Source organism: Phascolarctos cinereus, unplaced genomic scaffold, assembly GCF_003287225.1.
Source record: "Phascolarctos cinereus isolate Bilbo 61053 unplaced genomic scaffold, phaCin_HiC Scaffold_5;HRSCAF=322, whole genome shotgun sequence".
Taxonomy (NCBI): Eukaryota; Metazoa; Chordata; class Mammalia; order Diprotodontia; family Phascolarctidae; genus Phascolarctos; species Phascolarctos cinereus.
The window spans coordinates 2743239-2878427 of NW_027555958.1; the positions used below are offsets into that span (position 1 = coordinate 2743239).

General features: G+C 46.0%; 3 protein-coding genes across 3 annotated transcripts; 1 reads left to right on the forward strand and 2 right to left on the reverse strand.

The window, feature by feature from the left end:
* Positions 1 to 10043: 10043 nt before the first annotated feature.
* On the forward strand, positions 10044 to 17185 carry S100B (S100 calcium binding protein B). The gene is made up of 3 exons (XM_020973442.2): positions 10044 to 10152; positions 13498 to 13651; positions 14954 to 17185. The coding sequence occupies exons 2-3, from the start codon at positions 13514 to 13516 to the stop codon at positions 15092 to 15094; spliced, it is 279 nt and encodes a 92-aa protein (XP_020829101.1). The 5' UTR covers positions 10044 to 10152; positions 13498 to 13513; the 3' UTR covers positions 15095 to 17185.
* A 12945-nt stretch (positions 17186 to 30130) lies between these two features.
* On the reverse strand, positions 30131 to 37824 carry SPP2 (secreted phosphoprotein 2). The gene is made up of 8 exons (XM_020973414.1): positions 37604 to 37824; positions 37379 to 37503; positions 35889 to 36011; positions 35301 to 35411; positions 33980 to 34031; positions 33274 to 33324; positions 32893 to 32972; positions 30131 to 30262 (listed from the first exon to the last, which is right to left on the reverse strand). Exons 1-7 carry the CDS (start codon positions 37653 to 37655, stop codon positions 32893 to 32895), a joined length of 594 nt encoding a protein of 197 aa, XP_020829073.1. The 5' UTR covers positions 37656 to 37824; the 3' UTR covers positions 30131 to 30262.
* A 22648-nt stretch (positions 37825 to 60472) lies between these two features.
* TRPM8 (transient receptor potential cation channel subfamily M member 8) lies at positions 60473 to 120119 on the reverse strand. Its single transcript, XM_020973443.2, has 23 exons — positions 119970 to 120119; positions 119277 to 119454; positions 115423 to 115595; positions 113888 to 114062; positions 109664 to 109731; positions 108088 to 108285; positions 102130 to 102232; positions 100217 to 100335; positions 99013 to 99303; positions 96616 to 96711; positions 95289 to 95418; positions 94441 to 94586; positions 89096 to 89208; positions 87263 to 87479; positions 84690 to 84781; positions 81616 to 81757; positions 79908 to 80079; positions 78534 to 78711; positions 74286 to 74476; positions 70743 to 70842; positions 70499 to 70532; positions 68036 to 68122; positions 60473 to 63030 (listed from the first exon to the last, which is right to left on the reverse strand). The coding sequence occupies exons 1-22, from the start codon at positions 120117 to 120119 to the stop codon at positions 68072 to 68074; spliced, it is 3117 nt and encodes a 1038-aa protein (XP_020829102.2). The 3' UTR covers positions 60473 to 63030; positions 68036 to 68071.
* Positions 120120 to 135189: the final 15070 nt, after the last annotated feature.

Sequence of the window (135189 nt, forward strand, 5' to 3'; positions counted from 1 at the left end):
CTCACTAGCCCTGAACGCGATGAAAACCAGCTTTGTTTGGAGTGTGCTCTGTATTTATCAACCTCCAATTCCCTTTTCACAATTGAAAGAGAGTAAGGAGAAGAAAAAAGCCCCTTGTTATTTTGTACTAGCCTACTAGGGTTGCCATGGGGTCCAAAGCAAACACCAGCTTTTATGGCCAGATACCTTTTCCGTTGCCTGGCAGTACAGTGCTCTGTTCCAGCTTTGGCTTTGATATAATGTGCAAGCTGTGCTCACTCTAAGGGAGGGCTGAGGAAATTCAGTTGAGATGCTATGATTTCACACAGCTCTGCCTCGGAATTTTGGATCTGGTCTAGAATGGCCAAAGGGCTTGGGGAGACAGCCTGAGTTCTGAGAACGATTCTTTGGAAGTCAAATAAATTCATGGAATTTGATGTTATGCAAACCAGAAAAAGATGATATCCATGAAGTACCGCTATTGCCCACCCAATCTGCCAAATCTCTAGGCTTCCTGGTATTAAACTCCTCTAAATTAGACCTCGTACTGTGCCATGAGAAACGCTTGGACAATGGCTCTATTCTCTATTTGTTTAGACCCTGAATATCTGAATCATAAGTAGGTCTCCTATGCTAAAAAAAAAAAGAAAGAAAGAAAAAGAAAAAGAAAAACAACATTCTTTGATTGTCAGTGATAGAACTTTTTACTGTGAGGAGCAAGTTTACACAACTCCAAGATTCTTTGATTGAAAAGAAAGGATACTTTTCCTAAAAACGATACTAGCTGGTGGGTGCATCTTCTAAAGACAGACAAGATAAGGGAAACTGAAACCTAATTCTAACTTCACTACTCTTTGTTATGCCATAAGTTTTTCCCCCTTCATCCCTTATATTTTTGTAGAGAGAACTGAGCTCCTTTCCTATTGAACAAACCTAATCTTTTCACCTATGTACAGTATTTCAATCTCTGCAGTTAGCAACACTGTGCTCTCCATGAAAGAAAATTGCATAACAGACTCACTGATCACTTGTGCACTTTGCATTGTTTTTCTGACAATATCTGAGTGACCTCTGGGAAGTCACGCCCTCTCCCTGGGCCTCAGGGAGGGATTAGACTCCATGGCCTCTGAACTCCCTTTTGGGGCAAGTTGAACAATCCTATGATTTTGTTCTTGCCTAGCTCCCCTCAAACCAATGATATGTGCGGATTTCTGAGACAGCCAGCTGAGCTTTGGTGCTCTGTCAAGAATCACAGAGAACTTGCACAAGAAGTTGCTGAAGGGACCTGAGATCTGGTCCCGACTGGGCCGCTCATTAGTGCTTGGGAGCCCCTAACCTTGAATATTATTGGAACTTTTTCCTAGGACGGCGTCTGCGCCAGGCTCTGTACTGAACAAAGGGTGAACATCTTTGATTTATTCATTCGGGTACAATCTGCTGTACGCGAGAAACAACAAAACCCTTCCCAACAATCTATCGGAGCTGCTCCAAAGCGCATACAATGTCTCGGAGGGTGATGGGGCTTCCTTCGCAGGAAGTCTCCATCAAGCAAAGGGTTTGTATCAAAGGCATTGTAGAAGTGAATTGCCTCTATTATTCAAGTATGGCTAGATTCAGTGGCCTCTGAGGTCCTTCCAACTCCCAGATTCTGCGATTTCTTTTCTGTGCTAGCCTCTTGAATGTGTGCATCGCCCCAACTCGAAAGCCCCTCCCATGGAGACTGTGGACACTGATGCTATCTTTAAGAGGGAATAGAACCTTGGGGAAGAGGCAAGTTAACTGACACATTGAAAGGGAGACAGAGAGAGAGAGAGAGACAGAGAAAGGGAGACAGAGAAAGGGAGTCAGAGACAGAAACAGAGAGGAGACAGAAAGAGACAGAGAGAGACAGAGACAGAGACACACAGAGAGAAAGGAGAGAGACAGAGAGAGAGAGAGACAGAGACAGAAACAGAGGAGACAGAGAAAGAGACAGACACACACACACACACACAGATAGACAGACTGTGTGAGGAGCAGGTAAGGGATTAAGAGAACTTCTTAATCCTAAAAAGATTAACTATCATTTTAGACAGATTATTATTGCTGAAGAGATATCATTTGAAGGCAGAGAGAAAGGACTAGAGGAATGTGTTTCCTAACTTTGCTTAGGTCTTATCCTATTGAGAAGATACCTTGAAGATAATTCTTGGATGACTTAGGCTGCCATCTTGAGAAAGCTGAATAGTGGGACTGTTCTTTGATTGAGGAGAAGTCACAGTAGTTGCATTCGACGGTTAAAAGTGACACTAGCTGTGATCTTTCTCAATGTGATTCATTCTTGAAATGTTTAACTATGTCTTTGTTTTGTTTTTCACATTGTTAATAAATCGTGTAGCCATTAGCATTAATGTTTATTTATATCTAGGAGACTAGGGAGTTTTATATTAAAAGAAGGGTGAGTAAAAGCTTATAAAAATAATTTCTCTGGTTTAGTGAAAACATTGGAGGTGGGGGCTAAGAGCTGATTAACTAATTGATGATAGAGATAATGTATTTCTATTAATTTATTAGGAAACACCAGAACATGACCCTTTATTGCCTTAGAGCCTAGATAATTAAAAGGAAATGAGCCAGCAGCAGTTAAAGAAAGGGGTGATCACCCCATCTAAGCTCCTAAAATTTGCCTGATAGGAATGAATGATCTTGCTAAAGTGAGCTGGGTCCTCCCTAACACTCCCTCTGAAAGGATTTTTTATTATTTTGTATTCACTTTTTAATGTGCATGTCGGCTTTCCCTGCCAGTGGGATGCACATACCTTGAGGACAGAGACTATTTGGTTTGTATCTTTGTATCTCCTGTGTGGTGCCTCGGTTATTGGTTAAAAATGTTTATTGAATAAACTATTAAATGGAAGCAGGTCTTGGAAGTCATTCTGAAGTTTTACGGAAACCAGAAAAACTACACAGATATAGGTCGATCTGTATTAAAAATCAGATTGTGATTTGAAAGGTGAGAGGAGCATCGATCTGGACTGTGAGAGGACCTTGAGGTCCTCTGCTCCAGGCCTTTCGTCTTGGACCAGTAGAGGGGAAGTCGCCAGCCACTCAGTGACACAGGCGCTAAGGAGCAGAGTCAGCATTTGGATCTGGCTCCAGATGTGGGGCTCCTCCCCCTCTGCCACTTGGCCTCATGGGACTCATTTTCTCAGAGAGAGAGCTGGAAGGGACCTTAGAGGCACATCCCCCATTTTACAAATGGGGAAACTGAGGCCCAGAGAGTTGAAGTGATTCCCTAAAGAGAAGATTTGAATCTTGGTGGTTCTGACTCTAACTAAATCTGGGAAGTTTTCCGTGACACCAAACTGCCTCAAATGGTTAGGCACAGCTGAAATACTGTAATTTGCAATAAAAAAAGGGAGGGGACTTTAAAAATCATAATAAAGTATAAGTAACATGGACATATAACATACACATACCCTAATAGAGATATGAAGGGAAATCTATGTATATTAGGGCATGATGATCTTGTAATAACAAAATATATCAAAAATGAAAAAAAAACCAGGCATGGAGTCTTTTCCCCCCATGCTGCAAATATTAGGAGAGTAAATAAAATGGAAAAAAAGATAAATAAAATTGAATAAGAAATCTTTTTTATCTACCTTAACTGGTGATACTTGAGAAAGAATAGATTTAATTAGAAGAGAATTTTTTAAGGCTTAGGAATGGAACCAAATGTATATTACTTTAACTCAGAAGGTGACAAGATTCCCCCAGTTCCAAAGGCAAAAATCTTTCTTCTTCTGCCTTGATCTTGATCTCATTCTATCTGTCTCAGTGTTTTTTCTTACTATTTCTTTCTCTCTCTTTCTCTCTCTCCCTTCCTTTTCTCTCTTCTTCTCTTCTCTCTCTTTCCCTCTCTTATCTCTCTCTTCTTCCCTTCCTCTTCCTCCTCCTCCTTCTCTCTCTCTGTCCCTTTTCTCTCTTCTTCTCTTCTCTTTCCTTCCCTCTCTTCTCTCTTCCCCCCTTCCTCCTCCTCCTCCTCTTCCTTTTTCTTTCTCTCTCTCTCTCCCTTCCTCCCTTCTTCCCTCCCTCCCTCCCTCACCCTCCCTTCTCTCTCTCAGAAGAGAAGACATTCACCCAGTCCACACCTTTCTTTGCTGGCGTGAGTCCCTGTGGTTTGCTGGTTTCAGGCCTGCCACTGGTCAACAACATGAAGTCTCTTCTGCAGTTTGTTTTCCCAGACTTTTCACTATTTTTGTTCCTTTGCTTTGGGTTTTTCCACTTGAGCTGGACTGAATGTGAAGGGGCCAGAATGAATGCCCCATCATATTCCAAAGAGACCATGGAATGTTTTGAATTGAGGGGATTGGAGCAGCAAGTGGTGAGTTGTGGGAGGTGAGTGAGCCCCACTGACTCCATGTTGTGACTCAGTTCTGGAGCTAGCTCAGTTCCTTTTCTGTTCAACTGTGGGTCTAGTCCAATTTCCATCTTGTGATAAAACTGTATTCGGTTGTGGGAATTGGGAGAGGACTTTGTTGCATTGTTTGAAGCTAGCCCTGCATGTCTGGGAAGCAGGACCCCCGTACCTGCTGCTTAGAGCCCCCACCCAAAGACCTCGATTATGCAGACCAGAAATACAGTCAGGTCCAAAGTTTGATGCGAGGAGCTTTTTCATAATTGTATATCTCAAGCTACCCATGTGTCTTATCTTGAAACCGGTCCCTTCTGGTCAATCAGTTCTTGTTTCTCTGTTCCTTTGTTGTATACAGACACTTAGGGGGAGTGGGACACCTTCTTCACTCTCCCCCTCCCGACTCGGAAAGTCCCTGATCTTTCCTCCAACCAGAAAGCAGATGATGTAGTTTTCTATCCTGGTTAATTGTTTTCTTTTAATTAATTGGTCTTATTTGATTCATTGTTTTTAGTGTAGAGAAATCTCTCTTCCCCCTGCCCCATCCTGTATTCCAGGTCCAGTGCCAAAGCCGAGGAAGGCAACTGGTCTTGATTTGGTATGAAATTGGCTTACGTTGCTCAATAAATCGATTTTCTCTGGAGCTCAGACCTTTGTTTTTTCAGTCATTTCATCTTTCACCTGCCACGCTAATACTATCTGACATTTCTATAGCATTTCAGGTTCTGCAAGGAGCTCATCTGATCCTCACACCAACCTAGGAGATAGGTGCTGCTATTGTCCCCATTTCACAGATGAGATCCTGAGATGAGCGAGGTTAAGTGATTCACCCACCATCACACAGCCAGGAAGGGTCAGAGTCAGGGTTAGGGCTCCTGTTTTCTCAGCTGCAGGCCCAGCACTCAGAACAGCTAAGGTGGTGTAGTGGACAGAGCAGTGTCCTGCTGGAGGCAGAAAGCCTCAGTTCAATCTTATCCCAAGTCCACTTCTTTCAGCCTCTGTTTCTTCATCTGTGAAATGCAGCTAATGGCAGCCTCGACCATTCAATGAGATGGCATCTCAACAGAGCTTCATGAACCCTAGAGCTCTGTAGAAAGGCTGGCTTTTACTGAGGCTATGACCATCAGGCCACTTGGCTTCCTCCGCATTATTACAGTATTTTTGGCCTCGTGAATGCTTCTAGAATCCCTCCAGCGCTGGACGTGACCACGATCGTTGGCAGATCAGCTCTTGGCCTCGCTTACAGCCTCATGGCAAAGGGCATTTTCAGCCATTTGGGGCTTCTGATGCTGATGTTGAGCTCAACTCTTTTAAATAACTATGTCTTTTTACTGAGGTTGGGTGTGCAGAGGGGTGGATGGGGGAGAGCAAAAGCCCTTTGCTGACCATAAAGGCGGGTTGTCACGGATGTCCTGGAGAGACATGGGGCTCGATGCTCTTGGTACAATGTCCTCTGTGCATAGGGTGAGGGAGGTGGGCCAAAAAGGGTGACCTTCCCTGCAGAAGAAAAGAGGAAAGGGCAGTGGTGGGTGCAAGAGGTTAGACTGGGCAGCCTCAGATACCCAGGGAATAAACTCGGGACCACCTAGGACTTCTTGTCCCTGCTCTTTTGGGGGCAAGAGCGAGTGTGGCAGTGGGATGGAGATGAGACCTCTCTCTAGGCCAGTGAGCCAGGGGTCCTTCACAGCTCACGAAGGAAGGCGTGCCACTCAGGCCCGTGCACGGGGCCTGATGACTTCGCTTCTGAGGCCCGTCTCAGCGGCAGCTTTCATGGATAGCTGTCTTTGATGGCATCCTGGTGAAAGGCAGGTGATACAATCAGTGTGCATTTATTAAGTGCCTACTGTGTGCCAGGGGCTGTGCTAGGACCCAGCGATACAACTGCAATAAAAAGCAGTTCTTCCTCACAAGGTGGGTGAGCTCAGAGCATGAGGCTCTAATGGGCACTACAAGGACCTTTACATATAGGCAGAATAAGTGTTAAGAGAATGAAACCAAAGGAATCCATGCTGCTCAGTACAAGCTTGTTGGGGCAGTTGGGAGCATCAGCAAAGACTTCATGTAGCAAGCGGGGCTTGAGGTAGTCCTGAGGGACATTAAGGAGGTGGAGGTGAGGGGGGATGGCTGTGTGGAATGATGGCCAGAACATCATCATGGCTGGACCACCAAGCGTGGGGAGCGGAGCAGTGGGGAATAATGCTGGAGACGCAGGAGCCAGATTCCACTCCATTCATGCCACTGAAGGTGCCCGTCCCACTTTCTTCTGTAGTTCTTCCAAAGAGTCTTCTGGCGTGGGGAGGTCTTTGCCCCACCCCAGTAAGGTCAGGCACAGCATGATGTCATCCTGGTAGGTTCTCTGGCTCCTGGTCCTGCTCTCTCTGGGGTCTGGTTATATTGAGAGCTTTCTCCTCATTGCAACTGTCACTTAGAAAGCCATCCTTGCCAGCACTCATTTGATGAGTGTTCTCTCCCAAGACGCATCCAATTGGAAAGCCATTATGGAAACCAGACCTGAATTGCTGGGTTAGGGTCTTTCGAGACCAAATAACTTGTTGGATGTCCTGTCCCATCTCCGAGAAGATTTCCAGGTCAGCAGCAACCCCTTTGGGCTCTGCAGGCCAGGACCAGCCAGAAGGCTTTGGAGCTAAAGGAGGACGTGAGTCAGCGATGGGCTGGTGGCCAGAACTCAACGCTCACTGTGCAGCAAAGCCTCTTTTTCCTCACAGACGACAGAATGCAATTGGTGATTTCTTGGTTGTTGCACTTAACGTGGTCCCTTATTGCACACCCTGGGCTCAGGGTGGTGGGTGGGCGCTTGCCACCCACATCATGCGCAGTTCACCCTTCCGAATGAAGTTGACTGTGATGCAGAGCTTCCTCCAACAGAATATCTGGGCTCCTGCTGCATGGAGCCCAGACAGCCTGACTAGGAAAGGCGCTTCGCACTTGCATGGCCTTAGAGCAGGGAGCATGCTTCAGTTTCTTCCACGTCCCCCCACAAGGTCTACTTAGCACAGGACTGGACTCATTAGAGGCTCTTGGTGCTCATGAGAGGCATGAGTCAAGTCTGAGATGCGAAGCCAGCCAAAACCTGAGTAGGGCGGGATGATCAAGCCCTTATCGCTGGGTGCTGACATTTACAGGGTGCGAAAAAATGTAAGTTCATGATTTTGAAAGTTTGAGCAATTCTTACATTGTTTCCTCTACATTATAACAATACCTAACTCCTTAAGCAGTACAAAATGCAAGAATAATTAAGCTAGGAAGCTATCAGATTGCTTACCTTCTCTCCAAAGGAGCTGCACCCCTTTGGAGCACCTCTTTGGCCACGCCCTCCCTTGGTTCCACTCCCCACCTCTCCTCTGCCCCAGCAGTGGCCTCACAGACTTTGGGGCCTGCACACCACAAGGCAAGCGTCCAAGATCTCTATCCATAAGGGGCAGTGTACTGATGTCTCTCTCTCTCTCTCTCTCTCTCTCTTTTTTTTTCTTTTTGGTGAGGCAATTGGGGTTAAGTGACTTGCCCAGGGATACACAGCTAGTAAGTGTCAAGTGTCTAAGGCCAGATTTGAACTCAGGTCCTCCTGACTCCAAGGCTGGAGCTCTATCCACTGTGCCACCTAGCTGCTCCTATGTCTCTCTTCTAATTTAAATTAATCTATCTTAATTACCTCTAAAATTAATAACTAACATTTATATAGCATTTTAAGATTTGCAAAACACTCTAGAAATATTATCTCAATCCTCGTAACAACGATGGGGAGGAGATGTTATTATGATCCCCATTTTATAGTTGAGAGAACTGAGGCAGGCAGAGGTTAAAACTAGCCTAGGGTAACACAGCTAGTATGTATCTGAGGCTGCTTTTGAGCTCAGATCTACCCTGAGCCCAGGTATCACCTAACTGAATTATGAGGTGGAGTTGGAGGTGCTGCTTTCCCTGGGTGCTCAAACTTCTGGTTATGGCTCTGGCGTTAGTCAGTGATAAGCGGGAGACCGTAGCATGGGCCTGGAGGCAACCAGTGCCAGGCCCTCTTACTGATGATCCGTAGTTTGAAAGCAGCAGGCCCCCACCACGAAAATTGGTGACAACAGAAACTATGGGACACTGTCATCCTCTAGCACTCACCTCCTGGCTCTGCCCAAGCTAAGGGTTAGGGAAGGGTCTGGGGCCTTGTCAGAGCTGCCTTTTTGATCGTGGGCACAGCGGGTGGGGGATGCTTCCACACAGCTGGTATTAACTAGATTTCCTACCTTCTGGCCACAGACCTCAGCTAAACTAAACTCTTCTTTTTTGAGGCATTGTTCTTCCCAGAAGCCAATCAGAACCTTCCCATTTATTGGGGGCAAACTTAAAATAACTCTCCAACCTTGAGAGTTGGCCAGGGAGGCCACTGATCTGGTAAGATTTCCTAGGATCATGGGCTTAGAGCCAGAAAGGGCCTTGGAAGCCACTTTCTCATTTTCCAGAGGAAGAAACTGAGGCCCAGAGAAGTTGAAGGCTAGGTCAAAGGTCACCCAGGTGCCCATGGAAGAGCCCGGATTTAAACCCAGGTCCTCAGACTCCAAACCTGGTGCTGCTCCTAGGGCCCCCTAGGGTCCCCCAGAGCCCCCCCAGGGTCCCCAGGGCCCCCCAGGGTCTCCCAGGGCCTCCCAGCCTTTCTGTTTTGTCATTAATTTGCTCTGCGGTTAGATGATGTTATCTGGATTTATATACAGTATTCTATTTGTTACATTTTCTAAATTGTTTACTTTTTTTTATTTATTAAACACTGAGTGAAAGCCTGCCGTGTGCAAGGCACTGGGCTTAAACAGCTTCCCAGGGCAGCTGAGTCTGGGCTCAGATCTAGAACCGGTCGGTCCGTGCTGAACGTGAATGCCCAGAAAGAAGCAAATACCTTGTGGAAAGCCTTTTGGGGGTGCCTGCAGCCTCGATCACTGAGGGGAGTGCCGCAGAGGAGGGAAGCAGAGAAGAGGGCAGCTTTTGGAGCCTTTTTCATAGGAAACCAGATGGAACATTTCTGCTTGTCCAGAGCCTCTGACTGAGCATGGATTGGGACCTCCCTCTGAAGCTGTCTGTTTTCTCATTTTTTCCTCACCTTCTTTCAATCTCTATTTTTCTGACTCTGTCACTCCCTTCAGGTCTGTCTGTCTCTGTCTGTGTCTGTCTTTCTTTCCTTCCCTCCCTCCCCTTTCTTCCTTAGTCTCCCCCTTCCTTCCTCACTTCCTCCCTCCCACTTTCCTTCCTTCCTTTTTCTCTGTCTTACTGTCTTTTTTATCTCTTTCTCTCTCCTCCCTCCCTCCCTCCCTCCCTTCCTTTCTCTATTCTCTCTTTTTTATCTCTTTCTTCTCTTTCTCTTTCTTCTCCCCTCCCCCTTCTCTTCTTCTACCCCAGGAGGCCCGTTTTTAAATTTTCATAAGAAATACCCTATGAAACAAAAAGCTGACCTCCACATTTCTAGATAACAGGCCCTCTTTTCTTTCCTTCTCAGTGTATCAGCTCATAGCACCCACAGTGGCCCATGTGGTTTCCCTGCTTTGTCAATGCTCTCTTGTGTGCCAGGCCACTGGCTGCCCTCAGGGCGGTCCAAGAACCAGCTGGCTCCCTCCTACCCCAGGCCTCCTCTCGCGGCCCTCATTGGTTGGCTCCCCTCTGCAGCAGGGCTGCACTGGTGTCAATAGACCTTCTCCACCCCTAGGAAACGAATAAGTAGCCAGTGTCTGGTGCCTTTCTCCAGCCACAAGGAAAACAGTGAGAGAAAAACCACCAGCAGGAAGGTAAGTGGGGGACTGGGCCAGTACGGAGCCCCTGCCGCGGGGCTGCGGGTGGGGCTTGCGGGTTTTCTAGTTCTCGGCCACCCGTGTCCAATTTCTTTTCTCTGTACTCGCTTGCTGGCTGAGGGTGCAGGTGGGCTTGGCTCTCTGGGACCCGGTGAGCACCCAGTGTCGGGGGTCTCTGGGCAGGGGCTCTTCCCAGGAGAAGCCAGTGCGCGGGAGTTTGCCCAGGTTTCCCGGAGGTGGCTCTGACTGTCATTTGGATCCTGGCTCCGGAACAAAGCCCCTGCCTTTCCTTTGAAACTTTCTCTTCCTTTTCTCACTCCCATGCCTGAAGGGAACTTAGCACTCCTGGGATTTGAGAGCCAGAAGGAAACTTTGAAATAGCTGGGACTCCCAGAGAAGTTCTTTGGGTCCCAGATCTGGGGTGTGAGGGACCCTAAGGGCCATCTGGTCCAGCACCTCACCCTCGCCCCTCCACGGCCCCCAGGTCATTCTTCAGACTGTCTTGGCTCACGATCAAGGGACAGTTTCTAATTCTCTTTTCTCTGGTCTGGCCTCATCCATGGACCTAGCTGGGGCACCACTGCTGCCACCGCGGTTGTCCCGCACTTGCGATGACACTGGTATCAAGCGCAGCATTTACAGAGCCCCTGCTCGGTGCCAGGTGCACTTCTGCCCCCGGGCGCTGCCCAGGAGCCTCTGGACGGCTGGAGAAAACCCGCGCTCTGCACTTAAGGAGCAGGGCTACTTAGTTGGGAGAGCAGAACCCTTGGCCTGTGGGCCTCTCCCCTTCATCATCCCTAAGGGGAGTCCAGCTTCTTGGGGGGAGGGGCATGGCTCTCATGCTTTCCTCCTTTTCTCATCTATTTGAGAGGTCAGAGTAGGCAGAGAAAGATCTTCAGAAGAGGTAAGAAAAAATTATGTCCAACATTCCCAGGAAGAAAGGAAAGACCAAGAAAATGTAGAGTTAAGAAAAAGTTCTGACTTTCATGCGTGGTGAAGAAATTCGGCCAGTGTGGAATATTTGATAGAAGTGTGGAGAGGTTGGGCAGGGGAGGGAAGGACTGGGTAGGGCTGGGCAGGGCAGGGTTGGGCTGGGCTGGGCAGAGCTGGGCAGGACAGAGCAGACCTAGGCTGGGCTGGGCAGGGCAGAGCTAGGCTTATCTGGGCAGGGTTGGGCAGGGCAGAGCTAGGCTGGGCAGAGCTGGGCAGGACAGAGCAGAGCTAGGCTGGGCTGGGCAGGGCAGAGCTAGGCTTATCTGGGCAGGGTTGGGCAGGGCAGAGCTAGGCTTATCTGGGCAGGGTTGGGCTAGGCTGGGCAGGGCAGAGTTGGGCTGAGCAGGGCAGGACAGAGCAGAGCTAAGTTGGTCTGGGCAGAGCAGTACTGGGCTAGGCAGGGTTGGGCTGGGCAGGGCTGGAGTCTTAGGTCTAGATTTAGACAGGCCCTTAGAGGTCATTGAGTCCAGCTCCCTCATCTTACAGTTGAGGAAATGAAGGACCAGAGAAAGCTAGTGACTTATACAGGGTCACACTGCTAATAACTCTCTGAGGACTGACTATGGAAATCCCTACCAGACCAAGAATTGGTCTATGGCTTTCCTGAGCAGAAAACTTACAAGCTGAATGGATAGTGATAGGGCAATTGGCAATGCGAAAGCCTGTCCTGGGTCATCTCTGTAATGTGACATTGTACATTGGATGGATAAGCACAGCTGACATCTACAGGGCCCCAGAAGTCTGCAGGGCGCTTTACAGCTGTTACTGCCTTTGAGCCCCAGCTGCCACAAAGGCCCCAGTGATTCCCCAAGTATCACTCGGCTAGGAAGTCGCTAAGGGAGGATTTGAACCCAGGGCTTCCTAGCCCCATGGCAATCCAGCGCTCTATCCACTAGGCATCACTGCCTCTCTCCTAAGGTTCAAAGAACACATGCCCGTTGGGACTGAAAAAGGGCTGGCCCCTTGGTGGGGTCGAGTTGGGAGGGCAGCCTGTGGTCTGCGCTTGCATTTGCCAGACTGCTTTCTTTCCTTATTGATTCTTTGTCCCAAGGGATGGCTCTGGGAGGGGGAAGCTGTCCAGTCCGAAATGGCCAGAGGGATCTAATTAGGCGTTGGTGGGAATGAGCTCCTGGAGCCGTGGTGACCCAGAGGCCCCCCAGCAGGACAGAGCTGTGTAGGAGCCCTGCCGGGTCTCTCCTCCAGCCCTGGCCGGGGCCTCCGGCTCCTTGTGAAGAGCAGCCGACCCTGCGAGGGACCCCTGAGTGGGGAGTCCGCTTCTTCAGGTTGGTTTGTTTAACTCTTAGGATCGTGGATGTGGGGCCACCAAGTCCATTTTACAGATGAGGAAACCAAGGCCCAGGAGAGGAAAAGACTAAATGGGGTTTGAGCCCCATGTGTGGGCCAGTCTCTGGCTTGTCTCAGGGAAGGGAAAGCTGACTTTACTTTCCAGTCAAGCGCTGCCTCCTCCGTGAAGCCCTACTTCGTTCTTCCTCGAGTCCCTTTCTGCCCGGGTCTCTGCCACCACTCCGTCCACTCCCCCTAAAAAAAAAAGGTCCTTGGTGTAAAGTCAGAGAAAGGAGGAAATATAGGTAGGCCCGTGCCCCTTCGTGAAGGTGCCTGGAGGTCCAAGCAGCGTGGCAGGGTCCCTCGCATCAGGGGTCAGGCAGGACCTGGGTTGGGGGCTTCTAGAATTCGGAGCAGGGGCTGGGTCGGGGGCAGGGGTTAGCCGCCGCTCGTCTGGGCTTCTTGGCTAGGATTCTGTCCGGAGAGAGCCCAGAATGGTGCCAGGGGACTGTTCACAAGGGGACACTTCAGGTCATTTTCCACTCCACATCGTCTAAACCTGAAAAGAGTAATTTAATTGGTGTTATGAAGGAAACAGTTTTCCCTAGGAGAAACAGCCAGTCTCTTTAGAATACCCAGGCAGGACCTTGGGTTCCCTGGCCTTCCTTTTGGCCTGGGGCAGTTTTCCTTTTCTTGAAGGTTTGATTATTCCCTGGGTGCTGGTGGAGTGAGAGGAGCCAGGTTTGGGTCCCATTTCTTCCATTTGTAACCTCCTTGGGGGATAAGGGAAAGGGTGGGGCCAGAGGAGCTGAGTTCTTGATCTCCTGCTGGTTTATCCTGGAGGACCTCTGACCCCCTGAGATGGACTAAAGAGGTCACTGGTGGGAAAGCCGTCAGAAAGGACTTGCTGTGACCATTGCGATGTCAGGATTGTCATCATCCTCACACTCACACCCAGTGACTAGAAATGTCGGGGCTGGGGGCAGAGTAGAAGGGACAGCTATGCAAACAGGACTGGCAAGATGCCTAAAGAAATGGTGTGTTTTCTCATCCCGTTGTGTCCAGGAGGATCTGATCCACCATGTCGGACCTGGAGAAAGCCATGATGGCCATCATCGAGACATTCCACCAGTACTCCGGGAAAGAGGGTGACAAACATAAGCTGAAGAAGTCAGAGCTCAAAGAACTCATCAATAATGAACTCTCCCACTTCTTAGGGGTGAGTGTCACCTCCCTGGTCCTCTCCCACTTCTGACCCTCCCAGACCGGCTGGGCTGGGCTGCTGGGGCTCCATTCCCTCTGCACTTCAAGGGAAGTTAGGGATGCCAGTGGTGATGGTGAGCTAGCATTCCTGGAGCTTTTCAGCAATGTCTGACAGCAATACAAAGCACTTTACCGCAGGTTCTATTCTTGGGCCCATTTTCCTGATGAGAAACTGAGGCTTTGGAGGTGACTGCTCTCCCAAGGTTACACAGCTAACTTGTGTTGGAGGCAAGGTTCAAACCCAGATCTTTCTGACACTAAGCCCAGCACTGTGCCAGCAAAGAAGACACCTCTCCAAAGAAAATCCAGAAATAAAACAAAACCCCAAATTGTGAGAGCCTTGGAGCCATCTGCTGTAAATGAGGGAATGTATGGTAGATGGTGGTCTACGCCCTCTGAAACCGCGTGACTGTGTTTCCTCCCACTTAATGGGTGTTGCCACGGTCCCCCCACCCCCTTAAGCCTTTGAGCCCTGTTTTCTGTGCCTTGGATGTGGGCCTAGTTACACTGACTGCATCCTGGGATGCTATAATTAGCTCTGTGGGTTCAAGCTGTCCTCAGATGCAATGAGTCATTGGAGCCAGCTTAGGAGGGAACAAGTAGGCCTTCTCCTCTGCCACAGGTTCAGGGTTGGGCCTGGCCCTGAGGGGAGGGGCTCTTCCCTGAGCTGGGCAGGTGGGCCTGACATTGCAGGGGCCTGAAGTCAGGTCTTCCTGGATCTATCCACAAGTGTCAGAGCCTTATCTGGGAAACGTGCACCTGGATGAGAAGGCAGGTGAGTAACAGGATAGATAGAAGGACAGGGAGTCCTGAGACTCACACCTAAGGAGGGAAAGCCCGCGCGTGTCAGGCAGGAGAGGTGGAGGGGTTGCAGCCTGGAGTCCTGCATGACCAGAAGCTGTCCATAGCTTGACATCTGCCCCCATGGCGGGTACTCTGTGACTGAGGAGAGGGATCCTGGCTCTGGATCTGAGAAGGACGTTAAAGGCTGCCTGTTCCAACCCACTCATTTTACAAATGAGGAAACTGAGGCGAAGGCCTTTAGGGTCATTGATCTAAGGCTGAAAGGGACATCTGAGGGCATCTAGTCGCATTCTCCCCTTTCACAGATGAGGAAATTGAGGCCCGGACTGGCAGTCAAAGGCAGCTGAGTTGGGGTTTGATCGATCTGGGGGCCTCCGACCCCAGTGGCTCCTCCACTGTAAGGGCTGGGTGATCTCTATTTTTGCTAACCTGGGGCCCCCATTCTTTCCCTCAGGAGATCAAGGAGCAGGAGACAGTGGACAAAGTCATGGAGACTCTGGATGCTGATGGAGATGCTGAGTGCGACTTCCAGGAATTTGTGGCCTTCATCGCCGTGATCACCTCTGCATGCCACGAATTTTTTGAACATGAGTGAAGCTCCCAGGAAGTTCCATCTGTCACGAAAATCAAGCAAAGATCCACTGGAATTTTAAGCAAAGCAGCAAAGCAGAGCTTGTGGTCTGGTAGGACCCCAGCTGGCCAGCCCCCAAGTAGTTTACTTAGTAGGAAGTTTGACATGCTTCGTGAAGAGAAACAGTTTCTGCCAGGACAGCTCAAAGTGCCTCCTCTTCACTCTCCTGGCAGCCTGTCTTTGTCATCCCTCCCCATAGAGAACTTCGGGCCCTCCCACTGTCCCATTAGGTCCACACCCAATGGCCAACCACAACCTGCAGAGAAGGCCTCTCTTCCTTTTGTGAGTGCTAAGGGAAGGCAAGGGGCTTGATTTAGGGTGGTTGAGCCTTCCATGGGACGTGGGGAGCACACATAGCCCTGATGACCATGAAGTTCCCTTGAAGTTTCCACAGCTCCCTCTAAGCTTCCAGCTCTATTTTACTTTAAAATATGGAGTGTTGCCCCAGGATGGCCAAGTGGTTTCCCATCCTGAAATTTGCTTGCAATAGCCAGAAAGGGAAACCAACGTAATTAGATAATATCAACACACAACTCTGCAAACCAGGACAAGTGGGAGTATTTGTGTCGCCTCTCCCAGGGAGCTGAGCCCCTGGAGCACTAGGCTTTGTCCTCCAGCTTTGTTACTTCAGCCCAAGCATAGTACCATGCACACAGCAAGGGCTTAATCAATGCTTGTTAGGTGCAGAATTGCCAAGGGTATGTAGGAGTGGGTTTTCCTGATAAGTCATTAGAAACCAACCGAATAATACAAATATAACTAACAGAACCAAAGCAGGTCAAACATTGATGTGTCTTATTAGCACCCTTATAAATGCTGGAAGTATTAACTTTAATCTGTCATAAAAGTTATAAAAGAATTCCAAGCCCTTTATGCATTCCCTCATTCCCTAGTTCATTCATTCATTTACTCATTCATTCAACAGCCATTCCTCTTGGGTGAGTCACTTGACTCCCGAAATTTCTCTCAGTATTTCAGTATATCTTTTGGTGGTGAGAACAGCTGTGATAAGGCAGAGAGGTGGGCAGCACGTAACTACAGTGGAAAGTGCCCCGGAGCAGGGATCAGAAGACCTTGATTCTGCTCCTCTTTCTTCTCACATTTTGCCCTGTGACCTTGGGCAAGTCTCTCCCCTGGGCAGTAGAATGAAGTGACATGTTTTGTCCTTCTAGCTCTGACCTTCATAAATAGCTGGTCTTGCTCTTGAAAAAAAGCAAAAACAACCAACCAGTGAAAGCAACCTCCAACTTGCTTACAATTTACTTAAGGGGTCTTCACTCTTTTTTTGGGGGGGGGTTGAGGCAATTGGGGTTAAGTGACTTGCCCAGGGTCACACAGCTAGTAAGTGTCAAGTGTCTGAGGCCAGATTTGAACTCAGGTCCTCCTGACTCCAGGCCTGGTGCTCTATTCACTGTGCCACCTAGCTGCCCCATGGGGGTGGGGATCATCACTCTTCATCAAAGCTTGAACATCAGCTCCCCGATTAGACAATTACTAATGCACCTGCTTGGCCTAACTTTGGAGCAGATGACCATTGCTGGCACCAGGCGCATTACTCAGCTCCCCAGTGACTCTTCATGCTTCAGGAGTTTGCTGACTGGCAGATGGACACGCTTCCTTTTCTCCTCAGAGGTTAGGTTTGGTCCCCACTCTGGGACCCTCTCCTTCAGTTTTGTGGAATTGTCCTTTGCGGTCTTGGTTACGTGGTTGGATAAGACGAGGCAAGTCGAGAGATGCCGCTCCTGTGGTTCCCCCACTGTGGCAAACTGAGTGAGGGGCACTCGGCCCTGGCCGGGACTGGTCAGTCTTCATTTGTCCCAGAGGATCACGTGCTCTCAGCCAAACATCAGATCCTCATCTGGCATCAGCAAACCCTGGATTCCAGGTGGGACCGTTTTGCAAAGTCACAGATGCAAGGAAGGATTGGTTAGAAAATGGAAACTGGAGTGTTCTCTGCTTTGTTGAATTTTGTAACTGGGGGCCAGCTTTGGAAAGTCATGGCTGGGTTGGCAGTGGACTCTGTACTCTCATCAAATAAAAGCACCATTCCTCGTGTCTCTTCTCCTCTGGTCTTTTTAAAACTCCCCGAGTGGTAAGTGGGGGGTGGCCAAGAGCTGGGGCTCGGGCAGGTGGCTGTGCTGCTCTCATAGCCCTTAGGGGGCCTCCTGTTTTCTGCATATTTCATAGGACAGCATTGGGCGTTGCAATAGGAACTTGGCTCTAAATAATTTGAACATCAGGGCAGAGAGATGAACTGGAAACAAGAGCATTTCAATGGAGATAAAGGTCTCCTTGGCAGAGGATGCCGTGTAGAGTTATCTGGAGGTCCATTCAAACTCTGAGCCAGCCTTCTGAGGCTTTCTCATTCCATGCAGCAGAACTATGGATCTTTCCTCCATCTATTGTCGCAGGCCTGTCCACTCAGGCCCTCTGAGTCGTTCAGGAAGGCTCTTTTTCCACTATAATCTGAGGCTTTTGCCCTATCGGGTTTCTTCTGGCTTTGTTTTGTAAAATCAGGCAACGCTTGAAGCAGGCTGCAGCCACTAGCAAACAACACAGATCCCACTTTGTCAAAGCGTCTGACAAGAATTCACCTTCCCTGAAAACCGGGCCTCCCACAAAAGGCTTAAACCATCTTTTGCAAACAATTAAGGAAGTCTAGTTTGAAGGCGTCTTGTGTGACAAAGCTGGGGTGGGGGGACTTAGTGTACTCATAACTCTCTGAGCTGACACTGTCAAGGGGCTGCTTAAAAACAAACAAAAAGGGGCAGCTGGGTGGTACAGTGGATAGAGCATAGGCCCTGAAGTCAGGAGAACCTGAGTTCAAACACTTGACACTTACTAGCTGTGTGACCCTGGGCAAGTCACTTACAAACCTCAAAAGACTGTAGGCTGCATTGTAGAAGCAAATTATCCTGGCATGGGCAGTAGACAGCAATAATTCCCCTGATCCTGTTCTGCTTAGAGCAGAGCACATGATGGAATTGTTTCTTAGATATGGGACAAGACTGAAGCTCATCCTGAAGAGGTCTAGAGGTTTTGGGGTGCTGGAAACCCCAAAATCGCCGTACCGGGCCCTGCCTGAAAGAATTCAACTCAAATCTTCAGCCAGAGGAAAAGTTTATTAAAAGGGATAAAACACACAAGCCCAGGCAGGCAAAAGGAAATCTCAGCCTGTTGAGCTTGAGATTCTCCCCCCTAACGAGGGCCAGGGGAGATCTTATATACTAAAATGACTCTGGCTCATCAGGGGAGGGTCTGGGAAAAGGGTGTGGATGAGAATTCTGATTGGCTAGGGCTTTCAAAGGGAGATAACAAAGACCTCAACTTGGGCCACACCCCATCAATCCCAAAGAGCCAAAGGCTCAGGATGTTGAATCCTAGAGAAGAAAAGGGGTGTGTGCATATGTGTGTGTGTGTGTGTGTGTGTGTGTGTGTGCATGCTCGTGTGCATGGGTGCATGCATACATAAATCAATCAACAAGCCTATTCTGCCCTGTAATAGGTGCTAGGGAGAGAAAGGTGATGATGAAAGTCTGATGACCAAATTCAAATATTTGAAGGGCCCTCACACGAAAAAGGGACTAAAGGTGTCATGAGTAGCTCCACTGATTAAGACAAAGGTCAGTGAGTGAATATGACAGGGAGGCAGATTTTGGCCCAGTTCAAGGAAGAATCTTTTCATAATTAAACTGGTCTAACAATGAAATGGGCTGTCTTTGTAGAGTGAGTTCCCCATCACTTGAAACATCCAAGTAGCAGCTGTATGCCCACCTGTTGGGGATGTCATGGAAGGACTTGTGTTTGCTCTAGAACTCTCGTTTCACTGTGGTCTCCTTCTACCACCTCCCAAGGAGGCTGGGGGTGTGGGAATGTAGAAGCTGGGACCTTTAATTGTTTGCACTCAGGGGTGACAGCAAGCAGAATGAGCCTGTGAAGCATTCAAAGCACTTAATAAAAGTGACCCCACCACTCCCACCAAGCACACTGGGAACCCTTTCAGAACCCCCTCAGTGGCACCCTAGAAAACCCACGTGCCTGCTGGAAAACTCAGCTCCTCAAGACCTTTAGGGGTGGTGTCCAAGTGTTCTATGAGCCCAGTACCATCTTCCGTGAAGGAGAAGGGTGTGGTGGCCCCAAGGATACCACATTTTGTGAGCTTCCTTCTTAGCCTTCCTGTGCTTCGGGGAGAGTCAGCAAACAGCCTGGTGCTTGAATTCCCATGCTGGCTCTGCTATTTCCTAGCTGTATGACCTTGGAGAAGTCACCACCTCATTGTGTGTAGGTTCTCTCCCCATAAGAAGAGTAGGTTGGTGTGCAGAACAATAACCCTCTATGGTGGATATGTGCTGGATTGAATGTTGGCTAGTCTTATCTCTGCAGCTAGGTGGTGCAGAGCATCTGACCTGGAGTCAGGAAGACTCATCTTCTGAGTTCAAGTCTGCCCTTAGGCACTTACTAGCTGTGTGTCCCTGAGCAAGTCACTTCACTCTGTTTGCCTCAGTTTCCTCACCTGTAAAATGAGCTGCAGAAGGAAATGGCAACCCCCTCCATTTTCCATGGAGAAAACTCCAAATGGGGTCACGAAGAGTCAGATGTGACTGAACAACAGTCTTATCTCTGATTTACAGATAAAGACACTAAGGCTGTGTGGAATGCTGGACTTGGAGTCAGAAAGTCCCGAGTTCAAATCTTGCCTCAGATGCTTACAAGGTGTGTGATGCTGGTATGGCATTTAACCTCTCTGAACCTCTTGGCTTTCTCATCTGTAAAATGACAACAATAATATTCATAGCTTGCACCTCCCTGGGTAGTTATGAGGCTCAGATGAGTTAATGCTTGTAAAATGCTTTGCCCACCTTAAATGGCCATGTAAATGCCACATATTCTCTCTCTGTCTCTTTCTGTCTCTGTCTCTGTGTCTGTCTCCATCTCTGTCTCTGTCTCTCTCTCTCTCTCTCCAGATAAGGAAACTGAGGTTTCGAGTATTTCATTGACCTGACCATATTTGCATAACTAGTTTCTCAGGTGGAATTCGAAGCCAGATCTCCTGACTTCACGTTTAGATGATCTTTCGGGATGTAGGATCATAGATTTTGGGCTGAAAGGACCTTGGAGGCTGTTGAGTCCAAGTGAAGAGAAGGAGGCCTGAGGAGGCCAGGTGACTTTGAGGTCACCCAGGTCGGAAGGGTCAGAGGTGGGGACCGAGTTAGGGTCTCTCCCAGCTCTTCTACAAAGTGAAGCAGAAGCAGGGCTAATCTCGCTGTCATTTTTCTGATGTGTTCACCTGGGCTTTTGCCATATAAAAGGATGTGGAGGAGCTGGGGGAGGGGGACGCGCTAACCCAGCCTCATTTTTGGGTAGAAGTCACTGGAGACCCCGACGAAGCAGTGCGGGGCCAGGGCCTCCTTTCACTCTGGGGCCTCGTAGGCCATCTTGCTGTCCTCACTCCAGTGTTTGCCCGTCCTCTTCTTCCAGTTCCTCTTGGCCATGACGAGGGCAGCAACCGCTGTGATGCAGACGTGAAGGTGATGACCAGCATGGTGGCCATCTCGGCTGTGCATAGCTGAGTGTCCACCAGAGACAGAGGCAGGTTGTGCAGGACGAGGGACTCCAGGCAGGTCACATTGCTGCAGGTGGCCAGAATCAGCCAGGACACCCTGTGCAGCTTGCCAAAGACCCTCTGCAGGTCACAGTCACACACCCAGGGGTTGTGGGCTAGCGTGCGTAGGTGCTTGGGGTCTGGATGGAGAGTAAGGTTTGCAAGCGAATGTGCCCCAGAGCATTGTGGGCCAGGTTGAGGACCGCCAGGCTCTTCAGGGCCTTGAAGACCCCCGGGGTGATGCTCTGAATCTGGTTGCCCTTGAGGTCCAGGACCTCCAGGTGCTGGAGCATGGAGAAGATGCCATTCTGGAGCTGCTGGAGCTGATTGCTCTGGAGGCAGAGCTGCCTCAAGCGCGTCAGCCTCCAGCCTCCAGAGGAGATGGCGTTGTCCTGGAGGCTCAGCTCCTGCAGCTCCTGGAAGTGCCGGAAGCTGTGGGCCTTGAGCTCCCGCAACCGGTTGTAGGCCAGGCTGAGCTCCCGCAGTGCGCCAAGGCTGGTGGAGAAGCTGCTCCCCAGCACAGAGATCTGGTTGTGCTGCAGGTCCAGGTTCCGCAGGCTCTCCAGCGCGCCGAAGGCCCCTTCGCCAACCATGCTGATGCGGTTGCCTCCCAGGAGCAGCACCTGCAATTTCCACAGGAACCCCAGGGATGGGCCCGGAACTTCGAGCAGGTGACCCCCAGACAGGTCCAGGTGCTCTGTTTCCGGGGGGAAGGAGAGCGGGCCGGTCAAGTTCACCCCGGAGCAGTTCACTGACCAGGACCTCTCCTGGCAGAGGCAGAGTCCGTGACACGGATAATGAAAAGTGGGCTCCAGGAGGGAAAGCAGCGCTAACATCCAGAAGAGGAAGCCCCCCGACATCTTCTGGCCCCGGCGGCTCAGTGCCATGGATCGGTTTAAGGGAAATGAGGTGGCCGGCTCTGAGTAGCCCCTAGTACCTGAAACATAGTCCTTGGGTAGTTAACACAAGTGGATTTTTTAATGTGAATTTAGCCTTATTTGGTTCTTTATTCATTTGCAGCTAGAAATTTAGCAAGAAAGCTAAGCAGTGAGACAGAGAGCTGGAAATGTAGCTAGAAAGCCAAAACCATGGTGGGAAAATGGGAAATAACACCAAGATGCGAGGAGGCAGTGTGGACCTACCTGAAGCAAGAACACTGGCCTTGCAATCAGAAGACCTAGACTGGAATCTCAGATAACCTGCGTGACCTTGGAAAATCACTTGGCCTCTCTGGGCCTCAGTTTCCTCATCTGTAAAATGAGGGGTCAGACTAGATGGCCACTGCAATTTCTTCCAGCTCTGAATCTAAGACCCGAAATGTAGAGAAAGCTGGGAATCAGTTAGAAGTGAAACCACTAAATGGAAAGGCAGGGATATAGCTAGAAAGGTGGAGCTCTAGCTAGAAAGCTGGGAATCTAAGAAGAAAGGCCAAAATTTAGCAAAAAAGGGAAAACTCTAGCTAGAAAGCATAGGAACATAGACTTAGAGTTGGAGGAGTCCAATACGTTTGTTTTACAGATGAGGCGCGGGCTTAAGTAGTTTGCTCTGTTTCACACAGCTAGTCAGTGTCTGAGTGGGGATTTGAACCCAGGTCTTCCTGACTCCAAGTCCAAAGCTCTAGCCAATATAACATGCTGCCAATGAAGCAATAACTAGTGAGAAAGTTGTAAACCTAGAATTCTAGAAAGCACAGATGCTGGCTAGAAGGTGTGAAAATCATGGCGTTACAGCCTCTAGGAGATGGTCAAGAGTTTAGATGCCACTCGGTCCAATCTACTCCTGCTCACAAATGCTTTCTCCCATTCCCCCATCAGCCTCTGCTTGGAGGCCCCTGCTATCTCCCATTCCAGCCTTCAAGCCCATTTCAGTTTTGGGAGTTCTAACCAGAAGGAAGTTTCTCCTGACATCAAACCACAGTCTTCATCTCTTTGCCCTCGGTTCTGCTCACTGGGGCCAAACAGGATGGACCTTCAGATCCTTGTAATCAGTTATGTGAATTCTTAGAGGGTTGTCTGGCTCCCTGCCCTGCCTTGCCTTGTCCTGGGCAGAGGCAGACTGGAAGCCTGGGTCCCTTTTCTATCACCACCTGCCAGTCCTTAATTCTTGGTTTCCTCTGCCTTCTACCTACTTTCCTGTTCCTATGCTACTGGACACTGCTGGAAGAGGCCATACCACAGTGTCAAGTGGGGCCCCGATAAACTCAAACTATGTGATTTCCAGTGGACCCTCCCTGTTGCACAGCACTCCCTGTTTTTGAAGAGCTTTTATTCTAATGGGGGAAGATGACATGGTAATTATAGGAATATTGGAGATACATCCTGAGCATATGAAGGTAATTTGAAAGGGGGAGGCATTAGCAGCTGGGGGTGGGAGGTGGGAAAAGCCTCCTGGTTAAGGTGGGATACAAGGTGAGTCTTAGAGGAAGTCAGGGAGGCAGGCGAAGGAGGCGAGGAGGGAGAGTAGTTCAGGCAGGGGGCACAGCCAGGGCAAAGGCATGGAGACGGAGTGTTGTGTGAGAGGGACAGCAAGAAGGTTGGTGTAGCCAGATAGTACAGTGAAGGGAAGTGAATAAAATATAAGAAGACTAGAAAGGTAGGACGGCAGACAGGCCAGTAGGGAAGTAGATTGATACGTTCTATCCAGGGACAAGGGCAGAGGCAATTTGATCTTGGTTTGTGGTTCAGGAACCTGGGGGTGGGCTAGAAGGGGCAGAGCAGTTGGTTGCTGAGTTGAGGAGGGGGAGGAAGAGATGGCTGGGGAGTCAGAAGGGAAATAAAACATAGCTGGGGCTTGTCCTGAAATGGTGGTTTGGGAGAGGTGGTCACCGATCAGGAGAGTAGGGCCCCAGGGCAGCAGTTTCTCCAGGGTGGCAAGACTTCTGTCAAAGGGGAGGGGATGGCTGGAGAGGAAGGAGTGACAAGGGAATTGGCTTGGGCTCTTCCTCATCCTCCACAACCAGTCAGTTGCCACATTTTGGTGTTTTTATCTTCAAAACATCTCTTGGATCTGACCTCTCCACTCACACAAATACCACCTTCTTTCAGGACCTCATCACCTCTCTCCTAGATTATTGCAACAACCTCATTGGTCTCCATGGCTCAAGTCTCTCCCCACTACAGAGCATCAAATACAGGCACACACCTCCCCCCACGCACCACGCATACGCACACACACATGTACACAGCACACATGAGCAATGGGCACACGTGTGCATACATATGTACACACATGCACACGCATGCGCACACACAGTACACAACACACACGGTCACATACACATGTACACACATGCACACAACAGCACACACATGCGCACACACACACACACACACACACACACACACACAACCAGGGATTTTCCTGAAGTGCAGATGTGACCATGTTAGTTACCTCCTCTAGGATAGCTGCCAGGACAGGAGAGAAGCTCTTTTGTCCAGTGTTGAATGCCCTGCTCACTCTGCTCCCAGCCTCTCTTTCCAGCCTGTCCTGTCCCCTGCCAACCAGCCAAACTGGCCTGCTCCCTGTTCCTTGCATGAGATACTCGATCTCTCATCCCCATGCTGTTGTACCAGCAGCCCGCCTGCCTGGAATGCCCTCCCTTCTCACATCTTCCTTAGACAGTCTCCTCTTCCTTTAAAATGCAGCTCAGACTCAGTCTTTGGCCAGAATCCTTTCCTGCTTCCTCAAACAGCCTGGGCCTCACTCCAAGCTACCTTGTGTTGGTACCTACTTTGTCCTTATGTCCTGTAGATACTTTAAGTTGGTCCCTGTTGTCTCCCCACTTGAAAGTGAGCTCCTCGTGAGCAGGGGTTGTTTCATCTTTTGTGTCCCCAGAGCCCTGGCACTTTGTGGGTGCTTAATAAATGCTTGATGACTGGTTAATTGGTGACTTCTTCAGCTCCCATTGGAGGCCCTCATCAAGCTCCATCTCCACCCCTGGTGAATGCAGATTGGCTTCCAGGATCCATGGCCTCATCTGGGAGAGTTCTCCCTGCAGTGGGTAGGATGCTGAATTTGGAGTCCAAGGAGCTGGATTCAAATACTCCCTCAGCCACTTACTATAAGGACCACCACGGGCAGGCCTCAGTTTCCCCATGTGTAAGTGAGGGGGCTGGGCTAGGTGGCCCTGAGGTCCCTCTCAGCTTTCAGTCTGTGATACAATTCACACCCAAACGTCAGATGTAGTAACAGGCCATAGATGCATTGGAGAGGGGCAGCAAGATCTCCAAGCGTCCTGACCTTTGCTGATGCTTGGTAAATTCTCCTCTGTCCCTTCCATCCTCAGACTGCCCAGATGGGAAAAAGAGCCAGAGTCAGAGCTGGCTGAGGGCGGGGTGCTGGGAGTCTGACACTGGTGAGTGATTGCTGGGGAAAGCCTGAATAATTTAGAGAGCCGGAGGCGGCAAGGCGGGTTGCTGAGCCGGGCCACCTGCTGCAGCTTTGATCTTGCTGCAGTCCGACAAAGCATCAGCAGCAAGGAAAACAAAGCTCCTGGACCTGTGGCCAGCCTCCCCAGAGCCAGCCTTTTACCAGCGATCCACAAAGGCAGGGCATTTCGATCCTGGCTCCCGAGCCCGCCAGGTCCACCCAGAGCTTACGGAGCGACCAGACTCCCGCTATCCATGAGATGGCGATCAGGGCTGAATGTGGACGCTTGAGGAGAGAAGAGGAGTTTGGTTGTGGGACCAGAGGACTCAGCTCCCTCACTGTGACCTCGGACAAGTCCCTCCCGCCCCAGACCTCAGTCTCCTCTTCTGTTACATATGAGACCTCTTAGGTTCTCCAGATCGCAGGGTGGGCAGCACGTGGAACGTGAGACTGACTATGAACAGGCCATCTTCAGCTCCGTCCGTGGCTCTGTAACCTCATCCGTTCGTGCTCCCTCCAGTGGTGCAGTCATCCAGGCCCGCTGGTCCTGCCTTGGTCATAGGGAGTCAGTCCCTGTCCTGTAACGTATCTCCCCGGGCAGTACAGGAGCGCCACAACCTTTGCTTGGATACACATGCCGATGACATCCTTTCTACCTGTTCTTCTCTGAAGTTCCTCAGTGGTTGTATGTTGCTGCCTGTTCATACCCACCGTGCCCCTCTCTGCTGTGCTCTGGGCACAGCTAGGAAGACTGAGAAGCTGAGCTTTGGGGACAAGAAGGCAGCAGCTGCAGGCAGCAGCCTCTGCCCTGTGATCAAAATGGCCAGCAGTTATAAACCACTTCAAGACTTGCAATGATCTTTCAAGTGCTGATTCATTTGGTCCTTACAACAACCCTGTGAGGTCAAGTGATGTTATCATCACCATTTTAGAGATGGGGAAACTGAGGCTGACAGCTTAATTGACTTGCTCAAGGTCACATGGCTAATAAGTGTCTGAGGCAAAATTTGAATTCAGGATTTCTGACTATGTCAGGGAATAATCAATATTGGAAGAGTTGTGGGAAGAGGTACAGTAAAGCATTTTGGGTGGAGCTGTGAATTAGTAAAACCATTTTGAAAAGCAGTCTGGAATTATGGAAATAAAGTGACCAGAATGTCCAGGGGTAGCTGGGTGGTGCAGTGGATAAGAGTGCTGGGCCTGGAGTCAGGAAGACCTGAATTCAAAGCTGGTCTCAGACCCTTACTAACTGTGTGGCCCTGGACAAGTCACTTCACCCTGGTTTTTCTCATCTGTAAAATGAACTGGAGAAGGAAATGGCAAACCACCCCAGTATCTTGGTCAATAAAACCCCAAATGGGGTCATGGAGAGTCTGACATGACTGAAAAAGGACTCAACAACTATAACCACCACCATGAATAGATGTCCCACACCCTTTGACCCAGAGACCCATATAGTCAGAGGAGCTCACCCATGGCATATATTCACCAAAGTATTTGGAGCAAAAAAGAGCTGGCCGCAAAGTGGATGCCCATCCGTTGCTGAATGGCCCGTGGACTAGTGGAGCATATTTGTGGTGTGAGGACTGCTGAGTGGGACGGGTCTAGCGAAGCCCGGGAAGGCTTAGATGAATGGATGCAAAGGGCAGTCAGTGGAGCGAAGAAAACGAGGTCCACCCAAGAAGGTTCTCCACCAAACAATCGAGAAGGAGCGTGGCCAAGTCAGTCAGCCAGGAAGAGCACGGCCCCAAAAGCAGTGGGGAGAAGAAGACGTGACGGCCCCCCCTTGCAGAGGCAGGAGGGGCAGGGGAAGCCCGCTGCTCTGAAACCTTCCCGAGGCTGTCGCATTTTCTCCAGGAGTTGATTTGCTTTGTGATTTTTTTTCTTTTCTTTTTAAAAAAACAATTTTTTGTTCACCGAAAGGGGGTAGGGGAGAGATACCTGGGAGTTTAGACGACGTAAAAAACAAAAGGTCAATACAACTTATTAAAAGAGTAAGAATGGTGGTGTTAGTCCTCTCTCTCTCTGCTCCTTGGGGGGGGCATCTTGGACAAGCCCCGCCTCCTGGTGAAGCCTCAGTTTCCTTCTTTACAAAACGAGGATGTTGGACCCCGGTGTTCTGAGTTCTCTTCTCCCCTCATGATTCTGGGCAGTGGGCGAAGCTTCCCAGGTTTTTATTCAGTGTGTGCTGACATCAGTCGAGAACTCAGCCAATCAACTAGTACTTTAAAAGTGCCTGCTACGTGCCAGACACTGTGTGGGCGCTGGGGACACAGACGCAGAGCGAAATGGTCCCGACTTTCAAGGATCTTCCAGGGGAGGGTTTGAAATGTGTCCCTTGGGAAGAGTGACCTGGAAGGAAGGAGGAGCCCTGATGGGAGGGCCCTGGTAGATGGGCGTAGTGGCAGGGTGGGGATGACCGTTAGCTCGGGGGGAGAGACACCACCTTGCAGGCAGTGCCCAGTGCAGTGCCTTGCACACAGTAAGTGCTTAATAAATGCCTGTTGGACAGCAGTGAGTGAGGCTGCCTCCCACTCTGCCATGCATTGGCAGGGACTAAGCCAGAATCCAAGGCAAAGTTCAGGGTCAGTCCTTTGGCCCTAGGGCATGGAAAAGCTGGAAAATCAAGGCATTTCAGGGAAGCTCCTGTACAAAGCCAGCACCAGCCCAATGATGGTAATTAGTAGGAACAACTGTTTGCAAAGTGCTTTCCTGAGACATGCCCAGAGGTAAGCAGTGTATGAAGCATTTTCCCATTTTGACTGATGGGGAAACTGAGGTGAAGCCTCACCAAGGTCCCAGAGCCTCCCAAGAATTAACCAGGCTTATTCCTTCTCTGGGCCCACTTCAGTTCCCCTGCTCCCCAGGGATGGGGCTTGTCTCGGGGTCTGGCCTTCTTCTAGTGGCTTCACCTCCTCCTCACTCCTGGCTCCCTTCACAGCATTAGACCTTTGGGAAAAGGATCTGTGATGACCAGAGAAAGGGTAGTGTACAAATAAAAGAAGTTTTGTGGAAAATAGAAAAATAATGACATTGGCCTGCTAACAATGGTGCATGAAGCACTTTACTGATACCTCGCGTGGTCCTCACTACTACCCTGGGAAGGAGGTGACATTATTAGCTCCATTTTACAGATGAGGAAGCTGAGGATAGAGGCAAAGTGACTTGCCCAGGGTCACGCAGCTAGAACGTGTCTGAGGCTGGATTGGAACTCGGTCTTCCTGACTCCAGGCCCAGAGCTCTGTCCACTGCGTTCCTGAGCTTCCCTTTGGGAACTCTGCAGCCCAGCTCCCTACGTGGCTCCCTTGCTGTTCCTTGGCCCTGACGTTCCATTTACTCCCCCCATCCCTTTGCACTGGCTGGGATCCGCAGGCTGAAGACAGCAGGTGGGAAGGGCCTGGGAGGGGCCTGCTGGGCTCAGCCTTCACCACTAGATGGAGCCAGGAGACAAGGAAGAAAAGGTTGTGTGGGCTGGGAGCTCACATCTAGCCTACTGCGGTTTTCAGCCCGGGAGGAGGCTGTGAGAGGATGATCATTCCCATCCTACGGAGAAGGAACAGAGGAGGAGGGGAAAGGGCCATGGAGCCCAGCTAGATTTGGAGCCAGAAGGCACCCCAGGGGCCACTGAGGCCAACCTCACCATTTTAAGGTTGCCTAAAGGGAAGTGACTTACCTAAGGTCACTTGGGCAGTAATTAGGGAGCTGGGATTCGAATACAGGTCTTTGGATCCCAAATTCCATGCCCCTTCCATTTCACCCTGCTGTCTCCATGCTACTTTGTCCAGGGGGAGAGGGAAGGGAGCAGGAATTGAGGCTAGAATAGAGGGAATAAGGCTTGGGTGGAGGGAGAGCTGGCTTTCTACTCATGGACTCTGAGGGTTTGGTCCTGGAAGGGACCTGAATCGAATCCAACCCTCTAGTGTCCCAAACATGGAAGCTGAGCCTCAGAGAAGCTGCTGAACCAGCACTCAAACCGAGGCCCTGTGACTCCAAATCCCTGACTCAGAGGAGCTCAGGTGCATGAGGTCTTGGCTTAGCCTTTTTAGCCCAGTGTTCCTGGGCTCAGGTTGGGAGGGAGACAAGGCAGGGGCAAGAGGCCCCGACACTTAGGGGGATGCATCTCACCTGCCTCTGAGAGTCCCTCTCCTCTGGGGGCCACAAAGGTACGTACTACCAACAGACCAGCAGGGCCAGGCTGGGTCTAGAGCGAAGGAGGGCATTGGGGGCTCAAAGCCAGAGGCACACAGGCCCCATCGCACACAAGCCTGCAGGGCAGGAGCTCACATGGGCACAGAGGTCCACCGATCAGCACACGTCAGGCCCTTGGGCCAAGGGGGACCAGTGACGTGGAGTACTGTCTGTCTGTCTGTCTGCCTGCCTATCCATCCATCTGTCTGTCTATGAAGTCAGCCATCCTTTCCTTCTCTCTGTCTATCTATCCATCCATCTGTCTCTCTATCAAGTCAGCCATCCTATCTGTCTGTCTGTCTGCCTATCTATCCACCCATCCATCTGTCTCTCTGTCTATCAAGTCAGCCATCCTATCTAACTATCTGTCTGTCTGTCTATCTGTCTATCCAGCCATTAATTTATTTATTTGGTCATCTATTTAAAGTCTTTTTTTGTATCCCCAGCACTTAACGCAGTGCCTGGCACATAGTAGGTGCTTAATAAATGTTTGTTGACTGATCACCACCACACAGCAAAGCCTCTCAAAGGCTCCTCATCGTCACAGGCAGAGAACTCCGCTGCCTCAGAGGTGGGAGGGCTTACACCCCTTTCCTTTACTTCCCTAACCCCCCTCTCACTGTAAGACTTCTAGCAGAGGCTGCAGAGCCCTTAGTCAGGAAGCTGGTAGAAGGGCCTCTGATCTAGCTGCAGGCATTCCTTCCACGGAGTCTCCAATGCCACTCCAGTAATTCCAGTGAATTTCTTTTTTTTTTTTCAGGAGTTCTAGTGGATTTCAAGCTTCATCTAAAGCCTATCATGTACCATGTAAAGGCCGTTTTCTTTAAAGAACGCAGGAACAATGGAGGAGGAAGGTTTTATTGTGGAAGGGAGGTGATAAAAACCACACATAGGCAACAATACCGAACGGGGGGGGGGGCTGCTTTGTGCTGCCTTCATGCTCCTCGGCACCTGCTCCTGCTGCCACCGCTTCACTGTTAATAAAGACAGGAGAAGAAAGAGGCAAGTGAAGTGCTGGGGGTGGGGTTTGTCTTAGAATTCATTCACTCATCGATTGATTGACTGGTGCCTGCTCCGCCCCCTTGGTGGGGCAGGGCAGATGGTGTGTTGGAATCCACCCCTCAGGTATCCACTCACTGCGTGACCACAGCGGACAGGCCCAGGTGTCCCAGCTGATTCTGTATGACCTAGCCCGGGGTAGACGTTTGCTAACTATTTGGATCGGGCTCGATAGAAAGTGGAACGCTGTTAAAAAGGTTCCTGGGCCACGCAGCACCGGGCTGTGCAAAGCTGGGGATGTGCTGAGTGGGATACGTGTGCTTCTGTTATGTTGTAGTATGTCTGCATGGAGACAGGTCATCTGGAGCATGGGACAGAGGGTGAAAAGTCAGGCTCCAAGTCCTTTCTTTCACTGTGTGTGTGTGTGACGTATTTATGATATATTCCTATCTTCAGTATATTACAGTGACTGCACATTGATGTGTCTATGGTATATATATATATATATATATGTATATATATATATATATACACACACACACACCCAAATATGTATCTGTAGAAACACACAGATGGGGGAGAGGGAGCACACTGGGGGAGGAGGAGTGTGTCCCAGATTTTAATTCTTGTTCTCCTTTTTATTAACAGACTACTTTTTATTAGCAGACTACTTAAGCTCTTTGAATCTCAGTTTCCTTATCTGGAAAAGGGGGCTATGTTCATCTCACAGAATCCATAGGATTCAAAGCTACCAGGACCTTGGAGATCATCTGTTCCATCAGTGAGGAAACTGAGGTCCAGTAAGGTCAAACACTACTTGTCCAAGATGACTTAGGTAGCAAGTTACAGAGATGAAATTCAAATCTAGCTCCTTCAGCCTCAAAGCAGGGCTCTTTTTCCTAGGATGCAGTTATTGTGAAGATCAAGTGGGATTTTACACACACACACACACACACACACACACACACACACACACACACACACACATGTATATATGTGCTTACTGATTCATTGGTCACATATATATGCATGTATGTATATTTGTATATATGTGTATATGTATGTGTGTATATATGTATACGTGCATCAGTCTATCTATATATGACCAATCAATCAGTAAGCATTTATCAAGCACCTACTATGTGCCAGGCACTGTGCTAAGTGCTGGGGATAAAAAAAAAGCCAGTCCCTGCCCTCAGGGAGCTCCCAGTCTAATGGGGGGGGAACACAAGCAAACGAATGAGTGCAAACAAGCTTTGGACAGGATAAATGAGAAATAATGAAGAGAGGGAAGGCACCAGAATCAGAGAGGATTGGAAGGCTTCTTGCAGAAGATGAGATTTTAGCTGGGACTTGGAAGGCAGCAGGGAAGCTGGGAGGCAGAGAGAAAGGAGAGCATTCCAGGCACGGAGGAAGGAGGGGGTAGAGCCAGAGAAGATGCCTGGAGTCAGGACATGGCAGCTTGTGTGTGAACAGCCAAGCGGTTGGTGACACTAGATTGGGGAGTCTATGCTGGGGAGCAAGGTGTATTAAGACTGGAAAGGTGGGAGGGGCAGGTCATGAAGGACTTTGAATGGGAGCAGATTTTATATTTGATCCTATGGAGGTGACATGGCCAGAACAGCAGTTTAGGAAGATCGTTTTGGCAGCTTCGTGGAGCAGAGTGGAGTGGGCAGGGACTTAAGGCAGGGAATCCCTCCACCAGCTTACTGCAATAATCTGAGTGTGAGATGATGATGATGATGATGATGATGATGATGACCTTTCCTAGGGTCAAAGAGAAGGGGGAGCACAGGAGAGATGTTACAAAGGGAAAATCAACAGACCGTAGCAACAGATTGGACATGGGGGGTGAGAAACAGTGAGGATGACCCCTAGTTCGCAAGGCTGGGTGACGACTGAGAGCATGGTGGTGACTTCAATAGTAACAGGGAAGTTTGGAAAAGGGGAGGGTTTGGGGAAAGAGAATGAGTTCGATTTGGGGCATGTTGAGTTTAAGATGTGTATGGGACAGCCAGATAGAAATTTCTAATAGGCAGCTGGAGATGTGAGTCAGGAGGTTGGGAGAGAGGTTAAGCCTGGATTAGTCCATCTGAGAATCCTCAGTGTAGAGATGGTCATTGACTCCATGGGAGCTGAGAGATCACCAAATAAACTAGGAAAGAGGAAGAAGGGGGCCCAGGACAGAGCCGTGGGGGACACCTACATTAGGGGGCACAGCACAGGAGACTGAGAAAGGATGGTCAGAGAAGTAGAAGGAATACCTGGAGAGAAGAGAGTATCACGGAGAAGAGGGTGATTGACAGGCAAAGGCTGCAGAGAAGTCAGGAAGCATCCAGTTAGCATGAAACACATAGGTGACTAGAAGGTGTCATTATCACCAAAAGCTGGTTTTGGGACCCATCTTCCATTCAGTCTCTGCCTGACCTCACTGGTTTTGCCCAACTGGGGCATGTAGAGGAAAGAGTGGTTGGAATATGTAGCCTCTTCTCCTGCCTCTAGGGTTATAAAAAATGAATCAATCCTAAAAGTCTGTGACATTTGTTATTTATCCCATGCTACGGCTGGAGATTAAAGCCCAAGACATTCCATTGAGCTCACTTACCTATTCAAGGACACTGTATCGATTCCAATCATTTTGGCGTCTTCTGCTTCGGGGAGGAAACACCTCCACATCCCTGATGCCTTTAAAAGCGAGAGAGAGTGGAGACACTTAAGTCCTGCTTACTCCCAGGTTTTAAGCATGAGGAATTTCAGCCTTGCTTTGAGTGATGGCCACACACTTTGAGAATGAGAAACATGTCTTGCAAGGGGACAACTTTGGAAGGAGTGAAGCTCATAAGGAGGAATGCTCTGATCTGGTTTTTTATGAGTTTTATTGTTCCATAGCCACGATTTCTGTGGCCTTGCTTAAAAATGTGAGTTCTGGCCCATCAGAAGAATGGTCATGTATGTTTGTCACATGGCAGAGCACGCAATAACTTACCCAGCGACCTCTGATAAAGCAGCTCACTTCGGGAATCATCGCTGTCTGTATCTGCAAAATAGGGACTGTCATAATTGACCCAAAGCTACTGCAGCTTCTCAGAGATGTGCCCATCTCCTCATCAGGCTCATGGCATGATGGGCATGATACAGATCCTTGCAAAGGCCTTATGAGGTTTGGGCACTAGGCTAGAAACTGAGGCTATGAAGGCAAAGGTGAAGGCCACACAGCTAGTGAGTGTCTGAGGTCAGATTTGAACACAGGAAGATGAGTCCTTTTAACTCCTGACCTGGCACTCTGTGCACTATGGCACCAACTAGCTGCCTCTGTTGGAGACATTGGGATTACATACTCACTGTATGTCCCTTGCCAAGTCACTTAACCTCCCTTGATCTTAGTTTCCCCATCTGTAAAATGGGGACAATAAGAGAACCTGTTTCACCTGAGAATCAGCTTAGATAAACTAGGTAGGTAAAATGCCATATAAACCTCCAGGTGCTACATAAAGGTAAGCGATGATGGCGATGATGTAGAGGAGGGTTAGGTGTGGACTAGACCACACAGCCTGTGAGTTCTCTTCTGACCCTGACATTCATAGTCACATGAAGAGCAAACCACTAATGAAATGTGTTTTTAGAGTCTCCTGTCAGAAAGGTACCACCGTGATCTGTAGACCATCACCCCCAGCCCCCAAATCCCTACTTACCTCTCATGTAATAGCTTCTCCAGTTGTATGATCCCAGTCTGCCCCCAAAAATCTAGACAAAGGCAGAAATGAGGAGAGAGATGCACACACATGTGCACACACACACACACACACACACACACACATACACACACGTGCAACCAGACCCAACCAGCAGGGCTCTCCCAGGCTGCAGGAGGCCTTTTGGGGGGCAAGGCAGCGTATTATGGCTGAGCTCTTTGACAGATATTATCCAAGGGCCAAGTTATAATAGAGCATTTTTGTCCTGAGGATCAGAGATTTCACCGGTTGGGTTTTTTCCTCATCAGTGAAGAGCCAGCCCTCAACAACTTAGTATACATTCTCTACGGAATGATGGAGGTTAAAAGTCAGTGGGCCACTGTGGTTGTCTGAGATGAGCCGCCTCACACTTAGCTGGGGGGGTGGGGTGCTGGTGGTGGTGAACAACCCTCACTGGGCTCAGCCTCTATGGGGCAGCCCTCGAGGACTTAGGGACACACCTCCAGGCTGTGCGAGGCTTGGGAAAGGGCTCAGTGGAAGGGATCCTTACTGAACCACAGTCATGCTGAGGGAGGAGGGGGAAGGCTCCTTCTCCTGGGCCCCGGTGGCAGAGCCAGGGGCAGTGGAGGGAAGGGCACAGGCTGGATATCTCTGTCATGAAGGCTTCCTTCACATGAGCCCCCCCCCCAAAGTGAACCGGAGCCCTCCAGAAGGGGAGGAAGTCCCCTACTTGGAGAATCTTCAGGCAGAGCCTGGTGCTGACCAGGAATTCTGTGTAATCGGGAAACGGCCTGAGGCATGGGCATCTGAACATAGCAGTATTGGTCCTGGACATCAGAGGTAAGTACCCTGCTGAGCCCGGCCCGGGCACATGCAGGCATGCCAATGAATGCCAAAGGCATTCATTATAATGGAGGCAAAAAGCAATAGAATGGGAAAGAAATTGGGCCTTTTGTTTGAGTGACCTTTGGGGGGGGGGAGTTAAGACTGATGTCCATCGCAACACGATGCTGGGAGGAGAGAGGGCTGTATGTACTGAAGGTGAAGTCTGGGGGTTTGGGGAGGGAGTGTGGTTTGCTGTGTTTCGGCCATGGTGGCTTTTCAGAGTCAAATTGGCCGACAAGCATTTACAGGGAGCCAGCTTTATGTCATTTCCAGCCCTGGTGCCCATCAGAGGGTGGGTCAGGAACACCACCATGGCCTGTCTATACCTTGTTAATTTATCCAGGTGTGTTTATTACGCCACTTTTCTGCCCCTGGGAGAAACACAGATCCTAAAGGAGGCTCCGTGGCTGGGGCTGCACGCACCACTCTGGCTCACCTCTTCACTGCTACTGGAATCGGAGCTGGGGAAGGCGTGGTGGCAGTGGACCCACACATTCTGCACCTGCTCAGTGGAAATCTTGACGGTGCTTCTGCAGGACGCTGTTGGCTGTCAAACATGGACAGAAAGTGGTGGGGCCTTTGAACTTCCAGGAAGCCATTGCTCTCCAGGAAGGGGCGAAGGGGGGGAAGGGTGTGCCCAAGATGGCCACGCCCTCTTCTAACCCAGCTCTAGTCCTGACTGTTCAGCTGTGTCCACTTTTCCTGCCCCATCAACTTGCCCCCTCCCTCACTTTTCAGCTTCCTTTTATGGTTTGGTGTGTGGGGGCATACGTAAGTCACCCACCCAGACCATGATGGTACATGCCAGGCAAGGGTGTACCCAGGATGTGCCAGTGTAGACACCTGCTGTTCCTTAGCCACGTAGTCTTTCAGTTTCCAACCCCTTCTCCAGGCCAGTTGCGTTCGCCTGCAGCTGTTTGGACATCCTGATTCTTGTGGGTGAACTCTTGAGCCCACAAAGAACAACAGCATTTGACGGTAGGATGGGTTTGACCAAAGCAGGCCAGGTGACAAGTTGGCTTACCACATAATAGCCCCTTTTGAAATCACAGGCACTCGGCGGGTTTCCGGACTCTTTCACACACTCAGTTTCTCGGATCCCGAAGTCTATGTCCATGGTCAAATCATGCTCATTCATGAAGTTGACCTTGGGGAAGGGAATCAGTACAGTGGCCAATGAGGTGAGGGTTAGCTCTTGGCTGGCTAAATTGTTGCTCTGAGATGATTAGAAATATGCCTGCCTCCATTTGCTCCTCCCTCTGATACATTGTGTTTGTTTCTACTTGTGTGTGTATGTGTTGTCTCCCCAGATAGACTGTAAGCTCCATGAAGCCAGGCTCTACCTCATTGTTTTTCTGTTTCCTCATCAGTGCCTGACACACAGGAGGTCCTTAATTAAAGCCTGTCATATTATGGAAATCCTGTAACTTCATAGTCAGCCAATAATTCCCTTGAGAGAAAAAGTCAAACTGTACATTTACAGAGTAATTTGGGCCACCTTGAGTTATCCAGCCCCACCTAGGCTGATCTCTGCTGCATCTAACGTGAACTTTAAGGAGCTTCTCCCCTTACCAGGAGGGTGAGCAATCAGTCTGATGCTAATTATAAGCTTTCTTTATAACTTGTTGTGACCAAACCATCTGGCCTTTCTGTCCCCAGCTTCCTATCTCTATGATGAAGGAGCTGGACTTGATGGCCCTTCCCAGCTCTGACCTTCTGGGTCATTTGGTCCACTCCTCTGTCCATTTTGTGAATCTCTTCCACAACATCCCAGACAATCTTTCATTGAGCTTCTATTTGAATAACTCCAATGACAGGGGCCTCATTATCTCAAGGAAGCTTTAATTTCTTAAATTTAATTTTTGGACACCTTTAACAGTAAGAAAATTCTTCCTCACATCAATTTATTATTGATCTGTTTCATGTAATTTTCCCCCATTGGCCTGAGAGCTGCCCTCTAGAGCCAGCCACATTCAGTCTGCTCACGGAGGCATGACCTTCAGGGATAGGGAAAGAGGAGAAAGGGGAAATAAGGGGGGGTGTGGTGAAGGTGAGTATCAGAGATAGTAAGGCATCACTACAACAAGTGGGCCTGCGATCCTACATCACACCTACATATGAGAGACATCTGCCGTGGTGGATGGTGAGCTGGCCACCAAGCCAGGAAGACCCGCCTCTGACGCATGCTGGCCGGATGATCCCAGACATGCTCAGGACACTTGCTGACATCTAAGCTTCAGAGAAGGTGCCCACATGCACTGGGAGAGGAAGCTCCTTACTGGGAGCTCTCTACATTGAGGAAACTCTAGGTCTGGTCCAAATTTTATACATACACTAGTGTGTACACACACACACACACACACACACACACACACACACACACACATAATTAGAGGCAGTTCTGGTTTTAAAATTATTTTTAAAGATGACAAAATTAGCAAAAAGGAAATTGGAATGTAGGAAAAAATACCCCCCAAAAAACCGAACCTAAAATACCTTAAGAAATCTACTTACTCTTTTAACTGAACTCTTATATGCCCGGAATAAATTTGGGCTTTGAGACTGGGAGTTCACTTTTTCAACTGAGGCCCTGAGAGCTTCTCTCATCATGGCTGGATCATAGTCATACACAGGGAAACCTGAATCATGGAAAGATGTTAAGCCCTCATGAAGACAGGGAGTCACTAGCTGAAATCACTAGAAATGAAGAGGCAGCCCCTTCCATTCACAGCATCCTACCTGAAGAAGACCAGATGTTCATAGCAAGAGTAATTATCACCAAGACCTCCATGACTGCCTTCTTTCCAGGACGTATAAGTCAGATGCAGAACCAAGGGAGACGTTTCCTGGTGGGCTTTCCAAGGCTTAATCTTTCTGGAGATGAAAGTGTCTTTTACAATGTCATCTTACCTCTGAATTTGACCAGGGCCCATGTCACCACTTTTCAGCAAACAGCTCAGCTCAAACAGAAACCATTGACCCAGGAGCAAATATTTGTTGCCAAATCTTTCTCCATGAAAATGTTACAGTATGGAGTGGCCTTTGGAGTTTGGACCTCAAAGGAAGAGTTCAGCAGCGCCCTGACCTAACATTAGGAATCAAGGACAACAGCAGGTAATTAAGATGCTCAGAGGATCTCAGGTTGAGAACTGGAAGGAAACAGGCTGTACAGTCTGATATCTGAGGAAGTGGAGGCCCAGAGAGAAGCTGCTGACTCAATGTCACACAAGAAGTTAGTGTTGGAGGCAGAATTTGAACCCAGGGCCTCTGACTCTACAGCTTTTCCCATGGTACCGGACTCCTTTCCCATATGATGTTTGCTTGTACTTTGGTAGGTGGGGAAGGTTTCTACTGACGTCCTCCTGGGACCTTTCATCATGGTGTGGGTTCTTGCAGCCTATGATAGAAGGGAGGACTCTCTGACTGGCCCTGCCAGACCCCCAGTGGGTTCTGGGTCTGACAACTGACTCAATATCTGTTACAGGGAGACCAGGGCAGAAAAGTACAAAGAGGCACATCCTAGGCACAAGAAGATTTGCCCAGGGCAGCTGCTAGTAAGTGTCTGAGGTGGCAGCTGAACCCTGGTCTTCCTTACTCTAATCCTAGGATTCTAGGCCCTGCACCAAGCTGCCTTAAAGGCACTGTCTGAGAATGGAACGTGGGCCTCCCATGTAGTATGTGAAGATCGATCTCTCCCTCTTTTCTTCTTTCCTGGGAGCCTCTGCCCAGGCAGCTAAATTACTCCAATTTCTTTCTTTTCTGTAAAGAACAGACCATAGCCTTCTTCCCGTTCTCTCCCCTGCTGGCTAGTGGTGAGGCCTCCGCATGATTCCATTCTCAGGGGCCTTGAGTGCTGAATGTCTTCTATAGGGGGTTTTCTTGGGGTTGGTTCTCAGATCTTGCGGTTCCCTTCCCAATCTTGCAAAGGCATCACTCCATTTCCCCTCCTTTCTCCTTTCTTCTTTTTCGTGCTTGTATTTGAGAGCTCATAGAATTCATGATCTCGTGGCTCTCCATGTTGAACACATGCATCTGAGCTAATGTTGATAAGAGCTTTGAACTCTTCTGGATTTATATGTTTTTACTGAATCATAATTTCACTCAAGTAGCCCATGGGTTCTCCAGTTAGTTCTGTGATGTACTTATTTTTGTTTCAGTTGTTTTTGAAGGTGTGTATTATGGGAAGGAAAGAGAGAGAGAGGGTAGGGTTCCTGGGGAGATACTGAGAGTCCTTTATTTCCAGTACATTGTTGCCAAATGATCCTGAAGACTTGGGAAGGGCTTAATGGGAAGGAGGGTGGAGTCTGAGAAGGTTCTCCCCTCCCTTCCCTCAGAAGATCATTACCAATAATGTTTCTCAACAGGTCAGATCTCCCAGAGCAATCTCCCTGAATACTATGGCCTCATGAAGTTTTCTGATCCCCCTAGCTAGAAATGATTTCTCTCTCCATGAACTCCCAAAGCCCACAATCAGCCATAGCCAAAAATAAGTTAAGTCCAATGGCCAGTATGGCTCCCAGGTACAGGTAGGCAGGAACCTAGGGATGGGGGTGCAGAAGGTCCACCATCTTCCTTGACTTTCTGTTTTAGTCCATGATGTGGAGATGAGGAGCACACCCAACTTTCACCCATTCCTTTCTGTGGACTGAGTCTGTATAGTCAAGCTTCTTCCTCTTCACACTAAAGATCTGTGAGGAAGCACAGAGGAGAGCTAGGAGGTTATCAGAGGCAAGTGTCTCCACAGAAGAGTACTTAGGGTAGCTTTTTAAATTTTATTCTAAGTAAAACAAACTGTATAACCACAGCATTCCACATCTTTGAATTTATGAATTCAGTGGGAAGTGAATTGAGAGAGGAGAAGCCAAGGATGGAGTGGGGGGGGGCTGAGCTTTGAAATGAGTGAAAATGTTATATTTTAATATTTGAACAACATTCTTTTCATTTCCTAGATTATCTTCAAACCCAATCAGTGATGGGCTCAATTCAAGTCACTTGAGCACTCTCACCATCATGTGAGCAGCCTGGTGGAAAATCAGACTCCGTTTTCTGGGCAATCACTTTTGGGGCACCCAGCTAGGAAGCTGCAGCCTCTAAGAGAAGGCCATCTCCTGTGTCCTCCAAGAGAGTAAATGACAAGGTTGTGGTGTAGGCAGAGTGCTACTTGATGGTAAACGTAGGTATTCCACTCCATCCCTCAGCAATGAATACAGTGACCTGCTGTCTTTATAGAGTTGTAGGAAAAGCAGCATCCCAGTCACACAACCAACAGGGACCTATGAAGGCACCGATGTCATGCATGAACACTGCTCTCTCTTCTAGACTGTGAGCTCCCAGGAAACTTCAAATATCATTCATCTTAGTACATCCATGCAGTGCCTTGAACGTATATAAAACTCAATAAATATCTGTCAAATATACATATATATATGTATATTATATGTGTGTGTTTATACATGTGCCCACACATGCATTCGGAGAAAGAACTCCATGTGAAGTAGTAAGCAGTGTGGAGTTACAGTCAGGTGCAGGAGCACCATATATGCCATTTACACATGTCAAGAACATTAAAAATGAATTGATTCCATGCCAATCTCTGAGCCACGAGCTGGCTCCCTCGACAACCAACCCAGATTCCTGAAATTCCAGGGAATTTCTTGTGTTTGCTTTCATCTCCATGACAAGTAGAGATGCACTATTTAGGAGCAGAGAAAATGAAAGGACTGAAGAGAAGAATTTGCAGACCAACATCATTCCCAGGAATCAAGCCTTCCTTGTGCTAAATGGTGATTTCTTTTTATGACTGAAATTTGGATAATTGAAGAATACATTTACTCTTTTAAAAATTAATTAATTTATTTTTAGTTTTCAACATTCACTTCCACAAGATTTTGAATTCCAAAGTTTCTCCCCATCTCTTCCCTTCCCCCGCCTTAAGACAGCATGCATTCTGAATACCCCTTCCCCTAATCTGCCCTGCCTTCTATCACCCCCCACTTATCCTATACTCTTCCCCTTCTATTTTCCTAGATTTCTATATCCCATTGCTTGTGTATCTTATTTCTCAGTTGCATGTAAAAACATTTGTTTTTAAAACTCTGAGTTCCAAATTGTCTCTCTTCCTTCCTCCCCACCCAACCTCATTGAGAAGGCAAGCAATTCAATATAGGTTATACATGTGTAGTCATGCAAAACACCTCCACAATAGTTGTGTTGTGAAAGACTAACTATATTTCCCTCCATCCTATCCCACTCCTTGTTTATTCTATTCTCTCCTTTGACCCTGTCCCTCCTCAAAAGTGTTTGCTTCTGATTACCCCCTCCCCCAATCTGCCCTTCTATCGTCTTCCCCTTCTTATCCCTTTTCCCCCTATTTTCCAGTAGGGTAAGATTTCCATACCCAATTAAGCGTGTATGTTATTCCTTTCTTAAGCCAAATCTGATGAGAGTAAGATTCACTCATTCCCTCTCACCTCCCCCTATTCCCCTCCACTGTAAAAGCTTTTTCTTGCCTCTTTTATGTGAGATAATTTACCCCATTCTACCTCTCCCTTAAAAAGTGTATTTTCATTTGAGATGTAAATCATGTTCCCTTTTGTCAGTTCATCATGCCAGAATCTCTCCAAAGCTGACTTAGCTAGCTACCAAGAGTCTAGTAAAAGCCTGGTCATTGCTCTGTCTCTGCGGTCTGATTGAAGAAGTACTAAAGAGAATTAGTTATGTGTGGGACAAGTGAAAGTTTCTCATATGAAATGGAAGCTATGCCCCAAAAATTTAGTTAAGGCTTTAGCATCAGCTGGGCCTAAGTTTCGTTTTCCTGTAAATCATATAATAGGGTCATACAGCAGCTGCCCACCCCCTCCCTTGTTTTGTAACCATCACCCCAGCCTTATCCTTACCAAATAAGGCAATCTTCTAGCTTCCAGGCTTGGTTGGGGTAAAATGTATCTCTTGGGTTCTAAATATAGATTGTAAGGTCTCTTGCCTCAAACAATGAGGATAAAGAGATTGAGGTAAACAAGTGTGTGGGGGGTTTCTTGGAGTGGTTTGTCTAAGGGTATATAACTAGTTGCTTGCTGTTGTATCTTGCCTCACTACTCCAGTCCGCCCTGGGTAGGTGATGACCAACTCTCGTGCGAGACTTGCTAGAATAAAACTTGTGTTTTCTACCTGGAGAAACCTCTGAGTTTTTATTTGGGTAAGTGGTCTCAATCCCACTCACTCACACACACACACACACATACACACACACACACACACACACAGAGGCACACATACATACATATGTAGAATCATTCTATACATACTTCTACTTTTCCGTTCTTTCTCTGGATACAGATGTCCTCTTGGTTCTGCTCATTTCACTCTTCATCATTTTCTGCAAATCTCACCATGTTCTTCTAAGATCATCCTGCTCATCATTTCTAATAGCACAGCAGTATTCCATCACTATCATATACCACAACTTGTTCAGATGATGGGCATCCCTGCAATTTCCAGTTCTTTGCCACCACAAAGAGAGCTGCTACAAATATTTTAGAACATATAGGTTCTTTTCCTTTTTCCTTAGTCATCTTTGGAGATAGACCTAGTAGTGGTATTGCTGGACCAAAGAATATAGATAGTTTAATAACTCTTTGGGCATAATTCCAGATTGCTCTCCAAAATGGTTGGATCAGTTCACAATTCCACCAATACTGAATTAGTATCCTGATTTTTCTACATCCCCTCCAACATTTGTCACTTTCCTCTTCTTTCATTTTAGCTAATCTGATATTACTTTGGAAATAATTTACCAAGCTTCCTAAAGCATGAAAATTTTTGTGAAAGGACTGAGTGCAAAGCAGTATACCTGTCACAATTGTCTTTCATTTTCTCTAAAGTTCTAACAAATCCAGTTTTTTCAACATTTTCCTAGACTCTATGACTTCCTTTTGGTTTATCTTTTGTTTACATTCTTCAGCTTTCAAAAGAATAGCATAAAAGCCTCTTCCTTTTAGTGCCTTACTGGCCTGGCCCTTTTGCATTTCACTCAATCTTTCTTTTAAGTATTTACTTGTTATGCCATTATAATAACATGGCAGTGAAGCTGCAAATTACTTAATACACGTGTAATGTTGATGTAGTTTTCTATTACGCCTTTAAGTTATGGTAATATGGTTTACTTGTTTGTATCTCTCGATGATAACTCATTTTTCTTCTGCCTTTTTCAGTCATGATAATATTTCTTTGAATTCATCTGCAGGGTGATACACTCTGTCCTATCCTTCATTTTAAATCTGCATATATCCCTCTGCCTTAGCTATGTTTCCTGTAGGCATCATGTTGCTACATTTTGAGTCTGATCCATTTATTCTCAATAATACTCGTCATTCAATCAAAGTATATGTCAAGCACCTGCTATGTACCAGGACATGTCCTGGGGATACACAAACAATCCTATCTGCATTATAATCGGTAAGTTTGGTTTTCCCTCCATTGCAGCCTGTGGCACAGGATAGATCACTGAACTTCGATTCACAGGGACCTGAGTTCATTCAAGCTCTGGCACAAACTCATTGTGTGATGATGGGAAAGCCAATTATCCTCTCTCAGCCTCAGTTTCCTCAACTGAAAAATGGGGATAATAAAAACATCTACCTCATAGAGTTGTTCTGAGGAGCAAATGATACATAGAGCATGTAAGGTGCCCTGTAACCCTCAAAGTGCTACATAACTGCATGCTGCCATTGTTATATTACTTGTTCTAATCAGTATAAATATGGTACCTTTTGTTCTGCTTATCTCAACCCAGTGCTAGTCTCTGAATGAACTCTCTTGTCCTTCCTTCTCCCTCCCTCTCTTACAGGTCACACCCTCTAACAGTAGCTGTCCCTCTGGGTCCTGGACCCTCTCCTCTCTGGTCCTTCTGTATCTTCTCCTCTCCTGTCCCCTCTTTCCCTCTCCTCTCCTCTCCTGTCCTCTCATCTCCTATCCCCTCTTCCCCTCTCCTGTCCTCTCCTCTCCTATCCCCTCTTCCCCTCTCTTGTCCCCTCCTCTCTTCTCCTTCCCTCTCTTCTCCTCTCCTGTCCCCTCTTCCTCTCTCCTGTCCTCTCCTCTCCTCTTTCTATCCCACTACCCTGGGTGATCTCATTAGCTGCCATGAATTCCATTATCATTTTCATCCTGATGATTCTTAAATCAACTTATCCAGCCCTAACCTCTTTGCTGACCTCTAGTCTCAGATCTCCAACTGCCTAGTGAACATCTCAAGATGGCTGTCTTGTAGACCTCTTCAATTCAATAATCCACAACTGAACTAATTATTTTCCCTCCAGACTTCTCCCCCCACTTCTGGACTTCTTGTTATTGTGAAGGGGACTACTATCCTCCCAGTACTCCACACTCACAACTCAGATGTCATTCCCAACTCCTCGCTCCCTCTCATATTCTTCATTCAATCTGTTGCCAAGGCCTATTGGCTTTATTTTTGTAACATCTCTTGCATACATCCTCTTCTCTCTTCTGATACTGTCCCCAGCCTGGTTCAGATCCTCATCACCTCATGCCTGGACTATTGTAGTAGCCTGCTGGTAGATCTTCCTGGCACATAACAGATAATAAATGTTGATTGATTGCTTGATCAAAATCCCATCTTCACAAGAAGGCTTCATGATCTCCATTAATTCTGATGTTTTCCTTCTGTTGATTATTTCTAATTTATCTCGTAAATACCTATTTCTACTACTTTTCAGAAAGTCACATTCTAGCTTCTTTTTTTATTTCTCAGTCTTGGCAAAAAGTCTAATGTGATTTCACTTGGAGCTTTTTGATTAACGAAATGGTTCATCTGAGTTGCTAATAAAAGCCTCTCCAAATCCCATACAGGAAATTTTCTTTACTGTGTAGCAATGCTCTTCTATCCCAAACTCCTATTCAGACTGTTAATAGGAGTCTCCAAAGGGCAACAGCAACACCTCCCCTCAGGGTTCTAGGAGACTCTGAGCAGGGTCCTGGGGCTTGCTTCTCTAGTACTATAGTTCATGAACCCCCACTGGTGTGCTTCCTTCATTGACTATCACTTACTATTCATTAACCAGACAGACTCAATTAGCTTTTAGTTAAAGGCATTTACTTCACCCAAAGTCTGGGACACACTTCTCAACGGATGTACTTTTAAACGTATCCCTGAGGAAAGCAGGCTCAAGCTTAGAGGACTTATGTGGCGAAGGTGTACACTCACAGCTCTTGATTATTGGAAGTCCTTTATTTTCTTTTGCTGGACTCCTCACGGATTCTCCTTGGTCACAGTGTAACTTTCTGTTAGTCTCTTTGTAGAGTCCTCAAGCTGCCTGTTCTTGCTCTTCCTCGGTGCCTGATGCACGCACTGCTGCCTGTAACGGCTGTTCCAATGTCAGCGACGTTGCTAGGATGCCTATGAGAACTCTGACATTTTGAAGTGCGTAATGTCTTCTTTTGATCAAGGAAGGAAGGAGGAAGATGCTCTTCTTTTCTCCCCTCCCAACCCCAAGCAATTCCCTATCACGTTCTTGGCTGGCATGGCTGCTTCCATGACTCTGGTCAGGCACTGAATGGGCTTGCACTTTGATCCGGAAGTCACTGGACACACTTCTCCGCAGCCGATTGCGCCGCGTTTCCTGCATAGCGTACTTTCGTTCATCCAGCGGTTTGGAGCGCACTTCTCCTTCCGAGCTTTGATTATCCAAGTTTGTTCACACTTAGTTCAATGACCTTAACAGATTGATTCAATAGAAGTTTTCTCACCTGGCAAAGATATAAGGTAAGAGCAATTATTATCTTCTATTACATTAATAACCAATTATTTAATTAGGATTGAGGTTTGTTTTATTTCCTCATTCAGGGACCGGCCCTTGCGAGTGATTCAGTCTCTGAAGGACACTGATGATAGATGTGACCACCCAAATCCTCTGGGAACATGAGCCTTGATCTTAGGGGGGACCCCACCCACCTAGGAGACCTTACTTCTGTTTAGAACAGAATCTAATCTAGGTGAATTCCAACCCCAAAGCATCAAGTCTACACCCCTGCTCCTCTCCATGAGAGTTTAGGGTAACCCAGCTCACACAGGAGAAAACCAACCACAGCGGTCTGGGTAGAGATGGATTCCTTTGTCTGGATGGCTGGGGGCAGCTGAGTCTTAGGATCAAGCCGTGATCTCAGCAGGAGGAACTGAAGGCTTTCATCCAACTCCTCATTTGAAAGTCCACCCCCTCATGAATTGTTCACCAATCAGAGCTGATTTTCACCTCTCGGGGCACCCCTTTTTCCAAAGGTATTTAAGATTCAGTGATCTCCATGATTTGGTCTTTGGTTATTGAGAGAGACCACTGGCCATGAATTTATTGATTTTCAGCTAGTCTAATTAATACATTGATTATTAATTACCCAGAAACTGTGTCTCTTGGCCTTTTCATTTATCTCAAAGGACTAGAGTAATTTGTTGGTTACTTTAAGTGGGGTGGGATGATTAATTTACTGCCCCCCCCATATATGATTTACTGAAATACATTATTTGGATTTTTTAAGTTTCTTCCTATTTTGTTAGGAGATCAGCAATGCTTGGATCGTCTTGCTAAGTTCCATTGAATATCACTAGTAGAGAATCTTTAAAATATTCCAGATCTGCTGTTCTTGATTTTCCTTTATTATTTGTTTTTGTCACTTTTGAGTATTTGTTCTTTATCCAGGCAATTCCATTCCTCTGAGAATCTGCCAATTTATTAGCATTGCCCACTGTGCCATCAGGTCTCATATTCTTTCTGTTCTCTCATCATTCATGAATTGATATGTATTTTTATATATACCATATATTTTTTTTTTAAAAAATTGAGGTTGTTAACCATTCTGAAGGGTTTTTTTTTCCTTCTGGGTATGTTGCCCTTTTTGGAGATTTCTTTTTTATTCCATAAATTGAACCAATCTATTTTTGCTTGCTTGTTGTGTCCGGTTTGTGTGTGTGTACGTGTGTGTTTTGGGAAGGTGATTTTTCCCTGGAAAGGTGGATCATCTTTTCCTTTTTTGCTGTTCTTTTGCATTGCACGTTTGTTACTGGTCCCACGATGGAGGGGAGCTGGGCTTGGACGTGACATTTCCTCAGCCATCTTGAAATCCTCCTTGTTTTGCCTAGCCTTAGTATAGCATTATGCGCTTTTCAAAGTGTTTGCTCGCTACGCGATATGTGCCATTTGGTTGGTTTTCCTTAGCTGGAATCGCTGAAGTTGGCCTCAGAGTCCTGACCATGAGCATGGAGGGTTTTCATGATCCTGTGCTGTATCTAAGTGACCTTTGGCTTATTGCAGGGAATCTCCTAGTACTGCTTATGCTCAGAAACCCAACAAACAGAGATTGTCTGATAAAAGCGACCTCTTCATTTCCTTTGAAACAAGTTGACTTTGAAACTTAAATATTTGCATTTGCTCTTCTTGTTTATTGGGGGCTTATTTACCATGCAGATGTTGGGGGGCTGAGGAGAGGGAGCTGACAGATTCTTTCAGCTTTGCTGCAGGAAGTCACACATTAACCACCACCTCGATGGATTTTATGCATTTCTCCTTTAGAAGGTTTATGCTCATAAAGTCTGCACCCCTCTCCCCTGATACACCCCTCTCCTCCAATCTGTTCAGTTTACCTTGGTTTATGCTCTTATCTATAGCCCAGTCTTCTGTAAATCATCAGGTTAGCTCAAGCTGTCATCATAAGAAGATGTGATGGGGTACAGGAGAAAGAGAGTAGAATGCAGAATCATGGGATGCGGATTGGCATCCTGAGCCTACCATTTAATCCCTCCCCAGCTTCTGTTTCATTGTCTGTAAATGAGTGAGCTGACTTAGTATGTGTTGTGGGCAAGACTAGAACCCAGGTCTTCCTGACTCTGAGCTCAGAACCCACACTGCCTATTATCTCACTCTCTATAGCATTGCTTTTTTAAAAATAATTTTTATTGATACTTTTTTAAACATCACCATAATCTCTTCCAATAACCCTCCCCTTACCAGAAAGCCATCTCATATAACAAATAATGATTTTTAAAGAATGAAATAAAAAGCAAAACTGACTGATGTATCAAAATATCTGAAGATACATGCAATGCTCCACATCTGTAAGGCCTAACCCCCTCCCCTGCACAGAAGTTGAGGGGAAACATCTTCTGTCTCTTCTTTATGACCTTGTTTATTCTTAGTAATTTTGTAACATTCACTTTTGATTATTAGATGAAAATCATTGAATGCAATGAAATGATGTTAAACAGGAAGTGCATTGGGATTGTCCGAAGAGATTTGGTGATGTCCTGTGCATCTTAAGAAGAACAAGAAAGCTGGTTTGAAACCTGTACCTTCAAGTGCCTGGACAGCCTGGAAAAGAGAGAGAAGTCCAGCTAAGCCTCCAAGAGGTAGTCACTTGGCTGGAGGTGGGGCAGGGCAGAACACAGACCATCTCCTCTCACCTTTGGCCAGAGGATAATCTTGAAAATTTTGAAGGGTCAGGAGATTTTGGGTATCATAGCAGTGCCCCTAGAATAGCTGATAGAGGCTCTTTATCAGTAACTCCAAACACACAAGTTTCCTTGAGAAACAGCAGCTTCAGAACTCTCCAAAGAACCAGCAGAAGCTACCGAAGATGAACTTCATGAGGGAACCTCTGAGGGAGGAAAGGACTTTCACCCAGTCCTGAGCTGTGAATTGGCCACCTGGGATCTCTAAGCACACAGACTTAGAGGCCACCTTCCCTGGGACTCTGTTGGTACCTGTGGGGGAGTGTGTCCAGACTTTTGTGGGATGCTTCGTACTGGCTGTTTTTACTATACCACCTAAGTAAATAGTCCTAGAAGCTAATTAAGTCTGACTGGCTAATTATTATCAACTGGCAACCAAGGAAGAAATATGCCAGTGGGTACTTGTGAGCCATGGTACTAGGTAAACTGCCCTTAAACCCAAGGTTACCCCAGCTGCTCTCTGGGGTCCCAGTTTACCAGTGCAACAGGGGGTCTGGCATAGTAGCCTTAGAGGCTGCCCTCCAGTTGTGTGACTGGAAGAAGGTTATGTATCAAGAACACAGGACAGTAGACGGAGAGTCCAAACCACAGCCCAAGTCCCCCTAACATGTTAAAACCTGCTAGGAACTACATATACACAGAGAAGGAAACATAGGATCATAAAACTTGAGTTGGAGGGGCCCTCAGAGAGCGTCTAGTGCAACCTGATTTTACAGATGAGGAAACTGAGGCCTAGGGAATGAATGACTTACCGAAGGTCATACAGATAATAAGTGATTTGAATTCAAATCCTGTGATTCTAAGTTTGGAATTCTTCCCACTGCATCATTACATAGAAAAGAGAAAAAAGGAGGGCACTAGCAACCAGGGGCTTCAGGAATTTTTATAGGAGGTGGTACTGAGCTGGCTTTGAATTAAGCTGAGTATTAAAGGGGCCCTAGGTGATTCAGGAATACATTTCAGGCAGGGGTGACGGCTTGGGTAAAGGGAAATGTAGTGTTATATACAGGGACCAATTAAGCCAGTTTGGCTGAATCATAGAGGTCCCAGGTGACCCCAGAGAGGAGATTCCTAATCAAAAGACTGGCCTCCTCTCTGCTACTTAAGGGCGCTAGTGATTCTCTCAAGACCTTATGGAGGATACTTGGAGCTCAGAATGGGTGGGAAAGACCACTGGATTTGGGCTCGACACCTGAATCTGGTATGTAACCGTGGCAACCTGTGTCACCTTGGGCAAGTCACTCGCTTTCCAAGGGCCTCAGTTTCCTCATCTATAAAATGAAAGGGTTGGATTAGATGGCCTTCTGGTTCTGTCTAGAATTTTCTTTTTTTCATAATTAAAAAGTTTCAGTTTCAAATAATCTTTCTCCTTCTGCCCCTTCCCCATCCACGGAGAAGGCGAGAAATATGATAACATAATACGCATGAAGAAATATGACACCATTATACCTATGAAGTCACACAAAACATGTTTCTACATTAGCTGTATTACAAAGAAAGCCAGAAAAATGAAGTGAAAAACCAGTCGGCTCCATCCTGCACTCAGCAGTTGCTGATTTCTCTCTGTGGGGGCAGAGAACATCTTCCATCAGGAGTCCTTTGGAATTGTGGTGGATCACTGCATTGACCAGAGTAGTTAGGTCTTTCACAATGAATCATTATTATGATATGGTCTAGAAGTGCTAGGAACCTGGGAATGTGAGGGTACAGGGTGGGGGTCTGCCTCAAAAGAACCTGACCATTCAAGTCTTCTTCCAGTCAGAGACAAAGTTTATTGTGTAACCAATAGAAGTGGCTGGGATTCTAAGAATCTGTGTATTTGATGAGGATAAAATTGGTGCTTTTATACAGAAAGACCATGGGAAGATCTGGATGGAATTAAGGAATGGCAAGTAACCAGGGGTGCTCCAGGTGCAGATGATGAGGGCCACAATAAAAGGGCAGTTAAAAAGATTATTGACTAGGATGGGCCAGGTGCCTCAGGTGACTGCCAGGGATCTGAGTTCAGGGGCTGGGTTCCTGAAATTTGTGGGAAAGTTCAGGGGCTTTTTCTTTTAGGGGTCCAGATCCCCCCCCCATCAATTACAATGTTGCTGTTATTGTGTACAATGTTCTCTTGGTTCTGCTCATTTCACTTTGCATCAGCTCATATAAGCCTTACTATGTTTTTCTAAAGCCATCTCCTTCTTCATTTCTTAGACAATAATTGTATTAGGTCTGGAATCTTTGGAGGCTGACTAATGACTCTCTGGTCCTAGAAGCAGCTCACTACCAGGAATTGCTAGAGTCTTCTTTAAGGGATGCCAGAAGGAGACTGAGTTCAAAGCCTCCCAGAGCTGATGGAAATGGTCCAAGGTTTCCAGCAGTTCTCATAGCAACTCTGTGGGAGAGCAAAAGTTGTACAGTCAGCAGGTGGTCTTGGATTGGCTTCCCTGGAGGTGTCTTCTGTCGGGGCATTGACTTGGTAAGTCTGGTCTGAGCAGTGGTTGTAGAGAGACTGAAGGGAGATAACGGGACTGAGTGGTCACTCATCATACAGACATTTCTGCTGTGTTTGCCAAAGAAACAGAACATCTCTCGCCATCCAGGGTCCCAGAAAGAAGCCCAATCAAATTCTCAACCACATGATTTGTCTAGAGAAGCTGAGGGCTGTGTTTGGAATCCAGTCTATTTCCTTCTTTACTAGCCTCTGAGTGAGGGAGGCTCTGCTTGCTTCCTGGACACCCCAGCTTAGAGGACTGAAAGCAAAACCTGAGAATGCTCTTCTTCCTCCGATTCTCTAACAGTGCTGCTGTCTGGGGGCTTACCCAGTCTGGGGCAGGAGCAGTTGGATCCTCAGCCATCTACACAGTTGCTCTTGCTTGGTGGCTTTACTTCCATTTCCTCTTATCTCTGAGAAGAGGGCAGTGTCTCAAGTAACCTACTGACAAATATCAGTATTTTCCAATTAATAACCAATGATTAACATCAGGGTCCAGTTTTTTTCTCTTTTTACTTACTCACTTAAAGACTAGTCCTTTCAGGTCAATCAGTCTCTAGAGCACTGGGCTGATAAAATTGGCTTAAGCCTGCAGGAGCATTCTCTCTTTTGGGTGGGACCCCACCCAAATGGGAGAGCTTATTTATTTTTATTTTTTAAATATATAATTTCTTTTATTTTTCTTTTATTTTTTTGTTAACATTCCTTGTATTCTTTCTTTTTTAAAATTTATTTTATTAATTTATTTTGATTTATCAACAATCACTTCCATATGCTTTTGAGTTTAAAATGTTTCTCCCCCTTCTTCCCTACCACCATCCCCAAGATGGAGCACAATCTGATACATGCTATACATTTACATTCCTATTAAACATATTTTCCCATTAGTGAAGTTGTAAATACAAATTCTCACTAGTGTTTTGCTTTTGACTGCCTCCCTCAGTCCCTCCCTTCCTTTCTCTTTTCTTCCCCTTTAGCCTTACTGCTTCTTCCCTCCCTTCTATCCCCCCTCCCTTTTCTTTCCCCTTTTCCCTCCTACTGCCTATATGGCAAGTTAAATTTCTATACCTAACCGATTATGTTATTCCCTTCTTGAGCCAAATCTGATGAGAGTAAGGTTCAAACAATGCTCACCCCTCCCTTCTTTCCTCTGCTGTAATAGGATTTTCTGTTTTTCCTGTAATGTAACTTACCCTTGTCTGCCTCCTCCTTTCTCAGTACATTTTCTAAGATCAGACTAATCCACTTACTTGGAGCCATTTAACCCACTGGATTAGATTTTTTTTTTATCATTACATCAAAGTCAACTAATATCCATCCCTTTTATGTATACTTCTTTAACATGGTGTAATAACAATACAGTTCTCAAGAGATGCAAGTGTCATCTTCCCTTGTAGGGTTGTAAACAGCCCACCCTTATTAACAATATATTGTATCTTTCATTTACCCATGTCTTTCTTGAATCTTGTACTTGAAGATCAAATTTTTTGTTGAGCTGGTCTTTTTATCAGGAAGGCTTGGAAGTCCCTTATTTCGTTGAATATCCATTTCCTCCCTTGAAAATCATGCTCATTTTTGCAGGGTAGTTGACCCTTAGCTGTAATCCAAGCTCCTTTGCCTTAGGAATATCATGTTCCACCCTGGTCTTTTAATATAGAAGCTGCAAGGTCCTGTGTAATCCTGACTGTGGTTCCATGATATTTAAATTGTTTCTTTCTGGCTGCTTGCAGCACCTTCTCTTTCATCTGGTAATTTTGGAATTTTGCTATTATATTCCTTGGCGTTGTCAATTTGGGATCTCTTTGAGGTGGTGACCAGTGTATTCTTTCTATGGTTATTTTACCTTCTGGTTCTAGGACTTCAGGGCAGTTTTCCTTTATGATTTCCTGAAATACTGTCCAGGCTCTTTTTTTCATCATGATTTTCAGGTAGTCCAATAATTTTTAAATTGTCTCTTCTGGATAGATTTTCCAGGTCAGTTGTTTTACTGATGAGATATTTTATGTTTTCATCTATTTTTTTCATTTTTTTGTTTCTGTTTGACTGATTCTTGCTCTGTCATAGAGTCATTAGTTTCCATTTGTCCAATTCTAGTTTTTAACATATTGTTTTCTTCTGTTAGTTTTTGTACTTCTCCAATTGGCCAATTGTATTTTTAAGGGATTTGTTTTCTTCAGTGTACTTTTTTTCCAGTTTGCCAATTGTGTTTTTAGGGACTTGTTTTCTTCAGTGTACTTTTTTCCAATTGGCCAATTGTATTTTTTAAGGACTCTTCTACCTCTCTCATTAGACTTTTAAAATCCTTCTTGAGCTCTTCTAAGAAGGCTTTTTGGGCTTCAGACCAGTTCATATTCCCTTTTGATGTTGCAGATGTGGGTTTGTTGACAATGTTGTCCTCTTCAGAATTTCTGCCTTGATCTTCACTCTTCTCATAATATGAATCTGTGTTGTACATTTCTTTTTACTCATGGTGTTTCTTTATTCCCTGGCCTTTAAAGAGATTGAGCTCTCCTGTTGGGGAGCAGAGAGCACTGACCCAAGCTTCTTGTGTTGGGAGTCTAGGTCTTGATCACTGGCTTTGTGTGCTGGTGCCTCTTATGTTGGCAGTTGGAGGCTGTAGAGTTCTGGCAGCTTACCTCGTGTTGGGCTGGAACCAGCAAGGCTGGAACTTTCAGGCAATTCTAGGTTGTCTGCTTTTCCTTTCCTTTAGCTTTCTTCAGCTCCTTTTAGATGGGTGCTGCCAGGTGTTCATCTGCCTGGGGCCCCTTGCAGTGCTGTCTCCTTCGTTTCTGCTAATACACCCAGAGATTCCTTTGTGGTAGAGTGCCGAGGCACCTGGTGGTTTTCTGAGCTGGTTTCCACCAGTTCCCCTCCCCCCCACCCTCACTGAGGCACTTGGAAGTCCAGGTGTTGGTGTTTGCCTTCTCTACCACCTGGGCTTCAGGGTCTCCTCCTGGTTGACAGTTGGAGGCTGTAGGGTTCTGACAGCTTACCTGGTGTTGGGTTGGAATCAGCAAGGCTGGGCCTTTAGGAAGACTCTTTCAGATGAATGCTGCAGGGTGCTTTGTAGTGCTGCTTCTCTTATTTTTGCTGAGGCACTGGGAGACCTGTTTGATTGGCTGCCGCACTGCTGTTCCCCGTCTTTCTTCTAGTTCAGATGTTCCAGGGTTTTTTTCTGGGGTGATATTTTCTGGGTTTTCAAAGGTTGATAGGAGAGGGTGAGAGCGACTACTTTTTTACTCTGCCATCTTGGCTCCTGGAAGCAGAAGTCGAGAGCTTATTTATTACAGAGAATCTAATCTAGGTGAATTCTGGCCCTTTGTTCAATTTCTGAGGTCCAGGTGGAGATGGATTCCTTTTGTGCAGAGAGCTGAAAGCAGCTGAAGACTTTTGGCCCACCCCCTCATTAATTGTTTACCAGTCAGGGTTGACTTCTCCCATCAGAGACATTCCCTTTTCTAAAAATGTTTAAGTCATTCAGTATCTCCACTAGGGATTCTTTGGTACCAAGAGAAACCACTGACCTTAATTTATTATTTGCTAGCTTAATTAATAGATTGATTATTAATTACCCAGAAACTCTGTCTCTTGAGGCTTTTCATTTGCCTCACTAATGAGCATTCTAAGGTAAGAGAAGGAAGTGAGGGAGGAAAAGAGGGATGGAGGGAGGAAGGAAGGAAGAAGGAAAGGAGGAAGGAAATAATCTGTTGTGGAAAGAAAGACCGCTGCTTACAATTGCAGGTATGTATAATTTATTTCATGAAGGCTTTATTTCATTCTGCCAAGGCAGGCAGAAGCATCTTTTGGTCTGGAGTCTTTATGGGCTGAGTAGGCTTCTAAATACAAACATTCCTGTACAGTGCTGTGACAATTTAAAAATGTGAGAGGCATAGTTTCTAAGTAATTTAATAATTTAATGAATAAGGCCAGCACCTTATTAATAAAAGGATGGTTGTTTGACTGTCTCTCTTAGATCAAAGACAATCATGGCAGTGCATTCACAGTTTATATATCCTTCAAAGAGTAGTGGTGGCAATCAACTCTGCTTGGCTAACACAATGGGAGGTGAGCTGTATTAAAATGAGGGGCTGAGAGTGGCATCATGTCATCCTTTGTCTGAGAAACTATCTCTGTACTCAGATACAGCCTTGGACTGTCTGGACAAAAGGGTCTGTCTCCCCTCAAGCTTGATTGAATGGAATTCACCTGAGATTAGAGATCCCAGGTAGGGTTGGGTTGGGTCTGATAGAGAAGTTTCACAGGACCTTCAGAGCCTGAGGTCTTGAAAATAGGAAAGAAAGGGGGAACTTTGAATCTCCCCAAACCTATTAGTTATTTATAATCATTTCTCTCAGTGCTTGGACTATACAGAAAACAAGTAGTTATGCCCGGTTTGCTACCAGTTAGTTACTGACCTTGGGGAGTAGGTTGTTGTGATCCAAGGTAGGGCATGGAGACTTCTGAATCTGCTCATCTGTTGTTGGCTTGGGGGAAGGTCCTTGAGAGAGCAGGCTCAGCCCTTTGGCTGGCCTTGAACAAGATCAAGGGACTGGAAGAGACCCTAAATGCAGGCATTGGATGGAACAGTTCATTCACATTGATGTGGAGGAGATTAGATGGAGAGAAACAGAGATAATATTGATCATCATGCCCTATCCATTGATGGCCCTCTGAATGCTGTTATTGAAGATTATTTTTAAGTGTTTGATATTTTGACCTCTTGGCCCATCACCAGGTTGGCTGCAGGGACATAAGGTAAGCTGAAACAAACAAGAAGAAATCTGCTCTCAGAAAAAATATGGGCCAGGAAGAAAACATATACAGAAAATTATTCAATTAAAAATTAATCTAGAAGGTTTGGATTCTAGCTGCATTTTGGTGTTATAGGAATTGTGGGAGAGGGAGTTAGGGAAATGTAGCTTATATTTATCGTCCATTGTCTGCTCCTATTCACACACTGCTGAATCAACCTAGAGAAAATTACAAACTGATTAGATCCACTACAAATTTATGTTACCTAATTCCAACTGGGCCCTCACTGCTGAAAGGCAATTCTTTTACAACTTCCTAGTCAATTCACTATCCCACTCACCACACCAGCTCTTCCAGACTTTTTCGCCCTTCCTCAAACCTTCTGTGGTTCCTCCTACCCCAACCCTCTCAGCTGAGAACTTTGTTTCATTGTTTTTGTTGAGTCATTTAGCTGTGTCTGACTCTTGGTGACCCCATTTGGGGTTTTCTTGGCAAAAATACTGGAGTGGTTTGTCATTTCCTTCTCCAGCTCATTTTACAGATGAAGAAACTGAGGCAAACTGTCAAGTGACTTTTCCAGGTTCACATAGCTAGTAAGTGTCTGAAGCTAGATTCAAACTTGGGAAGACAAGTCTTTCAGACTCCAGGCTTAGTGTTCTAGGCACTATGGTGCCCCCCTAGCTTCCACCTTGCCTCATACTTCACTGAAAAAGAATAGGGCCATTTACCATGAGTTCCCTCTTCCCACCCCTTCCTCACTTAGAATTACTCTTATGCTTTCCTGAAGTATCCCCTCTTTTAACCTTGTTTCACCTGAAGAAGTGACCCTTCTCTGTGCCAACACAAACCCAACCCAAGTGATTCCATTCCCTCCTCTCTCCTCCAGCCCCTCCATCATTCCTGCTTTCTCAATCCCTCCCTATCTACTGGCTGCTTCCCTCCTGAAAAACTCCTCACCTGATCCCACAGTCTCACTAGTTACCATCCTACCTCTCGCCTCCTTTTTGTGGTTAAGGTCCTCGAGAAGTCCGTCTCCAGTTGTGCCTGCCTGCACATCTTCTCCATCTCTGCCGTCTGACTCATCACTCACCTGAAACTTTCCTTCAAAGTCTTCCTCTAAAGTCACTTTCTCTAAAGTTTTTCTCTCTTATTTGTCCCATTTGTTTCCCAGTCCTGATCCTTTTTGGTTCCACTGTTCATCACCCTCTTCTTCTGGATCTTCTCACCCCTCTGGTTTTGTATTTTCCTGTCATTATTTTCTCCCGGTTCTCCTCCTATCCTTCTGCTCACTTCTTTGTCTTCTCTGCTGGATTTGCCTCCAGGTCATGCCCATCAACTGTTTTTGGCCCCCAAGAGCCTGTTCTTGGCCCTCTCTTTTCTGTCTAGACTGTCTCCCTTGGTGAGCTCCTCAGTTCTCATCTCTCAGATGATCCTCAGATTTATTTACCTAGGCTTAGTCTCTCTTCTGAGCTACAGCTCTGCATTAACAGCTGCCTGCTGCACAACTTGAATTGGAAGTGCTGTAGACATCTCAAGCTCATCATATCCAAAGCTTATTATCTTTTCCCCAAAATTCTCTCTTCCTCGCTTCCCTATTACTGTAGAGGACATCACTATCCTCTCCATCATCCAGGCTCCCCACCTTGGTGTCTTCCTCAGATCTTTACTTTTTTACTTTTCCCACCATAGCCACACCCCCTTCTCTCCTCTGACTCTGCCCCAACCCTGGTGCAGACCCTGGTTGCATCATGCCTGGACTACGGCAATAGCTGCAGGGGTCCACCAGCCTCAAGGTTCTCCCCACTGTAGTCCATCCTTCCTTCAGCCATCAAAGTGATTTTCCTAAAGCAAGGGTCTGACTGCGTTACCAGTATACTCACTAATCTCCTGTGGCTCTCTATTACCCCCAGGAACAGATATAAAATTCTGTTTGTCTTTTAAAGTCCTTTACAACCCGGCCCCCTCCTCCCTCTCCAGTCTTCTTAGACCTCGCTCGCTGACATGTTCTCTTCCATCCAGTGACCCGACCTCCACGACCCTCCCTTTCACTCCTCTGTGCCTTTTAATTGGCTGTTCTTCATGCCAGGAAGACTGTCCCTCTTCACCTCTGACTCCTATCTTGTCTGGCTTCCTTCAGGATACCTCAAATCCCACCTTTGGCAGGGAGACTTTCCTGGTCCTCCTCTCCTCCCTCTCCCTCTGCCTCCCCCCCCCCCACATGCACACACATGCACACAGACACACACACACTCGTGCCTCCCCTCTGAGATCATCTCCTGGTTAAATTATATATATCTTGTATGTAAGGAGTTTTGGCATCTTGTCTCTCCCCACCAGATTCTGAGCTCCTTGAGGGCAGCCACTGTGCTTTTGCCTTTGTCTGTGTCCTTGGCACTGCATGTGGCACTTAGTACTTAATAAACCTTGGTCGTTAGTCCTTTCAAAGAAGCAACATTTGCTTTTACTCATCATTTCTACAGCATTTTTTTTTTCAAAAATTTTGCTATTTCTCCTCTTACTACTTCTTATTCTGTGCTTATTTTGGGTTTATTTGTAATGTAAAAATGCATACCAAGTTCATTTATTCTCTCTTTTTCCGTTTTGTTAAAGTATTTTTGTTCTGCTAAGGACTGCTTTAGCTGTGGCTCACAAATTTGGGCAATTTTTTCATTATTGTCTTTCATGTAGTTTTCATATAAGATTTGTACTTTGACCTACTCATTATTTCAGATTTGATTATTAAGTATTAATTTGGGTTTGGGTCTTTTGTCTGTGCTACCTAAACTGATTTTTATTGCATTATGGTCTGTAAAGGATTTTTACTATTTATGCCTTTTGTGTGTGTGTATATGTATATGTATATGTATATGTATATGTATATGTATATGTATATGTATATGTATATGTATATGTATATGTATATGTATATGTATATGTATATGTATATGTATATGTATATGTATATATACACATACACATATATATGTATATATACATACACATATATGTATATATATACTATATATATATGTTTGCTGACAATTTATGTGTGTGTTATAGTGTCACTATATTAAATTCCACTTTCCCCCTCCCCCAAAAGCAGCTTGAGCATTTTTTTAAAATGTGGTTGAGTAAAGCAGAGTTTCTAGGGTTCTTCAGGGTTCCACAATACGTCCTCATTCTCTGAAATCGGTCTGACTAAATTGGGGCTTTGGTTCTAAACCACTCAGTCAAAGGACATCTCCTTGAGATTGGAGGGCAGTGTGCTCCCCACATTGGAGCCAACCTCTTCTTACCTTTGGTCTGCACAAACAAGCTCATTCTCTAAGGTAAAGGCAGGGCTGAATAGCTCTTCAGGAGTAACTGATGCATCCAGGCAGGGCTCCAGGTCGGGTCTGCAACCTTTTTTGTTGAAACAGGTTGATAACTTTTTCAATATAGCTGACCTCTTGGTAGTTCTGTGTGTTTTATTTTTCTGCCTGTAAAAACTTGGTTCTGAACAGGGGGTCCATAGGCACTCACTTAATGACTGTCAAGGGGCCCAGGACTCAGAAAATACTGAGAAGTGTTTTGGAATAAATCCAGTAGTTCCTGGGACCATTAAGGAGGGGGTGGCCCTGGAGAAAAGCAGTGATTTCAGAGGGGGTCTCAGTGGACAGAAGGTTACCGCCGTACTGTCCCTGGGGGATGGGTGGGATCATATTCCAGCCAGATCTAGAATGGGGAGAAAGAACCCCTTCCCCAGCCCCAGCTGACATTAACACTGTCCTTCATTTGCCTCGCTCCATATCTAGCCGTTCCCCACCTGCTAGGGGAGGGAGAGACCTTGGAAGGTGAGGGAGGAAAAAGTGGACTGGTATGCCTCTCTCCTTCCCTCTCTCTCCTTGCCTCCACATCCTCTCCAGAGTCGAGTGGCTACGTTGGAATTAGGGCCAGGCAGGTGTGGCTGTCGCTGTTGGTGGGGTATTGCTTGATGGGGTGCACAGAATGAGGAGGTGGTTTCCAGTGACTCTTCCCCTCCCCCCATTGTTGTTCATCCCTGCTCCCTTCCCTATAGTGACATTGCTCTCAAGTCCTGAAGGTTATATGACCTTGGGCACAACCTTTAACACTAGGCCTTAGTTACCTCCTCTTTAAAACTAGGAGGTTGGAGCAGATGGCCTTGAAGGGCCCTCCCAGGTGTTAACGTCTGGCCCCACGATCCGCCTTCTTCCCCAGTCTAGAAGGGGGTGGAACGTCTTCCTCCATGGCCCTCTGGTCCCTCCTCCCCCCACCTTCTAGTTCCTGACTCACAGGAGCTAAAGAGATGCAGGTCACCAATGGAAGTGAAGGAAGTGCCCTTTTGTGCCCCAGGCAAAGTTGGATCACTCGTGCTCTGGGATGCTGGTCAATGGGCAGTTCTGGTAACCTGCGCACTTTGACTTTTCACAAAACAAATGCAGAATAGTTGGACTTAAAGAATGCACCAGCCAGCGTTTACATAGTGCTTTAAGGCTTGCAAGTCAGGCCAGCAAGGATTTGTTCAGAGCCGACTTTGTGCTCGATCCTGGGCGAAACCTGAGTCCCTGGCCCCAAGAAGCTCACAGTCTGATGGAGGAGGCATCTTGCAAAGAGCCACGGACAAACCAGATGAAATGGAGATGATCAGAGGGGGAGGCATGAAGGGGGACAGAAGGGGGGACTTAGCTGAGATGGAGGTTGCCTGCTCTTCCTTTTACATAGCGAGAAACAGCAGCCAAGAGTCGAAGTGGAGAGACTTCCCTAAGGTCCCAGAGGGAAAAGAGACCAAGCTGACTGTTAGGTGCCCTTGGTAACTAGAGCAGTGCAGAGAGAGCCCCCACTGGGCCCACGGAGTTAGAATTCCAAGTTCTCCACTCAAAAGAAACCAGGAGGCCACACGTTACAATTCGTATAACATTTAATTCATAGGTAAACTTTGAAGCCAAGCCGAACTCTATACTTAATTAGATTACGTGGCTATTGCCAGGAGCTGGAATGAGTTACATCGGAGCTATTTGGTACCATAGCACCTTGGGTTCGAGCTACTTTACAATGCTTGTTGAGCCATCTTATTAATGACATTATAAAAAGCTGCACTTTCCTACAAGTAAGCTAGGGCATGGAGAAACTGTTCCCACCACCCTTTGAAGAGTGACTCCTTTTCCCACGAGTGAATCCTGAGGTTTGCCGAAATGTGTCTCTCTAATGTCCCCTGAATCAGGGTCACCTTTGATGGGGGGAGAAGGCGTCCCATCCAAACAGGGATGTGCTTTCATGCTCCTGGTCTTGGGCGGCTCACAGGCTGGTCAGTGACTGCCCTACTTCTCCATCTAAAATGGAAATTTGCAAAGGAGAGGCAGCAAGAACATCAGTGAATATATTCAATCCAATCCAACTTGCAAATCTTTATGAAGTGCCTACTATGTGCCAGGCACTCTGGTAGGTGCATAGGATCTAAGATTTAGGCCTGGAAAGAGCCTTAGAGAGCACTGAGCCCAGCCCCCCTCATGTTACAGATGGAGAAACTGAGGCAGGTGATGTTAAGTGGCTTGCTTAGGGCCACACCAGCTAGTGAGTGGCAGAGGTGGAATGTGAAGCCAGGTCTTCCTGACTCTAAGCCTACTTTATCCACTACACCATGCTGCCCCTTGATACAAAGACACAGTCCTTGCCCCCAAGGAGCTTACATTCCAGTATAAAGTTTAAAGACAGTTGCCTCCCTCATCTGATTTCATGATTATTTTTTAAAAACAGAGCTAGATTAGCCAGTCCTTGGGACTGTAGCTGCCTTTTCTCTGGGCTCTCCTATACAACTGTCTAGCATAGTGCTTTGCAGATGGGTGACTCAATAGATGAAGGTGCGAGACTATTACTCTGGGGGTGTCCTCAGTGCTCTGAGGAAAGGTGAACCATGACAATTTTGGTCAAAACGTCCCCAAGCTAACTTAGAAAACTCAGAAAGGTCTGGTAATTGACTCTTTTTGCTTGTTTCTTTCAGCCAAGTTTTGCTTCCAATCCACTTTCAGCACCTAAGATTGTGAAGTAGATTGTCTTCAAATCAGATTCATTTTCAGTTTTCTTTGGGAATAAAAATAAAATGGTTCCACTATCCATGCTTGAGCTCTGTAATTATGTCTGTACAGGTTATAATTCCCCCATAAACTTTCCATGCATTTTTCCTAGGCAAAGACATCCTTACTTCTTGGGGAGCTCTGAAGATAGCAGAAAAGTACAATGGCTCACAGAGAGACTTAGCCCTAACTTCTCGGTTAATTCCCTTGACCTCACGGTAATGAGGTGACTGCATTTATTCCCTTCTAATCTAAGAGTTGAGGAGCATTTCTTATTGCTCTGAGTCCTATCTTCATCCTTCATCTCCTGGGAGGAGAGCTGTCTCCTGAGGCCAATGGGAAGCAACTAGAAGAAGGGAATGACTGCCCAGAGTGTTCCTGCTCCTTATATTCAGCTTCTGGCATCACAGGCTTTTCCATTCAGCAAATCAGAACAATCTTCTAATCCTCCCTTGATAGAACATATATTTTTGGTGACAATCAGTGCTCTTCTGAGCCTTGTCCTAGCATCTCCTCTCCCTTTAGTAGAGAATTTCTTGCAGATCTTATTGTGGAAGGTATAGCTTGTTGTTCACCCTCGATAGCAGGTTGCAGGGAGGGGAAGATCCATGAAATGAGAAGAGTGACTCTGGGACTGAGCAACATGGCTCTTTTGGGTGGCGGTTTGGGACCACTGATGAAAAACTGATGGCTCAGGAGTAAAGCAGGAGAATGCAGTGGGAGAGCTGATCGGGAACACGCTAGCAAGAGGATCTAACAGCTCAAGATCTAGATCTGGGAAGAGTCAGAGGCCATCTTGGTCAAACCACTCATGGTACATTGGAAGGAGGAAACGGAGGCCCACAGTGGTTAAGTGACTTATCCAAGGTCACTCAGGTAGGAAGCAGTAGATCAGGGTTTTGAACTCAGCTTCCCTGATTCCACGTTCAACACTCTTCCCATTGCACCATCACTAACCCGATGGCAGAAAAAGTCTTGATTTAGCTCTTAGATAAGGAACTGTCCTGTGAGATCTGGGAGTCTACAACGGATTGAGTAATAGGAAATATTAGCATGAAAGAAGAAAATGCAATAAAGTACTTGCTCAGAACCAGACTAAGAGACTAGGTTGAGTCAGGAGGAACAAGAAACACACAATGTCCTCCCTGATGTCCATCTTCATGGATGAATGTGTGGCCTGTGTTTTGAGACATCAGTTGGGCCAGGGGCACTTCAAACCCTTCCTCACACTCAGGAGCTGAAAGAAGAGTCACTCAGCAGTTAGGGCCATTTTAGGTCTTTCTGTTGATTCAAGTTCTTGGCATCTTTTCACTGTTTGTGGGGATCCCAAGATGTCTCTGTTAGGAGTTGGTCCCTGTGAAAACAGAGAAAAGTAATTTTGTAGAACCACTTTGCTACCTCCATTTATTTTCATGATGAAGTTTATTTTTTTTCCCCTTGAGTACTCCTGACCATTGACTTGGATCTCAGCAGATGCATTCTGATTAGCCCACTCAGTCCCTGTTTAACACGGTGGCCTCCCTCTAAGGCCATTTTCTTTATTGCTGAAGACTAGCTCACCACACTGCCCCTCCCTCCCTCCATTCAAAGACATTAAACTCCCTGGAAAGAGCTCGCTGTGGACTGAGTTCGGTCCCTGCTGTCCAGCTATGAGGAGAAGGGTTAATGCTGAAAGGAAAGAGAGAGGTTCACATCAGAGCCCATGACCGCAGACGTTCGCTGCCTGAACAGCATCATCTTGAGGATAAGTCAGAACAAATGAGTCACTGTGTGGGGAGTTTTTTCATTGTAGGAAAAGGGTTGTTGTAATGGGACTGACAGGCACTGGACCAGCGTCAGGCTTGGATTCCGGCCTGGGCAAGATCGTTCACTTCCCCTAGGTTTCCCTTTCTTCCTCTGTAGAATGAAAGGCTTGAGATTGTTCAGTTATGTCTGGCTCTTCGTGACTCCATTTGGGGTTTTCTTGGCAGAGATAGTGGAGCGATTTGCCATTTCCTTCTCCAGCTCATTTTACAGATGAGGAAAATGAGGCCAACAGGGTTAAGGGGCTTGCCCAGGGTCACACAGCTAGTAAATGTCTGAGGCCAGATTTGAACTCAGCAAGATGAGTCTTCCTGACTTCAAGCCTGGTGCACTATGGCGCCCCCTAGCTGCCTGCAAAAAACGAAAGGCTAGATGACCTCTAAGCTGCCTTCCAGCCCTAAGTCCTCTGACTGGAATCAGGGTTAGTCACACTAGGATGCTCACCTGTCCACGAGGGAGGGAAGAAAGAGCAGTTCCCATTATATGCCTCCCCCCCCACCCCCCAGCTCTTATTCTCATGTGCATCCAAAGTCAGCACGGATGTCAGAGGAAAGACGCCATCCCTTCTGCTTTTTCAGCCTAGGGTCCTGAGGCAGGCGACCTAATTATTCTGAACAAGGCATTAAAGACACAAAGGCAAAGCACACAAACAAATGAAACAGAACAAAACAGACTCCACTCCCTAAGAGCTTTGTGTGATCTTTGGAGAAAAGCAAAACAATGGACAACCACTGTTTCGTTTTAACTTTGAATCTGTAGCATTTAAGGACATGCCTGCTGCCTTTTTGCCCTGCCCCAATCTGTGATTCTACTGATAGAGCAAGCTCAGAGCTTAGAGTTGCCTGGGTCACTGAGATGTGGAGTGACTTGTTCAGGGTCACACAGCCAGTTGGTGGCCAATGTGGAACTAGAACTTTGGGGCTTCTTGGCTCCAAGATTGGCTCCCTCTCTCCTGAGCTTCTGCTTCTTCCCTGTCTGATATATAGTGGGCCCTTAATGAATACTTGATGGATTGAATTGAATTGAAGGCTTGCAGTAGGCGACTCTTCCCTCTCTTACCCTCGATGCTCCCATACTGAGAGGCAGCCTGGCATGGTGGATAGGGTCCTGGACTTGGAGTCCTAGGAAGACCTAGGTTCAAATCCCACCTCAGACATTTATTAAGTATGTGACCCTAGGCAAGTTTCTTAACCTCTCTGTGCCTCAGTTTCTTTTTTTTTCTTTTTTCTTTTCTTTTCTTTTTTAAATTTTTTTCCATATGCTTTTGAGTTGAAAATTTTTTCTCCCTTTTTCTCCCCCCCCTCACCCTCCCCAAGACGGCGCACAATCTGACATAGGCTTTACATTTACATACCCATTAAACATATTTTCACATTAGTGAAGTTGTAAGTAAAAATTAAAACCAATAGGAGGAACCATCAGAAAGATGAAACAAAATTCAACTTAAGGTAAAAATAAGTGAGAGCGATTCGACTTCCATAGTTCTTTCTTTGGATGTGGACCGCATTTTCCATCCCAAGGCCTCTGGAGATGTCTTAGATCCTTGTAATGCTGAGAAGGGTTCAGTTTAACATTCTTAGTCATTGCATATCGTGACTGCTATTGTATACAAAGTCCTCTGGGTTCTGCTCACTTCACTCAGCATCAGACCATATAAGTCTTCCCAGGTTTTTCTGAAGTCAGCCTGTTCATCATTTCTTATAGAACAATAGTATTCCATTACATTCATATACCACAGCTTGCTCAGCCATTCCCCAATGGATGGGCATCCTCTCAATTTCCAATTCTTTTGTGCCTCAGTTTCTTCCCCCGCAAAATGAAGGGCTTGGACTCCAGGGAGTCCAAGTTGGACTCTAAATCTATGATCCTTTCAGGGACGGACAATCCCCTCTTCATTCTGCCTTTGTGGAGGAAAGGCATGGCCAGGGGAGTTAGGTGAGGCAGCATCTGCCTTTGGAAACAAATTGCCCCTGCAGTCAGGAGATCCATCAGCCAGGACTAAGCTTAGGGCTCATCAAGGGGTCGTCTTGGCTGCTTCTGTACTTACAGAACCAAGTCTCTGTGTCAGTGTCTCTGCAGAGAAGCAGAGCATAAAACCAACCCGGGGTTATCACAGAAGAGAAGTCATTGGCTGAAGAAGGAAAGAGCAGATGGTCTAAGTTATCTAACCACCTACATCTTATTCAAGAGAGACCAATGATCAGGCAGGCTGCTTCCTAAGGGGAGGAGCTCTCCACAGTGCTGGAAACCTTAAGAGAGAAGGGGATGATGAGCCCTAAAGGGACTTTCATATTATATGCACAATTGGTGACGTCTTTGGAATCTGCCATAATTCAAGGGTGTTGAAAATATATCATGACGTTTGGACAGGAAGCCTTACGGCCTCACATGTAGGGTATTTCCTTGCAGGAGAAATGCGATTAGTTCCTTGCTGAGCAAATGGTGGCATGTCACAGTGGTTCAAGAGCCAGCCTGGCTGCCAGAAGACCAGGACTCAAAGTGGCTCATTTTGGTTGTGTGACCCGGAGCAGGTCCCTTTACCCTCTCAGTGCCCCAGGCAAGTAAGACTCTGCGTTGCAGAACAGGCATTGATCTGAATTGGGAGAGAGAGTTTCCTTACTGGTAGTTTCCTCATACCAATCATGTCAAACTCAAAGAGAAACAGGGACCACAAAACCATGTACAACAGTCCCCAGGGAGAGGACCACATGTTGACTTAGAAAATCCATGTGCATAGATTTTTCAAATGAAAACATCAATGCATTAAAATCAGCTAGGAACTCTAATCTGGTCCAAGCTGCATTTGGAAGTGTTGTGGCTGTGTGTGATGTCTCACCTCTACAGCAATGAAATCATAGGTCTGGACTGAAAAGAAAAAAGGTAAGATATAGAGAATGGCAAATGTTTAAAAACTGAAGGCACAATTAATTATAAAAAATCAAATTCGACTTCCATCTCACTCTTAAACAGTTAAAGGAAGCACAAGCTCTTTCTAAATATATTTTGGAGAGTTTTTTGATTTTCTTTCGAGGATGCTGCGTGGCTCAGTTTTCTCTTTGCAGCTTGGAACGCTGTGATGATGAGGCTTTGGGGATAGGATTAGAAGGGCCTTATAAGAGAATGTTGGGGTTGTTGAGTCTTTTCAGTTGCCTCCCACTCTCTGTGACCCCATTTGGGGTTTTCTTGGCAGAGATGCTGGAGAGGTTTGCCAATTCCTTCTCCAGCTCATTTTCCAGATGAGGAAACTGAGGTAAACAGGGTTAAGTGACTTGCCCAGTGTCACACAGCTAGTAAGTGTCTGAGGTTGGATTTGAACTCATGAAGATGAGTCTTCCTGACTCCAGGCCTGGTGCTCTATCCACCTAGCTTCCCACTTTTAAATCTGGTCACTTTTCACTATCCCACTTTTAACCAGAAGTTGCTCACTTTTAAACCATTCCACAAGAGGCCCTGACCAAGGATGATGCTGTAGGATGAGTTCAGGGTACGGCAATAGAAACAGCTCACAATAATTTAAAGTGTAAACACTGCTTTCCTCACAACAATCTTATGTCGTCAGTAGTACATGTTTTATGATCTTCATTTTACAAAAGAGGAAACTAAGGCTAAGCAACTCACCAAGGAATAAACAACCAGCCATTGTCAGAGACAGAAGTCAAATCCAGATTTCTCTTTAATGTGTTTAATGTGTAGCTAAAAAGCAACCTCAGATTTCTATGATGAAACACTTTTCTCATTCTTTCCCTCTCCTTTTCCTATATTTTTCTAAGACTGCTAGTCTCAGTAAAGGCTTCAGTATGATTTTGCTAACTGCTGAAGGAATGAATAAAACAGCTTTTATTACTATGTGTCAGGCTAAGCACCGACCTTACAGATACAAACAAGTGAGCCCGAGCCCTTGCCCTGGAGGAGCTTATATTCCAACGGGAGAAGATGATCCCTATAAGCAAAAAGCAGGAGCTGGGACAGGAAGGCATGGGTGATGCGTCTTGGCTTGGTGACAGCCAGCTGGATGGGCACTGATTGCACTCTGAGCAGCGGTGTGTGCTGTCCTAGTGGCCTTCTGTAGGCCCTCACTCATTACTCTGTCCTCCCAGACTTAGGAATCTGTAGCAAAGGCATCTGGTTTTTTTTTTTTTTGAATTAAGCATATCAAATAAAGCTGCTATTTTTTTCATCACTGACCTGTCTAATTCTTCATCAAAGACTCTTTCATTCCCAGCAACAGGTCATCTCCTAAGCCTTTGCTTTCTTTCCGATTTTCCCACCCCAAATTTTTTCAGCACTTGGACAGCTTTAGCACACTAGAAACTAGAGAAATGACTGGATTATTGAATACAGTCAGGAAGTCAGGACTTTCATCTTTCATTTTAATTTGTGAATTTTAAATCAGTGACTTTAAACATTTGGGAGGCTTCTTGGAAATGCACCCATTGCCAGCAACAGCTTAATCATGCATTACCTAGGATCACAACTGAAGAATATATTTGTCTTAAAGCAGGCTGAAAACATGCTAGTGTGACTCCAGATTAAAGAAGCCTGGGAAACACACTTACCTAGCTGTGGTTGGCGGTTTCTGATTGAATTTTGTGCTATTTTATTTTATTAGCAATCTCTTTCAGAAGGCCTTTGAGATCGTTCAGCTTTGAAAAAGAAAAAAAACCAGGACTGGTATTAGTTATAAATTAGACAAACACTTTCCTAATTATTGCACTGTGACTTATCTACGGACTGGATATAGAAACCAAGTGTTGAGGACAGTGAATACATCACATACTATCCTCATTCATTCCATACTCCGTCACATATTTCCTGAAAGCAAATAGATAAACTGTTAGCAAATGAACACTGTGCTCCCATAGACCCACCCTCAAGAGATAATGGGTTTGGTACAATCATGTGCAATGAACTGTTAGAACCGATCCTCCAAGAACAAGATGCTTGCAAACAACTGGGCCAGTCAGCACACGTGTGGTGCCCTGCTCCCAAACAGTACAAAGAGGAGACCAAACTGATTGTGAAACACTGTGCACACGAAAACAAGTGAAGCTCAGTGATGCACATTTCACCTAATTATCAGGCAGGAAATGTACAGCTTGCTTGGATTCATAAATCTGATTTTGGATAACTGATGAAACAACATGGATCCAGTATAATATCTACCAGCTGGCTGCTCACTGGCTCTATTACTTATTCAAAGAAACATTTTTGGTCAAACATGGTTGTAATATACATGATGCTTTCTCCATCCCCCCTTGTCTCAAATGTGGCTATGTGATCTCCATGACTGGGCTATTTTCTCCAATGATGCTGACCCTAGTTATTCTCCACCTGCTTATCCTGTGTAATTCTTGCTCATGTCCTTCCAGACATTCCCCTCAGTGGGGGCCAGCCAAGGTGCTAGGGGGTTTCTTTGATTTTTGCTGACATGACAGAGATATCAGGGGAATCTTCAGGCTTCTCACCAAGCATCCTTAGCTCTTGCTATGTGACAAGCCTATGAGACTTTTTCTAAAGAGGACCCAAATGTCACTGGGGACTTTAATTGGCTGAAGAGGCTAAGTCCTCTTCCTTCTGAGATTGCCCTCCACCTACTCCGTATGCAGATCACCATTGCCACGTTGTCTTCTCTGGTAGACTGTGTGCTCCTCATGGGTAAGGAGAGCGTTCTTGCTTCCTTTCTTTGTATTCTCAGCACTTAGGCCACTGCTTTGCACACAGTAATCTCTTAATAAATGCTTGTTGACCTCTCATCTGACAACACTTTACAGATGCATGGATAGCGTGTACTGGATAGTGGGATAGATGATTAGACTTCATGCTGTGAGCTCCATGTAAACATGGCCAGAAAGACTTCATCTATTTCTAAATTACAACAAAGCCTAAGAAATGTTACAGTGGGTCAGAATGATGGTCCATACTGATCAGTGTTAGATCTCTGACAGTGGTACCAAGGAGCTCATTACATTTTTTCATCTTCAAAATCCAGAGGTCTAACCCCAAATATCCTTCAGCTCTGGCCTTGTAGTAAGAGGACCACATGGCCTCTGAGGGCTGTTCCTTGTCAAGATACACAACCCTCTAAGCAAGTCATCATGGCTCTATTATTCAGAAATGGATCGGAACTCTCCTTGCACCCATTCATGTTATCAGTTTGACCATCCCCCAGGGGCCACAAGTTTTATATGTTTACTTTGCTCTGGCTTCATTAGATACTAGCTATACCTCTAAGGTCCAGGAGATAAAGATTGGTGCAGGAGTGGTCCACTGGCCCGACAAAAGCCTGGGACCCCTAAAACAGCAGCAGCAGGAGAGGTCTTGCTTTTCTGGCCGGCAGCTGCTGAGGGAGACGTCCTAGAAGGGTGAGGGTAGGAGGGCAGGGTATCTGGGCCATGACTTTGGAGAGCTGATTAGACAATTATGGCCTATACAAAGGCTGCAATAGTGCCAGTAACAGCCTGGGACCTTGCTTCCCAAGAGGCTGAGAAGGTAGGCCAATGTAGGAGGAAAAATGTTGGGCTTGGAGTCAGAGGACCTGTGTTCAGGCCCTAGGTCTGCAGCTGAAAAGCTGACCCTCTTCAGCCCTCACTTCCATCACCTGTATTGAAGTATTGGGCCAAAGAATCTCTAAGATTTCTTCCAGCTTTAAATTTGTGATCCCATGTGGCACCAAGTTCTCAAAGAAGGAGCATTCAAAGCTAGGCCTAGACTGTAGGATTTGCAGAGGGGTACAGCAGAGAACCTGGGATTGGGCATCAGAGGACCTGGGTTCAAGTCCTGACAAAGGTAATAATCTTTGTGACCTTGGGCAATTCACTTTACCTCTCTGAGCCTCAGTTTTCTCCTCTGTAAAATGAAGTAGGTGAGCTAGATGAGCTCCAAGGTCCCTTCCAACTGCAAATATACAGTCACGTGTTTTTGGTTCCTGGTGAAGTCACTGCTACCTGGCTAGATGTAAGCAGGACGATGAAGCCCAATGCCTGCCCCACCCCCAAGCTCCCCCCTAAAAAGCACAGTACCTTGGTATCCAGCTGTTTAAATCGGTGTCTCATTCTGCAAAGAGGAGAGAAGGTAGGAGTTGTTAAAGTCCATTCTATAACCTCTCTGCCAGACATGTGCTTTTGCAAGAAGGTTTCATGCCCTTTAAAGAAATGGTCAGCTACCAACTGACCAGGCAGATTGGGTTAAAGGAAGCTGGGCATTCTCATTGGCCTTAAGAGTAAATGGAAGACCTGAAAAATGGCAAGAGGCAAGCAGACCTACTCTTCGGAATGGTCGTTGGCTTTGGTGTTGCTCTTGACAAGGTAGTTTTCTTTCATTACAGCTTCCCACGACAGGGTTTCATTGTCCTCATTTGTTACACCTTGAGTAAAAAGGCAAAAAAGAACTGTAAGTCCTCTCTCCCTCTTCAGATGATCCTGAACATATTTATTTGTGTAAACGTTTTATCCTCCCCCCTCCCCCAGGAGATGATTAGTTCCTTGAGGGGAAGGACCATACTTCAGTGTCTTGTCTGTAGTTGGTGCTTAGCAAATGCTTCTTGGATGACGTTCATTTGCCTGGTGCCTGCTGGCAGCCACTGGCTCACTGTCGGTTACTCTTCTACTGACAAAATCTGCCTAGTTCCCCAACCTTGGTCCATGTAGACTGCAGAATATGGGGCTCCATAACAGAACTGGAGACTTTAAAGCTGGGAGGCCCTTAAGGTCATCCAATATATGCCCTGCATTCACAGATCAAGAAACTGAGGCCCAGGAAAGTTAAGTGACTCACCCACTGCCCCACAGTCAATGGCAGTGAGGTCCTGTTTTGTTCATCTTCTTTCCATACTGCTTCTTTGGCTTTGACCACCATTCTTAGACCTTGCCTTTAGTACTCAGTCCAAATTAGAGATTTTTACTTCTCTACACTTAACTGCTAAAAAGCATTAAGCTAAACGAATAACTCTCTTTGTGCTCCAAGGCATGAGGATGAAAGGGGATGGGGATTCTACAAGCTCATCTCAATCATCACAAGTTTTTCTTCATGAAATAAAGCAATTGAATATACATGGTAACTAGTGATGTTGGAATTAACATTTAATGTCCTGAAAATTTTTAAATTTTAAAGAATTTTAAAGAAGCCATTTGGAGTTTTTTTTGGTGACATTTGGGTAAGGTACCTAGCATGAACCCATCTATCATAGAACTCATTTTCTAGGTTGACTCACTCACCTCAGCATGCCCTTATACTGGTAGCTTAGGCTCTTGGAGAAGGAGCATTACTCTGTAGCTATACCTAAACTCTTTCAGGTTCCTAGAGGCACACCTATTGTGGATAAATACATTCCTCCTACTCACCACCTTAGCTCTGGAGACCCCACTGGTGTAATTCCACTTACACAAACCCAGCTACTCACAAAGGTGGTATTTTAAGTCTTAAGCATAACCATTTACTCAACAATAAGATGAAAGCAGTAATAGCAACATCATAGGTTCTTGTCATTCAGGAATAATAGATACATTAAAATTCATATAAACTTGTGTCATATTTTCCCCATGAATACACCTTCTCTCTGTGGGGAAGAATGAACACACATTTACAGAAACCTGTCAGAGAAGTATGATGAAAACTCATGTGCTCCAGTAACTCACAACTCTTGACCTATAAACATATATCTTTATATCTCAGGAAATGAATGTAAACCTTCCTTGGTGACTGCAGCTTTTATGCTGAACAGCTGCTGACTGGCATCTCAGAAGGTGATTTACTGGGTGACTTTTCTTATTCTTTGCTTCTAAATTGCTCCTCTACTGAGCTGGAGTTGGTTACTTCTTTACAGAAACTGCAGAAGTTTGCCACCTCCAGAGCCAGGCTTCTTTGATGCCTTCACCTTATGTGGTGTTACACTCTTTTAGAAAAAGTGGACAATTGTTGTTGTAAAGTTGATGAAAGCCTTTTCAACTCTGATCCTTTGCAGAATTCTTTTTCTCCTTTTCTGTCTTTCAGGTACAACAGGCTACAAAGAAGATGAGTTCGTCTGTCTTTTCTTCAGCAGAAAATCATAAGAGAGCAGCACAGTGTATTATCTCCATCTCTTCTTCCTTTTGGCAGCATATGGCAGTAGAGAGCACTTTGGACTCTCATTGGCCAACCAGTCTGCCTGGTAACAAATGACTCTAACTGACCAACCAATTTGCCTGGCAACCCCCCAAAACTTTCTATACAGGGCAGGAGATAGAGAGAGAGAGAGAGAGAGAGAGAGAGAGAGAGAGAGAGAGAGAGAGAGAGAGAGAGAGAGAGAGAGAGAGAGGATTTCTCTTTCACACAGTTCTGAAATCTGTCCTTTCATTTCTCGTATCTTGGGTTCAGTCTCCAGGTCCTTTCTGCAAATGAATCCATCTTAGCTTGTGGTTAATAACCGAATTCTCATGATTATGTTCAGATAAATTTCATTTGTTCCGTAATCATAGAAAATTCAGGTGCCCATATTTCCCCATATATTAATATTGTATAAAACACTATATGTTTTCTAATTCTTCAATTATCCATATGTAGATCTTGTGTTTTCTATTCCCTCCAGTATTCTTGCCACATTCAAATAAGCAACTTTTTTTCCCCTCAGAGCTCTGAGTCAGATAACTTCAGTATTGCTTCTCTTAGACATCTGTGCAGATGTAGCCAAGTGAACTTAGTCAAGGCAAACTTAAATCAGCATTTGTTTTTCTCAAAAACAGATTTATTTATGTTCCAGATGAGTGAAGTGGCATTTAGGTGTACTCCGTTAAAGGGTCACTGCTCATATGTTAAAAATCATTTCAAGTGGCAGGAAATTCAGAGATGTTAACATTCTGAAATCCCTTCTTTTCTGGATGTGAGCTTAAAAGAGAAATTAGGAGAGATACTAGGGCTGAATATATAGATTTGGGAAGCACCTTCAAAGAGATCAGAATTAAATCCATGAGAGCTTATGAGATCACCAAGAGGATATAGAGTAAAAAAAAAAAGAGGCTAGGCTAGAACCCTGGGGTAGACCCATGCTTAGGGCATAGATGATAATTCAGCAAGGAAGACTATGAAAGAGCAGACAGGTGAGATTAGAACTGGGAGAGAAAAGTGTCATGAAAACCTAGGGAGGAAAGAATATTCAGGAGGAGAGGGTGACCAATCATGTCAAATGCTGTGAAGAGTTAAAAAAAAAAGGATGAAGACAGATAAAAGGTAATTGGATTTAACAATTAAGACATGGTTGGTATACTTGGAAACAGAAAGTGTCAAGACTGGAAGCCAGACTAGTGCATAATGGTAACTAGAAGTATTCAGGAGGAAGGGATGGGTGACCCCATCAAAAGGAGAATTGATGTCAAGAAAAAATGAGGCGTGAGAAAAGCCACCAGGCTTGCTGTATTCACAAATAAATACTTCTGCCAAATATTTCAGTGCAGTGCACTTGAGGAATTTCACTTAGATTCAGGTTAGTCACAGAATCATAGCTTTAGCAGTGGAAGGAATATTGGAGTTCATGCAGCCCCACATCCTCGTTTAACAGATGAGGAAATGGAAGCCCAGAGTTCTCTGAGCTGCCCCAGCTCACACAGGTAATGAGCTGAGACCCAAACCTGGCTCACTGGATTCCAAAATCCAGCTGTCTCTCTGTTTGCTCCTCTATCTCTCTGTCAGTCTTTGTCTCTCTCTCTCCCCCCAACCCCATACACTAATTCAGTGTCAAGTGAAAACTACCCCCAAATCTGCAATATTGTAATGCACTCCAAAGGGGTAACTGTGTCCAGTCTGACCCTCCAGGTGCAGAAGCCAGACACCACTCACAGCAAGCTGAGGCCTCGGTGTGTTTTTCTTTGCAGCAGCATTTGAAGCATTTTTTCACCACCATGTAGAAGTAAGCAAAGACCACGAAGGGGAAGGGGATGTTCAGGCGACTGCAGTATTCCTGGACCAGGAAGTAACGCTGGAATTTCCACACCTGGTCATTGTTTTCTTGCACTGTTCCCACGGTGTACCTGGCAGGGAGAAGGAAAGGAGCTGCTGTGGCCTCCATGCTCTGCACACCTCAGGCAAGGGGAATTCCAACAATTTTTCCCACCCTCGCCGCACCCCCTAAGTCCAAACTCTGGCGTGGGCTTGTTGACTTGGGAACAAAATCAAAGCGGGTCTTGTGCCAGACCCTTCCTACCTTTTCTCCCTCCATCCTCCCTTCCTCCCTTCTGGTTCAGTTGGTAAATGATGGTAGAGGCCCTACTGTGTGCAAAGCCCTGGGCCAGGTGCTGGGAGGATAGGAGAATGCAATGCCTAGCCTTTCAGTGGCCTTTTAAGGTTTGTAGAGCACTTACATTTGCTATTTCATTTGTTCTTCAGGATAACCCAGTGAAGTGAGTGTTATTATTATCCTGCTTTGTAGATGAGGAAACTCTATAAATGAGGTTAATCAATATTCCCAGAGTCACACAGCTAGAAAGTATCTGAGGAGGAATTGGACCTTGGGTCTTCTTGACTCCAGACCTAACTCTCTGGGCCAGCTAGATGGCACCATAGTGCATAGAGCACCAGGCCTGGAGTCAGAAAGAGTCATCTTCATGAGTTCAAATCCAGCCTCAGATACTTACTAACTGTATGACTCTGGACAAGTCACTTCACCCTACTTGCCTCAGTTTCCTCTGTAAAGTGAGCTGGAGAAGGAAAGGGCAAGCCACTCCAGTATCTCTGCCAAGAAAACCCCAAATGGGGTCATGAAGAGTCAGACACAACAAAAACAAAATGACTTAACTCTCTAACTACTGCACCAGCAGCTGCCTGTGAAGTTTGGCTCAGACATGGGTCTTTCCCTTCATGGAAGTCATAGTCCATAAGGATGATAGGACAAACACAGCTAACTATAACACAAGATTTTGCGGGGTCAGTGCATTAGACAGATGTAGGGGCGATTTCTTTGGGAGACAGAGAGAGGTCAAAGCTCTTTGTGATGTTTGAAGGTTGTTACTAATAATGAGGATTGGGGACAGTTTTGGGAAAGGAGGACCACGAAATTGGGCTTTGGAGAATGAGCAGGAATTCAGTAGGAGAGGAGGGGGAGGGGCCATTTCAGAAACAGAACTGGTCATTTTCAAGTGTCATTTGGACTTAATTTCCCTCCTGAATACAAGAAATCAAGTCTGATGATCCAAAAGCCTTAAAAGATGAAAGTCCTTCAAATGTCTGTTTCATTTAATTCTGATAATTAATGTAAAGTGTGAGAGGCAGCGTGGTCTAGATGGATGGATAGCTAACTTGGAGCAAGAAGATTTGATGTCAGGTCTTGCCTCCCCCTGAGCTGATGGTGTGACCTTGGACAAGTCTCCTAAACTCTCTGTGCCTCAGGCAACTCTCTGGGACTGAAGAGTAGATGAGGCACTGTTCTGAAGCACAGGAAGAATTTTCTCATTGAGAAGTCCTCAAACAGAGGAATTCAGGGCCTTGACTGAAAACGAAAAGTGAATTGTAATTTCTCTGAGGTCAGGAAGCCTTTCATTTTTGTCTTCATACCCTCTGTGACTCGTACAATCCCGAAACACAGTAAGGACTGAAGCATGCTTGTTGGGAATTGAATTGTTTTAAGACTTGGGAGGAGATTGAAGGGGGAATCTCTCTGTGAACTTGGTATTTTCCACCTCTCCCCATTAGAATGTAAGCTTCTTGAGGGCAGAGATCATTTCATTTTTTATATTTCTAGCCCCAGGATTTAGGACAGTTCCTGGTACACAATAGGTGCTAAATAAATGCTTGTTTAATGAAGGAGTGAAGGAGAGTTCCAACAAAGAGGGATATTTGAAGACTTGAGAGAGCACTAATAACTAGGACACCTGATCATGGAGGACTGCAGGGAGGAGGCGGCTCCTAAGTTGAGCCTTGAAGGAAGTCAAGTCTTCCAAGGGCAGAGATACTCATTCTGGGGATAGCCTTAGAGAAAGGTTGGAGATTGTAGGATTGTAGGGTCTCAGGGTCTCACTGCTCTGGCCATTCTAGAACCCTAGAATGGTTTTCATTACGATGACCCATGATAGGCCTATACCCTTCTGGAATTAAGTACACAATTCTGTCTCCATAGAAAATTGAAAACACTGAGTTTTGGAGTGTCTACTTAGCTCCAATTCTGTGAAGAAAATGGGTTAAGCTGGTGCTTGGTGGTTGACAACGGAAAACATTAAGGGCCAGGAAGCACAGCATGGGTGTTGGCCCCCCTAGAAGCCATATCATTCAACTCACTCATTTTACAGAGGGGGAGACTGAGGCCAAAAGAATTTAAGTGACCTGCCTAAGCTTACCCAAGTCATAAGTGACAGGGGCAGGATCCAGACCCGCATCCTGTTTCCAAATCCAGTTTTGTGCCTTCCCTTTGTACCGCATTCACCTCTCTCAAAAGTCGATGATTGTGTAACTCGGTCCTTAGGGGAAAACTGTCTTCAAGCCCATTTGAGCTGGTTACTGCTGCAGAGTCTGCCATGCACTACAAAGGCTGAACCTGGGAGCCTGTGTCTAGATGATAGTTGAACGTGAAGTCCTCTGCGTGTTTTTGAGCGTCTGCACAGAGCTCATGGTTGATACTGTTAATGCAGGAGCCTTTCAGATGTTTACATCTGTTTCCTTTCACCCTCAAATGTCATCAGAAGGAACTGTGGGCAGCTACTTTAAACCCCCAAGTGTATATCAGATTGCTGCTAACAGCTCCCAGCCGACAGATCAAGGTTAACAGGATCACGGGATTTCCGGGGAGGAGACTCTTTAGGAACCTTGTGCTCCAACATCTTCATTTTGCAGATGAGGAAACAGGCTCAAAGAGGGGATTTGCTCAAGGTGCCAAGGTAGCTGAGGAAGAGTCAAGATTCAAGCCTATTTCCTCCCCTCCCACATCCTGTGCTGTTCCCATTACACAGGTGAGCATACAGAGTCTGAGAGATAGAATGACTTCCTTTAAGGCACCTTGAGGGTAAGAGGCAGGGCCAAGAGTCAAACCCAGGTCTCATGCAACAACCTGCTGTGAATCTGCTCACCAGTGGGGAGCCCCCCCGGACAGTGAGCGCTATGCTTTCCCCTGCACTGAGGAGATTGGGAGAGGCATTTTAAGGACTGTTATGAACTAACCAAGTCTTGGTTGTGCCCAGGCTCCAAAATAGTCAACAAACTTCCTAGACAGAGTCTCTGTTCTATGCCAGGCACTGTGCCAAGAGCTGGGGGCTCCCTGTGCACAAAACAGTCCTTGCCCTCAGAGGGGTTACTATCTCCAGAAATGGAGCTACTAAATTAACTGAGACTTCAGCCAGGTAGGCCGCAGGGGGCCTTTCCCTGGCCATGCAGAGAGAACCTCCATAGGACGCAGCTGAAGCTATAGCAGCTGGCCTTGTCGCCAAGGTCTCTCCAAGAGAATATGAGGAAAAATAGATGAACCTGAGCTGAGGGCCATCGTGGAAGGGTTTCTGGAGGAGGTGGCGCTAAAGTTGGCCTTCTTTCCTATGGAGAACAAGCCAAGGTTTGGTTAATATTGCTTCCCGCGTACTCTACATCCCAGCCAAACTGGCCTCTTTGTTTTTGTCTGAGCTTCCCGATTCTTTGTCCTCTTGGTTCCTTGTGCCCTCAGTGGTCTCCTTCCTTGTCTCTGCCTCCTAGAAGCCCTAAATTCTACAGTTCAGGGCAGAGCCACCTCCCACACGAGGTCTCCCCTTCGCTCCTCCCCAAGTGCTACAACCTTCTCCTCCCTGACATCACCTTGGTTTACTTCATGCACAGTTTGTCCATCTGTGTAGCTGTTGTCCACTCCCAATGAGAACAGAGGCTCCTCGAGGGAAGCAATGATTTCATTTTTATCTTTCAAATCTCAGAGCCTAGTACACACAGTAGGTGCTTAATAAATGGAGGAAAGAAAAGAGAGAGGGAGGGGAGATGGAAGTTGGAAAGGGAAGAAAGAAGGAAGGAAGACAGAAAGGGAAGAGTATATGGAGACATAGTCTCTGCAAAGACCCTTCGTTGCTACCCATATCCTGACAATCTCCTTTTTTCCTCCAAATGGGGAGCTGCCCCAGTACATACCCAAACATGGCGACCAGCAGGTTCACAAGCAGGATGTTGGTCGAGAGCATATAGATGCATACGAGGGGGATGGTGATCCATTCAGGGAATCGGGGCAGCCTGTGTTCATCCAGTTCCACACACAGAGGTTTGGATTCATTGCCAGTGAAGGTGCAGTGAGAAAGATCGTAAGTGGTACCTAAGGCACATTGAGAAAGACAAGGCAATGGCATTCTTGGAGGGAGTGAGTGGGGGAGGCAGGCACTAAGATGGGAGGTGTTTCAGCAATGGCAGATGAATGCTCCGAGTTCAGATACGGTCTCCAATGTTAGTTAGCGGTTGTCTCTGGGCCAGCCACTTAATCTCTGCCTGCTTCAGTTTTCCTATCAGCAAAGTGGGAATAAGAATGGCAGCGACCTTCAAGGCTGCTAGGAGGACCAAAGGAGGTCACACTTATAAGGCACTGGGCAAGCTCTGTAAATGTTGGTATTTTGATTAACCAAGAAACAGGAGGCTACTTTGGAGGAGAATTTCACATGGGTAGGAGGACGCCAGAGGACTCCAGAGGGGGTCTTATTGGCAGCTCTCTCTTCCGCCACTGCCTGCTCTATTCTCTCCATGCAAGTGAGAGCCACATAAACATTTTTCCTTCAAAAGACCAAGAGACTGATCTGCAGCCAGCAGCTGAAGGAAGAGGGAGCAACATGGCATGGTGTTACACGGGGTGGTGGAGAGAGAGCCAGCTTTGGAGTCAGGAGACTTGAGTTCAAGTTCTGACACTTACTGGACTCGTGACCCTGGGCATTTCACTTCATCACTTTAGTGCACTAGGCACCTCTCCAAGACTGGAAGCTAAAGAAGGAGGTGCTGACCTGGATTGCTGGAGAGGGTTTCCTCACCTGGGAGTTCCCCAGGTCTAGTCCCTATTCATGTCTCCAACTGCAGGTAACTCGGAGGTTTAGCTACAAGTGATAGTGCATGTAGATATAGTACTTTGTGAACTCGTTGCTGAATCCATTGAGCCCGCCCAGGGTGTTGCTGTGTTACAATTGTCTGATAGTGAAGAATTGCTCTTTAGGCCACCTTTGGGGCTGGGGGAAAGTGTCTGAATCAAGCCATGATCCCCCTGGTGATGCCAGTGATCCTGAGAAGTGCGTGAAGAATGAGGATACCTCTGTCAAGCTCCTCTCAACAATTCAACAAGTATTTATTCACCTACTGTACACCAAGCACTGGAGATGTGAAGACAGAATCAAAACAGCCCCTGAGCTCAAAGAGGTTGAATTCTGATAGGGGAAATTACCACACCCCTACAGACACAGAGTAAAGCATTAGATCCCAGCCACATCCCTGCCACAAACACACATACGTGACACAACGTGAACCGTTGATTACCGTCCACATCGCTGGGCACCTGGCCGAACATGGCCAGGTAGGGCTCGTAGATCACTGAGCGGAAGATCCACTCCCAGCGATGCTCGTTCTGCCTCAAGATGCCTTGACGGGCCACCCCAAAGGCCACCATCCAAACCGCGAAGAGGAACAGGAAGAAGAAGATGTCAATTAGCTGGAGGAGAATGGAAAAACCTGTCAGTGTCTCATTCACCATCTGTCAAGTGAGTCCAACCTGCTCATCTCCTGGTAAATGCGTGTTGAGGGGTCACCGCTCACTGAGCAAAAGATGATTAGAATACAGCTGGGACAGAAAAGGCAATCACCCAGTGTTCATTTCATCCCTCACAATGGCTAAAAGAAAGTCTATCTGATTTGTATCCCATTAGAAGCCTCTTCTCTCTCCTTGTGCTATGGAGTTGACTCTGGGTTCAAGAGGCTAGGCCAGAGGAACACACCCTCTGCATCTTCTACCAGACCGGAAAGGCTGCAAGTGCTGTCCTGAGTCTGGGCTTTCTGCAGACAGGCTTCAAAATCATTATTCAGAGGCACCTCTCTGAGTGGGAAAAGCCATTACTAAGCGGCTGGAAAGTCTGTAAATAGCAGAAATGACGTTCCTGTTCTGTACTTGGAAAGCTGCCCCCAATCCATGATGTGCTAAAGTAGAAGCAGAGGTGGTTCTTGAGTCACAGACCCTCGGTTCAGATCTCTGCTCCGCTATTTACTTGCTGTGTGATCACCCAACCTCTCTGGGCCTCAATTTCTTCCTTTCTAAATGAGGGAGTTAGACTAATGATCCCTAAGGTCCCTTTTGGCTCCAAACCTATTATCCTATAGCCTTGAATTTTCTTAAAAAGAAAAAATTTCATCCTTTAAAAAAGAATAATCAAATCACAAGAAATATGATTAGTAGAGAAGGGAAGCGAATCAACATTTATATAGCACCTGCTGTGCACTGAGCACTGCTAGGCACTTTTTTACGAATATCATCTCATTTGATCCTCACAATGATCCTGCAAGGCAGTTGCTTTTCTTATGCACATTTTACTGTTAAGGAAACTGAGTCTAACAGAGGTTAAGTGACTTGCCTGAGGTCATACAATTAGTAAGTGTCTGAGCCTGGATTTGAACTCAGGTGTTCCGGACTCCAGGCCCAGCTCTATCCATTGCTCCAACAGCTGAGTCCAAGGTTATAAATGGAAAAATTTAAGGTTAAGCAGAATTAGAAGCACTTGGTGCTTCAGAATAATTTTTATTCGAGGATGAAAGTCTTGGACCCTGGTGTAACTGGAACCCAAGAATAAAAGTTTAATGTCACTAAATTAACACCAAATGAGTTAATACATTCAAAGTGATTTACAGTCCTTAAAAGTCTTTAGAAACATTGGCTATAATAATAATAATAATAATTATTATTGGCCTTGTTCTGATGAGGAAAAGTTCTGCAGTGTCATGGATTTCCATTTCCTTCTGAAGAAAACCAAGCTGGACATTTCTAGCTCCTAGCCATGTTGCAGTCACTTGCTGGGTCAATGGGCCACAGACAGCTTTTGTCAGGCTTCAGCCTGGAAAAGATCTCTCTGGGACAACACCATCAGATGGCAATCCTGAGGCTGTGCTGTTGGAAGCCTCTCTATGCACAGTTTCTTTCCCTGATGGGTCTGAATTATTGGGCAGAGCACTTTCTTCTGTCTCTGTTCATGAATCTTACCATCCTCTGCAGCATGATGATTTTGGGCCCTAGATTTCTGCTCACAGTGAAAATATGGATGAGCCTCAGAGTGAAGATGATATAATCCAGGCAAAAGATGACACGTCCAGAATATAGGGAGCTTTTGTTAGAGGAGTGGAGTCTGTTGAGAAAAGGAAAAAGGGCATGGAAGAAAGAATGATTTTAGAAATCCTTTGGCTTTGTTATGGCAAAAACAAAGGATGTGAAATCTTTTGCAAATATATTCCCCTTTGACAAGGAATATAGGCAATACTTGAATATGTGAGTACTAAGGAGATCAGGATTAACTGTGGAAAATGCCATATTGGCAGTCCTAAAAAGGTGAGCCTTATATTTCCATTTTAGATACCACAAAGGAAATGTATGGATCTGCACAGCTGTGCTGCCCCCTCTTTCCCAAAACATGAAGCAGACTCAGCCCACTGGGTGAACAACAGTGGAACAGAACTGGGAACAGTGGAACAGAATGGTAGGAGAAAGAAGGAAGAGGAGGCCACATTTCCCTTTGCAGGATTGAGGAGTTAAAGGCTACGTGGGGTGCACCTGTTGGGATGGCATGCACACACCTGTTTCCTCCTAGGAAGGAGCTACTACTGCATGCCCAGCCTGTGCTGTTTCATTCTAAATTTGGCTCAAGTGCTCATTTCTACATGAAGCCTTTCCTGATTCCCCTCCTCCAGTTTCTTAGTGCCTTCCTTCCTCTGCCAAATGACCTTATATTTGTTTGATACATATTGGGAATACGCTTACATCTGTGCAAGTTGTCTCCATTGCTAGAGTGTTAGCTTCTTGAGAGCAAGGGCAGTCTTTGTATCACCAATACCTAGTGTGGTACCTGGCACATAGTAGGAATTTAATGAATGTTTGTAGCTGGATTGGCTTTGGTTTTCCAACCACAGAGGCTCAATTTGAGACAATCTTTGAGCAGATTTCTTGGGTAAGATAAAGGTGAAAAGGTGGTCTCACTTCAGGAAATGGTCCAAAGCCAAAAGGGATCTGTCCAACAGTGTCAGGAGAACACCATGGAGGGAGGGACTAGGAGCTTTGAATGATAACAAATGGCTTCATCCAATTCTTGGCGCAGCTACCTTCTGGAATAATACTCAATCACTAAGCATTGATTAAGCACTAGGATTTTGTAATGTTCTGTCATGGCCTGTTCTATCCTGTCCTATATTACTATATCATATCATACATCATACAATACCAGGCCTTATGCTAAGTGTTGGGGATATAACAATGGGAGCAAAAAGGGTCCGTCCTCTTAAGGACCTCACCTTCCAGCAGGGGAGACAACACATACAGGTACACACAAGACACCTACAAAGTAGTAACCTCAGAGGTAAGGAACTAGTGGGTGTTTGGGGTGGGGTGGGGTGGGGAGGAAGGCAAGAAAGGCCTCCTGTAGAAGACAGTTCTTAAGTTGAGTCTTGAAGGAAGACCAGGAATCTGAGAGGTAAAGGTGAGGTGGGAGAGTGTTCCAGGTGTGGTACAAAAGCATGGAGGCGGGAACAACATTCATGAGCAAATAACTTCTATTAATGGTTCGTGCCTGGGGTGGATTCCTCAATCAGTTTCTTTATTTCCACCCAGTTCAAGACACAAGCCCACCTGGAATCCTCAAAAGTGAACCATTTAACTTAATCAATCAGAAGAGATGGGTCAGGGATGTTTTCTAATGTTCAAATGTCCACTGGAGGTGACCCAGTCTGTAGTGTCCGTGAGCTCCGCATTTGATTATTCTCTTTGGCTTGCAAATACACAGATTGTCAGAAGCCCTGGGCAAAAGGACATGCTGACACAGAATACAAATCATAGAAAGTCAGGCTTGGGAAGAACCTCCGAGGTTTTTTCATTTTTGTTATTTTTTGAACCATAAACCAGCAAGAGCTAGGAAAGACCTGGGAGGTCTCCTGGTCCAGTCTCCCACCCCAATGCAGAAATGCCCTTGACAACATCCCTGATAGGTAGTTTTATAGCCTTGGCTTGGACACTTCCAATGATGGGGCAGTTTCTACCAAGGCTCTCCTAGCTTCTGTCTCACTATTAGTCCCTCCTTGTGGCCAGAATGATGTACAAAGGAACCGTTATCCTCATCCTCTCCTATTTCTTCTAAGAGACCTGCCCTTGACAGGAAGGCAAGTTGGGGAATTGCCAGATGCCCTGTTTCTGGTAGAAGGAGACTCCTTTAAGCTGTCTGGAGATGCTAGCTTGCCCTCCCTAAGCTTTGGGGTCAAGTGGACTGACTGAATTGATGGTGGCATGCTGCTATTTATATAGCCTGAGACGCTATTTGAATCACACAGGATGGACAGGCAGGTGTGGGTGGGTTGGGACTATGTCGCTGGAGGGAGCATCCAAGCAGTGAGCCTGCTGGAGATGTGGCAGATTCTCCCTCTTTGGCTATCTTGAAGCAGAGTCTGGGCGACCACTTGTTGGGCGTGTCTCGGGGGGGGCTTGGTTTTGGGGCTGCTGAGTCCTCTTTCTCCTCTTAAATTCTGTGATTCTGTTAGAGCGACCTTCTTTGGGCAAGTCACATAACCTCCCTGGGCCTCAGTTTCCTCATCTGTAAAATGAAGTGATTTGACTAGCTGACCACTAAGGTCACTTCCAGCACTCCAGTTATCGTTCTCACAGTGATTTTGTGACACAGATAGTCTATAAAACACCCTTCTCCTCATTTTAAAAATGAGGCAACTGGAAGTCATGAGAGCCACACATTTTTCCAAGGCCCCATGGGTTGCAATTCAAACCCGGATCTTTTAGCTCCAAGATCCAGTGCTCCTTCCCCGAGACCGTGGTGTCTCTCCTGGATGAGAGCCATGCACTTTGCATCAGAGGAGAATTCAGCGTGTCTGTGTTATGGGGCGGAGGAATAGAAAACTCCTTGCTGAGTGTTCAACTTGAAGCCATCATCCATGGCTCATTACGATGCAGGCCCCCACCCATCACTGACAACATAGTGCACCTGAATTTTAACCCTTTCTCCATTTAACCGCACACTGAAGAGCTTAGAGAGTGCACCATGTAGAAATGCCAAGGAAGTTTCTTACCGGAAGACAATCCCTGCTATGAAGTAAAATAATCCAAGAGTGTCCATGACATTCCACAGGTCGGTAAAGTACTTAAGCCCATTCATGTACCACTGTAGGATGGAAGAGGGAAGGAGTGGAATGCTATCATTAAGGAGCACCTACTGCCCATATTCCCTTCTTCTCCCAGACTTCCTTTGCTCTCTTTCATTCATTCATTACCAACTCATTTACACTGACTGCGTGAGGCACTGAGCTAGGTGTTCAAGGGACAAAGATATACTGTGACCTTCTGACTAATATCTGGCTATCCCGAGAGCTAGGACCACTCTTGATGTTGCCTTGAAAGTGGAAAACACATGCTAACAGCATCTATCTATCTATCTATCTATCTATCTATCTATCTATCTATCTATCTATCTATTATCTATCTATCATACCCAATCTGGTTTTTACAGATTATCCAGAATGCTCCCCCTATATCTCATAGATTTCAGAGGACCATGAGACCTGAAACATTCATGCCCAAAGTGATAGAGCTAATAAATCTAACAATCTGAAGTCCAGCCCTGGACCCAGAAACAGCAGAGTTCTACCTTTGACACTTAATTTTTATGGGACCATGGGCAGACAGGTCACATAACATCTTTAAGCCTCAGTTTCATCATCCTAAAATGGGGATAATAGCTCTAGTGCTTACTCTACATTGCTATTAAGGGGGTCAGATAAGATGTTTGTGAAACCCTTTAGAAATGTCGGTCATTGTTATGTGGTAGAATGAGATGCTTGATGGCTTCGGGGGTGGGATGGTAATCATGTCTGTGATTTCATTGTTGTAGGGAAATGCCAGTGAAGAAGCTTTGTCTCCCAAGGAGGACCTGTGAGTCTCCTGCAGCTTGTGGTCTTAGAGGACCTTGGGAACACAGACCCAGCACTGGAAGGGACCCAGGAGGCCAGTGAGCCCAATTCCTTCATTTTGCATAGGAGGAAGCTAAGGCCTAGGGAGGGAAAGTGATTTGCCCCAGGTGACACAGGTAGCAAGCCTGAGAGGTGGGATTTCAACTCAAGTCCTCTGATGCTGGGCAACAGAATATAGTAGATACAGCGCCAGGCCTGGAGTCAGGAAGATCTGAGTTCAAATCTGGCCTCAGATACTTACTACCTGTGTGACCCTCGGCAAGTCATGCTGTGTGCCTCAGTTTCCTCGTGTGTAAAATGAGCTGGAGAAGGAAATGGTAGACCACTACAGTATCTGCCAAGAGGACCCCAAGGGGTCATGAAAAGTTGGACACAATTAAACAACAATGCCCTCACATACAATCGATGACCAAATCCAGTGGTTTCCACCTTCCTGAGAGATTTTTCCCATCCAATTCCTCCTTTCTGTTCCCACTATCCCTGTACATGTACAGATCCTCTTTCCTGAATTTCCCGCCACTCACTCCTGCTATAAAATGACTCAAAGATGGTTATTATCATCTCCCTATGGCTCTTCTCATAGAATAAGCCTTTTACATGGTGGCCAAAGGAATTATTTTACTCACAGATCACAGGATCACAGATTCAGAACTGGAAGGGCTCTCAGAGGCCATGAGTTCCAATCTCTTCTTTAAGATTTTACAGATGAGGAAACTGAGGCAGACAGAAGTTAAGTGACTTGCCCAGAGTCACTCAGCTAGCAAATATCTAGGGTGGATTTGAACCTAGGTCCTCTTGACCTAAAGTTCTGCGCCTTCTTTATTATGCTATGATGCCTCGACATAACTCTTTTCCTCAAAAATCTTTCCCATAGCCCCCTCTTCCCTTCAAGGCCCTCCATAATCTGATGCCAACCCCCTCGTCTGGCCCTATCTCCTGCTGCTCATCTCCACCCTCTTCATGCTTCAGCCACAGAACTTGTAACACAGCCTACCCAGCCCAGCCTCCTTGCCCTTCCTCACTCTGATACCCCCTCCCCTTCCCATGCTTCACATGGCATATTCTTATTCATCAGACCCTACTCGAATCCCCCGTTTTCCAAAAGCTTCCCCTGGTCACCCAAATTGGTAACCACCTCCTCCTTGGACCCCATAAACTCCTAGAGAGACCTTCCCCACTGCTCTGGAATCCCCTCCATCCTTCCCTCTGCCTCTTGGAATCTCCCTTCTAGGGAGCTTCAAGCTCCCTTTTACATTCTACTCAAGGTTCCCCTTCCACGTGAGACCTTTCTCAGCTCCCCTACATGTTCGAAGTGCTCCCAAAATTACCTTGCGTATACTCTGTGTGTAATTTGTATCTGCTTATATCTCTACACGCCGTCTTCCCTCCTGCCCCGCCCCCCCCCCATCATTCTGACTAGGTGCTTAATCCTCACCTGTTGAATTGAATTGGCAAAGCAGAAGGACTTGGGATTTGAAGGGACTTTCACTGGGCTGATGAAGGATTGCCCAGCTATGGAGGTGGGGGAAGATTGGATAAAGTCCCTCCTTGTCTTCAGGCCTTACTTACAACAGGAAAGTTGGTTCTAGAACCAGCTCCCTTTGATCTCTGAAGGCAGTCCCTGTTCTCTCTGGCTTTGGAAAGAGCTGAGCTCCCTGGGGAATGGGGCTGCCTACCTGTCTCACTTCATCACAGAAGAGGACGAAGACCAGGGCATAGAGGATGAGCTCTGGTGTGTGAGGCACAGAGTGGAAATCCATGAGCAGCACGTAGGCAAAAAGCAGCAGGAAGGCGATATAGAAGACCGCATTCCAGGAGAAGACCACAAATGGTGAGGTGAAGAAAGCCAGGTAGGACCAGATAAGCCTTCTATGTCTGTCGATGGGCTTCTTCCTGAGGTGGGAAAGAAATGAACCCAGAGAGCTTGGTCCTTTAGAAGTGGAATCTGCTCCTTATGAAATGGATCTGTGCCCTTTGTATGGTCATGTCTAAAATAGCTCAGCATGCCACCTCCTACAGGAAGCCTACTGGATTCTTCCAGCCCACCCCAGCCCACCCCCAATGACTTTGAACCTACCTGCAGTAAGTAGCTTTGTATTTACTTTTCTGTGTCCTGTTGTTTTCCCAATAGAATGGACCCTACCCTTGAGGGGTAGGTGCTTGACAAAGGCTGGTCAATGAATGAATGAATGAATGAATGAATGAGTTCATTAGTAACCCTTTGAGAACCAAAATCCTTTGTCCACTGAATAAGGCTAGCCCTAGGTTGAACCTGCTTATCTTTTTTTTTCTTTTGAGACAATTGGGGTTAAGTGACTTGCCCAAGGTCACACAGCTAGTAAGTGTCAAGCATCTGAGGTCAGATTTGAACTGACTCCAGGGCTGGTGCTCTGTACTGCACCACCTAGCTGCCCCTCTCTACTGCACCACGTAGCTGCCCCATGAACCTGCTTATCTTGTTCCCTTTTTTAGATGGTTTAGAAACCCACTTCTAGAAGACAAAAACACTCTCTGCTCAGATAGCCACCCTTTGTTCTCATTGCCAAAAATAAGCTCTGCTTAATACTACCAACCAGAAAGTCCAGAATCAGGCATCTCTGCCCTCCCACCTCCAGGCTTTTGCACGTGCTGCTCCCCAGGCCTGGAGTGCCCTCCCAGCTCACTTTTGCATCTTAAAATCCGCAGATCTAAGAAAGGCTGAACCCACGTGTTCCACGTGCACCAGATCTGCCTCTCCTTATATATTAAGGCCCCTTCCAATGACTTCAGATTTGCTTTGTACTGCTTTCAGTAGCCTGCACTATATTGCTAACAGCACATTTGTTTTCAAAATTCAGCACGTTTTTAGAGTCTGTTATTACAAGTCACCATGGAAAGTTCCAAGCAGCTGTGGCCATATGAAAGAAAAGAGTTTGCATCCCAGTAGGATAAATTATATGCACACAATACAACATATAGAATACATACATCTGCACACACACACACACACACACACACACACACACACATATATACATATATATATATATATATGTTATGCAATACATGTCTATGGCATAAGGAAACATGTAGTGAGAGCCATAGGAGAAGGGCAGACCCCCAAGTACTACAGGAGTGAACCACTTTGATCTTGGCCAAATCACCTTTCCATCTCTGCTCTGCTTCAGGAAGTTGGATAAGGTGGCCTCTGACATCCATCCAGCTCGAGATCTGTGGCCTAGCTTGTAACTTTTCTTGCCTCAGTTTACCCATCTGGAGCATAAAAGGGTTGGATTACATGACCCTGAAGGTCCCTTTCAGGTCTAAATCTAAATCCTTTGATAGAATGACAACAGGATGTGACTCAAATCAAGCTTGGCCATACCAAGTGCCAGTTGGGGGCAGCTCCAAGAAGGGCCTGCTATGACAAGAAACCAATTGTAATTGCTAGAGGTCACTTTCTGGTCATCTGCCTTTTCATTCACTTTCCTTCACTGAATGAGCCTTTTAAGGAAAACTATGGTCATTACCTGAAGGACACAAAACCACAGCCCACCAAAGGTATGAGAAACAGGCATAGAATGATCTTCCAGTTCTTGGTGTCCCGGGATATCTCTCCATACCATTGCTTGGAAAGGAAATTCTGGAGGCAATAGAGACAAAAGAATGGAGGCCATTCTGTCAGGGCGGGAAAGAGACAGACAGGACAAAAAACTTGCTTCCTCCATCCTCTACCACTCTCCCCACCTTGAAAATGCCACCACTCTGAAGCAATGTCCAATAGTACAAATCAGATTCACGAGCTGAATACAAACCTGCCACAGTCAGCTCTCTATTATGTGCCTTAATGGAGAGGGAGAGAAGAGTGAATAATTCATACGAGTAGATAGCCTCTCCCCCAGTTCCCCCAATCCACCCTCCCCCCCCCAATTACCTGGGCTGAGCTTTGAAATCTACCCACACAGACCCGAATCATGCTCAAACCTCTACTCCCTGTGGTCCCAGCCCTGGGGTGGACTTGCTGTTGGTGAACAGTGACCCATCGATAACCACAAATCACCTACTGCTTGGCTAATTTGCTTATGGACCAATCACCAGCAAGTGACAGTATTCACATAAACACACTCTGGTTTTTCTCCAGTGCTGATTGCCATAAAAATGGAATTTGCAGAAGGCTGACCTAATATCACTTGTGCTTGCACCCATTTGGATGCAGGCTTGAGCAGACAGGGTCTATACTTAGCACCCATTATATACCCCATTCTCATAGAGCCTGGGCTCTTTGCTCTTTTTATAAATGTACTGAATACAGGTATAGATGACACGCTTATCAGATGGGCTGAAAAGGTGACTTATAATTCACTGGAGAAGAAAACAGGATACAAAAAAAAATCTAAACAGGTTGGAACCTTTGGTTGAATCTAATAAGATAACACTGTATAAGGGTAAATATAAAAATGTACAATTTAGCATAGAGATCAATGTTTCCCATACAAGATGGTAGAGGCATGGTGAGATGGTTAGTGTGTTTGAAAACAGTGTGATAAGACAGATGACAAAGGTGATTAGAAATTAGGCAGCATTAAGGGGTACAGAATGCCTGCTTTACTCTTCCTGGTCAGCCCATATCTGGAACATTGGCTTAGGTTCCAGGTACTACATTTTAAGAACGACTTGAGTTAGTTGGAAAGAATCCAGAGACATGTGAATAGATTGGAGGAGGGCTTCAAGATGTAAGAGAATTGGGGGTGGAGCCAAGATGGTGGAATGAAAGCAGTGACTTGCTTGAGCTCTCCCCCAAACCTCTCCAAATACCTGTAAAAAATGGCTCTAAACAAATTCTAGAGAGCAGAACCCACAAAATGACAGAGTGAAACAAATTCCCGGCCCAAGACAACCTGGATGGTTGATTGGAAAGGTCTATCGTGCTAGGCTGGGAGAGAAACGTAGTTCAACACACACAAAGACCAGGCCTCAGCAAACCTGGAGCAGGCCTCAGGGGACTGAATCATGGGCAGCTGTGGCAGTTTCCAGATTTCTCAACCCACAAATGCCAAAGACAACTTAGAAGGTGAGTAGGAAAAGTCTATGACCTCGGGGAGAGAGAAGCTAGGTCTCAGCCTCAGTCCTGGCTGCTTCTGGAGCTTCTGGCCCACAGACTGAGGGGGAAATGAGTGATCAGAGGGGGACTCTCTGCTGGTGCCAAGGCAGGATTCTCTTGCTTTGCCCGTGCTTGGATCTGGGTCACAGTTCTGGGTGGTGATCTTGGGGTGAGGAGGAGTGCTGGCATGGTACAGCTTGTAGTGGCAGTGCAGAGGGAATCTTCCTCACAATTCCAAGGGAGAAAAGAATGCTTGTGATCACTCATAGACCAGAGCACAGGCCAGGAAAGGGGTAAACACCTTGCCCTTGATTGTACCACCTTGGAAGAACTGAAAAGTTACAGGTCCCCAGAAACAGCTCTGAAAACAGCTGCACAAAACCCCCAAAGCTTGGTACGGTGCATTCTCTACACTGGAAGCAGACCCTTACCTTAATAAAGAGTTTAAAACTCAAGAAATTGGCTGGGATCATGAGCAAGCAGCGCAAAAAAAGTCAGACCACAGAATCTTTCTTTGGTGACAAAGAAGGTCAAAACACACAACCAGAAGAAGACAACAAAGTCAAAGCTCTTACATCCAAAGCCTCCAAGAAAAATATGAATCAGTCCCAGGCCTTGGAAGAGCTCAAAAAGGATTTTGAGAAGCAAGTTAGAGAAGTAGAGGAAAAACTGGGAAGAGAAATGAGAGTGATGCAAGAAAATCATGAAAAACAAGTCAACAGCTTGCTAAAGGAGACCCCCAAAAATACTGAAGAAAATAACACCTTAAAAATAGCCTAAGTCAAATGACAAAAGAGGTCCAAAAAGCCAATGAGGAGAAGAATGCCTTAAAAAGCAGAATTGGCCAAATGGAAAAGGAAGTCCAAAAGCTTACTGAAGAAAATACTTCCTTAAAAATTAGAATGGAGCAATTGGAAGCTAGTGATTTTATGAGAAATAAGACATTGCAAAACAAAACCAAAAGAATGAAAAATAGAAGACAATGTGAAATATCTCATTGGAAAACAACTGACCTGCAAAATAGATCCGGGAGAGATATTTAAAAATTATTGGACTATCTGAAAGCCATGATCAAAAAAAAGAGCCTAGACATCATCTTTCAAGAAATTATCAAGGAAAACTGCCCTGATTTTCTAGAACATGAGGGTAAAATAGAAATTGAAAGAATCCACTGATCACCTCATGAAAGTGATCCTCAAAGTAAAAGTAGGAATATTGTAGCCAAATTTCAGAGTTCTCAGGTCAAAGAGAAAATATTGCAAGCAGCCACAAAGAAACAACTCAAGTATTGTGGAAACATAATTAGGATAACACAAGATTTAGCAGCTTCTACATTAAGGGACCAGAGGGCTTGAAATATGATATTCCAGAGGGCAAAGGAGATAGGATTACAACTAAGAATCACCTACACAGCAAAACTGAATATAATACTTCAGGGGGAAGAAATAGACATTCAGGGGAATAGAGGACTTTCAAGCATTCTTGATGAAAAGACCAGAGCTGAATAGAAAATTCAACTTTCAAATACAAGACTCAAGAGAAGCATGAAAAGGTAAACAGGGAAGAGAAATCATAAGGGACTCATTAAGGTCAAACTGCTTACATTCCTATATGGAAAGAGGATATTTGTAACTCATGAGAACCTTGTCAGTATCAGGGTAGTTTGAGGGAAAAAATTGTTATGTATAGATAGATTAATAAATAGAGGTAACAGGGTGAATTGAAGATGAATAGGTAATATCTGGAGAATAAAATTAAGGGGTGAGAGAGGATTATACTGGGAGAAGGAGAAAGGGAGGGGTAGAATGGGGTAAATTATCTCACATAAAACAGACAAGAAAAGGCTTTTATAATGGAGGAGAAGTGGGGGAAGGTGAGAGGGAATGAGTGAATCTTATTCTCATTGGATTTGGGCTAAGGAGGGAATAACATACACACTCAATTGGGTATGGAAAGCTATCTTACCCTACAGGAAAAGAAGGGGGGAAGTGGATAAGGGGGGTGGATGATAGAGGGGAGGGCAGATTAGGGGAGTGGGTAATCAGAAGCAAACACTTCTGAGGAGGGACAGGGTCAAAAGAGAGAATAGAATAAATGGGGGGAGGGATAGGATAAAGGGAAATATGGTTTTCCACAGCATGACTACTATGGAAGTGTTTTGCATAACTACATAATTATAATCTGTATCAAGATGCTTGCCTTCTAAATGAGGGTGTGTGGGGAGGGAGGAAGGGAGAAATTTGAAACCCAAAGTTTTAAAAACAAATGTTAAAAAATTATTTTCATATGCAACTGGGAAATAAGATATACAGGCAATGGGATATCCTGCCCTACAGGAAAATAGAAGAGGAAGGGAATAAGAGAAGTGGGGAGAGATAGAAAGGAGGGCGGATTAGGGGAAAGGGTGTTCAGAATGCATGCTGTCTTGGGGTTGGGGGAGGGATGAGATGGGGAGAAAATTTGGAACTCAAAATCTTGTTGAAGTGAATGTTGAAAACTAAAAATAAATTAATGAATCTTCATACGCACACACACACACACACACACACACACATATACACATACACACACACACACACACCACACACACACACACACACACACACACACACACATATATATGCATATAACAAATAAAGGTGAATCAACACTTGAAAAAAAAAGATGTAAAAGAATCACTGGAATTGAGGATGTTTACCCTGAGAAGAGAAGCTAGGGGCTGGGAGTGAACAATAGCTATTAGCAGGCTAGCTCTTGAGACTGGTTTTGCCTTGCTCTTTATCCCCAGCACTTAGCACAGTCCCTGACACTTAGCAGGCACTTTATAAATCCCTATTGCCTGACTTGATGACTGAGAGACTTTTTTCAAGTATTAGGAGGAGTGTCCCAGAAGAGAGATTAGCTTTGTTCTACATTCCCTACCCCAAGGCCAAACCAGGAGAGAAGTAGAAGTGGTAAAGAGGTGAATTTAGATTTGAGATCAGGAAGACCTTCCTAACACTTTGTGCTGTCCAAGAGTGCAGGGCTACATCCCTGGATGGTGCCCATTGATGGCCATGGCAGAGAGGAAATGATTTTTAAAGGATATATTGAATTGAACTGTTTTAGGAGTTCCTTCCAAAGTTGAGATTCTGGTAACTAGTTCATGCTAAGTTGGACCGGGAACTAGCAGTCCACCGCCTCCTACACTTCAGCTTTTTCTGCTACCCCAAACAACTTCAATTCAATTGAATCAAATAAACATTTATTAAGGACCTGCTGTGTACCAGGAAATATACAAAATAGTAGGGAGGTAAAGACAAGTCCCTACCATCAAGGAGCTGCCCTTGGACAGGAGCAGCTTCCTCTTGCTAGTATCTCAAATGTCAGGTAAATAAAAATGCCCAGCAGCACATCATGTTCAGGTGGGATTGCAGGTTTATGCGCATGGCTAGAGATCATCTCAGAAGACAGAGAGCTGGTGCCTCCATGAGGGAGAGGAGCAAAGCTCAGAACCGAGAAGGAGGTCTAGTCGAGACCAATTTAAGTCAAAGTGAGTTTAAACACAGAGAAAACCCTCCTGAAAGTGTTGATGGAAGCCTCTTTGATCAGCTGTGCCTGCATAGTTGGACCTGGGGGTGCTGTCAGAAGGCTTATCCAACCTAGTCCTCTTTCCCTTGCCACATTTTTCCTACAGAAAAGGAGCATTGCTGGCGATTGTCCCCGTGATCTGATGAGGAAGTGCCCACTGTCTGGATGTTTTCTAGACTCACATCGAGCTGGACGGATTCTCACCTGGACTCCTGGTTGTGCAATGAACTGCTGATCTGTGGCTTCCACAGCGAGTTCCAGACAGTTGCTGCCACCCCAGGCCTCACAGGTGTACACCAGGAGCTGTTCGGCCAGATCTTCATCATTGCTGTAGCATTCTGTGAAGAGTTCTAAGACAGAGACAAAGAGGATCAGAGACGGACATGAAGAGAGACAGAGTGAGCTCTCTGGGGACAGAGAGAGATGGAGACACACAGAGAGAAAGACGTGATGAAAGACACAGAAACAGAAATGTGATGGGAGACAGAGACACAGAGGAGATAATAAGGGACACAGAGAGAGTCCAAGACAGGGAGAGAGAAACATAGTTACAGAGAGACAGAGAGAGAGAGACAAGAAAAGAAATGCAGACAGAAGGAGAAAGATGCAGAAAGAGAGACAGTGAGGGGCACAAAGAGCTAAAGAAAGAGTTGGAGAGAGGTACAGAGAGAGATGAAGAGACATGACCTTTGGACAAGAAAACTCATAAGAAAAATCGCTAATAGCAGATTCATGGGCAGGATAAATAGGCTGAGTCAGAGATGCCCATGATGGGATCAGGTCACCAGACCCCCTGAGCTACCATCAGGCACTGAAGGATTGGGCAGCAGTGACCGAAGATGATGTACTATGAGATTGGAAAGCCAGGAGAATGGGAAGGAGAGATATGGTAACAAATGGCAGAAAGGCAGAGGGTGGCCTCTGCAAACTAGAGGCCAGTGACCTGGGATTTGAGGCTACTCCTGTCTCAGAGGAGCAGAGCAGGAGAGCCATGAGCCAGGACAGGGCTGCCAGCACCCTGGACTGTGGGCCTTCTCTTCTTGGCCACTCACCCACAGCGCGAGTCTCATACTCATTTGCCAGCTCTTCTGATTCCCCTGCAGCATTGATGTCATTTTTCACCTTGGCGAGGGTCTTCAGCAGCTTACTGGCTCCCAGGGCTGCCAGAGTGCAACCTCTGGTCTATGGAGGGACCAGGACAGTGTCAGGATTGGTTCCAATCAACATCAGCCCCATATAAGGTTTGTCAAGGGCCTTACATTCATGTCTCATTGGAGCCTTGACTACCTTGGGAGGTAGGTGCCATTATTATTCCCATTTCACAGAGAAGGAAACTGAGGGTTAGAGAGAGCACATGACTTGTCCAAAGTCACACAGCCAGTAAGGGTCTGAAGCAGGAATTGGCCTCAGGTCTTCCCGACTCTGAGTCCAGAGCATTAACCGCTGTACTGCCCATCAGTCAGCTGCAGGAGAGCTGGAGAGTGATGGGTCACTGCTAGGACGCCTCTGGTTTAGCAAATCCTGGTGTTCAAGGCTATGCTGACCCTCCTCCCCTCACAGATAAGTGTCTCACTCAGCTCTCCATTTCATAAAAGTCTTGTGCTTTCCTACTCCTGGGCCTTTGTTCTCATCATCCCCTCTCCATCACCTGAAACCCACCCATTAATACAGATGTGAACTGGAGCTGGAACACCTAGAGTTAGAAGGGGACAGAGGTCACCAAGAGTGATGGGCAGCCTCCAGGAAGGGGACTCATGTGAGCCTCAGGGCCAGCTCTGCTGCTTCTTCCCTTGGGGACCTCGGAGAAAGTACTTTAACATGAATGGGCCTCAGTTTCTTCATCAGCAAAATGGCAGTGTTGGCCCACATGACCTTGGAGCTCCCTTTCCACTCAGATACAATTCTAACTCATTTTACAGACAAGTTGCTGCTTGGCCTCAGGGGAGAAGCCAGCTACAATGGTCATATCCTGGGGCAGGCCAAAAAAGGGAGGAAAGAAAGAAGATAACAGCAGAAACTTAAGGCAAACTATTCAGCCTGTCAGTTCCTCTACCCAGGGATTCTTTGCCTCTACAACAATAGGTTATATTTGATTTTTGCATACAATCCTATAATCACACATTTAGAGCTAGAAGGAACCTTGGAGGGCATTTAGTCTGGTGCCTTCATCTACAGATGAGGAAACTGAGGCCCAGGCACATGGAGTCACATGCCCGAGGTCACACAGGTAATAAGGATAAGAGGTAAGCTGTCCCTTAGAAGATGTCCTTCTGCCAGACAAACATTTCATTTCATTGATAAAAACACTGGGAGTAGGACCCCCAGGCCCTGGGAAAGCCAGGGAGGAAAATGGCAGAGGGGAAAGGACAGGGCTTTTACCTGCTCCCATATGACCTTGGAGAGCTCCTTCTTGTTCTGCAGAATGGCCCAGATGAACAGGGCTTGCAGGGGGTGCCTTGTAATTGGTGACACATCCTGAGAGGAAGAGGAGGAGGACATCTGGTCAGCACTGAGGGAGGGGAATGATGCCATGTGTGCTAACAAGTATCAGCCACATGAAAGGCACTGATGGTCACACAACTGGTTACTTGACTTCAAATCTGCTTCACTATAAAAATGAAAAATGAGGCCCAAGAACCCTCAGGAAAGTGATCCCTGCTTAGAGGGCAATGCAATTTGAAGAAAAGAGTCCATAAAAGCAACCCCATGGTTTGATCTCAGTAATGTAGCAGGTTAGTCACAGAATCACAGAATTTTAGAGGCAGGAGGAACTTTAGTAGCAGCAGTGGCTTAGCTGGACCCAGACACCTCCAAAATTCCCCAGACCTACTAAGTGATCACGCATCCACTCAGCAAGCCTCTGTTAAGAACCTCTCCTGAGCCAGACACTGTGCTAGGTGCTGGGGATACAAAGAGAAACAATGAAACAGACCCTGCCCTCAAGGTGCTTACATTCTTCTGGGGATAGAGGTGGGGAAATGGCATTCACATTGCAAATTAAAAACAAAATATATACAAAGTAGCTTATGGGGGGTGGAAAAGATATTCAGCCTTTGCTTTAAGATCTCCAGGGAGATAGCCCACTTCACTCTGGGACAGCTCTAAGTTTTAGGAAGTTTTTCCTGGAATCAAGGCTTAAATGGCCCCTCTCATTGCCCCTAGTTCTGCTCTCGGGGGGCAAAGCAGAACAAGACAAATCCTTTTTTTCCCCCCCATAGGATGACCTCTTAAGTACTTGAAGTCAGTCAGACTTTTAGTTCTTGTCCCAGCATAAAGTGAGACTAAAGTAACTGGAGGAAGAGTTACCTGCCATGTTCTCTATGAAGCCATCCATGAAATTGAGCAGGCTAAGAATGATTCTTCCCTGTGTAAGCATAGATGTTATTTTGCTTCTATAGATTTTTCAGGCTAGTTATTGAGCCCAAATAGAATGAAGACTAGAAGGAGCCAGGAAAGATCTTAGAATCATAGAACTTAGAACTAGACAGGGCCTCAGAGGCCACCTGGTCCAACCCATCAGGGATCTATTAAATAGCTCTGGAAGAAGTCAAGGCAATGCAAACACCACAGAATCACAGAATTTGAGAGCTGGAAGAGCCCTCCCCATCCTTGGAGTCCAACCACACATGAAAGGAAGCTGCACTACAAAATACTGGACAAGTGGTCAACCAGCCTCTGCTGGAGGACCTCTAGTGAAGGGCGGTCCACTGCTGCTCCAGGCCACCCTTCCATGTGAGGACAGCTCTCGTTGGTAGGGAGTTTTGCTTGAAATACAGCCTAAATTTCTTTACAACTGTCACCCATTGTTTCTGGCTCTATCCTCTAGGGCCAAACAAAATGAATCTATCAATGAAGTAACATACAAAGTGCTTTGTAAAGCTTAGGGCCTGACGCTAATGCTTACTCTAATGATGATGTCAAATTGCTCTTCAAATACTTGAAGACAGCTTTTATTCCACCCGCCCCCCCCCCCAACTCCATGGTGGCTTCTCTGGCTAAACCTCTCTACTTCCTTCAACAGAGCTTCATACAGTCAGGACTCAAGGTCATACATAGCATAGGACTGCAAGCCCATCCTGGCCATCCTCCTCAGGACCCTCTCCAGACCATCAATGTCCTCCTTAAACTATGAAACCCAGAAGGGAACTCAGTCATCCAGCCAGGTCTGACTGGGCACAGGGCAGAAGGATGGTCTATCTCTTCCCTCTTCCTGGAAGCTCTGACCCTCTGAAGGCTGCCTGAGATTGCATTAACTCACAGCTTCTGCTGACTCAGATTGAGTTTGTAATAGATTAAGCCCCCCAGATCTTTGTCAGAAGATCTTCTGTCTAACTTTGCCTCCCCATTTCCTACTGTGAAGTTGTTTTTGTGCCCAAATCTAAGACTACATTTGTTCCTATTGAATTCCACCATAGTAAATTCAGCCCAAGGCCCCAGCCTATCAGAATTGCTTTGGAACTGGACTATTGTCCAACGTCTCACCCCTCCCTAGATCCAAGGTCACACAAGTACTCTGGTATAGATGGATCATTTATATTAGACCTGGAAGTGACCTTGGTGATAACTGAGTCCAACCCCATCATTTTATAGGTGGGGAACCTTGGGCTCAGTGACTTGCCCAAGGTCAGTGGGATAGGAAAGGACAGAATCATTAGCACCTTAATTGAATCTCCCCCCCCCCCCAAAGCATCTGACAATGACCATATTTTAATGCACTTTTTAAGGGGTGTCAGAAAAACCCTTGGGATTGAGCTGGCTACTCTGCCTGTCTCAAACCTGGAGCTCGATGTCCAGATCCTCCCTGCTGCTCCTGTCTTCCTTCCTGTACCCTCTTCTGAAGTTTGCCACCAGCTTCCAGACGAAGGTGAGGAGGGCATCGTTGTAAGAGTTTTTGGCGATCTGCAGGTTGCGGTACACAAGACTGCTGAAATTGTTGGAGAAGAGCTCGGTGAGGACATCATTGGTGAGGAACTTCCTCAGGTTTAGGCCATTTTCCAGAAAGAGGCGGACAAACTTGGGCCTGTCCTTCACCAGGGCTGAGAACATGACTTCCTGAAGGTCGGCAGACTGGCAATGGGAAAGGGAAGGAGCATTAAGCACCTACTATGTATCAGGGGCTGTGCTAAGCATTTTACAAATATTATCTCCTGTACTTCCCACAACAGCCCTAGGAGGTGGGTGCTGATAAGATTCCCACCATATGAGCAGAAGCAGGAGAACATTGTACACAGTAACCGCACCATTGTGCGATGACCAACTTTGACAGACTTAGCTCTTCTCAGCAATACAAGGATCTAAGACAATTCCAAAAGACTCATGGTGGAAAATGCTGTCCACATCCAGAGAAAGAACTCTGGAGTCCAAATGCAGATAGAAGCAGGCTATTTTCCCTTTTGTTGTTTTTTTCTTTCTCATGGTTTTTCCCTTTTTTTCTGATTCTTCTTTCACAACACAACTAATATGGAAATACGTTTAACATGGTTTGTACTTGTATAGCCTGTATCAGATTGCATGCCGTATTGGGGAGGGGGAAGGGAAGGGAAGGGAGAGAGAAAAATTTAGAACTCAAAATCTTATAAAAGTGAATATTGAAAACTAAAACCAACTAACTAACTAAATTAGATTCCCACTTTACAGTTGAGGAAACCAAGGCAGACAGGTGACTTTTCCTGGGCCACACAATAGATGTCTGAGGCTGGATTTGAACTCCTGTTCCTGATTCCAAGCCCATCCCTCTATGCACTGCATCATCTGCCTTCCAGGAAGCTGGCAGCTGAAGGAGGAAAAAGGCATGACCCCAAGCCGAGGGCTCAGGGGTCAGGACTTTGGGATAGTGTCATTGCAGTTATGACTTTGGTGAACCAGAATGGAAAGGTCTTTACAAAGTGTGAGAGGTGAAACTCTCTTAAAGATTCCCCCCACTCTGCCTGGACTGGGTTTGGCAGTGAGCCACCATCTTCCCAGCTGGCTTCTTCCTCACCTCCCATCTGCGGTCATTGGTGAAGATTTCCTCATTGGCCAGGTCTAGCTGGTTCCACTCGAGTAGCAGCTTCAGTTGGCCATTCCAGTTGTCCTTCTCCTGCTCATTGGTGCTGAAGGCTGGTGAAGGGAGGGGAGCAGGGTGAAAACCACCAAAAATTGAGGCAGGAGGGGGCTTGTCTGGGTTTGCCTACAGTAGTTATCTGGACCCGGAGGTGACAGACAGTGCTTAAGGTGATTGTTAATCTATCCTTACACTTACACTTTGTTCCAAAGCTCCGATTGTGACAATGCATGCAGTGGTAATGCTGTGTGAGGTAACCCCCCCAAAGCAAGAGACACGTGGCTAGAGGGCTTGGGTTTGAATCTCAACTCCCTGCTTGGTCACTTGACCTCCTTAGGCCTAAGTTTCCTAGCTTGTAAAAGGAGGGGCTTAGATGAGATTACCTCTAATGCCCCTTCCAGCTCTAAACTCATGATCTTAAGATCCCATGATTATTATAACTTTGCCTAGTTGGAAAGTGATCTAAGGAGTTGACTTAGACCAGTGGTGTGGAACTCAAATGGAAATGGGGGGAGGGGGCACTAAACTGTCCATAAGGATCCCTGTGGACAAATATATTGACCTAGAAAACCCCACGTTAACATTATCTATGTTTTGCTGTATTTTTATTTATTTGGTTAAGTATCTCCCAATGCCATTTGACTGAGCTGGGGTCACACTTGGGAGGGCTGCCACCATTCAGCAGGAAAGCATGTTTGGCACCTCTGACTTACTCAATCTGAAGCCCCTATGGGCCTCAATCCCATGATCCTATAATGACAATGTTTGTGTTTTGAAGGCTTGCACTTGGGCAGCATCACTGGGCGAATGCTCTCATGGACTTTTTATAAGATTGGTCTCTGTATCAGTGAGTCGTGAGGGTCATTCAAAAGCCTGCAGAATTTCCCAACCCATCTTTAATGCTTGTCCCAAATACATGAGTTGACTCCATTCAGAATCTAATAAGCATTTATTAGGCACCCACTATGTGCAGGGCACTTAGGATATAGAAGCCTGTCCCTGTCTTTAAGGAGTTCACATTAGATTGGGGTCAGTCACACCATTACCCTGGTAAGTAAGTCCTGTAAACAATAATTTGTGTCCAGAGGAGGCACTAAGGAGCTGCTGAGCAGCATATCAGCCATTTTCTGTCCTTTCATTTCTCCCCTCCTAGATTGTTAGGCTGATTTCATTAGAGAAAGAATGGGTCTGCTTGAGGGGTCCCTTTGATGTTCTTGGGCTGGGTGGTAGAGAACAGGAGCCCAGGGCAGGATTTCATCATCAGTAGGAAAGCTTCCTCTCTTTTAATCACTTAGAGTAAGTATAGTAATTTTCATTTAAATACAGGTCATTGATGTTTGTAAAACAAACCTATGAGGAAGGAAAATATCCCCATCTTACAGAAGAAGAAACTGAGGTGCTTAGAAGGGAAGGGGAAAGGGAAGGGAATAAGTATTTATATGGAACCTACTGTTTGTCAGGCATTGTGTTAAGCACTTTGCACATACTATCTCATTTGAGCCTCACAATAACCCTGGAAGTAGCTGTTATTATTATCCCTATTTTAGAGTTGAGGAAACTGAGTCAAGTAAAGGTTAAGTGACTTAAGGTCTTGGTAGCATACCAGAATTCACATGCTTTGAGAGCCCAGGGTCCCCTGGGTGCTGTGTTGAAATGGTGTAGAAGAATGTCAGTGGAGAATACTACAAAAGACCTTTCCTTGCTCCAGCCTCACAAGCTCTAACCCCACAGGAAGGTGCTAAGTCCTCTGTTCTTCAATGACCTCCATTCCAAACCCAGATTTCAAAGTGAAGGCAGTGGGCAAAACAGCCCCAAGTCAACATTCCTGGTGAGCAGTAGGATCTCCTCACCTTTGTAGAGAGCATAGGAGATGGCATTGCTCACGATTTCATCCCCAGCTTCTTCCATCTTAATAACTGTCAGCAGGTGAGGGTTTTCGAGGATTTCTTTGAGCTGCCAAAATGAAAAATAAAAACATATTATGTAAACTGAGCCTGGTGTTGATGGGTACTGATGGGCTCTCTCTCCCTCCCTCCCTCCCTCTCTCTCTCTCTCTCTCTCTCTCTCTCTCTCTCTCTCTCTCTCTCTCCCCTCCCCTCTGTCTGTCTCTCTCTTTGTCTTTCTACCTCTGTCTCTTTCTCTCTGGCTTTCCCTTACCTTCTGTTTGTGAACTAGAACCTCTGTGGCCCCCTTTAGAGACAAGCAGCATACATGAGAATCTCTGTTGTCATGCCCACGTATAAAGTTAGTGGTTAGTATGGGTAGACTTATCTGTAGGGAGGGACTGCCTCATTGTTGCCTTTGTGGTCCCAGCACTTCATTCACACAGTGCCTGGCACACTGTAGATATGCTGTAAATGCTCAGGGGATTAAATGGGATCCTTCTCTCATACACGTGACTTACCACGTTGGCTTCCCAGCTTTGCACCATAATCCAGTATCTAGCTGAATGAGGATGGATATATACAGTATTAAGAACAGACATATATGCAGGTAAATGTTGCCTCCAACAAAATTGTAGGCGAGGCGAGGACGCCAGATGGAGAATGTGGGATACGCTGTCAGATGCAGCCCCTATTGATTGGCTTTGCTTGAATATTTGTCTTTTCAATAAGGAAGCTGGGGGTGGATGAGTAGTATCGGAGAAATAATTGGGACATAAAAAACAAAAGTCAACAGCAAAAATGACCAAGCAAAGCTCTTCCAAATGGCTGCTCTCAATGGAGTGGGAACACAAGTATTTTTTTTTTTAATTTTTTAACTTTTTTTTTTTTTGGAACACGAGTATTTGCTAGGCAAGCCCCAGCAGCACTCTGAAGGCACACTTAGGCCTTTGAGTTTAGGAGTGAATCAATAGATAAGCATTTGTTAAGTGCTTATCGTGTTCCAGGCACTGTTCCAGGTGCTGGATAAACAAAGACAAAGATGAAATAGTCCCAACTCTCAGGGAACTTGTGTTCTGATCGGGGAGACAAAGAGCACATGGAGGGAAGGACAAAACTCAAGGAAGGCAGATCCAGGGGGACATTGGGAAGGAGGATGGTACCAGGGGTAGGGGGAACCAAAAAAGACTTCACACAGAAGGTGGTCCTTGAACTGAGTTGAGGTGGAGGTGAGGAGGAGGAAAAGAAGGAGGAGGAAGAGGAGGAGGAGGAGGACATTTCCAGGTATGCTGGGCAGCCAGTGCAGAGGGCTGGAGATGGGATGTGGAATTGTGTGAAGAAGAGCTGGTGTGCCAGGATAGCCAGATCATTGATGTGCAGGAGTAAGGTTGGCAAAAAGTAGGATGCAGCCAAGATGCAAAGAGATTTAAATGCTAAATGGAGGAGTTTAGATCTGATCCTAGAGGTGATACGAAGCCACCAGAATATATTGAGCATGGGAGTGATGAGGCTAGACCCTTGCTTCCAGAAAACCACTTTGGCTTCTGTGTGCTGGATGGACTGAATCGAGCAGGAGACTTGAGGCAGGCAGACCCTCCTTTTCTCCTCCAGCAGGTATTGCTGGTCAAGGTGAGAGGCACTGAAGGCTTTGCACCAGGATGGGGGCAGGGTCAGAAGAGAGATGGAGGGCAGCATATATGAAAGATGCTGAGGTAGAAATTACACAATTTTTACAATCAATGGGGGCAGCTAGGTGGCGCAGTGGATAGAGCACTGGCCCTGAAGTCAGGAGTACCCAAGTTCAAATCTGGCCTCAGACCAAACACTTGACACTTACTAGCTGTGTGACCCTGGGCAAGTCACTTAACCCCAACTGCCTAAAAAAAGAATTTTTTTTACAATCAACGTATTTTCTTTTATGAGACCAACCAACAGACATGTTAGTTCAGGGCTAAATACAGTTTTTAAACTTCATATTTTTTTTGACTGGCAAACATTTATCTTTTCCTTTCTCCCCTCCAATAGAAAAGAAAAAAAGAACCCTTATAATGATTATTCCTAGTTAAGCAAAGCAAATTCCCTCATTGACCACATCCAAAGATGTATCTCATTCTGCATTCTGAGTCTCTGACGCATCTGACAGGGAGTGGGGCAGCATGCTTCATCTCTGGCTCTCTGGACTTAGGGTCCATCCTTGCACTAAAGTCCTTCCAAAAAAAATGACATGATTTTGACTTCTGGTTGAGTTTGTGAGGTAAGGAAGAGTGAAGAGCTGAGGATAACTCAGGGGGGCAAACCTGGAACACTGGAAGGATGGGAGTGGCCTCAACAGGAATTGAGAAGTTTGGAAAAGAAATGGGTTTGGGGGAGAAGCAAATGAGTTCTGTTTTGGGTGTCCATGGGCTAGATAGCTGCAAATATCCAGGGGCAGTTCAAGATGCCAAGACTGAAGCTTAGGGGAGATACTACAGCTGCACAGAGGTGAAAATGGCACCCTTGGGGACTGATGAGGTCACCAAGAAAGAATATGGAGAGTGAAGAGAAGAGGGGGCAGGGCAGGGCCTTGGAGGAAACTCGTGACCAGGGAGCTGGCTGGGGCAGGGTTGGGGGGCAGAAGACCAGCAATGCCACGCTGGAGTCAGCTTTGCTTAAATGGCTTTCTTTGCTACAAGAAAAGGTTCAACTGATGCGAGGCACAGAGAGTTATGAAAAAAAAAGACTGGGGTGTAAAAAGAAAAGGCCATAGGATTTTGATTTCTGACCTAAGATTTCTGGGCACTCCCAGAGAAGAATCTCCCTTACCAATGCAGGCCAACACCTGCTCTGCCATTTATAAGACTAAAAATTTGCCTGAAGCACCTAGAAGTTAAGAGACTTACTCAGGGTCACACAGCCACCATGTGTCCCAGGGGGGGACTTGCACCTATGTCTTCCTGACTCCAAAGCAGTTTCGCTTATCAATAAAACTTAAGAATGAAAACTTTTAAAAATTGAATAATCTTATTAGATTAGAGTCTAATGAAAAGCAATCCTTATCAACCAACCCTAAAATATTTGTTCTGTGCCTTCTATGTGCAAGGCATGATGTGATTGGAAGCTGAGGAGCAAACATGACTCAATGTCTGCTTTTGATGGTCCACAGCTTAGACCTCCTTATTTCCCTGGCTCTTTCTTTCACAGAGATGCTGCTAGGTTAGGCACCATCTCTTTAAAATGTGCCCAATTTTCACGCCCCAAATTAAAGACAAAATCTGAAGGAATGTCAGCTCTCTAGTGAGCAGAGAGGCTGTGCTGGAGCTCCCCCAGAGCCTGACAGAACAGTGCTGAAGGAGAAGGAAAACATCCACGAGGTGAGGATGTTCATGGGAGATAGTGGAATGAGAAGAGGAATAAGCATTCCAATAAGTCCTCAGTCCCAGTCCAAGGAGACAGAGGAAGGCCAGAGAGGGGAGCTGACATCCCAAAGTGAGCCAGAGGGCAGCAATCATTCTAGAATTATGGTGCTGCCTCAATCTGGAATGTGTATGTCTAAAAATAAATAAAAATAAAGTGTCGCTACTTTTACTTGCTGTGAACTTTCTGTCTCCTGGCTGATAGTATGGAACACAAAACAAAGTATCAAAAGAGAGCATTTGAGACTCTGTCTCAGCTAATTATCTCCCTAAACAGCTGGGACCATGCACTCACTTAGAAACTACTTTATGAATGAAAGAATGGCTGGCTGGCTGGCTGGCTGGATGAATGAATGAATGGATGGATGGATGAATGGCTTGCTGGTTGGCTGGCTGGCTGGATGAATGAATGGATAGATGGATGGATGGATGGATAGGTGGATGGATGGACAGATGGATGTCGAGGGATGATTTGAGCTCCAGGTTCAGTTTTAGCATCACTGGGAAAGTAAAGTACCCTCCATTGCCAGAGAGAAAAGTCCTTCAGGAAGACACCCTGGAGCAGTGCCCACAATGTTGAATCTAGAGGAACCAGGGCTCGCTGCCCTGATGCCTGGCATCAATTACCCAGAACAAGATGTCTCAGCTTAAGCTCATCACCTCCAATCTCCCCACGATGCACTCAAGCTTTGAAGGGCGCCACTTCCCTTAGCCTCCTCTCCCCTCTGATTGGAGGGCTGGAGCGTGGAGCATCGAGCCTCTCCCATTGCCTTCCTCGATCCAGAGATTGGATTCTCTCAGATCACTCCCCTCAGCATCTGTTGCTTTGCTGGTTTCAAATCCACAGATGCCCCCAGGCTGGCCCCTCCTGGTATCCTTGCCCCACCCTTTCCTGCCTCCTTTTGCATGTTGTTTCCTCCCATTAGACTATAAATTCCTGGAGGGCAGAGACCGACTTTTTATTAATTGTACCCCCAGTGTTTAGCCTGGCACACAGTGGGCGCTCAATAAATGTTGATTGGGTTGGATAGTTTGCATCTTGTTTCTGCCTTCTTTTCTTGCTATGTTTTTGAACTTGAAAAAGTCATTTAACATCTCTGGGCCAATTGATCAATCACATGTTTATTAAGCCATGCTACCTCATGGCAGGCACTTTGTCAGGCACCAGGGATACAAAGACACAATCATCCCCTTCCCTTAAAGAGCTTACAATCTAGCCAATTGGGCCTCAGTTTCCTCCTCTGGAAAAAGAGGGGGGAGTTAGACTAGATGGTGTCCAAGTTTCCTTCCCGCTCTATATTTATGACCTAACACAATATTTAACAAAATATTCATACATTCACTCTTTCTGGTAATAAAACCCCCCACCAAAACCTGAGAACTCAATGGGTGGCCAGGATTGGGGACTGGCTGAGAAAATTTCCCTCCATGAGTGAAATATAATTGCACTGTAGGACTTGATGAGCCTGAGGGATTCAGGGAAACAGATGAAGGCTTGTATGGAGTGATGCTGCCTGAGGAAGGAACTGAGGAAGCCAATGTGCCCCAGAGGACACTGATGTCATCAACAAGGTCCCTTGAGGGCAGCGGAAGCCAAGGCCCAGTGAACAAGGAAGGATGAGGGTATATTCACGTCCCTTGTGTCTGCTGGCTTTTATTTATTACAAGGATGAAAGATGAGCAGCAGGGGAGGGGAAGTGACTACAACCTCAGGACAAAAGGCAACCAGACAGCTTGAAGTCTGTTTTTATCCTATTTTTTTTTGCTTTAATTATGTTTTATCCTGGTTTTTGTAGCTTTAAGTCTACGTTTTTAGCTTTGAGTCTATGTTTTTACCCTGGTTTTTGGAACTTTAAGTATGTTTTTATCCTGGTTTTTGTAGCTTTAAGTCTATGTCTTTATCCTGGTTTTTGTAGCTTTAAATATGTTTTTATCCTGGTTTTTGTAGCTTTGAGTCTATGTCTTTATCCTGGTTTTTGTAGCTTTAAGTATATTTTTATCCTGATTTTTGTAGCTTTGAGTCTATGTTTTTATCCTGGCTTTTGGAGCTTTAAGTCTATGTTTTTATCCTGTTTTGTTTTTGTAGCTTTAAGTCTATGTTTTTAGCTTTGAGTCTATGTTTTTATCCTGATTTTTGTAGCTTTAAGTCTATGTTTCTATTCTGGTTTTTGGAACTTTAAGTATGTTTTATCTTAGTTTTTGTAGCTTCAAGTCTGTTTTTATCCTGGTTTTTGTAGTTTTAAATTTACATTTTTATCCTGGTTTTTGTAGCTTTAAGTCTATGTTTTTATCCTGGTTTTTGTAGCTTTAAGTTTACATTTTTATCCTGGTTTTTGTAGCTTTAAGTCTATGGTTTTTGGAGCTTTAAATCTATGTTTTCATCCTGATTTTTGGAGCTTTAAAATGTTGCAGGATTCCCACAAAGTTCTCCTGTCTGGCTTCCCTTGAACACTAGACCTATCTTTGTGCTACCTGTTGCTTCTTCTTTGTCCTGTCTCATCCCCTAACCTTGTTCCCCTCAGTACTGACTCACCCATCGGATCCAGCTTTCAGTTTCTTCCTCTGGGAGTCGGGAAATGGTTCGGGGTAAATACTTGATGAGCTTTTCTTTGACTGTGGATGATGCCAGGGAGTCTTCGGCTTCTATCAGGCTGGCAATGACATCAGCGATCTGCCCAGAGCCCTCCACCACCACACAGGGGATTTTATTTTTGATGGCTGTATTGATGGCCTTGGGGATGGAAAGGAGAAACTGGGCAGTGGAGGAAACACAGGATGATGGAGCAGCCTGAAGAGTGAGTGCCCAGTGAACCCTGGGACTAGGCTGACCACAAAGGCCACAGAAGCCTGTTTTGACTTCTTACCCCCAGAGTGTTCTACTGCTGAAAATCATAGTGTAAAGAGCCCTGGGGTCTGGAGTCTGAGAACCTGCATTTGAATCCCTGCTGTGATCCTTGCTCTGTGGCCTTAGACAAAGGCTTTCCCCTCTCTGGGCCTCAGTTTCCTCATCTGTCAAAAGAGGGGTTGAACTAGAGGTCCTCTGAGGTCACTCACAGAGATGAATCTGTGACCATTTATCAAATGGGTTGCCATTTTATTCACTTAAAACAGTAAAACTTTTGGTGCTCATCCTGAAGTTCCTTATTTTATAAAATAACAATAATGATAATAATAATAAGTCAGAATGGAATGAATTAATGGGATCCATATTTAAAAATTAGTTGGTTCCCTCTCTCCCTCCCACATGGCAGAGGCAGTGTAGCATTGTAGAGAGAGCTGGATTCAGAGCCAGAAAGACTTAGGTTCAAGTCCAGTCTCTGGTCCCTTCTGGCCATGTGACCCTGGACAAGCCATGTCACCACTCAGTGCTCCAGGCAATTTTTTCAGACATTAAGTTGTAGGAAGCCACCCACAGGCCACAGAGAATTCCCTTAGCCAGGAGTGTCTTAGGTCTAGTCCTTAGCCCCGGGTACCTAAGGGATGAGAAATGGACATTTGGAGTGCCAGTCATTGTTCTTTAAATGAAAAGAATAATGTCTCTAATAATGATAATAATGATAAGTGATATTTCCATTGTGCTGTTAAGTTTACAAAGCACTCTACGGAGGTCACCATCTCATTTGAGCTTCTCAACAGCTTTATGACATACTTGCGGCTATCATTCCTGTTTTACAGATGTGAGAACAGGCTCAGCATCCAGAGGGCCAAAGGTGATTGATTAGGTGTTGTATTCATAGGGTAGGAGGAATTGGTTGCTAAGTCTGATTGATCTTAATGCCCCAGATGTTTATATCCAGAGACTTCCATCTCTCGGATAGCACAGTTGTCTTCTGCAGACTTGCAATTATTAGAAAGTGATCAGCTCTGTGTCAGCCTCTCAGCAGACAGAGTCATCCATGCCCATTCACATGCTCTGATCAGGCAACTCCTGGAGCTGTGGCCCACAGGCACTCAGGGGTTCAGGGAGGAGGGAGGAAGGCCCTAGCAGGCTCCTTGGATGGGCTGCTCCAGTGTGGAAGGAGAAGCCCCCCCTGTGCCCCACCCTGAAGGTTAAACTCCAAGTTCTTGAGCTTCTGGGAGCTCTTTATAGGAATAAAAGCAGAACTCACCTTCAGAGTCTCTCTTCCACCTCCTTGGGAGAAACACACAATAGGGATCTTTCCACCATAATTGGAATCTGTGAGAGAGAAGAGAGACTGTCATTTTCCAGCTTTGAACGTCCTTTCCAATCCTCTCTGCCTCAGAAGAAATGCACTTTTGCAATTCATTTAGTCTTAGTAAAAGAGAAACATATGAGGTAGCTAGGTGGTGCTGCAGTGGATAGAGCACTGGGCTTGGAGGCAGGAAGTCCTGAGTTCAAATTTAGATTCAAACATTTACTAGCTGTGGGACCCTAGGCAAGTTACTTAAACATATTGGCCTCAGTTTCCTCACCTGTAAAATGAGCTGGAGAAGGAAATGGCAAATCATTCCAGCATCTTTGCCAAGAAAACCCCAAATGGGGTTGCAAAGAGTTGGACATGACTGAAAAATGACTGAACAACAAAAGATAAGCATGAAACCTATTTGTACTGGGGGTTTGGGGTAGCTAGGTGTGTTACAATTAATCAACTGAAGTAAAAAGAAATGAACGTGCAAAGTTACAGAGCGAATAATGATTTAATAGTAAGCCTAGCAAGTTACCATTAAATCAGGGCAACTAATTCCTCAGTAACTGGTGACAAAGGAGTGATTTACAGAGGTTATCTTTATAACTGAATGGAAGAATAACAAAAACACGAACCGGGAAACTGGTTTTGAACATAATTCAAATGGACAAGACAGGTCATCTGACTAGTTCACTTCTCCCAGGCTTTCTTCACCCAAATTTGTCAAAATGAGATTGCCCAGAAGTCCTTGCCCTGTGGCTCATGGCTTTTGTAAGCAGAAAGCCTGGGAAAGAGGAACTTATGATTTGGAGTTAGCAGTCACCCCCATCTTCCAGCTGCCAACCTGAGCAGATTCCATTACTCAACTGAGACTTAGCCTCTAGTACAAGAAAAGCCCAAAATCTTTGCCACTGAGATTGGAGACAGAAACGGAACCTTTCCCCAAGCCCCCTTTCTCCCAACTGCCAGGAAGGGGCAACTCAGCCTTTAAAAAGAGTCTTACAATCCTACAATTATTTTATTCCTACAGAGATCTAGGTTTTACTGTAAATTATCTGCCACTAAATGATGGTCTTTTTTTTTTAAATAAGGCAGTTTACTTTGAGAAGTCTTTCCCCTATTTTATTACATATTATCACCCATTTATTTTTGCAGGGTTGTGAGGAATGTGCTTTCCAACTCTTTTTTGTTGTTTGGTTGTTCCAGTCACGTTTGATGCTTTGTGCTCTAATTTGGGATTTTCTTGGCCAAGATATCGGAGTGGTTTGCCATTTCCTTCTCCAGCTTATTTGACAGATGAGGAAACTGAGGCAGCAGGGTTATGTGACTTGCCCAGGGTCACACAACTAGTAAGTGTCTGAGGCCAGATTTGAATATGTGAAAAATCTGCCTTACTCCTGGCCAGGCACTCTATGTACTATGGCTCCACCTAGCTGCCCTGAAATAATAATCTTATCAATCTATCTATTTACTGAATCTACGGGTAACCTAGATTTAGGACAATACATATGTTGGTCTGCTTTATCTTTTAGTGCTAGCTTTCCCTAAAGAAGGGAGCTTGATCCTATAATCAAACTAAAAATAAATCAAAGTAATCAATACCAACTGATTTCCTTTTCAGGTGGTGCAGTGGATAGAGTGCCAGGTGTGAAATCAGAAAGACTCATCTATATGAGTTCAAATCTGACCTCAGACACTTATAGTTGTGTGACCCTGAGCAAGTCATTTAACCCCTATTTGCCTCAGTCTTCTCATCTGTAAAAGAGCTGGAGAAGGAAATGGTAAACCATTCTAGCATCTTTGCCAAGAAAACCCCAAATGGGGTCATGAAGAGCCAGATGTGACTGAAAATAACTCAACCAGAAGTCTGTGATTTCTTTAGCATAGAAACCTCCAAGTATAGAAATTCCCTCCAACAATGCAGAACAGCCACTTATCTGTAACCTACTCACATAGATAATATTAAGTGATATATTTATATACATGAAAGGCAGTGTGGTATAGTAGATGGAGAGCTGGCCTTGGATCTAGAAAGATCTGGGTTCAAGTCCTGCCTTTGACATCTACTGGTTGTATGACCCTGGACAAGTCACACTCTAACTTCTCTAAATTTCAGAGGAAGTGCTGATCTGCATGGCTAGAAGGAGGCTTCTTATCTGGTATTCTCTAAATCAATGGAGTCACAGGTTTGGTAACCAAAAAATATTGTTTGGAAAGATGGACATAGTTTCATATATAACAATTATAAACATATATCTGCATATACTTATATATGTGCATGCATAGACACACAGAGGAATCATGTATGTAAGTATATGTATATGTGTGTACATACGTACATACTTATAAACATATATGTATATGCAGTATGTATAGAGTGTAACCATATCTATCCATCTCTCCAGTTACTCTCCAGTGGAGTTTACATTCTGCATTACTAGAGGGTGTTTAGGTTTTTGTCGATTCATCTTGGCAGAACATGCTCCATAGCTTTCATTTTCCGCCACAGAGTTTTGAAAGTGATTTGTATCATCAGGGGACATTGCAAGCTGCCAACATTTTCAGATGTATCTGTTTGTCATTGATGCAGCAGACACCAGGTCCCTGTTGACCTTACCCCTGTAGAAATGCACTAGAATCTCTTCCAGTCTTACCGTTGAAGAAATGCAAATGAAGGGGCAGCTAGATGATACAGTGGATAGAGCACTGGCTTTGGAGTCAGGAGGAACTGAGTTCAAATTTAGCCTCAGATACTTACTAGCTGTGTGATCTTGGGCAAGTCACTTAACCCTAATTGCCACCCCCCCCCAAAAAAAGAGGAATGCACACAAGAGTTGCTATGGTCAGAATCTCTTCCACTCCACTCTGAAGAAGGAGTAAGTCAGCCAGTTCATAAACATATATTAACCTCTTACTATGTGCCAGGCACTCTGCTAAGCTCTGGGGATACAAAGAAAGGTTAAAAAACAAACAAACAGTCCCTGCTTTCAAGGAGTTCTCAGTCTCACAGGGAAGAAGGCATGGAAGCAAACACATGCAAATGAGATGTATACAGCACAAATGTATACAGCAATGGTGGGGGGAAGGCACCAACATGAAGGGAAACTAGGAAGTGAGTGATGGCTTCTTGTTTCATTCTGTGGAAGCCAGATCGTACAGTGTATGTCTATAGCAGACTGGGCTGGGAGCTTAATCCTACTGGCCAGACTTACGGGAGCCATACTTCCAATCCCCTAAACAGAACCAGGGGCAAAAGCAGTGCTCAGGTGCCCCTGCCACCCAAGGCCTCTTGGGGAGTCTCCACTCCTCTTCAAATGACTTTGAATAATTTTGCAGAGTCTTTGTATTTACCTATTGGCATACATGTTTATGTCCTCCAACAGAATGGGAGCTCCTTGAGGGCAGAGTCTATTTATCTCTCCTTCTGTCTTTGTGTCCTTAGCATTAAACATAGGGATTGAGATAATACATGGAAAGTGATTTGCAAATCTTAAATTACTATAAAAATTTTAGCTTTTATTGTTGTTGTTGTTATTTTTGGAGGCAGCTCGTGGTATAGAGCACTAGAGCGAGAGCAAGGAAGATCTGGGTTTAAATTCAGTCTCAGATACTCATTACTTGTATTTGCCTCAGTTTTCTCGGCTGTAAAATGAGGATCATAGGAGCATGTACCTCCCAAGGTGGTTGTGAGGATCAAATGAGATCATATTTATAAAGTGCTTAGCACAGGACCTGGCACATACTTGGAGCTTTATAAATACTTATTCCCTTTCCTCTCTCTTATCATCACCTTCATCACCACCACCATCATCATCATCATCACCATCACCACCACCACTCACCACCACCATCATCACCATCATTTTTTTTTTAAACCCAGGTGTGATTTCATGAGAATAAGGAATTCCCAGTGAGGAAACTCCCTCTTCTGGTGCAGATCAGTAACTGTATGGGCCACTCTGAGTCTTAGGGAGTTTCCTGGGGCCCTTCGAGGTTGCCCAGGATCACACAACTGGGAAGTGCTAGAGCAGGCCTTCCTGCAGGGGGAAGGAGGTCTCTTTCCATTGCACAATGCTGCCTCTTACACACGGTCAGTTTTTAATGAATCAATATTTGCTCAATTGGATTCATCTGAATTGAACTGAACAAAGGAATGTGATGTACATTCCTTCTTGGAATACTAACCTTGGATTGCACGTTCTGAAATATATTTCTCCAATTGATTCCGAAGCTTTGCTTCAACTGATGGGTATCCATGGCAGCCATTATCGACCAGTAAGAGGTGGGTGTGGTTGTTGTCCAGGATATACAACGGGTCTCTCTTGAAGTCATCCATGATATACTGGGCTGAGAAATGTCCCTGTGGGTCACAGTGAAAGTTTTCATTGAGATTTGGTGAAGTGGATTCTCTGGAAGAAGACACTGAGTGGCCTCATATCAAAGGATCCTCCTCTAGGTTCTGAATGAAAGTCCTGCTAGGTAGGGATGGCTCTGGGTCATGCAGAAAGTAGGATTTGGAGAGCACATGAAACTCTAGAAAATTATGAAGAGCCAGGATTTCAATGAATATTGAAAGGATAGATAATGTATAGGAAATGTGTAATAATCATAAGCAACATTTACTTAACAAAATTCAAAGAAGAAAAGCTATACCACCTTCCCTTTTGGCACTGTATCCCTAGTGCTCAGTAGATTACCTTGCTCTTGGTAAGTGCTTAATGATTATTGGATTGAATTATAAAGTAATTATTTGTTTATTTTGTCCTCATCTGTGATTTGACAGCTCCGTCTTGAGTAAGTCCTTTTACTAAAGCAGATCCATTACTGTTTTGCAACTTATTGGCTTAGAGAATCACCTAAGGCAAGGAGATTTTAAGTGATTTAAGTGATCATACAGCTAGTACCTGTTAGAGGAGGGATCTGAGCACATCATCCTGACTACAAAGCTGGCCCTCTATTCACTTCACCTTCCTTTCTTTGACCCTATCATCAAAGAGATGAGAACAGGGGCAGGTAGTATGTCCAGATGGGATCAAAGATACTGGGCCCAATGCATAATCTTGAGGTAGAGTGATGTACTGAGGACAAATAGGTAAGGAAAGATAGTTACCCAAGGAGGGAAGCAGCCTCAAATAGAGTTGTCTATGTATCAGCAAAGAATGTTAGATATCAATTCAAGAAAGGACTTCCAAGCCATTAAGTATGAGGAGATGTGAGTTACTCCTTCACCATGCACATGTCCTACACTGTATTTTTGGGAGAATGTGCCTCATGCTTTTGGGAAGAAAATATGGACCAACTATTATTATTAGGTCATTTGAATGAATGCCTTTCCAAAAGCTAATGAAATCACTGAGCTGATTGTTAATGGGAAGCACACCCATGGGGGCTCCTGAGCTACAGTACTTGAAATATAACCTCTCAGAATCACCCCTAGAACCCAAAGCTTAGCAGCAAAAACAGCCCCCTGGGGCCCAAACTGTGAGGGTGAGTGTGTATGTGTGTGTGTGTGTGTGTGCACGCGCACATGCGTGTACATATGTATAATCCAAAAGGTATGCCACCTTTATTTACTTGTGTGCATTTGCCTAAGTTTCTTGTTTGCTTAGTAAATGCTTGTTGATTGATTGATTGATGATATTACTGTAAAGTTCCTGGGCAGTGTTCCTGCATGACCTCTCAGCTTTCCTCCCCAGCCACCTCACAACAGCCATTCATACCTCAGCATCACTGTGTCTGATCAGGGTGTCCCGATTGGAGACCATTCCCCAGGCTGCTACGCCAATGGCTACAATGTTCTCCTCTGAATTCCTGCTGATGGTGTTGTCTCTCACCACCTCACCAATATACTTCATCAGGCCATAGTGAGTGCCTCCAGTGAGAATCCATGCCCCTGTGGACAGGTGTCCAAACTAGAATTCAATTGGAACACTAGGGAACAATGATGCACAATGAAATTCACACACTAGCTTCAACTTGGAGAAATCCTCCCCTTAGAATCATGCACAGATGTGACGCATGGAATGTCCTCTGTGTGGCCAGTTCCACAGGATAAGACAGAAAATCATGGAATTTTAGAGATGGCAAACCTATTTGATTGATTGATTTGGTTTATTTCATGTAGCCCAAATCTCCTGATTTTGAAGATGAGGATCTGAGATGTGGAGTGACTAAGAGCACAATGGGGGGGGGGAGGAGAAGGCTCTATACATGCAGAGAGCTCAGCCGCAACAGTATTGTGGATAGAAAAGACCATTTCTGATGTTTCCCACCTCTTGGGGCTTACTATAGGGCTCCTGGGGATGCCTTCAGCATCAGTGTATTATAAAGCTTCATTTTCTAAGGACAAATCTTTGGCCGGTGCTATGTGGAATGGCAACATTTGCTCAGCTTCACATCTGGAATCATCTCATCCCAGGATTGGGAGGGGCATGAAAGATCATCTGGTTCAACCTGTTTCAGAATAAGCGCATTCCTCAAAATGCCCAACAGGGGGCTACACACCTGCTCCTTTCAGACCTCTTATGAGACAGCCTAGTAGATCATTCCACTCTTGGATGGTTCTCCTAACAAGTCTCCCTTAGAATCAAGCCAAATGGATCTCTTTGTATTCCCCCCCCACTGCTCTAAGCAGAGCCAGTTGAGTACCGTTTCCAAGCAATAGACTCCTTTAGACCTTGAAGACAGCTGTCATATCCACCTTGAGCCTTTTCTTCAAACTAAAAACCCCCAGGTCCTTTAGTGTTTGGAGAAAAAAAATCGTAGCTCACATCCAAGTTGGGTAACAGGTCAGGAGAAGTTTTATTGTTACACCAATAAAGGTGTTTTCTTTGTTATCTGGGTGGGTTCTGATTACAAGCAATTCCTAATCACTATCATGGTATAAAATGAAGAAGTAAATAGTCTGGGCAGTTCTGCTACTTTACAAATGATTACAAAGTACAAGGCGACAGTGTCCCATGACATTGTTATGGAGAGATAGAGATGGAGTGAGTGGAGTTCTCTGATATGACTCCTGATATGATTTTATAACTGTTCCTTTCAGTGATTACAGGGACACTCGAGATGACGGGGGCATGTTATGAAATATCTTGCACGTGGACTAGGCTGAAGGTAAACCTGAATGCAAGAGTCTGGAGGTGCCTGCTCATTTTACATTGACATGGTGGCCAGGGTTCAAAATGGAGTCACTCATGTCAAGTGAGAGGGGAGAGGAGGGGCCCCTCTCGTTGCCTCCGCAAACCTCTCCTGGCGTGGCAGAAGCCCTTCATTGTTCTTGCTGCTTTCCTGTGGACTTTCTCTAGTTCATCACTTTCCCCAGAACTGAGAACAATAGCCCAGATGTGGCCTGACCAGGACAGCCTCCTCCTGTTGGCTGACCACGTTCTGCATCCTAGGCATCAGGCCAGTGTCACTTTAAGGCAGCCTAAAGATTGCATTAGCTTTCTGGGCCACCATAGGACACGATGGAATCACGGGGAGCTTTCAGTCTATTTAGAGCTGTTTTCTCAAAAGAACAGTTGTCTAGGCACACCTCCTATGCTACAGTGGAAAGAGCACTGGATTGGTTGGGAGAATCCTGGCTCTGCTCTTCATGATCGGAAGGGCTGATGCAGGTCACTTTTTTCTGGGCTTCCCTTGGCTCATCTTAAAATGAGGACGTTGGAGCAGATGGCCAGTAGTTTCTCTGCTAACTCTATATTATGATGATTCGACAATCATATGATCTGAGATGAATGAAAGTGATTCCCCGGACCAGGAGCTAGCCTTGGTACTTGTCCCTTTTTGGTTTTGTCTCCTTAGATTTGATCTAATGCTCCAGCCTGTTGAGACAGGTTTGAATGCTCATCCTACCATTCAGTGTGTTAGGCATGCTTCCTGACTCTGTGTTGTTTGGGAGGCTGATAAAGTGAGCCATCTATGTCTTTACCTAAGTCACTAATAGAAATGTGAACCAGCACAGGGTACCCTCAGATCACTGGCTGCTTCCCTGAAGACACCTGGCTGTCTTGTCATAGGGCCAGGAATGAGCATGCATTGGGCCCAACCATTTGACCAGTTCCAAATCCACCTAACTGCTGTCCGTCTAGCTGTGATCTCTCCATCTTCCCTATGAGAATGCCAGGAGAAACTATGTTGAATGCTTTGCTGCCCTCCAGGTAAATGACAGCTAGCAGGCTAATAACCCTGTAAAGAAAGGCAATGAAGTTACTCTGGCTGGAGCTGTTTCTGACAATGTCATTCTGGCTCCTTGGGTCAACTGCTTCCTTTTCTAGATATCCACTAACCCTAGAATTTTGCTAGGAATTGAGACCTGGAGTTTACAAGCTCTGTGGTCTTCCATTTTGTGCCCGTTTTGACCTTCTAGCTCCTCTTTTTCCTTTTTGATCTTTTCAGGACCACAGGTTATGAATGGCTCAGCAAATGCATGTCAAGGCTTTTGGTGCCCTGTGGGAGAGGTCATTTGAACCTGGTGGCTTGAACTCATCAAAGGTGCTTCTCAAGCTGCCCTCTTACACTCCTCCTATGTGTTGAGGACATTCACTTCTTACTGGCATATCCACTCTGTCTTTTCTTTTCAGGCAGTCATGGAGACCACACAGCACGTGGAAAACACTCTGACTGAAATTTGAGTTGCTGCCTTCTGTTAGCCAGTCCTCCCTCTGGGGCTTGTTCTAAGCCTGTGCCTCTGGTCCAATCCCTTTACCTCTGGAGACTTCTGTTTCCTTCCCCTGGAAAGGGAGGGGGTTGGACAAGATGGCCTCAGAAATCCTTGACAGCTGTCATTTTATGGTCCTATGGGAATTATAAGGACCAAGCAGTACCAGAATCTAGAGGAAAAAATACCCAGAAGCAAAAGAGCTCAGGAAGCAGAGACAGCAAGTTTTTGTTACCATCTTACTAAAGGTGATGCACAGATTTTTAAAGCAAACTACGACTAACAAATTTGCGGTTTTATGCACAATCTTCCCCTTGCTCCTAGTACTTGCATATGGGGTGAAGTATGACTTAGAGGGGCTGCAAAATGTAGTGGAGAATTCAGTGCCCTCAGAGCCAGGATGATGGGAGATCAAGTCTTGCTTCTCACACATCAAGGCTGGGTGATGCCAGGCTAATCCTTGAACTTTCAGGGTTCCAGGAAGATCTCTAAGACAGTAAGTTGTAGACAAGGTGCCAATCTGCATTCATAAAGGGATTTTCTTCACTTGGGAGTTCCTCAAACCAAAGAAAGGTCAGATCCAGTCCCTAACTCCAATTTGTGGTCTTAAATATGTGTGCTTATAACTGGTAAGTTTAGGACAAGAGTTCTTAACTTTGTATCTTGGACTCCTTTGAAATTCTGCGAACACCTACAGACACCTTCTCAGAATCATGTTTTTAAATACATAAAGCAAAATACATATGATTACAAAGGAAACCTATTATTTTAAAATACAAGTTACTGAAATACTTTACAAGAAAGTCATAGAATTCAGATCAAGAACCTCTGGTTTAGAACTTAAAAATAGAATGCATCAGGTGATTACTAAAAAACCAAAATTCTTGGCAACCAACCAATGGGGTGTTTCCTCACCTTTGGACTGAGCTATGTAGATCAGGCGACTGAAGATCTTGCGCATTCGAGGTTTGAGGGCAAAGTTTTTGGCTCCGCCAGTCACGGATATAACGAGGTTGGGGGTTTTCAGATGCCAGTGCTGGGTCATCAGCTCATAGAGGATTTCTGGGTCTGTGTCACATGACAAACGGATGTACTTTATGGAGAGGGGAAGAAGCAACAGCAGCAGTGTTAATTAGCATTCTGATTCAGTTGGTCTCGGACTAGATGATCCTTCAGCCCTGAAGCTTTGGTACTACGTGCTTATGAGGCACCAGTCATTACAATGAGTTTTACAATCTTAGAAATATAGAGCTGGAAGGAACATACATAAATAATCAGTTCACTGCCTTCATGCGACAAATGAAGGTAGAGAGACCCAGAAAAGCTATGCAGCCTCCTTGAGCTCTTCAGTTAGTCAGTAGCAGAGCCAAAGCTTTTGGTTATCCCGATCAGAATTGGTAGTTTCCTCTATAATAATTTTGGGTGTTCTCCTTCACCTCACAATTCTCCTTCCTCCTCCTCATGCTTGTTTCCCTACTCCCATTTTCTTTTTCTGCCTTCTCCCTTCCCTCCATCCCATCTCAACCCCACACCCCCTATAAAACAATTCAAAGAATTCTTGGTTGTGACCGCTTACGGACTGGCTGGTTATGTCACACGGACACTTACCTTTCCTTTCTTCCCCAATGTTTCAAACTGAATGTCCCCGAAGGCATCAGTAGGAAATTCTTTGGTATGTTTTTTATAATTCCATTTCTCAGTCTGATTGATCTGAGTGCCTTCAACGTGCTGGTTTTGAGCATAGCCACATTTACACATGCTGTCCCTGAGTAGAAGGATAGATTGTGGGAAGAAGGAGGAAGAAAGGATTAGCCATCCATACAGACTCTTCAGGAGACACATACAAATGTTATCGAATTTCCTTTAATTAACAGCCGATTCTTGCCCTGAAGTCTTTCCCTTCCTCTGAGGCCTCAGGTCTGCATGGAGGTGGTGGTGATCTTGGGACCTCAAAGGCAGTACAAGTGGAGTATGCCTTCTGACAGGCGAAGGATGGACAAGTTTTGGGGATGGGCACCCTGGTGAGCTGAATATCTGTGCTCTGCAAATCACTTCAGTTCTGCTCAGGGGGCTCCGGAGATTCAGATGGGCCACAGGTCCCACTTTTTCAGTTCCTCTTGAAACTAAGCTATCAACTGACATTTCTTCCTTCCCAGTCATCTTCTCACAACCAAATCACCCCCTCCCTACCTTGCTGTTGGACCGATGACCACACCCTGGATGTCTTAATACTTTCAGCTCTTGAATCCTTCACGGGCTCTTCAACTGCCCCCCCCCCCCCGCCCCATTGATGAGCTCCTCATGTGGTCTAGTTTTCAAGAAAGCCTCAGTCATGCTTCACTCTGCTCTCTACAATAATCAAATAGATCCTGCAATCTCGCTTGGAAGGGGCATGTCAGTCTGCCTCTCTATGGCCCGACTCCTGTCCCTCTAGCTTTCTAAACCAAACCGCTCCTCCCTGGTCACCACATCCCTGAATGTTCCATCTTCCCCACTGGAATGAAAGGTAGCTCCTAGAGAGCAATTCTTGTCCATGGTGCTTAGAAAATGTTGAGGGCTTAATGCTTTTCCCCTCATTCACTCATAGAATGAATGCATCAGGGCAGTGGGTACTCATATAAGTATCAATGAGATCAGGGTTCCTTGAAATATTGTATGAATACACAGTTATACCATCTCAAGCAAAGAAAAATTACACATATCATCAAAAACCTTGTTTTTATGCTATTTAAATTATTATGAAGTGAGGGGGGATTTAAGATAGTCACTTAGCACACATTTCTTTCCTGATATTGTCCTATGAACTTTAAGTGAGGCACTGAGGGAGATCCAAGGGTAAGGAAGATGTGGTCACCAAATCCCGGACTCTCAAAGTTGGAAGGGAATCTCAGAAACCACCTCGGACAAGCCAACAATGGGTCAGGGACTGTTCGCTTCCTCCTTTGAGGGGGAGCCCACGGCCTCCTCAGGGGACTCATTCTCATCTGCCCATGAGCATCATGTCCCAAGTCCTGAATGTTCCATCCCGTCTAGCAGCCATCCCACACCTCCCCCAGACTTTGTTACTTCACTTCTTGATAAACTGGAATTATCAACTGGCTCTCCAATTCTTCACCACCCACCTCTTTCCTCAACTCCTTTCGAAGTGACCTCTGCTCCCAACGTGATCTCCAAAATAGCCAGTGGCCCAATTCTTGTCCTCATCTTCCTCAATGTTTTTGTGACCCTTTCCTGATGCAGGCTCTATTCCTAGGACTTCAGAGTACCAGATTCTATCGAGTTTCCTCTCACCACTCTTAGGACTCCTTCAATTCAACAAATATTCATAAAGCACCTACTAGGTACAAGCTTCTTCTCTAGACAGGTTATAGAATGCCTTGGGATCATGGATTTCAAGCTGGAAGGGACTTCAGAGGCCACCAACTCCAACCTTTCTTATTTAATTTAAATTTTACTTAATTTTTTCCACTTAACAAAAAAAATCTATTTCTCTCCCTCCCACCTCTGCTTTCCCATCGGGTTAAAAAAAAAGAGCAACAAAGCTCTTGTAACAAATCCCTAAGTTGGCCTTATTGTATGTCTCCTTCCGCCCCCTGAGTTGACCACCTCCCTGTTTCAGGAGGTGGGTAGATAATTCATTGTGGGTCCTCTGGAATCATGGCATCTCCCAGATTTCTGCAGGTGCAGAAACTGAGGTTATGTGACTTGCCCAGGTTATACAGCTAACAAGCATCTAAGGTGGAATTTGAATCCAGCCCTTCCTGCCTCCAAAGCTAGCCCTCTCTCCCCCAGCCCCTGTAGCCTCTGCCTCCTCTCCAAAGTCTTGTCCTCCATCCTCTTCTCTTTTTCCATGATCTGCCTTAGCAATCTCATGCACAGAAGCCTGGCAAAACTTGTATGAATGGTGTAGCTTGAAGTCGGCGTAAGAGGGAGAACAGCACCCCCAGCTTCTGCAATGATGACCACGAAAAACGAGAAGGTGTGAAATGGACACCCTTGGTCTCAGAGAACAGATGGCGGGCAGACTCTTCTTGGTGGTGGGGGGGCCGGGGGGGGCCCACCGGGACAGAACGGCACATACGTTATAGGAAGCGTCCTGTCCATCAGTTTGGCTTGACTGTCTTTGTTTCTTGCAAAGGGAAGCTCATTAGGGGAGGGGGATATCGGAACTATTGGCGCGAAAACCAGAAGTCATCAAGAAGCCTTTACAAAGAAGGCGCTGCGCACCGGTTCCTGTCGACTTGACCAGGTTCTCTGGAGCGTTTTTTCAGGCTTTTTGTGATCTCTCAGGAGGCACCGAGATTCTTGTCCCGTGTGACCGCAGAAACATCCTCAGGCGCTTGGCAATCTGTACAAAACTCCATATGTGTTTGACCACGGCTCTGTCTCCGAAATTCCCGGGCGGCCTTTCCATTTTCGAGCCCTTCTTCCATCACTTTTTCCCCACTCCCCTTGGAGCGGGGGTGGGACTGGGGACTGTCAGTTGTGCTCACTCCCCGTCTTCAAACGTACTTGTTCCTAACGGCTCCTCTTCTCTCCTCAGCCCTCCAGGCTCCTTCCGACTTCCTGGCAGAATTCTGGTTCAACTGGTTCTGGGTGAGGCCCGGGGAGCCTTTCTGATCCACTGAAGTGTGTCTGCTTTGGAGAGCTGTCACTGCCGCTCAGAAGGCTCCAGGGCTTTCTCCCGGGATCTGGGCTGTTTGCTGAGGTTTCAGCCCGTGAATGATTCTAAAATTATTCTGGAATCACAGGATTTCGGGGGCTGGACGGACATCAGTCGTCCATTGGTCCAATTCTCATCCTCTTTGTGCAACTTCCAATTCAATCCACAGCAAAAGCCTGATACGGAAGGCACTAGGCTAGGTATTGGACACACGAAAGGAAGAGGAAGAACTGGACTTGTCCTCAAGGAGCTTCCATCTATTGGACAAGTGGTTAAGCAGCCTTTGCTTGGTAAACTCCATAGAAGCAGAGCCTGGTTTTCTTTGGGGCTGTTCTAATGGTTGGGCATCTTTTCCTTAGGCTAACCCTAAATCTGCCTGTTGTATCTTCCCTCAGTGCTCCTGGTCTGCCCCCTGTGGCCAAGCTGAAGAAAGCTAATCCCTACCTGGTGTGAATGGGACAGGGTTGGAATCTTGGGTTCCTTTGTAGAGAAGGCTTTTTTTTTTTTTAACGGCAACACAGGTCAGCACCTCCTTTGCTAGGAATGCATTGGCTTAGAGAGCTAGCTGCCTGGGGCACTGATGGGCTAAGGGATTTGCCCAGGGATGCACAGTCAGAATATCAGAAGGGGGATTTGAACCATGAGGCCTGTTCTCCGTCCTCCAAACCACACTGACTTCAGTTCCCTATGAAAGTGAGCCATTTCTAGTAGTCGTTTTATGAAACGATAATGGCCCCATGAATTCTGGTGGTTGTGTCTGACAGTTCTGACAACAGCAAGAGATCTTTGCTCAGAAGATGCTCATTATAGCTTCTCCACAAACCACCCAAGTCCAGGTTAAATGACGGTCAAGTTTCTCCCTCTCTCTTGAAGCCATGTGGCTTTTCCATATTACTTTACCATGGCGCTGGAGGAAAGGGCTCCTTTGGAAGTCCCTGAAGGGCAATGAGAATTTCAAAGGGCAGATAGACATTGTAAAAAGACACTGACTGCACCACCCTCAGAAATCTTTTCAGGTGGTATGAGGTGGGTGAGGAGCCACAAACCAAAATGATGCCAGGCACTGAAACTCATTCTAGCAAAAATGTTGCAGCTGAGAATCCTGGTGTGAGTGTTGAGAAATCTTGGCTTCCTAGTATATGCCCACAAAAGCAGCCCTTATACCAGAGATCACAGATCAGTGGGCTTGCTGGAAAGACAAATCTCAGGACCCTTGGCATTTTCTGTTGCTGCAAGAGTTAGAATCACAGAATTGCAAAACTGTAGAATTTCAGAGTTGGAAGGGCCCTTGGTGGCCAACCAGTCCAGCCCTGAGCCCCTAAAGAAAACTCACTGCAAAATAGTCAATAAATGCCATCCCACCCTTGCTGCAAGCTCTCCAGGGAGGGTAAACCCAAGGCTAACTCTTCTACCTTTCAGGTGCTTGAAGACAGCCCTGAGCGTCCCTCCCCCCCCCACCCCAGCCTTCCAGGGGCTGAACATGGCCAGTTCCTTCAACTGATCCTTGTATGACGCGGACTTCATCCACGCTGGTTAATGTTCTCCAGATTACCAAGGTCATTCCTAGTGAACTGTTGTGCCCCCAACTATACATAATCCTGCAGCTGTGTTTGAACTAGGGCAGAGGCCAGGAGGACCATGGGCCCATACGCCCCACTGCTCTGCTGCCAAAGGTCGTCTTAGCTTTGGGGGCTGCTACATGACCCTGCTGATGCAGAATGAGTTTGAAGTCCATCCAAATACCCCAGATTTTATTTTCTCAGGTGATTGGCTATCTCACCCTGCCCCTCCCATCCTGTACTTAGGAAGTAGGGATAGGAGGAGATCTTTGAACCCATGATATTGATCATTATTGCATTTTATCATTCCTCCCAAACCTGTTCCTCCTCCCCTCTCATTTCTTTTGAGGCACCACCCTCCTTCATAGACAACCCAGCATCTTCCTATACTCTTTTTTTTCCCATGAGCCCTCATTCCTATTCAACTTTTTCCTTTGCATTATCCTTTTCCCACACCCAATCTGGGACTCTAATTCAGGGTCTTTCCTGAACCATTTCAGTAGCCTCCTCACAATTCTCCCTGCCTCCAGCCTCTCCTCTCTGTTATCCATTCTCCTCACAGTTGCCAAAATCATCTTCCTAAAGCCCTTTTGATCATGTTCCTCTGCAGCAGAAGAATCTCCATTGGAACCCTATTGTCTTCAGGATAGAACACCCACTTCTCAGACTGGCACTGCTAGTGCTATCATTAACACAATGCAGACAAGACTGGAACACTCTCCTCTGAATATCTTGTTGACTTCCTAATCATTGTAGTGTCAATTTAAGTTTGTTCCTGAGTAAGAAAGATTATATGATACTCAAAGGGGAGATGAAGTGATGGAACAAACTATATGGATGGAGCCTATCCCACAGAGCCCTAGTGGTTCTGGAGCACTGAGGAGTGACTCTTGAGGCCCTTTTTTTGGCCAGTATAATGGATAGGACCACAGCTTTGGAGCTGGAAAACCTGAGTTTGTATACTGGCTCTGTGAGTTACATAGACTTGTGGGTCAGTTACCAGGTCCTCAGGCCTCTTCATTTGTAAAATGGTGCCTCTCACATAGCAGAAACTTAAGTGCTCATGGGATTGAATTGGACCAGATGACCTCACAGGTGGCTTCTAGTACAAACCCTACTCTTTGGCACACAGTAGGTGATTGATAAATGGTGGTTGAATGTATGGATCCTTCATGGGATTTCTTCTTCCTATACCTCTGTGAATTACCAGGTAGATACAGTTAAGTATCAAGTAAAGCCTAGCATGAAACCACTGCTGTCCATGCACCAGATGCTCGATGTGCTTGTTGAATAGGATTGAACAGAACGTTTTTGTAATCAGGAGCCAAACCCACGAGAGAAGCAAAAGTGGCTTACGTGGCCTTGGGATCTTTTGTGAAGAAGACACACTCTCTTTTCTTAAAATTTTCCTGAATAAAATTCAGCAAATCCTTAGGACAAAAATACAGAACAAAACATTACAAAGTAATCTTGAAACTCAGGTTGCATTAAAGGCAATAATCGTCCCTATTTTTCTCTTTCGAACGAAAAGAGCCACAGCCCTAAAGATCAGTGGAAGAATCATGGGTAACAGATGTTAAGTGTTCAGAGCTGCCTAGGGTGTGAAAGGTAATACACAAATCCCAATGGTAATTTTCCAAGTTGTAATTCTTCAGAGAGGTTTGGGTAGCTGGGTGTAGTAGAGAGGTCAGACTTGGAGGCGGGGGTTCCTGCCCCTGACAATTTGGGCTGCTGTGTGATCTTGGGAAAATCACCTGGCCCCTCAGTGCCTAAGGCAACCCTCAGAGACCTCTAGCTACCTACAGCTTGGTGATTGTTATTATCATGGAGTCCTCCATCTAGAGCTGGGAGGGACCTTAGGTCACCTAGTCCAATCACCTCAGTTTACTGATTAAGAAAGGTCCCGTTTGTAGTCAGTGGCAGAGCTGGGTCTTGAACCACCAAATGCAGCCTTCTTTGGACTTCATTGGACTGTTTCTCATTCAGGACCTAGTCTGGCAAGTTTCTTTAGTATGGGAGAAACAAATTTGGAGAAAAAGGAAAGCATCTAAAAACAGGCACGTGCGTTGTCCACCCTGTACAGAATGTTTGCAAACTGTGCTGCCCTGTCTCTCTCGGTCATTTTTTAAAATTCCACTGACCAAATTTCAACCCAACTTGACCAAAAGGAAGAGAGCTCCATATGTTGAGTTGTTACGAGGGTGGGGCCCCTTGGACTTTGTTCCAAGGCGCTAGAATTCAGCAAGCACTGAAAACTTGCCTCTCTTTAGTGGCATGGAAATAGCTGCTTTCGGCACCTGAATGGCGTGGTTAGAAGTTACAACTGCAAGCTGGGAAGAAGCATTTCCTTCCCCCTCCTCATGCCCTCCTCAGCGGCATCCTTCTGGTGCCTGTGCTCTCTTCTCTACATTTGAACATGATCTGTGGAGTATATGTAAGGGTACTTGCCCTGGGTGCATACACTGCAACACTTCTCTATATTGGATAAGTGTCAATAGCTGTGAGTAGGGGAAGGGGTTGGAGAAAAGACCAGGGCCTTTCTACACCTGTAAAGAACCTGTTGGTGTTCTTTTTGGCAACAGAACAGGTCATTTGGCATGAACAGAACATGACACAATGAAAGAAATAGAAAAAGGCAGACACTGAGATTCTTCCTATAACTTATCTGGGAAGTCCTCCCTGTGACAAGTTAGGGATTAACCCTATTCCTAGGAGGCATCTATAGTGGTTCTGGATTGGGAGTAAGAGGACCTGGATTCAGATCCTGTTTCTGCTCCTTCCTTGCTGTGTGGCTGTGGAAAAGTTGCTCTTCTTTTCTGGGCCTCCTTTCCCTCTTTGTAAAACAAGGGGTGTTGCATTGTCGGGTCTCTAAGGTCACTTTTCAGCTTGAAAGGCATTAACAGCTCCCATAGCTTTAAGGTATCTAAAGCACTCTTTTCTCAGCAGATGTGGGAAGTTTTGTTTTATAGGTAAGAGAAACGAGGCACAGAGAGGTTAAGCAGTGAGCTCCCTGTCAATCAGCTAACAAGTGGAAGAGGGGAGACTCAAAGCCAATGGAAGTCCAGCCAGTGGAAAATCACCAGACTGAGGAAAAGGGCTGGCTTTGGATTCAGAAGCCTCAGGCAAGTCACTGCCCCTCTAACCCTTGGCTCCTCATCTTTAAATCAGCAATAATGCTTGCATTCTCAGCCTCCCAGGAGAGTTTTAAGGAAAGTGTTTCATCAATTATAAAGCCCTCTCTGTATGTATTTCACAACAATTTAGCAGAAGAGGTGGTGTTGAGGATGTTAACAAAGAGGTGCACGATGGGGAAAGGAGCCCAGCTGGTCATGGAGGGTGAGGAGGCAGCCTCTGGGCTTCACTGATGTCTGATTAATGCGAAGATGACCTGAAGAGGCCCCACCAGGTGATGCAGAACACCATCGGGGACCTCAGAGAAGGTCCTGCAAGAGGGCCCCTTAGCATGGGTGGGCATGGATGGGGTGATTGGCATCCTCGGAGAGAATGCCCCCCTCAGTGGCATCCATCCAGGCATATCCACATCAGTGATCTGCTATAGGGATGCGATCGGACCTGTGGTTTCCCAGGCTTAGGAAACTCCCTTTACTAGTGCAGATAAGCAGCTTTTCTCTAACTTGTGGTCCCACAGAGTTGCCAGAGACACTGAGATGTGAAATGACTGGCCAGGGTCACACAACCAATGTACAGCAGAGACAGGACCTGAACCCAGGACTTCCTGCCTTCCTGCCAAGGCCAGCCCTCTCTATTATCTGTGTTGCTGCTTAGATAGAGAACATATCATTGTCACAGCCTACATGCAGACTCCAAAATGGAAAGCAAGGCTTTGAAAGAAATTCATCTGACTCTGACGATAACAACCAAGACACTTACATTCTCTACGCAATGTGATTTTAATAACGAAAGGGAGTTTTGGAGGTCCCCAGAGGCAGCACAGTTCTCATTTTGTTCTTGGGGACCAGGGGTGGGGAACCTGTGGCCTCAAGGCCACATGTGGCCCTCTAGGTCCTCAAGTGCAGCCCTTTCTTCTGTGAAGTTTGGATTCTGTCAAAGGGTCACACTTGAGGACCTTGAGGGCCACATGTGGCCTCAGGGCTGCAGGTTCCCCACCCCTGTCGGGATCAAAAGGAGGCTCTGACCAAGGGTGATGGGGAGAAGCTGTGCCTGTGATGGCAGCAGCAGCTACTCACGCTCTCGCTGTAGGACAGGTCTGTGCTTCGAGATATGCTGGAGTAGAGTGTTCGCACACTCTCCATGGTGCCATTTCTTCGGTTTCTCATGGAATTCCCTGCAGGCCAATGCATCTGAGAGGAAATAGGTTTGGAAACACACCTCAAGAATGTGCCGATTCCTCTAGATTACAGTAGAATTTCTATCGTTTTTGGTCAGCAACTTGTTTGGAACAACTAGTCTCAGAGGGTAGCCTGGGACTTATCTATGAACACCTTACCAATACTTGTCATGGGCATGTCCTGAACCTAGGTCTTTCTGACCACAGGGTCTAGCCACGATCCCTTATTGTCTCTCAAGTTTGCAGAAGAGAAGACTTTATTCAGCAAACATGGATCGACTTGTTGGAATAGGCTTAGACTCTGGGAATGCTACAAGGGCTTTGGGTCATTCTGCACAAAATTGACTTTAACCTTGAAAGTCATCCCCTTTACCAGTGGAGGAGAGTGGAGTTCTTGAAGATTCTGGAGCCCAGAAGCCCTCTTTGTCCTTGACTCATTCTCTCTGTCCTCGTGGGATGGCGGGAAGCCACACTGTAGCCTGTTCCTCACCCCTCCAAGCTGGATAATAACTGGTCTCCACTTAGACAGACACCTGGCCCTCAGCTTCTTTGGAGGCTGTGTGCCCCGGCATCATGAGGCTAAGCCTCTGAAGTAGAGTCTTATTTAAACCTTGCACATCACCTTGCACCTAAGCACAGGGCTCTGTACACACCCCTCCCCCCATATCCAATCAGTAAAGTTTTGTCATTTCTACCTTCGCACCATCTTCCCAATACACCCTCTTCTCTCCTCTGACACTGTCCCACCTGGTGCTGACCTTCATCATCTCATTCCTGAACTGTGGCAATAGCTGCTGGGGAATGGGGGGGGGTCTGTCTGCCTGAAGTCTCTCTCCATTCCAGTCTATCCTTCATTGGGCCACCAAAGTGATCTTCCTAAAGTGCAGGTCCAATTACATCACTCTCTCTACTCAATAAACTCCAGTGGTTTCCTATTGTCTCCAGGAGCAAATACAAACTGCTCTGCTTGGCCTTCAGAGCCCTTCCTAACCCACTCCCTCCTACTTCTTACACCTTACTCCCCTCCCACCTACTCTTTAATGAGCTGACAGGAGCCTCCTTTCCATTCCAGGAACAAGACACTCCATCTTTTGGTTCTGAGAATTTTGTCTGGTGCCTGGCACAAAATAAGGTCTTAACAAATGCTTACTGATTTGACTTGCAAACCTGAATGAACTTGTTTGTTGAATAAATGTCTGATTTCAAAGGGTTATCTCCTAGAAGAGGGATTAATCCTCTCTGTGACTCAGTTTCCTCTTCCATAAAGTGAAATTTGGATTAGATGACTCCCAAAGTCTTTCCAGTTCCAGATCCACAATCCTCCATGGCCCATCCCACAAGCTCCTGGGGGCTTTTGAGAGAGACTCCCTGGGAACAGAGTTGGCAATCTTAGCCCTGTAGGTTTGGGTTTGGCAGAGACAGCATGAATTCTTGCCAATGCTTGAAGTTTTGAGGCCCTGGAAAATGGGTGGACAGAAAGCTGAGAAGCTGTTCCAGGAAACAGATGCCCTCCACTTGTAAAATGGCGGGTGGGTGGAATGGATGCCTCAGAGGCCCCTTGTACCTCCAGATTCTAAGACCCAATGACCATCTTGTTCACAAATTAGCTCAAAAATTCTGGGGTCAGAATTTTACCCAAGATGACTTTGTGACTCTAAAACCATGTCTTTTATCACTATTTTGTGGACTCTACTTCCCCTATAAAAATGGGCTAAACCTACAGAACTGCATATCCATACAAAAAGGGGAAGAAGCTGCTAGTTAGGGGGAGGGTTCAGGAGGAAGGCAAGTGGAAAAGTCATCCTTATCATCATAGGGCCCGGATATAAAGATGGGAGGCGCCTCAGAGACCATGGAGTCCAATCTCCTCATTTCACACAGAAGGCTGTGCCTTAGAGAGGCAAAAGGGGCAGGAGAGGAGCAATCACTATAGCTAACACCTACACAGCACCTACTATGTGCCAGGCACTGTGCTAAACTCTCATTTGATCCTCACAACAACCCTGGGAAAAAAGTGCTCTTATTATCCCCATTTTATATTTAAAGAAACTGAGGCAGAGGTGAAGTGACCTGTCAAGGGCCACCCAAACTAGTAAGTGTCTGAGGCTGGATTTGAATTAAGGTGGTTGTGACTCAAGGCCTAGAGCTCTATCCACTGGGACACTTGGGAGGTTCCCTTAGAAGGTTCTTTGCCTCTGGCACCCAGCATTCTTTCCATTACACTGGAATGTTTTTTTCTTAATTACCATCACCATTGCAGATGCTGTCTCAGTAAAACTGATGGGCTTCAAAACGTCAGAAAGGCAGGAAACTTGGCAAAAGTGATGACTAGAGACCCTTCTGACCAGCCATGGTCAGGAGCAGCAGCTGCAAGAAGAGGTTTCCCAGGATTGCCCAGCACCCTTGGCCTCCCCGCCCACCCAGGGACACATTGACTCCTCCTCTCTGAACTCCGGCTGGTGCAGACAGCCGGCCCCACAGCTTCCTAACCATGCGATGCAGTCTGTGCTGAATTTTTGTCCCAGACAAACTCTTTGTTAGAGGTAGAAACAGAATGCTATTTCGCAAGCAGATATGAAGGGATGGCGCTGTTAAATGTCTGTCCTGTCTCAGTAGTTTTAACTCTGGGGGCAGGAAATCAATTCCCTCCTGAGTCTGGAACAAGTCGTCAGGAGACCAAGCTGCTGAGTTCTCTGCGTGAAGGCCAGACCCCAGGCACGGAGAAGATGCTGGCTGGAGGCTGTCTCCCGGGGAATGTGATGCCTGGCAGCCTAGCAGGAAGGAGGCCCATGTGAACACTAACGGGCTTGTTGCTTATTCCTTAGTCTGCTTGGCTTGTTCAATTGTTTTTCTTTTGGCTAAGAGAAGGAGGCCTGCTGGGTGTCTCGTAGCTGTAGGAAGACTTTGACATCGAAACCTTTTTAGAAATCTGGGGCCACCTAGAAATCTTTCATTTAGCGTCATCACCGGCAGCTTTGGAAAGGCTCTTTCACATCTCTGGGCCTCAGTTTTCTCATCTCTAAAATCAGAGGATCAGCCCAGATGGCCTCTGAGGTCCTTCCCAACCCTAGCTCTAGGACAGTGTTCATCAAAGCTCATTCTAAGGGTTGACAAATCACTTTCCTCCCAAGAGTCCTCTGAGCTGGGCAGTGCCTCAGGTAAAGTAGGCACCTTACAGATAAGGAAACTGAGGCACAGTAGTAAAGTGACCAGTCCTAGATCTCACCCAAATGCCATCCTGTCAACTCAGCATAACAGAGAAATGATTTTTATTGCACTTAATGCCGGAATCTCATTGTCTTAATACACAAACGTTGATCTTAAAGCACAGGTTTTTATCTCCCCCCTCACTGGCTGAAGAAACTCCAGGGGCTCCCTGTTGTCTTTAGGATAAAATACAATGTTCTGTTCAGCATTCAAGGCCCTTCACAGTCTAACTGTGTCCTACTCTCCCAGACTTTTTTGACATTTTGTGTTTCAGACAAACTGCTCCACTTGGGATTTTCCATGAGATGTTTTCCATCTCCCTCCTCTGGATCTTTGCACAGGCTGTGTCCCAAGACTAGAATGTGTTCCCTCTGCTCCTCTGCCTCCTGGAGCCCCTAGGTCCCTTGAGGACTCAGTCCAGCCTTTCATGATCCCCCAAATCTTGGTGCCCAAAACACAGCGTATTTACTTTGTATACAGTTATTCCTTCCACATCGCAGAGGTTAGGGGTGTGGTGCCCCTACAATCTGGAAAATCCATCTAAATTTTTTCGTCCTTCCCTTCATGCCAGAGAAGAAGTCTGACTTTTTTCTTTTTCCTTTATCAGGTATTTACAGACTGCATTGTAAAATTTGGGTTGATATTATACAATATTGTACATATATATTGATATATTTTGCAAACTTTCTGGATTTCTAAACTACTTCTGTGTCAGCTGCTGGCCTTTGTGTGTCACCTACAGCTTCTGAAAAACTCCCCCAAATCCCCATTTAATTTCTTATGCTGACCTGTGATATACTGAAACTGCAATGAGGAAAACTGTGGAAGGGACAGCTGTATACTTATTATTTAGTTATCCTCATACTCTTTGTATTCTCCCAGTAGAATGCAAGCTCTGTGAGGTCAGGGGCTGCTGCTTCATTTTTGGCCTTCGTATCCCTGATGTCTACTACTCTTTCTGGTATGCAGAAAGCACTAAATGAATGCTTCTTGATGCACAGTGAATTGAGAAGCAATGTGGTGCAGTGGTTAGAGTGTTGGACTGGGAATCAGGAAGATTTGGGTACAAATTTCACCCCTAATGCTTAGTAGCTGAGGGACCACGAACAGATCATTAACCTCTCTGAGCCTCAGTTTCCTTATATGTAAAATGAGGAAGTTAGACCAGATGACTATGAAAGTTCTTTCTAGCTTTCAAGCTGTGATCCTATGAATTGAACCTGACTTATTTTTCCCACTTCAGGCCTGATAGCAAAGTGACACATCTAACAAAAATGGGCATTGGAGATGGGCAATGTGGAACAGCACACATGGAGGCCCTCTGCGCACATGCTGCTGGACTCCTCCCTGTTCGGGGATCTTTGCTGGTTGAAGCCTCTTTTTGACCATATGGAATACACGCGTCCGTTAGAGGAGAACGGGGTTATTTCTCTTCTGGCAAGGCAGTTCCACAGGTCCTTATACTAAGCCCCAATTCTCATTATCTATTAGACTAGTACGGCTGGCACTTGCAGGGGTGGCTGGAGAGGAGATAATAGCTAATCCGTGTTTGGAAAGAGCACTGCCATTATTCTGATGGGGTGTGTAGGGCCCCCGAGGAGTAGTCAGCACCTCTGTGTAGACTGCCTCACTTACCAGCAGCAGGTGACTCAGGGCCCCCTAGCTCATCCATCATCTGGTGAGCGACAGGTTGTACCTCTCCTCTCTAGAATGCCTGCGTTTGGATGAGTCTGAGTTAGAGAGGAACAGCACAAGATGGTGAGGTCAAAGCTTGGAGACATGGAGACTGGGCTAAACATGAGACGGCAGACATGAGATGGATAGCACCTTTGTATCACTCACAAGGGAAGAAGGTAACCTTCAAAGGAGAAGGATTCACAGGGTCCCAGAATCTCAGTGTTGGGAGGGCTCTCCAAGACTGTCCGCCTTCTCCGACACAGGCTGGAGCAAAAAGAGTCTCTTCCGCCCGGGATGAGAGTCTTTGCTCAGCACTGACTTGTGAAGCTGCTTATTCCATTTTTGGATGCCCCTGAGGGGCATGAATTTTTCTTCAACATCTGGCCTAACACCCACAGTCCCTGGGGCGTAGAAAACAAGGCTAATCTCTCTCCCAAGGGATGATTCCTCCTTCAAAGCTGACCCTCCTCGCAGTCTCCAGGGCACTTATCAGGGTCAGAGCAAGAAATGTTTTGGAAAACAATGCAAGGTAATTGCTTTGTTTCAATCTTTTAAAGGTGGTGACTTTAACAGGGAGGATTTGGAGGCAAGTAAGAAGACTTGCACAGAAGGATACAAAGTAAAGTAAGCAGAACCAGGAAAACCCTGTACAACAATGGCTGCAACAATGTAAACAAAGAGAATGAAACTAACTGTGGTAATTACAGTGATCCAGCTTCTCTTTGAAGAAGAGATGAGAAAATATGCCCTCTCCTCTCCTTCCATCCTTCCCATCTTTTCAGAGGTGGGGGGTCGGGGAGGAAGGAAGGGAGAGGGAAGGCTATGGATTAGGCACTAGGGGGGTCCACAGTGCACAGAGCCCTGGGCTGGAAGACCAGAGTTCAAACATGGCTTCATACATTCACTAGCTACACAGCTCTGGGCAAATCACTTAACTGCTTCCTGCCTCTGTCTCCTCATCTGTAAAATGGAGACAATAATAGCGCCTACCTCCTAAGGGCTATTGTGAGGATCGAATGAGCTAATGTTTATAAAGCACTCTGCAAACCTTTAAACATTTGCTAAATGCTAGCTATTCTTATTATTTGGGGTTCCTACTGCCGGGCTTGGTCAATGTGTTGGCCAATTTACTGGACTGCTTTTCTTCTTCTCTCTCTTTGCTTTACTTTTTTATTATATGATGGCTCTCTGTGTAGAGGAGTGAGGAGGGATACATACAGAAATGAAGGTGATGCAAAAACAGATCAATGAAAATTAAAACTTAGGAAAAAATTGTAACTTGGAAAATGTGGGATCTTAGAGTTGGAAGGTCTTTATTGGACACTGAGTCCAGCCCTTTTAATTTCCAGATGAGCGACTTGCCTCAGGCAGGTTAAGTGACTTGTCCATGATCCCATGGCAAGTACTTGGCAG

Bases quoted from the DNA above. Each gene is read 5' to 3' on its own strand.
- S100B (XM_020973442.2), top strand. From the start codon at position 13,514: ATGTCGGACCTGGAGAAAGCCATGATGGCCATCATCGAGACATTCCAC. The intron at 13,652-14,953 runs GTGAGTGTCACC...TCTTTCCCTCAG, and splicing joins AACTCTCCCACTTCTTAGGG to GAGATCAAGGAGCAGGAGAC.
- SPP2 (XM_020973414.1), bottom strand. From the start codon at position 37,655: ATGGAGGTCTTGGTGATAATTACTCTTGCTATGAACATCTGGTCTTCT. The intron at 36,012-37,378 runs GTAAGTAGATTT...CCCTTCCCCAAG, and splicing joins ATAAGAGTTCAGTTAAAAGA to GTCAACTTCATGAATGAGCA. The intron at 35,412-35,888 runs GTAAGCCAACTT...CATGTTTGACAG, and splicing joins TCAAAAGGGGCTATTATGTG to CCAACAGCGTCCTGCAGAAG.
- TRPM8 (XM_020973443.2), bottom strand. From the start codon at position 120,119: ATGTGTAAATGTGGCTATGCTCAAAACCAGCACGTTGAAGGCACTCAG. The intron at 109,732-113,887 runs GTTAGTATTCCA...TCTCTCTCACAG, and splicing joins TTCAGAACGTGCAATCCAAG to ATTCCAATTATGGTGGAAAG. The intron at 100,336-102,129 runs GTGAGGAGATCC...TCCCTTCACCAG, and splicing joins CTCCTATGCTCTCTACAAAG to CCTTCAGCACCAATGAGCAG.